Source organism: Musa acuminata, chromosome BXJ3-5 (genome assembly GCF_036884655.1).
Source record: "Musa acuminata AAA Group cultivar baxijiao chromosome BXJ3-5, Cavendish_Baxijiao_AAA, whole genome shotgun sequence".
Classification (NCBI taxonomy): domain Eukaryota; kingdom Viridiplantae; phylum Streptophyta; class Magnoliopsida; order Zingiberales; family Musaceae; genus Musa; species Musa acuminata.
Window position 1 is genome coordinate 9,905,793 of NC_088353.1, and position 144,179 is coordinate 10,049,971.

At 37.8% G+C, this 144,179-nt stretch overlaps 4 protein-coding genes, 2 non-coding genes and 1 pseudogene across 11 annotated transcripts; 4 read left to right on the forward strand and 3 right to left on the reverse strand.

Moving 5' to 3' along the window:
• Positions 1–30,728: 30,728 nt before the first annotated feature.
• LOC135638646 (vacuolar-sorting protein BRO1-like) lies at positions 30,729–41,399 on the forward strand. The gene is made up of 8 exons (XM_065151862.1): positions 30,729–31,540; positions 32,066–33,016; positions 33,803–33,892; positions 34,680–34,748; positions 35,919–36,059; positions 37,289–37,337; positions 39,534–39,637; positions 40,367–41,399. Exons 1-8 carry the CDS (start codon positions 30,878–30,880, stop codon positions 41,144–41,146), a joined length of 2,847 nt encoding a protein of 948 aa, XP_065007934.1. The 5' UTR covers positions 30,729–30,877; the 3' UTR covers positions 41,147–41,399.
• A 451-nt stretch (positions 41,400–41,850) lies between these two features.
• TRNAL-AAG (transfer RNA leucine (anticodon AAG)) lies at positions 41,851–41,931 on the reverse strand. The gene has a single exon. It is a non-coding gene; the product is annotated as a tRNA-Leu (tRNA).
• A 6,271-nt stretch (positions 41,932–48,202) lies between these two features.
• On the forward strand, positions 48,203–75,873 carry LOC135638686 (helicase-like transcription factor CHR28). 6 transcript variants are annotated; one of them, XM_065151963.1, is made up of 12 exons: positions 48,206–48,572; positions 53,840–53,953; positions 54,049–54,830; positions 54,941–55,122; positions 65,509–65,580; positions 65,667–65,741; positions 65,859–66,762; positions 69,972–70,033; positions 71,781–72,002; positions 73,661–74,203; positions 74,336–74,545; positions 75,498–75,873. In XM_065151963.1, the coding sequence occupies exons 3-12, from the start codon at positions 54,134–54,136 to the stop codon at positions 75,609–75,611; spliced, it is 3,081 nt and encodes a 1,026-aa protein (XP_065008035.1). In that variant the 5' UTR covers positions 48,206–48,572; positions 53,840–53,953; positions 54,049–54,133; the 3' UTR covers positions 75,612–75,873. The 6 variants fall into 6 exon arrangements, with proteins under 6 accessions (XP_065008036.1, XP_065008035.1, XP_065008030.1 ...); XM_065151958.1 differs by having other exon boundaries at positions 48,208–48,572; positions 69,972–70,102; XM_065151960.1 differs by having other exon boundaries at positions 48,208–48,572; positions 53,890–53,953; positions 69,972–70,102.
• A 1,888-nt stretch (positions 75,874–77,761) lies between these two features.
• Positions 77,762–78,272, reverse strand: LOC135639201 (uncharacterized). The gene is made up of 2 exons (XM_065153004.1): positions 78,080–78,272; positions 77,762–77,985 (listed from the first exon to the last, which is right to left on the reverse strand). Exons 1-2 carry the CDS (start codon positions 78,270–78,272, stop codon positions 77,762–77,764), a joined length of 417 nt encoding a protein of 138 aa, XP_065009076.1.
• Positions 78,273–78,791: 519 nt separating this feature from the next.
• On the forward strand, positions 78,792–89,505 carry LOC135639203 (helicase-like transcription factor CHR28; annotated as a pseudogene).
• Positions 89,506–92,954: 3,449 nt separating this feature from the next.
• On the forward strand, positions 92,955–93,027 carry TRNAF-GAA (transfer RNA phenylalanine (anticodon GAA)). The gene has a single exon. It is a non-coding gene; the product is annotated as a tRNA-Phe (tRNA).
• A 999-nt stretch (positions 93,028–94,026) lies between these two features.
• On the reverse strand, positions 94,027–99,189 carry LOC103973283 (thioredoxin-like protein YLS8). The gene is made up of 2 exons (XM_009387806.3): positions 98,996–99,189; positions 94,027–94,565 (listed from the first exon to the last, which is right to left on the reverse strand). Exons 1-2 carry the CDS (start codon positions 99,113–99,115, stop codon positions 94,257–94,259), a joined length of 429 nt encoding a protein of 142 aa, XP_009386081.2. The 5' UTR covers positions 99,116–99,189; the 3' UTR covers positions 94,027–94,256.
• Positions 99,190–144,179: the final 44,990 nt, after the last annotated feature.

The window sequence follows — 144,179 nt, forward strand, 5'->3', positions numbered from 1 at the left end:
AGTTTCTTTTACCCATGGTGGTCAATAATAACTGATGAGGTACAAGCACCACTGCATGATTGAGACCACTAATGGCAGAGCCATCCCATTTATAGCCCTTTCCTCTCTCTCGCTTGATTGATTTTCTTACCTCTCCCTGCCGTGCTCTTCCTTCCACCCACAGCATTTGGATCTCCATCATCGGTCCACCAAGTTTTGCACTAGTGGCAGAAGCAGAAGAACTCGGCTTGTTCTTCGGCTTTCATGAACCGAAGCGTATCGCAATATACCAAAGCTTTGGTGTTGCAGTGATCATAGCCAAGGGCCGAGCAGTGAAAGAAGCTGGTCATGATTTTATGGAGTGCCATTGGAGGGAGGGGTAGAATTATGGATCCAATTTCTTCTTTCCGACAACAACTAGTCCTCTTGGCGTCCGGCCTGTATAATTTTAGGAAAAGAGAGATTTCCGACGGAAGAATCAGCAGGGACCATGTACTGTTGGTCACCACGTATGAAACATGCAATAATCACCTCCACCATTAACCTCTCTCGCAGGAACCAGAAGGTAAAAAAGCAATGCCTCCTCCTCCTCCTCCTCCTCCTCTTTTTTCAAAGATGAAGGATGACAATGGAGGGGACCAACAATGGCCATCGACACTTCGATATTGCTCTAGGTAATCTTAATTTCCCATTTGTGTCATCCAATGTCTCCTCACCTCCTCCTCCTTCTCTTCCATGGTTACAGTTTTTACAGGGAAGGAGTAAAACCCGGATCTTTGGTGACACTTAATCAACACCTCAAGAAAACAAGCGGGCATGCTGCTACCCAAGGAATAACTTTTGACTTCGGATCTCTTTCGGTAGGACCCGGCTCAGAATACTGTGCCATGTATGGGAATGAATGGTGCAGTGGCCAGAGCAGATGGTTCTGAGGTTTTTGATGGTCGTCTTCTGCGCGTGCATGCACTAGGGAATGAGCAAATGGGCATATATTTAGTGCAGAGCCAGAGAAGAACCGTGGGTTGCAGAGTTATAAAAGCATGGAGCAGAAACCTTAAGGCTTTGGATGCTATAGATTTGGCTGGGGCATCAACTGGAAAGAGAAGCTTCCTTCTGAACTCCAAGCGAATGGTGGCTTCTGCATGCTGGGTTCCATACTGTCATGTGCAACCACATGACCTGTTCCTACACCCACTTTCAAAAGCTGTGAAGCTATGAATGAATCATTGAAAAAGGTAGCTATAAACTGATACATTTACTTAATCCCTTCTCCATCGTTGGTGAACACACATCTTCCAGGGAGAAAAAGAAGAACTGGTTGATGAAGAAAACCCAAGTGTTTTACGTGTCTCCTTCTACAGTGCACTGGGAATGATCATTCAGTGGTCCTATCATTTGAATCGAAATGTACCATTCCAGCTGTAACCGTGGCCCTAACTCTCGAAGAGCAGGGACCATGAAGATCCTCGAGCTCATCTTTTACCGTCACTGTAAGAACACACCGTCCTCTCGCTGTAAAACGCAGAAACCACGCATCCCTCGTGAACTTTCTTCAAAGAAGCAAGATCAAGATCCTGAGATGATGGAGATGAGAGAGAATCTGCAGCGATGGAAGCTTGCTTTGCATGTATCGCTGTCACCGACCTTGATGCCCTCCCCTCGTTGTAGTTTTCACTGCCACTATTGGCACGCTTGTGTACAGTGTTGGATGGTACGGGGATCGCAAGTTGATGCTGCGAGAGCGAGCAGGCGTGAGCTTCTGGGCTTCATATCATTTGGAGAATGCTCTATCTTTCCTTAGTTTATATGTGTAATTATACCCCATCCCTCTACCTATTATCTCAACTATCATGACATCATACCTGCACGACTGCAGCTAAGGTCTTCTTCAAGTTAAATCAGCATGTATGAACAAATATATACTGATCTGGAAAGTGTGTTGAACCTTTGGGGTTTTACAATGGAATAATGTGTTAATCCTTACACTGAAGTTTTTTAGGCTTTTTGAAGGCATGTTTCTACTAAAATTTAGAATATAATAAGTACAAAGATTATTGAACTTTGACGAAATTTTTATGATTTTGTAGATATAACTTTACTATCTATGTGTCGTAAACACTTCATAACATAAACATGCCACAATTTCTCTTATAACTCTACTGTATCATGGTAGAGAGCACTAAGAGTGTTGATGATAGGCTGTGCAAGGGATGATAGTAGTATGGGATGTAGGAAAGAAAAATAAAAAATCAAAATTAGAGAGAAAGTAAACCTAATGTGATAATAAGCCTTAGCCATCTAAAGCGGTAACAGGTGGGTGCTAATGGAGACGAGAGAAAGGGTTTCCTGCCGAGCCTCAATGGTGGCATCATCGTTGCGATGGCTTCTTGCCTCGTCACCGTGGCAAGAGGTTATCATGATGGTCATGATCGTCATATCACTTGCTAGTTATGTCCTATAAATCAATTATATGAGTGATAGCATGTGTAACATGATACGTAGTCTTTTTGTATATATATATATATTCATGGATTTATACAATCGAAATTGGATCATGATCACGATAATAAGATTGATTTATCTTTCAACACAAACCTTAAAGAATCCTTATCATAAGTTACTCGAGAGGGACATCGAAATAACCGAATAGACTGGTGTACTATATGCCTATCCATATAATGGAAACAGCTAGTCTCATAGCTGCTCGTGTAGGGACACTAGAAATACAATTCAGGTGCTCCTTGGAGAATGAGTTCCCTAATTGATCTGCTTACGGAATGTTGGATGGTTGATAATACCTCATTATCAAACAATGATTCCATCGACCCAATGGTGTATTTAGTCCTTAAACTTGAGACACCAAGGATGTTCTGCATGGATAATCCACTCTTTGATACCGAACTTATGTTTGGAAGTTCCAGATCTAGTATAACCGATTATTAGGAATGACAGCCAACCTTACAAGGGCTATTGAGTATCGATAGAGAATCATCCACTATCGATGTCATAAGAGGAATATCTCATGTGTTCTTACTCAGAAAAATCCTCAGTTAAGGTCATTTGGATTGAGAGAGAAAGAGTTCTATGAGAGAATTCGATTAGAGCGAAACTCGAGTAGAAACCATATAGGTCTGATAGCACCTACTAGTCATAGGTGCCCACCAAGCCAATCATGTGAGTGATGGCATGTGTGACATGGCACACAATCTTTATTATTATTATTATTATTATTATTATTATTATTATTATTATTATTATTATTATTATTATATTCTCTCACTTTATATTGCTTATTGCATACATATATTGTGATGTCCATAGATCTGTATAATGATAATTAAATCGTGATGCAATCACGATAATGAGACTGATTCACCTTTAAACATGGACCTTAAATGATACTGGTCATAGGTTACTCGAGATGGACATCGAGATAACCAGAGAGACTAGTGTACTGTATACCCGTCTATATGATGAAGGAGGCTGGTCTCGTAGCTGCTCATATGGGGACACTAGGGATACAGTGCAAGTGCTCATTGGAGAATATGTTCACTAATTGATCCACTTATAAAATGTTGAATGGTTGAAGAAACCTCATTATCGGACATCAATTCTATCATCCCAATAATGTACCTGGTCCTTAGACTTAAGACACCAAGGATGTCATGTATAAGTACTCCACTCTTTGATACTGAACTTATAGGTTTGAAAGTTTCATATCTAGTGCAGCCGGTCATTTGGAGTGATAGCCAACCTTACGAGAGCTATTGAGTATCGATAGAGGATCTGATAGGACCCGAGCAAGGTTAGGTCCTACTCAACCAAGAAGCAACTAATAAAAGCCCTATGAGATTATAATAAACCTCACCTAGTTGTCTCTATCCTATAAAGAAGAGTGGCTATGGTTTATATTTGAGCCTTTGGGATTCCTAGCCATCACCCCCTTTTATTGGGTCGGTTGGCTAGGGTTGAGAGCAAAAAGGGCAACTCACTTAGGAAGCAGCTCTTAGGGCTAGGGTTTGGAGCCCTATATAAGCATGTAGCCTCCATCTCTTTGGGAATAAGATCTATCTACAGTTGCAGTCATTTAGCCGACTTTTAGGAGGGTGGAACCCCTATAGCATTCCAAGGGTTGATCCTCCTCAAAGATCAATCTACATATAATTCCTCTAGGGTTATATCATCTGGTATCAGAGTAGCGATCTTGTTGCTTTTACTGCCATCCTTATCGCCAACCACCAACTAAGTAATTTCTATAATTGCTCTTGATATCGCCATCTCCACCGTCATCTTCCGTCGTAGATCAAATTAATCTACTACTATCACCTCCAATTGCATCAGAGATCTAGTAGTCTCCTATCACCAATATCTTTTGTTACTGTAATTTTTCATTAAAAATACTAAGAAGAAGTCCTTTTATCTATCTTGTTCTATGAATTCCTTTCGTCGTAAAAGTTATCATCTTTACGAATGAAGGATTGTTGTAGAAAATTTCAGTAGCATATTGTTGCCTTTAACCAATCTATTTACTATCTTTTTTGAACAAAATTTCTTATACACTTTATAGATCGTCTTGGCTTCCATCTAAGATTGATCTATTAAGGAATTTATCTCTAAATATTCTTGTGTTGTAAATTTTCGTCGTAAACTACTGGAATATTTTGACGAGAATTCTGCTATCGCAACTTGCATCAATTTCCTTGCTATTATACTGCCAAAATTCTTATACACTTCATAGATCATATTGGCTTCCATATGAGATTGATCTTTTAAGGAATTCATCTCTAAAATATTCTTGTGTTGCTGTAAATTTTCATCACAAACTGTTGGAATTTTCAACGAGAATTCTGTTATCGCAACTTACACCAATTTCCTTGCTATTATACTGCCAAAAACTTCTTGATCAAATTTATCATCATTGTTGTTATCTAAATTGAAATTTTACTGTCAAATTCCCTCCTCAAATCTCTCAATTTTTACTAAAAATTTTATCATGAAACCGTTCTTTCTTCAACAACAATTCTGCTCTTACATACACCAATCTACCAACCCTTTCGGCCACCACTTATCTCAACTGATACATGTTTTTAACCTGACAACAAAAGAGAGATCTTAGCATTACAAATTTGGAAGCATATATTATGGTATCTGAGGAGGCAATCAATACTAAATTTGAAGCCTTCAAGATGCGAATGGAGGATAAGATTCGGACTTTCTTTACCGAAATAAGTTTGGGCTGACCACCGAGCCCGAAGAAATTACATCAAGAAAAGAACTCTGCCTGAAAAGATGACTACCAGGAGAGGGGAGGCTTTGTGACTGATCCCTTTTATCCAAGCATAAGGGTGAACTTCCCTAGATGGGAAGAAGGAGACTCGATTGGTTGGATCTCACGCGCGGAGCGATATTTTCGATACCACAAAATCGCAAACGCATCTATGGTAGAAATTATGGCTATACATCTTGAAGGGGATGTCATACAATAGTTTGACTAGTTTGAACACACTCATGGAGTCCTCTTATGGTGATAATTCAAAGAAGGATTGCTGATCCGCTTTGGACCAACCGATTACGAGAACATTGATGAACAACTAGCAAAGATCCGACAAACCTCCACCATTCAGGAGTACCAAACTAGGTTTGAAAGGTTATCTAATAAAACTCATGATTGATCTAAAAAACAGCTATTGGGGACCTTTTATTGAGGGCTTGAAGTCGGAGATCTATGGAGAAGTTAAAGCGTGATAACCGTACACGCTTATGGCAGCCATATCTTTTACACGACTTCAAGAGGAGCAATTGAACCATGAAGCCCGGAGAACTAGGGTCACTCCCCAACCAGTAATACCAAAGCCCTGAACCCCCCTACTATCAACCGAGCCCCATCACCAAAAAAGTTGACAAGAGAAGAGCTTCGGAAGCGATCTATGGAGGGGTTATGTTGGCATTGCGACGAGCCATGGAGCCGCAAGCATCATTGTAAAAAAGGGAGACTTCTTGTGATTGAACTAGTAGAAGAAAAGGTCATTGAACATCTAGAAGAGAGCCTTGAACATGAAGAAGAAGATGCGAAAGAAGAGCCACAATTGACTGACTTTATAGTACACGCTGTCATGGACTTAACTGGTTTTGCCTAAGTCGTGCGGCACCCTTGTGTGTCCGTCTGCAAAGGTCAGCCTCCCCGAAGCCTCCCATGGTCCATTAAGACCTACAAAAGAGAAAATGGGTTAGAGAGAATGCCTCACTCGGGATCTACTAGCAAACATTCCAGGAAACACTTTATATACAATACAAGTTACAAACAGACTTTATAAGCTCTGAACAGTTGCACAACAAAGGGTTAAAATAGTCCATTACAGACCGATAATCTCTCATAAGTGTCCACATGACATAACATTTATTTACAAGCCTAAAACTACCACCAAACCCAACTAAATTGGGACTATTAAGCCTTCGACCGTCCCTCTACATACTGTATAAAACATGAATATACCAAAAGACACGGACATACATAAGCATTACATCAAACATCTTGTTTCAAAGTTTGTCCGTGACATTCTCCCCCACTTATTCCTTCGACGTCCTCGTCGAAGCCATTGCCGACACTGCAACTCCTCGCCCTTGCTGAGTCTTTAATCTTCTGCTCTAGCTGCAATGCGCCTCTTGGCTCCCAGCTGCTCTCTACTGCTGTTTTTGAGTAGTTGAACTTTTGATCCATCATGTTGCTTCAACTTGCCAATGACTCTGACTCTAGTGTGGGGTTGGCTGAGTTGTGTTGATCCTTATTGGTTCCTGTGGATCCTCCATATAAAGGAAAAGACTATTCTTACTATACGCCAGTCTCTTAAATACCTCATACTACTTGACCTGGGTGGATGCTTGTTGGAGCTTTAATGAGCATCGCCTCGCAAACTTCTAAAGTTTTGGGTCCTTCCTCCACAAAATTTGCCCATTGACTCTTCTTTCACTTAGTTGTCACTTCCAAGTAGATTTACATCACTTCCGCTTTCGATTGACATTTCATTGGGAAATAAAGCGAACAATCTACTCTCAGTAGCACTGATCACCGTTGGTAAGGATTTGACAACTATTGTCTTCTATTATCTTCGAAGGGTCTTTGAATCTGTGCAGAGCTCCTTTGTTGGATAGATAAGAAAATTGGGGTACTCGGTTTCACCCATTCTCTTAAGAGTTGAGAAGGCAAAGGTTACTTGACTTCGCCCGCCTCCTCGAGGTTGTACTCAATGTATCGAGCTGATTACTGGCCTTCGCCTACTCTTTGCTCACACTTCTGAAGCACTTGAAGTGTTTGCACTCCTTGCGTTGAGTTAATTACTGTGATTCACCTTCTCAATGCTATTGAACTTCTGGAATGCAGGAAGTTTTCACCCCAACTTGGAGTAATTTTCTAATAGATTTGGTTGCCTCTGGGATTGTACCGTCTTCTCCATCAACCCTGTCGTCTACTCCATTGAGTAGCAAAGGTACAGCACCACATACTGCCTGCATCGTTCCTTGGTCATGCACTCTTGCTTGACCCGAAGTCCTTCACTTTCAGCTATCTTGATAAGAAGCTCGTTGACACCGGTCTTACGAAGTTCCTTGGCCTCTGCCCTTCAGCCTTATCTCGGTACTTGGAGTTTGCCTCTGCATACTCCACCTCCTCGGCCCCTTTCATGACCAAGTGCTCTCCCTCCATGAGAGCAAGGGATCAATGACTTTCACCGAAGTCCCGCCTCTGCGGTACCATGGCGCTACCATGCCCATGGCCCTACTATCCGTCGCATCGCATCTGCATCCCTTTTCTTCACGATCAGTAGATATGTCTCTGTGGCACTCCTCTGAGTCCACCTCCATTCTAACTGATGCTTGATTTTGGGTAGCTAAGTCCCTCTGGACTCGTCATCGCTTCCTCGCCCCTTTTGACCCCTTGCTTCAACACCTCTGTGTTCTCCAAGCAGCTCCCTTTGGTCGATGGAAAGACGGACTGTAACTCCCATGCATGGCCTCTGCCATCGCATTATAGGGTTTGCACCGATTCTGTTCTCCTTAGCTTCCTTGGTAGTAACGTTCGCTTACTCGACCTTGTCCTCTAACTTGCCGGGCTCCCTTAAGCGAATATGGGCTCTGGAGCAGTCCAACTCTCCAACTGCTTCGATCATACCTTTGCATGATCAAATCCCTCCCATGGGACTCACTGGCATTTGCATTCAAACTTTTCCCTTGGTGGAACACAGCCCCCATATGCTGATTACCAAGGCTTTCATCCGATGCAAAATTTGATGCATGCACGAAAGACTCGCCTCTGTGGTACTATGGCCTTCACTTCTTGAATCCATAGCCCTTCTTGTCTTCATGTTGTTCACCGAAGTGGAGCTTCTAGTAGCTCCCGATCATACCTCTGTATGATCTAGTCCCTCACGGGATTATGTTATGTGTATCGCATTGCCACGAACTATCCCACCACGATCTGCTGCACCATGTCGCCTCTTGGTGACATCTCCATTGCATTCTGATCCTTGTGGGATGAACTCGAATTGTGATCCCTCCATGTGTGGCCTCTGCCAATACATCGCAAGGTCTCTTCCACCTTCGATTTTGTTTGCTCCTTTGGCAATCGACCTTCATCCACCCACTCTTGGGTCACACCTAGATGAAGCACCGCTCTAGGACAGTCCGCTGCCTAGTAGCTCCTGAAGTCCACTGACTTCGTTGCAATTAGTGTACCATTGTCTGGAACTTGGGCCTTTACCCCTACCAGCACAATCTCCGTTGTGCACCACTTCTTACTTAGCAACTTGAATGGCAACACTATGGCATATTCTTCAAAAGTACATGCCTCCACGTCCTCTTGCCTCGTGCCAAGGCATTCTAAACCCAACTTCGCCTCCGTAAATTGAGTCACCTTAGTTCCTCCATCAATTGCTTTTTCGAGATAAGGTGCATATGCCTAGAAGCTCCCTTCGTCTTTGGCACCATGCAAGATGAGTCTGCTCCATCAGAATAAAGGACATATGGAACAACATGATCCTGCTCTTGCCTTTGCGAGAGTTCATGTCCTTGACCTCTGTCCAAGGAAAGCACTGTGCCTCCGCTCCATGTTCCATCTTCTATGCTGGCTCCCTTCATGTGGCTTGGGTACTTCGCTAAGTTATACCCAAGTTGCTCCGCTCCTCATTTTTGCATTGAGTTGATGGTGGTCCTCACGCCCACCATTCCACGGGTCAGCCCTCCCTTGAGTTCGATCTCCATATCGACTCCAAGTGTACCTTCATTTGTATTACTTTGGGTCGTGACCTCACTTGATCTCACAATGCATCCACCAATGCATTCTCTCGAGTGACATCATACGATGACTCCTCGTTGCTTGCTCAGTCCATTGAGCTTTGTGGAGTTGTTGTTTGTTGAGGTACTCCTCCTCAACATGTGAGGTTCGTCCCACATGATTCTCCCTCTGGAGAGCCGGGACTTATCCCTCTTGGATAATTGTCCCGTTTGAGCAATATATCTCTTCGTTTCGGAGACTACCATCCCCTTGGACTACTCTGATTTGCTGAACAAACTATGCATTGTTCTGCCTCATGCAAATGCACTTGCTAGATTGCGACTCCACGTCAATACAGCTCTCGTTGTACCACTCAAGGCCTAGCAAAATGTTGAACTCGTTGCACACTTCAGCCTCCTACAGACGTGTCCTTCACATGCTGAAGAGAAAGTTTTAATACTTCATGGCACCGAGTTTCGGTCGCCTTGGGATGGCCGCGAACATTCCATCGTCTGCATACAAGCCCATGTATGAGTACCGAATTCTTTGAGTTAGCAATTCCCCTCACCTCTGTGAGCTTTGTACAACTCTTTCGGTCACTAAGCAACTCGTTTCACCTTGCATGGTCTCATCCTTTACCAAGCGCCTCGCTTGCCTTGAGCACCATCAAGTATAGTTGTCAACGTTGAACCGTAGCTCAAACTCAGCCATCCCACTCTTTGTGCGCTTCACATTCTTCCAAGCTTGTCTATTCTCGTGATCCCTCTTGCGCGAAGGGTTGGCCATTCCTCTGAATGCCAATCTCAGATGCCCACTCCTCCGAACGACTCTTTTCCCTACATCTCCATGCTTGTTTTCTCCCAAACAATCACGCGTGTGCTGACTGCCCTCAATGCAGCCCAACTAGGTCCCCCACGTTTGCATGCTAAGTATTTCTATGAGTGTTTGTCCCACTCTGATACCATCTGTCATGGACTTAGCTGGTTTTGCCTAAGTCGTGCGGCACCCTTGCGTGTCCGTCCGCAAAGGTCAGCCTCCCCGAAGCCTCTCATGGTCCATTAGGACCTACAAAAGAGAAAACAGGTTAGAGAGAATGCCTCACTCGGGATCCACAGGCAAACATTCCAGGAAACACTTCATAGACAATACAAATTACAAACAGACTTTATAAGTTCTGAACAGTTGCACAACAAAGGGTTAAAATAGTCCATTACAGACCGATAATCTCTCACAAGTGTCCACATGACACAACCTTTATTTACAAGCCTAAAACTGCCACCAAACCAACTAAATTGGGACTATTAAGCCTTCGGTCGTCCCTCTACCTACTGTGTAAAGCATGAACATACCAAAAGACACGGACATACATAAGCATTATATCAAACATCCTATTTCGAACTTTGTCCGTGACAACGCGCTAGCCAGCTACTCAAACCCGCAAACGATGAAAGTTGGAGGCCTTCTTAAACAACAACCGATCACTGTTCTCATCGACACAGGTAGCACTAATAACTTTCTAAATAGTAAGATTGCTACTCAGATGGCGCTCCACACAGAAGGTTGTAGCAAGTTCGACGTAAAGGTCGCCGACGGCAGAATCCTAAAGTGCAACCAAAGATGCCCGTAGGTGAAACTATTACTACAATACTAAGAAATTATCGCTGACTTTCCTCCAACCAATTGATGATTATGAGGCCATGCTTAGCATAGAATGACTGACGATGCTAAGTGACGTCTCTTGAAACTTTTCCAAATTAATTATGAAATTCTACTCCAAAGGCAAACATATCATCTTATGCAGGAAGCGCGGAAGCAACGTAACCACCTTTTTGACCCTATAAATGGTGAAAGTTTTACATAAGGTAAATGGTGGCTTTTTTATTTATCTCTAGTAGCAACTAGAGGGGAAGAAAATAGAAATTGAAGGTCAAAATCTTGCCCAATTACTAATTGAATTTGCTAATGTTTTTGCTGAACCGCATGGTCTTCCTCCTACTCGGTAACATGACCATCAAATTCCAATTCTTCTAGGCAAACCACTAGTGAAAACTCGATCATACTATTATCCTCATCTCCAGAATGATGAAATTGAAAAGATTGTAAATGAGATGCTTAAAATAGGGATGATTCGGCTAAGTTGCACCTCCTATTCCTCACCGATGCTACTTGTACGCAAGAAGGACGGAACTTGACGGATGTGCATCGACTACCAAGCTTTAAATTGTTAAATCATGGATTTTAATGATAAAATCAATTGATGTATTAGTCATCTAATCTACATTTTGAGTAACGTAAGACTAGCTTCGATCAAGGAGAGGCAAATTGATTAAAGTAGGAGGAATCAGACATTGGGCCGGAGTGAACATGTAAGAAGATTGGACGTCGGGCCGAAGGATCGATCGACGTATTGGCAGAAGGCTCGTACCATGAATTCGGGTATCGGGCTGAAGGATCGGACATTGCACCAAGGAGATTGGAAGTTGTAGGAGTCAACATGCCGATTGGGCAATACGCTGAAGGAGAGGATGATGCGTCAAATGATTGGACGAGTGCCAGATGAACCAATGACATGTCGGACAAAGGATTCATGCTTTGTAATCATTTATCTAAGATCAAAGTAGTTTAGGGGACTAATTGAGTTAGCTTTTGGTGTAATTATGCTAACTCAATTAGGAGCCAATTGGGCCTTATTTGGGACTGATTTGGCTCATTAGGATGTTGAATCTCGTACTTTGATGATAAAACCAATTGATAATTGTGTTCATATTTTAATCTACATTTTGAGTGATACAAGATGCTTCAATCAAGATGAGACAATTAAAGCAGGAAAAATCAAGTTGTGCCGAAGGAGAATATATCATAAGATTGGATGTCGGGCCGATGGATCGGTCGACGTATCGACAAAAGGCTTCGGGCCGTGGATTCGGGCATCGGGCCAAGAAGAGCGGATATTACGGAGTCAACTAGCCGATTGGGCAATAAGCCGTAAGAGAGGACGATGCGCCGAAGAATCGGACAAAGCATCGAGAGACCAATGACATGCCGGACAACTTGATTAATGCTTAGTATTAATTGTCTAGATCGAAGTTTGTTTTACATGTGCAGGATTAACTATGATGGAAGTAAGATATGCAGTAGGAGTTATGCCGGAGTTAAGACCATGATCATGTTGGGGGTTCGAGAGTTCGACGGAAGTTCGGACGATCGTTAGAGGTTCTGCGGGAACAAATATGAGAAGTCCAGGAGCTTGCCAAAGAAGCTCGTCGGAACTCGCCAAGTGGATCGTCGCAAGTCCAGGAGTTTGCTGGAAGTTTGCCGGAACATCGCCGAGGGTTCGTCGGATGTTCGCTAGAAGCTCGCCGGAAGAAGCGATTGACGCACTGGAGCAATTTACAATATTAATGTCTTAAATATCATAGTTAGCATGTAGATTAAGTTAGGAATGGGAGGTGATCCCATTAACTTAATCTGGGGGCAATTGGGCCCTTGACATACCCAAATTGGGCCGAATGGATCAGCCCATTCGGACCCATAATTCTTGGCCGGCGGTGGCACCGCCTTGGAGCTTAGTCTCCCAAGAATGCTAGGCGGTGGTACCACCCCTGTCAGGTAGTGGTACCGCCTGAGCTCGGTCTCCAAGTAATGCCAGGTGGTAGTACTGCCCAGTTATGGCGGTAGCATCGTTAGGACCCCGGAAATCCGAGAGATGACATTTTTGAGCTCCAAATTCAAACTAGTTGGGGCCTATATAAACCTCACCCTTTCCTGCATGAAAGTGCACTGAAAGCTTGCATTTATTCTGAGAATTTGAGAGCTTAAAAGTGTTGTAAAAGGCTAGAAGTTCTTCTCCCTCTTTTCTTCTAAGTTTTGATCATTCAAGAGAGGAGTGAAAATATGTAAGGGTTGTCTCCTAAGCCCGTCAAAAGGAATAAAGCTGTAAAAGGGTGGTTAGCCTTCGCCTATTGAAGGAAGGTCTCTAGTGGACGTCGGTGACCTCACCGGAGGAGGAAGCCAAAAGTGGATATATGTCAAGATTGACCAAACCACTTTAAATCTCAATTTGTGTTTACATTCTGCTCTTTATATTAACTGCAAACTGCCTCCATTACTTTACATCAACTATACTTCCGTTTTGATCTTAAATTAAAGTTCTTTCCAAAACGGTTTTCATCGAAAATAGATTTCTTCGTACGAAAGTCATTTTTGAACCGACGAAAGTTTTTCGCTACACTAATTCACCCTAATGGCCATTAGAAAGGAGGTAACAAATTTAATTGATGCAGATTTTGTTGAATCTCGGATTTTGATGATGAAGTCAATTGTCATTTGTTGTCTAATCTATGTGTTGAGATAAGTGTGCAGGATTAACTACGATGAAAGTTAGACAAGCAGCAGGAGTTGCGCCGGAGTCAAGATCATGATCACGTTGGGAGTTCGAGAGTTCGACGGAAGTTCGGACGGTCGTCGGAGGTTCTGCAAGAACAGATCCGAGAAGTCCGGAAGCTTGCCAAGCGAAGCTCGTCGGAACTTGCCAAGTGATTCGTCGCAAAATCCAGGAGTTTGCCGGAAGTCCGCAGAAGCATCACCGAGGGTTCATCGGATGATCGACGGAAGTTCGCCGGAAACTCACCGGAAGAAGCGATTGACGTACCGAAGCAAAGCTGCAGAAATTGTCTTAGATTTAATCGTAGTTAGCACGTTGATTAAGTTAGGAATGGGAGGTGATCCCATTAGCTTAATCCTGGGGCAATTGGGCCCCTGAAGAACTCAAATTGGGTCGAATGGTTCAACCCATTCGGACCCAAGGTGCTGCGGGCGGTGCAACCGCCCCAGCCAAGCGGTGCAACCGCCCAGGATATGTCTCCCAGCGAGACTGGGCGGTGCAACCGCCCCAGCCAAGAGGTGCAACCGCCCAGGGCTCAGTCTCCAAGCGAGACTGGGCGGTGCAACCTCCTCTGTCAAGAGGTAGCACCGCCAGAGCTCAAGTTTCGAGCTCTGCCAAGAGGTGCAACCACCAAGCTCGGTCTTCGAGCTCTGGCAGAGAGGAGCAACCTCTCTGGACAGGAGAGGCACTGCCTGAGCTCGGTCTCCGAGCTCTGGCAGAGAGGTGCAACCACCTCTGGCAGAGAGGAGCAACCACCTCTGGCAGAGAGGTGCAACCACCTCTGGCAGAGAGGTGCAACCTCTCTGGTCAGGAGATGCACCGCCTGAGCTTGGTCTTCGAGCTCTGGCAGAAAGGTGCAACCACCCCTGACAAAGAGGTGCATCCGCCTGAGCTCAGTCTTCGAGCTCTGCTAGGCGGTGCAACCTCTCCAGTCAAGAGGTGCAATCGCCTGATCCCGGAATTCCGGGATTTGATCGTTTTGAGCTCCAAATTTGAACTGGGTTGGGGCCTATAAATACCCCACCCGTTCAGCACAGAAAGGGTACAGATCCACTCCGAATTCCTGATCTTTTCTGTGATTCTAAGAGCTCAAAATTGTGTAAAGTCCAAAAGTTCTCCTCTTTCTGTTCTTCAAAGTCTTGAGTTGTAAAGAGAGGAGAGAAAGGATCTGTAAAGGTTGTCTCCTGAGCCTGTCAAAAGGAGAGAAACTGTAAAAGGGCAGTTGGCCTTCGCCTATTGAAGGAAGGCCTCTAGTTGACGTCGGCAACCTCATCGGTGGAGGAAGCCAAAAGTGGAGTAGGTCAAGACTGACCGAACCACTCTAAATCTCTGGTTTGCGTTTATTTTTTAGCACTTTATCATTACTGCAAACCTCCTACATAGCTACTGCCCTCTGCGCTTTTACGAACGATTCTCTAAGTTCAGATCTTTCCGAATTTGCATTGAGACGTAAATCGGTGTTTTCGTACGATCTTTACATCGCAGTTTATGCTTACGCTTTGATTCCATTCATAACTGCAAACTGCTTTCTGCACATTCACAAAAAGATTTTCAAAGTTCAGTTTCTATGTTTAGACGTAAAACTGCGTTTAGACGCAAAACTGTGTTTAGACGTAAAACCACGTTTAGACGCAAAACTGCGTTCAGACGCAAAACTGCGTTCAGACGCAAAACTGCGTTCAGACGTAAAACTGCGTTCAAACGTAAAACTGCATTCAGACGCAAAACTGCGTTCAGACGTAAAACTGCGTTTAGACGTAAAACTACGTTTAGACGTAAAACTGAGTTTAGACGTAAAATTGCGTTTAGACGCAAACTGCGTTTAGACGTAAACTGCTCTTAGACGCAATCTACGCTTAGACGCAAACTGCGCTTAAATACAAACTGTGAATCGGATTTTGCATCATAATAGATTTTATTGAACGAACGCACCTTTCGGTTTTAAATTGCTGTAAGATTTCCGCTGCACTAATTCACCCCCCCCCCCCTCTTAGTGCTCTCGATCCTAACAGATTTATCATTTGATGAATTATTAAATGCTTTCCATGACTTATTTGATGAATGCAAAATAATTAGTAGAAAATATAAATTGCTAAAAAGGGAGCAAGAATTTCTAGTATGCATATCATGAAAAGAGGCAAACTTGCTAGCTTGCTAATCTAAAAAAGGAAGCAAGAAGTGCTATCTTGCGAATCTCAAGAGAATCAATGTTTGCCAAATTACACATTTCAAAAAGAGGCAAAATAGTCCATCTTGCACATCTCAAAAGATGTAAAATTTTGCTAACTTTTTTTATGTGTAAAAGTTGATAGCTTGCATGCTATAAATTTGCATACCAAAAGTGTTATTTTGCCTATACCAAAATGCAAAACATTCTAACTTGCACTTTGCAACGAAAGCAAAATTGCTAGCTCAACATTGCAAAGGAAGCAAAAATTTGCTAGTTTGCAACTTGCATATTTCAAGAAGCAAGAGTTGCTTTCTTGATTATCTCTAATTTGCTAGCTAGCATGATGTAGAACTTGCTATCTTGAACATTATAAAGAAACGCTATCTTGTCTATCACAAAGAAAAGCAAATATGCCAACTTGCACATCTTTAAATTTGCTAGCTTATATGAAGTAGAACATGATATCTTGCTACCTTGTATATCTACAACTTGATAGTTTGAATGTTTTAAGCATGATGTAACACTTGCCAAATTTTCTAGCTTACAAATTGCATGATGATAAAACTTCATGTTTTTCATGCAACAATTTTAATTTTATGTTTAAACACATGAGAATTGTACTTCTCCTTTTTGTTGATAACAAAGGGGAGAAGTATGTTAATTGTATGTCATGATTTGATCATGACATGTTGCTTGGATTTTTTAATCTAAGAGTTTCTATCAATAAGGCATATTGATAGGGGAGTTTGGTTAAACTCTAGGAGTTAAGTTTAACTCTGTCATCAATTGGTTATCATCATAAAAAAGGGGGAGATTATTGAATCTCATATTTTGATGATGAAACCAATTGATAATTATGTTGATGTTTTAATCTGTGTTTTGAGTAACGCAAGATATTTCAATCAGGATGAGACAATTAAAGTGGAAAAAATCAAGTTGTGTCGGAGGAGAACATGTCAGAAGATTGGACGTCGGGCTGGTGGATCAATCGACACGGGCCGGTGGATCAGTCGACGTATCGACAGAAGGCTTCGGGCCTTGGATTCGGGCATCGGGCTAAGAAAAGCGGATATTGCGCCAAGGATATCGGAGTTGCGAAGTCAACTGGTCGATAGGGCAATAGGCCACAAGAGAGGACGATGTGCTGAAGAATCAGACGAAGCGTCAAGGGACCAATGATATGCCGGACAACTTGATTAATGCTTAGTATTAATTGTCTAGATCAAAGTTTGTTTTACATGTGCAGGATTAACTACGATGGAAGTAAGATCTGCAGCAGGAGTTGCGTCGAAGTCAAGACCATGATCACGTTGGGGGTTCGAGAGTTCGACGGAAGTTCGAACGGTCATCGGAGGTTCTACAGGAACAAATCCGAGAAGTCCAGGAGCTTGCCAAAGAAGCTTGTCGGAACTCACCAAGTAGATCGTTGCAAGTCCAGGAGTTTAGCGGAAGTCCACCAGAGCATTGCCGAGGGTTTATCGGAGGTTCGCCAGAAGTTCATCGGAAGCTCGCTAGAAGAAGCGATTGACGCACCAGAGCAAGTTGCAGTATTAATGTCTTAAATATCATAGTTAGCATGTAAATTAAGTTAGGAATGAGAGGTGATCCCATTAACTTAATCTGGGACAATTGGACCCTTGATAGACCCAAATTGGGCCGAATGGATCAGCCCATTTGGACCCATAATTCTTGGCCGGCGATGGCACCGCCTAGGAGCTCAGTCTCCCAGGAATGCTGGACGGTGGTACCGCCCCTGTCAGGCGGTGGTACTTCCTGAGCTCGGTCTCCGAGTAATGCCGTGCGATAGTATCGCCCAGTTATGGCGGTAGTACCGCTAGGACCCCAGAAATCAGAGAGATGACATTTTTTAGCTCCAAATTCAAACCAGTTATGGCCTATATAAACCTTACCCTTTCCCGCATGAAAGTGCACCAAAAGCTTACATTTATTCTGAGAATTTAAGAGTTTAAAAGTGTTGTAAAAGGCTAGAAGTTCTTCTCCCTCTTTTCTTCTAAGTTTTGATCATTCAAGAGATGAGTAAAAATCTATAAGGGTTGTCTCCTAAGCCCATCAAGAGTAAAGATGTAAAAGGGTGGTTGGCCTTCGCCTATTGAAGGAAGGCCTCTAGTGGACATCGGTAACCTCATCGGAGAAGGAAGCCAAAAGTGGATGTAGGTCAAGATTGACCGAACCACTCTAAATCTCGATTTGCATTTACATTCTGCTCTTTATATTAATTGTAAACTGCCTCTGTTACTTTACATCAACTATATTTCCGTTTCGATCTTAAGTTAAAGTTCTTTCCGAAACGATTTTCATCGAAAATATATTTCTTCGTATGAAAGTCATTTTTGAACCAATGAAATTTTTTCGTTGCACTAATTCACCAACTCCCCCCACCACCCCAAACCCCCCCCCCCCCTTCTTAGTGCTCTAAGCAGTGGTACCACCCGTACCCCGAAATCTCGAGAAGGTGGTTGGTCTTCATCTATTGAAGGAAGACCATTAGTAGATATCGATAGCCTCGACAAAAAATGAATCGGGGGTGGATGTAGGTCACGATGACCAAACCACTATAAAACTCGATTTGCATTTACTTTAAGCTCTTTACTTTCATTGCAAACTGCCTTACTTGCTTTACCTTCTCATTACACTCTTCCGTATGCTTTCAAGTTAAACTCACATTTTCAATATCGATTTTCATCGAACATATGAAATATTTTCAAAACAGATATTTTTATCCACTATACTAATTCACCATCCCCACTCCCCCACCCCCACCCCCCTCTTAGTGCCAACTCGATCCTAACAATTGGTATCAAAGCCACATTTTTTTCTCATTTGGTTTAATACCCAAGAAAAATTTCTCTTTTCGGCTTTCAAGAAGGTTTTTCTATCATTCGTCCTCCCATGTTCAATGGGACGGACTATACATATTGGAAAACTCGAATAAGAGTTTTTTTGCTTTCTATATATTTAAATTTATAGAATATTATCGAAAACGGTTTTCAAAAGTCTTCTACTCCAATGAACGAATGGAATAATTTAGAGAAGAAAACTTTTTCTTTAAATGCTAGAGCCATGAACACTCTATTTTATGCTTTGAGAAAAAATGAGTTTAATTGTGGTTCTATTTGTGAAATGACTTTCGATATTTGGCATACACTTGAAATCACACACGAAGGCACTAGTTGTAACATCCCCCATTTAAAAAAAAATTAGTAAATGCTTGTTTGTAAATATGAGGATTATTTAATAATTTTTTTATTAAATAATATTATATTAAAGTTTATGGCTAAGGACCTAAGAGTAAATATTAAAAGTTTGAGATGATTTATAGAATATTCAGAATTGAGTAAATAAAAAATAAAATAAAATGGAGGACATGTGTCATTAACAAGGATGAGCCACTTAGCATTTATTCTAAAGTTGACACCTAAACCCCATGCATGCTTGCCACCTCACTATTTTAGCATGAGCTAAACCTAAGTAATTTAAGGCATCATTAAAAAGAAACTTTTCAGCCAACGTTAGTTTGAGGAGAAGAAGAAGAAGAAGAAGAAGAAGAAGAAGAAGGAGAAGAAGAAGAAGAAGAGGAAACTTTGTTTGAGGTTTTGCATCAACTCCCTATATTTGGGAATCAAACTCATCTAAGGCAAGTGTTCTAACCTCTTCCTACAGAATTCCTAATCTCTGTTTTCCTTTTAATTCTTCATAATTCAAAAGATTTCAGCTTAGTACCAAACCGTTCTTTCCTTTTGATACAAAGCCATTAATCTGAAATTTTTTCGGTAATCTGACTTCTATACATTATTTTGGATCTAACTTTTAGCACTAAACTCTGATTTAGGCAAAACCTAATCCATTTGAAAGTAGACTCAAATATCTTTATTTTGACACTAAGATTGAATGATTTAGAGTTTAAATGCCTACTAAGACTTCTGTTTCAATTAACCCTACAGATTCTACAAAATAGAGACTAAAATTTCTGACCTTCTGTTACTAAATTGCTCATAACTCTCTAGAGAAAATTCTGAATTATACAAAGCTTAGTTCTTTGGAAACTAGATTCGTATATCTTTCTTTTGACACCTAGTTGGAAATTTTGAAGTATGTTTGCCTTCTAAAACATCTGTTTAAATTGATTATATCAAGTCTGCAAAATAGGGATAATCAATTCTGACCTTCCTTTACTCTATTTATTGTAACTTCCTGTCAAGAACTCAAAAAATTATAAATCTGAGTTCATCGGAAAATAGATTGATACAGATTTCCAATGACACCTATTTTTAGTAATTTGGAGCATATTTGGTCACTCAAACAATTCAGAAAATATACCATTTAAATTCTGTCATAATTGAAAACTTTGTTGGGTTTTGCCTATTCAATTTTCATCCTATTAGAAATATGATTTCTACTAAATTCTTCTTCAATTGAGCTTTATATTAGTCCTTTGAAGTTCTTGTATTGTTCATCCTAAAATTATTGTATAACTGAAATTTATTATGTAATGCTTTGTTTGCATTTCCTTGTTTGATAAAGGCACATACATATCTTCGTTGTTCCGCATGTGCTTCTGATATGTGTCAATGTTATTGTTTATACTACCCTTTTGTACTCTGGTGTCTTGTGGGATATTGTGAACCTTTGCCAGAAATGGTAAAGGGAGTTATGCTTAGAGCCCGCGATTGCTCTGCCGGCCCCATTGACTTCACTCAGACGTGGGTGGATGGAGCTCCCAGACGTGGGAGACTTATGCTTGGTGGTCATCCAGAAATGGATGAATCACATTATGTATGTGGTCCCACAGTGCCCTCTATGTTTATTGATATGATATCCAAAGCTTTGTTTATGAGTTCATATTATGCTTTGGATAAAAATGGAATGCATGTTACATCAAAAATGGCATACAGCTTGTGTTTATTATTCGGTTCACTTGTTATAGTTTAAAGTGTTTCGTTTGTCATTATTATGCCCCTAAACACTCTTATGCCTTTGTTATGCACCTAAATGCTTCATGTGACATTTGATACATGCCTAAATACTTCTTTTGCCAATGAAATGCTCCAATTTCCTTTCTCCTATTGTTATGTCTAATGCCTGTTTTTGAACGAGGTAAACCTTTGTGATTTTATATCAAATGAGATGACTTCAAATGAACACTTGTATTTCTACTTTTGTAACTTGATACTAAGCCTGCTTGAACTTCTCCTATCGCCATGGATATGTTAGATGCTTGCTGAGCTTTTTATGCTCACCCCGTTGCTATATAAATTTTTCAGGGTAGCTTGTCACGCACTGAAAAGCTAGAATTGGGTTAAAGCAGTGAAAGGCTAGAAGATTTTTGAGCTAATTTTGTTGGATGATGGTTTTTGTTGTATAGTAAACTTTACTTCTGATGTAATGTTAAGGATCTGTTGATACTTATGTGTTGTAAAAGTTTAAAGGACCGCTCATGTGTATGGAATGATAAGTTTAAGTTGTATAAGGATAATAACTCATGGTAAATAATTATCTTTTTGTGATTGTATATACTTCTATGTTTATGGATTTGTGTTGTGGTTGATGTTTAGTTCAGTTGCCTTTGGATTTTGTGAATCTATGAGTGAAGTGGATTATGATTTATGTAACGTACATGTTTATGAATTGTGAATATTGATTTTTGAATGATTCTTAGTATCCTCAAATTGTTAGATTGGATCCTGGATTGAATTGATGATGAATTATAATATTATTGATTTTAGACAGGGTCACACTTCCTGAATGTGATAATTCGGGGGGGCGTGACACTAGTAGAGTAAAGGATTCTAAGGTAAATCTTTTGATGCATGATTTTGAACTATTTTGAATGAAGCCATGCGAAACCATTGTTAATATACATACCCATTTTACGGATGTCATCAATAACTTAAAAGCTCTTAGCAAATATTTTTCGAATCTTAAACTTATTAATAAAGTTTTACGATCTCTTTCTAAAACTTGGGATCCTAAATTAACGGTCATTCAAGAGGCTAAGGATTTGAATACTTTCCCTCTTGAAGAACTTACCGGGTCTTTAATGACCTATGAAATGAGTTATATGGTATAAAATGAATATGAGAACAACTTTCCAAAGAACATGAAGGATTTGACACTTAGAATAAATGAAGACCACTCGAGCGAAAGCTAAGTGATTATGAACTTGAACTTCTCACTATAAAAGTTAAAAAGTTCATTAAACAAGAATTATAGAATAAAAATAAACTTAAAAAGAAGTTACCAAAGAAGAAGAGAGCACTTAAAGTGACTTGGGATGAAACGAGTGCATCCGAAGAGCAAACCGATGAAGACAAAATGACAAACTTCGCTTTGGTGACTCTCGACAATGAGGTAAAAAACTCAAAAGAAACCCCCTTAATTTATTTTGAAATTACTTGATGCATTTCATATGTTTCTTTTAAATTAGTTAGTAATAAATACTAAATAAATGAATAAAAGGGGATCATGCTTTTCTTTTTCTAGTTAATTTTAAAAATGATAATGATGTTGAATCTCGGATTTTGATGATGACGTCAATTGTCGTTTGTTATCTAATCCATATATTGAGATAAGTGTGTAGGATTAGCTACGATGAAAGTAAGACATACAGCAGAAGTTGCGCCGGAGTCAAGACTATGATCACGTTGGGGGTTCGAGAATTCGACGAAAGTTCGGACGGTCGTCGGAGGTTCTGCGGGAACAAATCCGAGAAGTCCAAGAGCTTGCCAAAGAAGCTCATCGGAACTTGCCAAGTAGACCGACCGTCGCAAGTCCAGGAGTTTGCCGAAAGTCCACAGGAGCATCACCGAGGGTTCATCGGATGATCAACGGAAGCTCGTCGGAAGTTTGCCGGAAGAAGCGATTGATGCACCGGAGCAAGTTGCAGTAAATATCTTAAGAAATTCATAGTTAGCTTGATGATTAAGTTAGAAATGGGAGGTGATCCCATTAACTTAATCTTGGGGCAATTGGGCCCTTGACAGACCTAAATTGGGTCAAATGGATCAGCCCATTCGGACCCAGATTACTTGGCCAGAGGTGGCACCTCCTAGGGCTTAGTCTCCGAGCTCTGGTTGGGTGGTGCAACCGCCTCTGACAGAGGTGCAACCGCTTGAGCTCCATCTCCGAGCTCTGGTTGGGCGGTACAACCGCCCTAGTCAAGCGGTGGCACCACATGAGCTCGGTCTCTGAGCTCTAGCAGGAGGTGCAACCGCCCCTGACAAGAGGTGACACCGCCCAAAGGCTCAATCTTCGAGCTTTGTCAGGCGGTGCAACCGCTAGACCCCGAAATTTCGGGAATTGACAGTTTTGAGCTCGGAATTCAAACTGGGTTGGGGCCTATAAATACCCCACCTTTTCAGCAATGAAAGAGCAACCAAAAACCATCGAAATCCTGATCTTACTCTATGATTTTTAGAGCTCAAAAGTGTTGTATGAGTTAAAAGTTATCCTTCCTCTTTTCTTCCAAATTTTGATCTATCAAGAGAAGAAAGAAAATTCTGTAAGAGTTGTCTCCTAAGCCTGTCAAAAGGAGTGAAACTGTAAAAAGGTGGTTGGCCTTCGCCTATTGAAGGAAGGCCTCTAGTGGACGTCGGTGGTGGAAGCCAAAAGTGGATATAGGTCAAGATTGACTGCACCACTCTAAATCTTGGTTTGAATTTACTTTGAGCATATTATCTTTACTACAAACCTCCTCAATAGCTTACTGCATACTGCGCATTTACGATCGTGTTTCAAAGTTCAGTATTTTTCGAATTGGCGTTTAGACGTAAATCAGTTTTATCGTACGAACACCATATTTCAGTTTACGCTTACATTCTAATTTCCATCATAACTGCAAACTGCCTTCATAGACTTGCTTTAACTGCATCTTGCTTGATCACAAGTTAAAATGATTTACGAATCGACTTTTCTACTGAAATCGCTCTTATCGTACGAACGTAGTTTTAATCGTCGAAAGTTTTCTACTGCACTAATTCACCCCCCCCCCTCCTCCTCTTAGTGCTCTTGATCCTAACAAATGACAATTACATATTTTATGAAAATATAATAAAATGTTAGATTTAAATCTAATGATTAATCCTATGTATGTTTTTAAGAAAAAATAATGTGTATCTAAATTGATGATTTTTTATTTTGATTAAAAATATTTTTATGAAATCATGCTTGATGAAATAATGTAATGATGATTTGAAATCATGATTAATGAGTTTATATTTCGAAATTATGCATGATGATTCTTGTAATTTATGGATTATCGATTTTTACCGTAATAAAGGTTCTTTTTCAGTTTTAAACGTTGATGCATGTTTTTATTTAGTATAAATAAAAAAAAGAATGCTTCTATGAAATAAATGAACTAAAAAGAGGAAAGCATTTTTCTTGAAATTTTTTTTCTCTATCTTTTCGATTTTTCAATAAGAGATTGATAAAGTTATTTATGTCATTTTGAATCTCTTGAAAGTGATTTTGATGATTTATTGATTTGAATTTGGATTAGTTTCATCTAACTATGATTTTTATCTTGATTTCTCGATATTTATAACTTGAGATTTATCCTATATGAATCGAGATCTTTTATCCTCGATGTTTCTTTTTGCTATCTACTATCTAGATGAATCATGATTTTTCAGAATTACAATTTTTATGATTCATATTGAATTGAGAGATATTATACATGAATCGAGATCCTTTATGTTTTCTCTCATGACACCTTTTGCTTTAGCAATGTCTTTATCGATATCATGAATTTGAATTCTCGATATTGATACTTGAAATTTTTCTATAAATTAAGATCTTATTTTTGAACTCCCATGTTTCTTTTTGTTATTTACTAAAAGGAAGATTTGTCAAGATAAATCATGTCATTTATTATTCATGACTTAATCCTTCGTAATCTTTGATATTTTATCTTTTATGATATGATTTTTATGTACAATTTCTTGTATTCATGAAGTATTTATCTCATCACCCAATTAATTTTTCTTTATATTCTTCATGTGATGATATGAAATTTTGTATGAAATACTCATGATATCATGTTGATGCATACAAATGAGAAGTTATGATCATGCATAGTAGGATGTGATGTAATTTGATATTTTGATACCATCATGATGTGAAATATTTATGATTTGGAATGATGCATGCAATACTTATGATTTTATTATGATGATATATATGATGTATTGCATATGATGTGAATCATGATTAAAATTGTTTTCACTTGAATTCAAGGTTTATCTCAATTATGACATATTGCAATAAGAATGATACTTTATCTTTGTCATAATTTATAAATTGATATAAAGGGAAATAAATTACACCATTGTATTGTTATTCCCTTCATTTTGCTAATAACAAAGGGAGAGAAAGAATTACTAATATACACATCGCAAAAGAGAAAGATTTATTAGCTTGCACAATTCAAGAAGATTCAAAAACATGCTAGCTTGCTCATCTCAAAAGAAAAGCAAATATTACTAACTTGCATATTTCAAAAAGCAAAAGTTGATTTCTTGAATAACTCAAATTAAGCAAATATTGTTAACTTACATATTTCAAAAAGCAAAAGTTACTTTCTCGGCAATTTAGACCTAAATAATTGCATCTCCATTTGTCCGTTAGCAAGTGATCCATGTACTTCATCACAAATATCATACTATCATTGTTGCAAAACAAGAATATCAATTAGTATAATAATTACACAACTTGAGTGATGTGAATGCCATGAGTAATTTATGATCTACCTTATTGAGGATATTTTACATCTTTGTCTTTCATTTGTTACTAATAATTTTTTTTGCAATGTAAGGATGGAGACTGTCTAAATCAACAAGTGATGTTTTCTTAAATTTTTGTATCTATCTTTCAATAAATAAATATTTAATATGAGATAAATATTATGATAGCATAACAAGACAAATTAGAACACTTACTATTAATCTTAATATGTTCTAATGTCATTTTATAGGGAGAGAGTTGTAATGAAAATGCATATTCAGATTGGAAAAATATATAATTAGTTATACCAATCTGAAAATGCATATTCAGATTGGAACAATATAGAACACTTACTATTAATCTAAATATGTTCTAATGTCATCCCAAATGAACTATATGCTCTTTACAATCAAAAATCAGTAAAAATATTAGTCAATCCATCATAAAGTAAAATATGGGATGGAACAATATATAATTAGTTATACCAATTTACCTCAAGATCACTCCACACTAACAATGATGACTAAAATTTCTATTCAGATTGTAGAACATTATGATAAATAATAGACTAATAGGCATCTATAACCTCTCCATCAATAAATTCTCTCATATCCAATAAAGACCAAAAAGATATGTATTCACACATCAATGTGTTGTCTTTCTAAAAAAGTAGAACAACTAATATTACAAATAAAAAATGATAATTCAATCAATTATAGCAACCTAATTCAACAATCAATTATTTGTAAGACTTACATAAATTATTCAATTTCAAAGCTAAAATAGTAGCCTCTTCTTTATCATTACTCATCTTCTTATAAATTTTACAAGATGAAAAATATTAGTCAAGACAATCAAATTAATTATGCTATAAATATAATCAAATTTTGATCACATTTGTAAATTTCTCTTTTTCCATCTCTCATACAGCTAAAGAATCATTGACCTTGTCCTTACAAGTTTCCAAAATATAGATTTTTTCTTGCTTATCTCTAATGTCCCAAAATCCTTTAGGCAACTTTCTCTTTCTAAAGACATATAGGTTGTGTTTTAAGGCACCATATATCTTAAACCTATATAGCTTATGAAGTTTCGACAAAGTAGCCCGTTATCAATCCTTTTGGATGATAAGTGTGATAAAATATACTATAGAATGATCATTATGATAGTCCTCGAAGCTTAGAGTCAAAAGATAAAGAAGTTTCATCTTTGTTGTTTTTACAATTGACATATTCTTATCCCAAATGTGTCCTACAAATAAATTAATATAGTAAATAAGATAATATATTTAAATAAACAAATGAGAAATACTAAACTATTATACCTCAGTATTATAGTGTTTTATTATTATACGATAATAGACAAGACTCGAAAGGAGTCAGAGTGAGTATTTATATACTTGCATAATAAGCATATATAAATTTATAAAACATATTTATTTCTCCAAATGAATGAATTTTTATAAATAAATACTCACTACATCGTCGGTTATTGATTTCAACTTTAAGTCAACTTTAAGTCAATAATATTCCAATTACTGAGGCTCACTCGACCCCATCTTCAAAGTCGATGATTAAAATAATGAGATGACATAAACATATCGACATGCTAGCATAGCCATACTTGCAAAAAAAAAACAACATTAAGAATTAAAATTAATATTATATATATATATATATATATAATTTATCCTACCATTAATACCGGTATACACCCTCTAAGGTATCTAATCATGTTGGTGCTACTCTCAAGTTTTAACTTTTTTATTCGAGTACCAATAGTTAAAATCTTTACGGAGATATAAGAATGAACAATCATCATCCAATTATAGTTAGTCAATGAATCCAAATCGTCCATGTACGTTAGTAACATTGGGATTGAAGGATAGTTGATTTGATAAAAGAAAAATACAAATAAATATGTATAAAATGTACGACTAACAAAAATTGACAATGTCCGTATCATATCACTAGAAACCAATATACATATCAAATCTTCTATATTTTATCTACTAGAAAGTTGATCTCTAAAGTATTTTTTAAGCATATAATTTGAAGTCATTGTTTCAACATCTATGACTTACCCACGATTGGAAACCCCTAAAATCAAAGCAACATCGCTCGAGCTAAACTTAATTAGGATACAACTAAATGTAAAAGTAGATCCTTCTATCCAATATTTCAAAATACTATACAAATATATCAACATATAGGAACGTTAGGAATATCTACTATATGACAAAAATATTCTCATAAAAACACGAAGATAATATAGCTTAAGACAAATGTATATCATATACTCTCGGTTCTTACCACTCAATTCACAAATAAAACACCTAAAGTAATGGATGTAATAATGACTATTAACTATGTATTATGGAGGGGGTTTATTAGTAGTTGAGGAAGCACAAGATGGTGAATGAGGGGGTGACACCGAAAGGGGTGATGTAGTAGGGTTAAAGGAATAGGTGATTCAAGCATCTTTGATGTTGCACTTGAAAAAAATTTAATTAATTTCATATAACAATATTAATTGATATAAATCTTTAAGTTATGATATATATATATATATATATATATATATATATATATATATATATATATATATATATATATATATATATAGTAACCACTTTATATGCTTTTTTTCCTGAAGTCAAAGGCATCGTTCTGTTTATATATAAAAATAAATATTATAAATAGGAGATATTATATCCAAAGATTAAGAGATAAAAACAAAGAGAAATTCAAACATAGACATGTTATAAAATATATCCGAGAATTCAATACCCTTATATTCTAGTTAAGCAATATGCCTTAAAATTATGTTTGATAAAGATATCCTAAAAGCATATTATCAATGAAATGAATGATTTGAACATGGACCTACATAAAAAATAAGTCTATAATGCATGTAGTCCACATTAATCTATAGTGATGTAACCCAAGTGGAACTCCAATGTAAAAAAGAAAATTATGCCCAAACCTATCCAAACAACTCCAAAACTATTATAACATGTTTACGATCATTTTTTTTAATTTGTAACTATTTTTGGGTCATTAACTAATGAAATAGAAGATTTCTACCTTGAATTTACAAGTATAACCCGAGTGTAACTCAAATGTAAATAAGATAATTATCTCCAAACAGATATAAACTTATTCAAAACTATGATAATATAATCTTAATATGTTTAGTATTATTTTTTTATTTTATAGTTATTAATTATCGAAATAGGAGGTTTCTATATTGAATTTATAATTGAGTATAACATACGTATAAACCGAGTAGTAATTTTACTCCAATCCTATCAAAACTTTCTATAATAATTATTAAAAAATTCTAATATATTTAGTATTATTTTTTCTATTTTATTTTTATTTTTATATGATTTTAGAAGTTATTTTTTAAAAAAAATGTTCTATAGTTCTAAACGGTACTATCACTTGGAATAGGGCAATACTATCATCGTAGGTCAATAGAGCACTAAGTATAAGTGGTACCATTGTCACTAGATAGTGTTACACTAGCTATGGTTTTAAGCTTCTTTGAAACACAGGCCATGAGGGTGGTTGTCTTACATCTAACAGAGGACCATGGAATCATCATGTAACCCTATATGATTTACACTACTATATAAATTCAATTGGAGTGGCCTAAATTTAATTGATCTACGTCTTAAATCACCTAAATATTTAGGTATTACAGTATTACAATAGTTAAGTATTACAAATTCAATTTTAGGGGGTGGGAAGGAGGGGGGGACATTAGGTAAAGGCTTATTAGAGATCGTAGAGGAGATGTCTAAGAGGAAGTCTGGATTAGTGATGTTAGAGAGGTCACAAAACCTATTGTAGGAGGGAAATTAGCACCGACAAAACAAGAGAGGAAGGAGTTAAAGCTAGTGAGGATAGGCTATGCAGCTGGATGAGATACAAGTTTGTAGCCTACAAGTGCAATCACCAAAAGTGTTGAATCTGATATTTTGATAATGAAATCAAACGATAGTGTTTATGATCTGATCTACTTTTTGAGTGACACAGAAAACTTCGATCAAGGAGAAATAATTAAAGCAAGAATAATCATATTGAGCCAGAGTGGAACATGTTAGAAGATTGGACGTCGAGCCGAAGAATTGGTCGACGTATCGACAGAAGGCTTCGGGCCATGGGTTCGGGCATCGAGCCAAGAAGAGCAAAAATTATACCAAGGAAATCAGAGTTGCGGAGGTCAATTGACCGATTTGGCAATAGGTCATAAGAGAGAACGATGCACTAAAGAATCGAACGAGGTATCAATGAACCAATGACATGCCAGACAATATTTAATTTAGCTTTGTAATAATTATCTAGATTGAAGTATGTTTTAGCGTAATTGGGTTGGAATTAGGCTACCTCAATTAGGGACCAAATGGGCCCAAGTTTGGGTTGTGTTGCGCCAAGTGAAAGGTCCAAACAGTGACCCAAACTGGTGGAATCGTCGGTGGTACAGTCCCCAAGACTATGTCATGCGGTGGTATCGCTAGTCTGGGCGATAGAATTGCCCAGAATCGATCTCTGAGATAGTGTCAGGCGGTAGTACCACCTGGACACAATCTCCCAAGCGATAACATTATCAGACTGGGTGATGGTACCACCCAGTGTTAGTGTTGCAAGTGGTGGTACTGTCCAGCACAAGTGATGGTACCATTAGGACTCAAAAAAATATGGGATGAAACTTTTTTTGGCTCTAATTTTGAAGTCATTTGGGGTCTATAAATATCCTAGCTATTCGTACATGGAGTAGTAGGAATTGAGCAAAAAATTGAGTTAAAAAATGAGAAAAAATACTTGAGAAAAATTGGTAAATTCTCTTAGGATTTAGGATAACTTCTTCCTAGTATTTAGAAGTTCATCTAAATAAAGAAGTGAGGTCTAAGAAAAAGAGACTCGTAAAAGGTTATCTTTTAAACCCATGAAAAAGAGAAAGAGTCTAAAAAGTTATTTTACCTTCTCACGCTTTCGTATGTTTTCAAGTTAAACTCACATTTCAATTTTTATCGAACCTTTATTTTAAGTTAAACTCACATATTAATGGGCGAAGTTTTGAAAAAAAACACCCTTATTTTCCCGAGAATTCGCCCAGTATTAATTAACATATTCTTAAATAAAGCGTTGTTCAAGTTTCCAACCACAATACTTGTTAATCATTGACGTATTTGTGAAGGCCTTGTTCCCCTCTCTGCTTCCTCTCCCTATTACTGCTGCCTGAAATCCCTATTCCTCTCCCGCTCCAGATCCCACCCAATACCCACCGGCGGGTGGCGATCCGATAAGGGCCGCGGAGCGGCGCTGGTCCGATGTCGTACGCCGCCGCGGTGAACGTAATGCTGGCGGTGCACGAGAAGAAGACGACCGCTGTCGATCTCTACCGCCCTCTCCGCAACTACATCGCTTACACTTTCTCCGAACACGACGCTCAGGTCGCCGATGACGACCTCCAGACCATCCGACAGCTTCGTCTCAACCTCGAGAAGCCCTCCCCCTCCTCCCTGGACCTCCGCCGGGACCTCCTCATCTCGTACTTCCGCGCCATCGCCGCCGTCGAACCCCGGTTCCCCATCTCCCCCGACCGATCCCACGTCCACTCCCTCACCTTCACCTGGTTCGACGCCTTCCGGTCCAACAAGAAGGCCGCGCTGCCCTCTATCCACCTCGAGAAGGCCGCCGTGCTATTCAACCTCGGCGCTGTCTACAGCCAGATCGCCCTCGCCGCCGATCCCACCTCTGCCGCGGGGCTCAAGCAGGCCTGCAACGGGTTCCAGAGTGCCGCGGGGGCATTCGCGTTCCTGAAGGATCATGCGGCGCCGAAGGCAGTGGCTGCGGGGGCCACGGTCGATTTGTCGGTCGAGTGTGCCGTGATGCTGGAGAAGCTGATGCTGGCGCAGTCTCAGGAGTGCTTCTTTGAGAAGGTTATCGGGGATGCGAAGCCCCCCGGGCTTTGCTCCAAGGTTGCTCGTCAGGTATATCTTGAACTCTCTCGTAGATTTCTTTTATATATTATGTTGATGTTTCGTTGCACATAAAATTCTTGTCATTTCCAGGAAGTTCCTTTTTGTTTTCTGCTAATCTTAACTATGGGCAATTATGATACTATATGGCATATGCAATTTATATATATCTTCCTTGATAGAGCATATTTGATGAGAATCATTGTTTTAATTATGGCATTGAAGGACGTAGTGATAAGGACGTTGTTATTTGAGTCTTCCATCTTGCATTCCAAGATCCTAAACTTCCGTTTGCAGTTTTATTTAGAACTCTGCTGTTACAAATCATTAGTTGATGCTGTCATGTTCATGATCTGTTACTTATTGTACTTTAATGTTTTTTCCTGTTAACTCCAAGATACTGTTGCATATGTTGTTTATTTTCTTATCCTTAGATTCTTGCTTGTCTAACATGTTTAAGAATTCATAGTCGTGATGCAAACTGACAACATCTTGAGCATGCTTCACAAACCTCATGGCATTTGGTGTATGTTGTAGGTTGGAGTCTACTATGAGGAAGCATATGCAGCGCTAAATGCTTCTCCACTCAACCAACATTTTGATCGGACATGGATCTCTCATGTGCAACTGAAGGCAGCCCAATTTTATGCCGAGGCTTGCTATAGATACTCTTTGGAGCTTCATGAGAAAGAAGAAATTGCAGAGGAAATAGCTAGGCTCAGGATTGGGATAAGTGCTCTTGTCGATGCAAAAAAATCTGCCAAGGGTGTAGCTCAACCTCTACTTGATGCTGCTAACAAACTAGAGACCAATATGAATCATAACCTAGAGAGATCTGTGAAGGAGAATGATCGGGTCTATCTCATGCGGATTCCAGCAGCTAGTTCTTTGGCAGCTCTTCCTGCAGCATCTCTAGCAAAGCCCATTCCTCTGGGAGAAGTTTTAAATGCTAGCAAGGAGAAGTTTTTCTCAAACCTTGTCCCTGACAGTAGCACAAAGGCTCTGTCCAAGTACACTGATATGGTCGACAACATTATCCGGACCCAGCTGGACAAGCTACAACAAGGGAGTGAGATAACAAGGGTTAAACTCAAGGAGATGGACCTGCCAGATTCTATCCTGGCGTTGGAAGGTAACTTAAGTTTGCCTTTGGATCTCACAGAGGATGTAGAGGCAGCACAAATCAGTGGTGGACCATCTGGACTGGAAACTGAGATACAGCAGCTCAGGGACTTGAGGAGGGTCAATCAGGAGCTGTTGGTCCAGGCAGAAGAGCTACTGCAGAAGGAAGCAAATGCAGATGCACAATTCCGAAACCAGTTTGGAACAAGGTGGACTAGACCACAGTCAAGCACCTTAACAAAAAACCTACAGGATAGATTAAACAGGTTTGCTGCAAATCTGAAGCAAGCAGCTGATAGTGATTCAAGGATTGATAGGGAAGTAAGAGGCAATGGGGAGCTCATGGCAATCCTTGATTCTAGACCGGTATGCATGCTGTCAACGGGCATATACCTGTCTATTATGTTCAACCAACTAGCTGCAAGTAGAATGGTTACTATATTGTCCCATTCATACTTTCTTGGTATTCCCTTGCATCATTACTGATTCCTATTAATTTTTATAGCGACCGACAGCATATGATAAGAAAGTGTATCCTCTGTTGACTTGTTTCCTCCTTACATAAGCTTGCTAACAAAATATAAGATTAAACAAAATATGTAGTATAATGATTTATTTGATTGCTATATTCCTGAAATTGTACTAATAATTGAATATTCTCTTTATTTCATATTATTCTTGTATATATACATGTACAACAGTCTGGGATTATATGCAAATCTATGTTTGTATGTGGAGAGGTACATACATAAGGTGCCTTTGAAGGAACACATATACAAATTAAAGCAAGTTTTTTAGTTTTGTGGCATACCCTTGCCCTGGTAAAATGCTAACTTGACGCATCATGCATGCTAGTCGGAAAAGTCCATGTGCCAACTCACACATCTTATAGCTCACATGTGTATTTTTCTGATGGTGCTTTGTTAGTGTAGAGACTCATGGCATCCAATATATGCTATCCTTGATATGAAGTTATACAGGAATTAACACAGAAAACTCTGTTCTATCTTTTTTCCTATCTCTTTCATTATAAATTATATTCATGAAATCTAATTATGGTTTCTTCATATAAATTGATAAGGTCTCTCAAGAAATCTGGGATCTAACTAGTTCAACAGTTGTAAACTTCTCATTTCTTACAATATTTTGCAGATTGAATCAGCCCTTCCAAGTCTTGCAAGGCCTATCATGTCTTTAGATGGAAATGAAGATGCTATAGTGGGAGCTCTCAAACAGAGCTTGGTATGTACTGAATTTTGTTGTATTCTGGAAAAAGGAAATATTGCAGTTTTACTCTATTTGTCTCTGAACTGCAAGAAGTCAGTTCTGCTTGACTTTGATATGTGAGATGCACAGCCTCAATTTTGTTTGGCTTCATATGTTTGAATTTCATAATGCATCTGTAGCTTTTCCTTTTAGTTTTTAGTTTAATTTTCTTGAAACTCATGGAGCTCAATGTGTTCTTTGGAGGCTTTTGTTCATTTGACTTGGGAACCTTGGGGCTAGTGCCTAGTAATAAATTTCTGGTAATTGTCGATAAGAGTAGGACTCTCATTTATATAGTTGACACTTAGATCTGTTACCAGTAACAATTGCACATTTCAGTTAACTGGATAATATATTGGATCTGGCTGTGAATTCTGAAGTTGTTTGATCACATCAGATGCATGCTTTACTTGCTAGTCCATGATAATTGGTAACTCACTAACTCCAGTTAATTCCGTTTTGATGTTAAATCATAATTGTCTAATTTAACACCTTCTGAATGTTCCTTTAGTTATACTTTTGTGTTAGCTTATTTTAAGTAACCAGCATTAGATCAATATCTCATTTAGCATCTATCTTGAAACTCTCATGAGATATTATTCTACTTCTTGTTTTTGGGGAAAAAACAAATTTTTTAGGCTACCAGTGTCAGCAGAAGTAAAAAAACGATATTTGAGACTTCTATTTCTTATGGTGTCTTTTGAACTTCCTTTGTTGTTCCATGCCTTAGTATCATTCTCCTGACACCTACTTGTGCAATCAGAGGCAATTGGAGAATTTAGGAGAACAAAGGGCAGGCCTTGAAGATATGCTAAAAGAGATGAAGAGGAAGGTGAGGGCTGTTCTCAGAGACATTACCCTACTTCCTAACATTTGTTTCTTATGTCTCCTTCATTATATTCTTGTGTCATGCTCATCTTAAGATTATATCCAGTATGAGTACTTTTACTTTTTAATCTTTATGCAGTATTTATTTTTATGGTTATTTTCACATAACTAACTTGGGTTATCCAATCGTGATCCTGTGACACATGGACTAATAGGAGTAAGCTTTGACTCAAACACTTGAGATGAAGTTTCTATTAACAAATTTAATATGAACTAAACCAAACAAATTTCAAGTTTGAAGAAATTATTTTGCAAAAAACTTTGAAGAATCAGCTGTTTCAACTAGATAAGATTGACCAAGGAGATCGATGCTGTTTTGAATTTTCTTAGGCAGATTTTGCCCCTTAAATTGGTTAAAGCTGCCAGTTTGTCACTTTCTGTTGGTTGTTCCCCGGGAAATGAATTATCTTACCATGCAGGTTTATTGTTCATTACGCACATGATTCTGGTAAAGGGCCACAGTAGGCATGTAACTCTTTACCACAGATACCAGTGCATATCACCTAGTGCATGTGCATGCATGCATTTGTTTGCATTGCTCATTCTTTCCTGGATGAGCCGTGGCATGGTAAGTCACGATGTGTAGTGTGTAACAAACCACAGGGCCATTCTTTGACTTGGTGACAGGTACGTTAAAATTTAATCGTCGCTAATGAGTGATTGAGTTTTAGATCTAAATTATATCTAAATGACATCTACAAAAAATTTTATACTAAAAGTCACATGTAGTTGATTTTTTTTTCTTTTCCATTAGGAATGGTGCAAGTTATGTCCTATTATGGTTTTAGGAAGGCCAGTGTTATTGGGAACTAGTAAGTGGTTGTGCAACTTCAAGGTCATTCTCACAAAGGTTCTAGATTGCTGCTATTTTTAATACACTGTTGTGATATATCTTTTTGTATGTTTATTCTTTTATGGTTTCTTTGGAGAAGACTTATGCTTTTAAAGATATTAATGAAGTAGTACGTAACTTTAGAGATGGATTATGAAATCAAATGGCTATTTTCTGATGATAAAAGCTTTGAGACATTTGGTCCCAGTAAATGCTTCTTAATTTCTCACATTTTAACAAGTACAGTATTTGTTCATTTAGCCAATGTCACTTCTGTTGCAGGATGATATACTGCCAAAGCTGATGGCAAGCACTGGATCACAAGAGGATCTTTTCAAGAAAGAAATTGCTAAGTATGACCAAATATGTGAAGAAATTGCACAAAATATTGAGGCACAGGAGCAAGTATTGCTTCAACTTCAAGTAAGCTATTGTCTTCTTCCTCTTCAGTAACAAAGATTCAACATTATGTGACAGTTTTTAATTTACTATCTTTCAATTGTTTAAGGTTTCACAATCACTACAATCATTATCATTAGATAGAGTGTGATTTGAGTTGATTAACAATGTTTAAGTTGATGCTTTGCAGTGAATAGGCTAATGATTAAGGCATTAAGCATGTTGGTCATTAAATATTTTAATATGTTGATTAAAGATTTAAAGTCTTTAACAAGTATCACTTGTCTTGATGCAAAGCCCATAACTCATGATCTCTCTATTATTTATTTATTTTGGTAGGGCTCTTTGGATAACTAGGATCCACCACGAGCAATGTGGATTTCTACGGATGTCATAAGCCTACCAAACCATTTCTATGGTTTCATGATACCCTATGCCCCTCACTGGACCAAAAATTCACTGAGATTTCACAAATTGTTGATATTTTGATATTATGTTTGTCAAGAACCAACTCAAAGACTATGGATAATATCCCACAAAAGATTGCCTAAGTACTTTCATTATGAGGGGTTTTTTGGTGTGTGGGGATGTTGACTCTAAGCCTTATTTTGATGTCATAATAAGAACAATGAAATTTAACTGAAGGTCTATGCCTATGATATACCTGTTATCCATTTTACTTTATCTTAATTGTCCTTTTTCTCAGCTCTCTAGGACAAAAGATAATCTAGATTTCACAAATATTACTAGTGGGAGTTTGAATTGATAGTGCAGGCACTTTGTACTTTTCTGGCATCCATATTAAGTCAGAGTCTTTAGTGATATTATTTCTAATATGGCCAGACAACTGACCTGTAAATTAAGGCAAACCCATCAGCTCAAGGACTGCCACACTGCAAATTTCTGCTCCTCTTAGGTCCGGTGATAAATTGCAGCTTTTCCCAAAGGGATAGGGACCATAAGCTGGAATCAAGAAGCTGAGTATATGACTTCTGTATTAATTTATAGTTTTTTTCCTTTATTTCACTCTGAATGATAATTCATTTTATTCTTGTTGCATATTTCTATATTTTGTCTCTTATGTAACATGGCATTGCTTGAATGTAGTATACATTTCTTGTGGTTCACTATGATGATCATGCCTTGATATTGTTTATGATCCATGTTCTTCATTTGTGTTGATTTTAACTCCAGCAATGCACTAACAACGATGTTGCTTAAGATTTTATATTCTTTCTTGTGTTCACCTGCAGTCAAAAAATGATGACTTTGCTGCTATGTTCAATCTGGAAGACTTCAAAGGTTCTGGTCCACCTCCTTTAAGCTGATCTAGATACAGGAATCCATGAATCCTTTCTTTTCTTTAGTTAGTTTTTGAATGAATTTTATCCATCACCTCTTTTTGACTCTCTTTAAGACTTCTTAGTACAGGACTGCTTGAATTCTTGAACTGCAGTAATAGTGTATCTTTGTATCTTTCATGTGGGTATTGTTTTCTCTGGTTCTGCTCACGGTTTAATGCACATTATTGTTCTGTGGTTATTCATTATCTTGTTCATGCTTATCCTTAAGAGTCTAAATTCTTGGGGCATCACAAATATAAACAAAATTATCTGTATTGCTTTTGATGGTGTATGTGCTATATTTTTACAGAATTTTCGGTAACTGTATTCACTTTTTTTATTAATCTTAATAGTTGAACATGGAAAAATGAGCATTGTTACTATGGTTGTAATTTGTAAAGGTTTTTAAACTGTTCTTCTTGCTTCATATTCTGTAACTAGATATATGTTACATGTTTCAAACTAATGTGTTGTTGGAACTTAATGCTGTGTTATGATTGGCAGTACTTTTTGAAAATTTGAATAAATTATGTGCTTATGCAAGATAAGGAATTAAATTGCCAAACTAGCCACAAGTTAGGATAATTGTCGACAACTTCTGATAGTGGGTATCTTTAACCTGCTATCCTTAAGAATTTTTTGTCCGTTAAAGTGGATGTAGATGAGTTGCTAGCACTCTTCTACTGTACATAGGAGTTGCATAATTTGCAGCTCTGGTTAAAGTGCAACAGCTTTGGTATGCATCACCCAAAAATGATATATTAATGATTTAATTCTCGATTGTTGTTATATTGGAGATTTTTGTGCTAAAAGAATTTTGATCTGGCAGAAGAAAATCTAACGAGCAAAATGTATGGACTGATATTGATATGCTGACTTTGAGCAAAATGTATGGAAGTTAATGAGATTTATACTGAGAAGGATGAAGCAATATCACAGGATTGAACATAGGGATTATTGTGTTGTATATTGCAAGGGTATCATAGGGCTGTAATTGGATTGCCGTATGTTCCAAGAAGTTCATTTTGACAATGCACCAAGGTCTTCATTCTCTTTTATGCAAATTAATCAAAGATTAGTTTTATAGGGTGCGAGTTAGAGACCGTATGCCGTTTTTGTTCTTTTTTCTCTATAATTTTGTCGTTTGGACAATGATCCAATTCATGGCTATATGAAGTTCCAACAATGGTGTTGCCTTGGCTTTTTTAATAAAGATAATCAAGGTTTAGAATATGGACCTGATCAATATGTAACATCGGGATGTTTACTGACTCATATTATGTGGTATCACCCAAATAATAATAATAATAATACTGACCAGTATTAAACCATGTTGATGCTCACCGTACTGCCTGATATTTGAAACCAGCAAGTTAATTATACTTATTTTACTTCATTCATAGCTTTGCTTTTTAACTCATTTGATTGACTTATGACATCAATTTTTTTTGCTCATTTAAGTTTTAATAGTAAAAATTTCTAAGTTCTTCCATATGTTCTTTTTTTTTAATTGAGCAGTATTTATGTCAGTCTTGATCTGCTTATGTTATGTGGACTGTAAACATTATTACTAGCAAATGTTTATCAGCTAAATTGTACAAAGATCAAACAATGAAGTTTTTTGTGTTGTGAAGTTGATATTTAGTTAATTATTAATCTGTATTGAATGATTTATCTTTTATTTTATGCTTATGATCATTATCTTGACATAAACTGCATTGTCTTTGTAATGTTAAGGTCATGGTCTAAAATCTTCTTTTGTCCTTACTAAATTGAGTACAACAACAACAACAAAGTCATACGAACAAAAATATGATCAACTGAGACCAAAAGCAAAAAAATTTATCGTCCACCAGCTGAATACATGTGATCCAAGACTTTCAGTCAGATTTTTGACATATTTGAGCTAATCCTGCATTTAAGTGAAATTTGATATTACCATAAGCTTCAGTCATTAAATTGTACCTCAATCACTTGGATAAAAGGATATGGCTTTTTGATTTGATATTTGAACTGTGGGAATAAGAATTTAGTTCTCTGTTTCCAGTCAATATTAAATAACTTTTCTTTTTTTCATTAGTATGCTTCCAGAATTTGTACACCTTTTATTGTATTTGAATTTATTTGCCTTAGTTCCTCAAAATTTTATTGCCAGTTGCCCGTGAGAAGAGTTACAAACAGATAGCTGCTGCTGTGGCAAAATATCGGGAAATTAAGGAGAACATCAACGAGGGTTTGAAGTTTTATGTTACTCTTCAGGTATACAAGACCTGCAATTTGTTTGTATGAATATTTTAAACGTTGTTCTCACCATTCTTTTTTCTAAGCGTCGACCAGTCCAGTTTGATTTCATCATCCAGGTCACAGTCTGTGGTGCAGCCACATCTCAAATCCCTTCATATATGCATACTCTTGATTTCATCTCATGTCCCCTGACTCCATGGCCTTCTCTTATATCATTCACATGCCCCAGTCATTGCCTCCATGAATTTCTCTGCTTGCACTATATGCCTTCTTCAACCATCCAACCATAACTGCTACTGTCATCAAGACTGACCACCAACGTTCATCACCAGCAGACCCATGTTTGAATCCAACAACTCTATCACCGGCAGCCTTCTCTGAGACTGCTGCATATCATGCATCAGGATAGCAGGAAAATCCCTGTTATGGCTCAGTTGGGCATAGCAGAGAAACGGTTGCAAATCAGGTTATATGGTCTACGTATGATGTCTTGGACTACCATTTTGACATATGACCACACTAGTTGTAGTCCAAATGGCTGCTGGGCATGTTTGTCAAATTACTATATTATGAAATTTTTGGGACCAGAAGTGATTGGAGCAATGAATGATTGTTTGATATGTCCTGGTCGATGATCCTCTCGTTTTACTCGATGCTGCTGATAGCTGCTTGACTATGTTTAGCATGTTACTTGCATTTGCAGGAATATAACTGAACTAAATTTCCAATCTGTTTTACAAACAGGATGCACTTACAAATGTAAAGCAGCAATGCAGTGATTTCATCATGACCAGAAGCATTCAGTGCAGAGAGATGGTCGAGGACGTGCAGAGGCAGATAGCTGGACTCAACTTTGCAACTGATGGGAAAACAGGCTACAACTACCCTTCTGGTGGGCAACTCAACCATTCAAGGACGGATGCTCAACAAGCTGAACCCCAGACCACACCGCCTCCTCATCCTCCACCAACTTATCAGCATATACCTGCGGAGCAGCCGGGGCCAGGATATTTGCAGCCATACCCTTCCACTGGGCAACCTGACCATCAGAGGAATACTCAACAACCTGAACCACAGAGCACTCCACCTCCTCCTCATCCTCAGCCATCCTACCACCGTTTACCTGCAGAGCAGCCAAGGCCTGGATATTTGCAGCCATACCCTTCCACCGGGCAACCCGACCATCAGAGGACTACTCAACAACCTGAACCACAGAGCACTCCACCTCCCTCTCATCCTCAACCACCCTACCACCACTTGCCTGCAGAGCAGCCAAGGCCTGGATATGCTCATCCTTACCCTGCCTATGCTGCACCTCAGCAGACTCCTTACTATGCCCCGGTTGATCAATATCAGCATCCTCAACAGGCACCAAACCATGACTACGGGCAACCAGCTTATCCCGGATGGCATGGAGCATACTACAATGCATATCAACAGCAAACCGGCCCATATCCTCCTCCCCCATACACAGTGCCAGCTCCTTATCCCCCACCCCAGCAAGGTAGCTACCATAGTCGATGAAGAAGGCAACCCCCCAGATCTCACATTGTCCTTGTAATTCGTTGTAAAGAGATGGTGTGCTAGATTATGCACTTTAGAACAATTTTATATTCTTTGTGGTACCAAATAATGTAAAAAGTAAGCTGGAAGATAGGTGGGTATGATTTTCTCTTGTATATGGCATCCATGTGTGGTAATGTAATAATAATATTTTGGCAACCACAAGTTAGCAGGCAATCCAATATTGTGGCCTTTTGCCTTCTTTTTACCAAAATCTGGCTGACAGTAGGAATTGGATACAGTAAGTTTGTATTGATTTGCAGATGTTTATAATCTCTTTGTTCAGAATGCCTCAGTCAGCAGCAGCAGAAGGATAAAAAAGGGTCTACAATAGCTTCCCTTTATTGATATATGACCGGTCCCGTTTAGGTATTGGATTCATTTTATGCTTTTGCTGTTGTTGTTGGTCGTAACGTTGGCGATGGTGGTAATGATAGTGGTAAATCGTCTGTGTATTTTTGAATTATCGATCAATCTAATAGAATAATAACAGTTCCAACCCAAACCAAATCGTTGCCATCCCCAAACTTAATTCAAATTGGATATTGAGAAAAATATGACCCCAGTTACAAACATGAACGCATTGCATACATACATTACTCTGAAATGTTCTAAGATACAAAAATGAATTCATAATCTTACTATTAAAAAAACATTCACATTTTTGTTGAGAGTGGGATTTGAACCCACGCCCTTTCGGACCAGAACCTTAATCTGGCGCCTCAGACCAACTCGGCCATCTCAACGTTTAGTACATTCGTAAACTCATAAATATAAATTTAGATAATCTTAGGTGACTGTACACGAACAAGCTAACTTGCGATCATTAAATCAATGGGCCTTGAATCGAAAATCTTATGTTGATTTTGGATATTGATTTGTTCGACCGTAGGGCTTTTCGTTTATCTCTATTTGATTGAACTCATATTTAATATTAACCTCGAGGATAATTATCCTCCAAAAAATTGATTTTGGGCGGTTACTGCTTACGTCCAAAATAATTTTAATTGTTACAATCAGGATTCATATAAAATGAACCATAATGACTGATCTTAAAAATCCGAAAATATCATGGATGATCATATTTTGTTCTTTGATAGACATAAACAGACGATGGAAATCACATAAGAATCTATAGTAATGCGCTATTAAACTTTAATTTGACGAAGGATCACAAAGAGTCATGATCGGTGTCCATATTAGATGGGTAATTGCATTTAATGTCTATTTCAGTTAATTATGTAATCATTAATAAAGCATCGTGTAATTATATGTAACAACGACTTTTAGTAAAGTACTTCCGAATCATGTATTAAATCCATTTCATTATACAATATTTAGATCAATAGCTTTTGTAGCCAGTTTAAGACGAATGTAAATAGAAAAATAAGTCGCTATGTTGAGGTTTTAGTCGAGTAAGTCTAACTGATTCTCTTAAATTGAATTCCGATATCTTTTAGTCGAGTTTACAATAAATTCGAAGAAAAAAGTAAAAAAAAAGCTTATTTAAGGTTTTTAGATACAACTTAATTCAAAAGTATATTTGATAAATATATTTGATAAGTATATTTGATAACTGATTTTGTAGAAGATAATAATGGGGTTTACAGGAATGGCCTCTCCATTTTTTTTTTTTTTGTAGTTGTATGAAGATATCTTTTATAAAATCAAATAATGATGAACCATATCTGTTAATTGATTTTAGAACTGGTTGATAGTTTAAAATAAATTAATTATTTGATTTGCTCAATTTAGGTCTAGATTGACCCTTATATTTCTCTCAAATTATATTGTCTAATCTTATTTACCATTATTAACCTTTTTGCCACTGGTCATAGCCAATGTCAATAATATGAGTGTCATGACTCAATTTCTCACTAGGCCTCAGTAATTGTGCAATAACCTTTGTTGATGGGGAAAAAGATTATTGTCACTGTCTTGGTGAGGGTTATTAGTTATGATCATCATTGTTGGGGCAAGAGGTTGGCCTTGCACTCTTGTTGAGCCTCGATGGTCGCGATCAATGTTGTCGAGGCAAGCATCATCAATACTACCGAGCAATGTTATATTTGATCACTATGTAATACTACATAATAGTAGTGGTACTATCTATATCTAGTAGTTTATTGATCATGAATGATGGTATCGTCCTAAACCAGGCGATAGTATCGCCTAGAAACTATGAAACCCTTTTTGAAAAATTTAATACTTAAAATCAGGTAAGAATTTAAAAATAATACCAAAAATATTAGAATAATATTATGATAGTTATAGAGAAGTTTAGATATATTTAATGAAACTTTCTTAAGTTACATTTATGTTATACTTGATAACATATTCAAAACATAAATCGAGATAAAAATCATCTATAAATAAAAAGAAATTAGGAAAAGTGATATTATACATACTATAATTATATTAAATATTTATAGAGGAATTTTGATAGGTTTAGTAAAATTTTTTTAAGTTATACTCGAGTTATACTCAATTACAAATTCATAACATAAATCCTTTATTTGGATAATTAATTACTCTAAAATCAAAATAAATTAGGAAAAATGGTACTAAATATATTAGAATCATATAAGGATATTTAGAAAGGAGTTTCAATAGGTTTGGTGAAAATTATTAAGTTTACACTCACGTTATACTCGAGCTATACTTATTACAAATTTCACCAAAAATAATATATTTGGACGATTAGTCACTCTAAATTAAAAATAATTAGAAAAAATAACACTAAACCTATATAATCATATTAGGATAGTTATTTGGGTAGTTTGAATTGGTTTAAGAAAAAATACCCGAGTTATACTTGGTTTACACGCATGTTATAGTCAAGTTATACTTTGATCAATAATCAATCCAAAATACAATATTTTCCAAATAAAGTACCTTAAAGTCACGCGCAAGTATGAATTATCACAATCACAATAGAAATGCATGGACAATATCTATTGACTCTTATCTATTTGATTCTAGGTTTTTGGTTTGAACTTGTTTATAAATCACACCAGGTTTAAAATAAACTAATTATTTGTTTTGCTCAATTTAGGCTTAGATTGACCCTTATATTTCTCCCTAATTATATTGTCAAACCTTATTTGTCATTGCTAATTTTTTGGTCACTAATCATAGTCGACATTAGTAACAAGAGTGTGATCACTCAACCTAGCAATTGAAGTAGTCGTAGCCATCGCCTTCTCACTAGGCCTCATTGTGCAATGGCCTGAAAAGAGGTTGTTGTCACCATCTTGATGAGTATTATTGGTCACGGTGGATATTGTTAGGGCAAGAAATTGGCCATGCCCTCTTATTGAGCATCGGTGATTATGGCCAATGCCATCGAGGCATGCATCAACGTCACATTTCCACCAAGCAGTGTTACATTCTATCACTATGTAACGGTGCTTAATAGTAGTGGTACTATCTATATACAATGGTTTATTGATCACGAACTATGGTACCACCCTAGACCAAGCGATAGTTTTGCATAGAACTATGAAACCCTTTTTGAAAAATTTAATTTTTGAAATCATATAAATTTTTTTTAAAAAATAATATAAAAAATATTATAATCGTTTATGATAATTAATTACTCTAAAATCAAAAAATAAATTAAAAAATAATAAACATACTAGAATCAGTATATTTAGAAAGTAGTTTCAATAGATTTGATGAAAATTATTAAGTTTATACTCACGTTATACTTGAGTTATACTTCATCATACATTCCACCAAAAATAACATATTTGGATGATTAATTACTCTAAATTAAAAATAATAATTAAAAAATAACACTAAACCAATATAACCATATTAGGAAAGTTATTTGGGTAGTTTGGATTGGTTTGAGAAAAATTACTTCAGTTATACTCATGTTACATTTCACAAATAAAGAACCCTACGATCGATCAATAATCAACCCAAAGCACCTTATTTCCTAAATAAAGTAACCTAAATTCATGCACAAGTAAGAACTGTCACTATCACATATAATAAATCACTATAAAAACATATGTAATGAATCACAATAAAAACACATGTTCAATAATCACAAACCAAACACATGCCAGCAATATATATATATACATATATATATATATATACATATATATATATATACATGTATGTATACATATATATATACATAAATATATATGTATGTATACATATATATATAAATACATGTATGTATACATATATATATATATATATGTATATACATATATATATATATATACATATATATATATATACATATATGTATATATGTATGTATATATATGTACATATATATATATACATACATGTATATATATATACATATATATATTTATGTATATATATATATATGTATATATATATATATACATATATACATATATATATATATGTATATATATATATACATATATATATATATACATATATATATATATATATGTATATATATATATATATATATATATATATATATATATATATACATATACATATATATATATACATATGTATATATATATATATATACATATATATATACATATGTATATATATTTATATATATATACATATATATATATACATATGTATATATATTTATATATATATACATATATATACATTTGTTATTCAACTTAGTCAAAAAGTTTCAAAGAAGATATTAGCAATAGTATACAAAATTAGGTTTTTTTCAATAATTTACTTTTGTTGTTGATATGATGTCGCTACTAACAAAAAATCGAACTATTCATAATCAAAGAGTAGATGACGTTGCTGAAGAGGTGATGAGGTTGCTGCTACTAGAGAGGAGATAAGATGAGATTGCTGCTAATGAAGTTACTGAGGATGTCATTGTCGTTGGCTGTCGGAGAGGATCAAAGGATGCTGTCACTGATAGGAGCACATGTTATACTTGCCATCGTCGTTGGAGGGGTGAGGATCGCATCATTGTTCATCATCGAAGAAGAGAGGACTGCTCATCACCATTGCCTATAATAAGGTTGCATATGTTCATTATAGCTCTCATTTTTTTTCGTCTCTCTCGATTTAAATCCAACTCGACCCGTAATTTAGTATGATTCTTTTCGAATGATTTGACAAGAATTAATTCATCCTGTATCGAGATCGAAATTAGATCGAATCAACCCTTGAGTTGATCGGGTTTGAATCAGGACAACATGATTAATACAAAGGGCCAAATTGATTAGAAAGATATTTTTTAAAATTTTAAATAAAACAATGGAAACATGACGTTTCATTAGGTAAAACCCTAACATTGGGGTATTTTTTTTATCGCATTAAATACCGGTGTTTTTTGTGTAGGGTGACCTTATATTAAATATCTCTTTTATTTAATTGACTCAAAACCAATATAGCTTACCAACGTTAGTTGATTTTAAATACTGACTTTAATGTAGGTTATAATATTTTTGTTGCGAAGATACAAACAATAATAAAACCCTTTTAATATTGTAATTGGCATAACAATTAGTCGTTTCATCATATGGAATGATTCATATGATTGGCAGAATTTTTTATAAAAAATGTCCTTTCAGGAACATTATGAACACCGTGGAGAAAAAAAGAAAAAAAAAACATCAACCAAAAAAATGTAAAATGAGACGCTTTGCCGAAATATGTTCAATTAGAGTTGGCTACTTTGGACACAGTCACGAAATAGTTCAGGTATGAAAGTGGGTACCCGAATTCTATTCGTGTGGATGTTATATAGGATGAAGTTTACGGCTAATTATTATTATTATTATTATTTTTATTTTTATAAAAGGTAAGTTGCAAAGGTGGATTCGAACTCCTCACTGTCTATTTGAGAATATATTTATATTTTTTAAATATATATTTGACAAAAAATATTTGAATGAATATATTATTATAGGATGATTTAAGTGTCCTATGAATAATAGATGAAAATTATATTTTAAATACATATTGACATAAGTATTGCTCGGTAAAGTTATATTTCAAAAAGTTCATTTAATATTATGTAATAAATTTATCTTTCTAATATTTTAAATATTTATTAAATAAATAAATAAATAAATATATTTATTTAAATTAATAAACTAAATAAACAAATGTGTGTAATTTATAAAAAAATTCATATGAAATAAAAATTATAATCATATAAATAAATGTATAATAATATTTAAAATAAATAAATACAATTGCACATTATAGAGGACATAAATAATGCTAGTTTCTCGTTAAATCATATTGACAATCTTATCATGATAAATAATATTTATGAGATATTTTAAAAACTTTAAAAATTATATTAATATCCCATAAATAATGAAATGCTTATGGTAGCATGAGGTAATGCTGATACACTTGTAATACAATATCCAAGTCAAATATGATTTGAAAAAAAAAATTTATCGAGCATCATTTAATATTTAAAATATGTATTGGACCTCAATTTACATTTCATAAACGTTCTTTTACCATCTAAACCAACGAGCAGCTTAACTAATTGCGTAATTCATTCATCTGTGATGTTAGATGTTAATATTCCCTAGCTCGCATCCTGCTTCCAATCACAAGCCGTGTAGTTTTGTGGGTCGGCAACGAACGAGTGGGAAACAAATACTATTTCTCACGACCGCTGAAACACACATCTCGAAGCATGCGTCCAACGGTCAGCGGAGCTCTAACGTGTCTCTTCTCCAGTAGAAAACCACCTATCGTTTCTGACGGACGGTCTTGATCACTTCGGAGTTCGGACCAAGCCGCCTCTTGGCGCCGTGCGAAAGACGGAATCCAGTAAGCAAAGCATCCACGACGGTGCAAAGCATACGCACAAAAAGAAGTAGTTACACGTGTTGCGCGACCCAAAGGCCAGATTTTGTTCCCGTCACCGTGCACCACATCCCTTTCACCTATTCGGATCCGGATCCCGTCCACGCCTTGAAATCACACGACTCTTGAGCCGTGATCCCCGGCGCCCATCTGACAAACTGCATCCTTACAAGCCGGTTGGAGCGGATCTCGTTCCCCGACATGCCTCCGATCCCCTCACGGGCGCACTCGCCACGTTCTCGATTTCTTGATCCATCCCTAAACCTACACGACCCGCTTACTCTTCACACCTAATCTCTCGCGTCGCCCGTTCGTTCTTGTCTGGATCCTTTTTCTTGTTCGTGGTCTCTTGCTTCCTCTCCCATTCCTTCGAGGTTTTAGGGTTTGGGGGGCGGGCGAATCGGGGTCGCAGGTTGCGACTTCGAGTTCGATCCTAAGGGTTTTTAATCTGGCTGCGGCCGCGTGATTTTACTGGATCCGTGGGCTACGATTCTTACGTCGCTTGTTGCAGCAGGAGGGCTGTTTCTCCGCCCACGAACCACTGATGGTCCCCAGCTTATGGAAGGTTAGCCCTAATCTTGGTTTTATTCCTCTTTTGCGTTTGTAATTGAAATCGTGCTCGTTGAATGGGATGCAATTTCTTCTTTCCTATGAATTTGATCTAAAAAGTGTTTTTCTAGTGCTGTAATTGATTTAATAATCTACTAATTGGTTTATGAAAATGGTACGCGGTGATAATATGTTAGTTGTAGCTATATTCTTCACTAGTCTTTTTCTGGTAATTGACGGTTTCTTGCAGTTTACGAGAATTTATTTTTTTGTGACTAATATTTTCGTGATGTAATGTGAAGTGCTTGAGACATGCATGCTAAATTTGGGCTGTTATGCATTCTTGTGACCTTGTGTTGCATTAAACTCTTAACGTATTGGATTATAATTACTTGTTAGTTCACAGTTTCCGCATACATCACATAAATTACATTTCAAAACAATTTTGTTAAATCTACAGTCCGACCAATTAAAACCCATTCGTCGTACCAGTGACTTTTTAAGGCATGGACAACTCGATCACTGGTTCAATAATGATCTTCAACTCCATTTCCTAATAGGAACCCGAATTAAAGTTGAATCTGTAACTCTTGTGCTGTCTTTTGCTGTTCTTCTCCTCTTTATTATTTGTACTTCCATTGTAACAGTGGTATTTGGATTTGGAGTCTCATAGAAATCAGTTGCAAAAAAAAGTTGACTTTTTTGCTTTGAAATGGTGGACTCCGGCAGCTGCTGATATCTGGCCTTCTCATTTATTCTCAAGTACTGGATCATTATTCTTTTTGCATGTTAGCATGATCCCCTTTCTCTCTGTCTGAAAAGATTGACTTTATTAATTCATACCATACTTAGTTGTAATTAATTGCTTCTGTGCAGGCATAGTTCTTTTAGCTTAATCCTGACAACAAATAGTTTTTGTTTATTTTATTTCATTTGATTATATAATTGGTGATTCAACTTTTTAAGCTTTTGGTAATTGTGAGGAGTTTGCTAATAAGTTCTAGTTCTATGAGCCTGCTAGGGTATTAGCAACAAGTAGGTTTTTTGGAGTTCAATCACTAGTTAGCTACATCATTGTACTTTTTTAGATGGTGCACAAATTTCAAAGGTCATTAGTGGGTCTAGTGATTCATTCAACAAAAGGCATGTATGGTATATGAAAATTGAAAAATTGTACCTTGGACAAGGGATGCCATTTCATTGCTATTTTAGAATTAAATTGGTCACCAAAGGAACAACGATTTGTTACTTTAAATTTTGAACTAAAATTTGAAATAATCATTTGACTATTGTATATGAATTAGAACTATGAATATTCCCGTGTCTTTAATAGGCATTTGAGTGCTCGGGTGAGGCGAGGCTCGAGCGCCTCGCATAATGTTCGGGCGACGCGCTTCACTGAAGCGTTGTCTGGGCGCTCACTTGAGCCCAGGTGTCGAGCGCCTCGGGCAAGCGCTCGATTCAACGCCATCGAATTGAACCAAAGAATTAAACCCTAGTGAAAGTGAAACTTGACCTCGAACCTGACCTAGTGAACGTGAAACCCTAGACTCTGTCGCTTAACCCACCTTCTTCTGTTGCCTTCATGTACAGCTCCCTCCACCACTGACGGACAGGTCTGAAGCTTCCTCCACCATTGTTGCTTTTGGGCGCAGCTCCCTTTCCTATCGAGGGATAGGTCTGAAGCTTTCTTTGTTGTTGATGGACACATTTGAACCTTTCTCCTCCCCGATGCTACCATCCGTAGGAAGCTGCAAACTTGCCATTGATGGGCATGTTGATTTTATCTTATATTATGATTCTATTTTTATAATTAGTTGACCTTGCACCAATAGGTCCCTCTAATATATGATAGAATTTAAATTAGCTTTCATAAGAAGTATTGGATGAGATTTTATTTTATAATCATATATATCAATCGTAATATATATTTTATATATTTTAATATTTTAGTGTGCCTCACTTCGCTCATGCGGGTTCCTAGGTGAGCGCCTAGCACCTCGGGTATTTTGGGATCTTGGTGCCTTTTGAGATACAGCAGAATAAAGGAAGAGAATTGAGAAGCAACTAGCTAATAGTATGTAGCTTTGTTGATTCAATCGAACCAACTAGTTACTGTTCAATCGAGCTAAACTTAATAGTCTGGTTCGATTGCTTTGTTTGTACCGGGTGTTCGCCCAAGGCGCCTAGTGCCTGGGTTCAGACGAGTGCCCAGGTGACGCTTTATTGAAGCACACCACCTGGTGCCTCGCCTCGCCTCACTCGAGCGCCTAGGCGAGCGCTCAAGCACCAATTTAAACCCTTGCTGTAGAACCAAGATGGTGTTGTCTTTATGACATCTTTGCAACTTACATGATCCCTTATATCTCCATACTAGCATATTAATGCTAGAATCCCAAAAAATGGTGCATGTTAGTCTTCTGGCTATTTAGCCATGCATGGGATAGGCAAACTTGTGCATTCTTTTAGATTTATAGTTTTCTTGTCATCATTTACTTTTCTTGATTTGTTCTTATGTCCACCATTCATCTTCTACAACTATTAAGGTCTTCCAACCAGGGTTTTTAATTTCGATTGATACCGCCCATACCGGTCCGCCAGCAGATCGGTACGCGGACCGCCCGCTACCGGGTGGTATCGTCGATTGGGGCTGTTTCCGCCCCGTTACCACCAGAAATCGGTCGGTGACGGTCGATTTCGACCGTCGTTGCCCGTTACCGGGCGGTATTAGCCGAGGGAGAAGAAAGAATGGGGAGAAGAAAAGGGGGAACCTGGAGATCTGGCACCGCTCTCCCTCGACGATCCCAATTCGTTGCTGCCATCCCTCGTCGGACGCCGCAAATGAGATGTCGTCTCCTCCTCGTTTGGGGCGACGAGGCCTTGGCATCGTCAACGACTTCTCTTAATCCGCGCGGGGAGAAGAAGCCTTAGTGTGGCGAGAAGAAACCTTGGCGACATTGCCAAGGCTTCGCAGGGACACATTGGCATCGTCGATGACTTCTCCTAATTTGCGCAGGGAGAAGAAGCCTTGGCGTGGGGAGAAGAAACCTCGGCAACGTCGCCGAGGCTTTGCGGGGAGAAGAAACTTCTCGTGAAGAAACCTCGGCGATGTCGTGGAGGCTTCGAGGTTTTCTTCTCCCCACGTCGGGAGAAGAAACGACGTGACGTCGCACCCTTTTTTATTTTTTTAACTTATATATATATATATATATATATCTGTGTGTGTGTGTGTGTGCGGAGCGGTACATTAGAGCGTACCGCTCGGTATACTCGTACCATACCGTATCGTACCGAATTGAACTCGATACTCTGGTACGGCACGAAATTATGAACCTTGCTTCTAACCATGAAAGTATGCCCCTTTGTGTGCTCTTAAAATCATTTCACTAAAACCTTATTTTGGCTAAAATGACTAAAAGAAATGGAGATAGATTAAAACCTTGTTAATTCTGCTATATACAAAGCCTCACTGAAGGTGAATAGATGACTTTGGGATCAGAATTGAAATAGGAACTCTGAAAGGTAAAGGAGGATTAAATTGATAAGGGTTCTTTTGAACCTTTAGGAAAAGTGGTTCCATGGATGGGAGGGAAATTTGCCAAAAGATTTAGACCATTAAATATTTAACAATGTAAAAGGAATGATCAAATGATCCATATTGTTATAGTTGACGTAAACGATTTTATGCACTATATTTTTGGGGTTTGGTGATTAGTATACAAATACAAACTGTTTGAACCTTTAGGAAAAGTGGTTCCATTGGATGGGAGGGAAAATTGCCAAAAGATTTAGACCATTAAATATTTAACAATGTAAAAGGAATGATCAAATGATCCATATTGTTATAGTTGACGTAAACGATTTTATGCACTATATTTTTGGGGTTTGGTGATTAGTATACAAATACAAACTGTTTGAGGGTCTAGTATGCAAATTTGTAAGGTTTTAGGACTAATGTACAGAGGTCCCAAGCACAGTAAGCCGGAACTCAAGTTAGATATTTAGGCTGGTCCATATTTTGTGTCTAAATTGGGCTCTTGGTTACAGCCAAATAAACTTATGAAACTTGAGGGGGTGTAACTCTTATTCCTGTTGGGAACCCAAAAAAATCTGCAATTATACATGAACTAAATTACTCTATGATCACCTCCCGGTAATGAATTCTGAAACATAAATGCTAAAATATGTTAAACCAGAAGCTGCATGTTATTTGTTTTTAGTTTTTTATGGGCTTTAAACACTAAACTGTTTGATCATGGTACTCACTATTGAGCATCAACAATTCTGCTACTGTATTATCTTATTTTATATTCTTCACAACGAGAGTTTTGGTATAAAAATAGAGACCCTTGTGCATGCTCTATTGAGCCTTTGACCTTTTTGTTTAAGGCTTGGTAATAGGAGAACTATGGAACTTGACGGGTGTGTGGAACAGAATGTGATAGCAATGATTGTTGTAACATCCAAAACAGCACGAAATGGATGGTACACATTGGTTTGGGAGTGGGACCTCACCCATTTTGGACAGTCTGATCCAATTCAATATAAAAAAAAAGACAGCATGAGCCCTCTTATTGCGATGCTGTTGCCACCGCTACCGTTTGATGTCACCGGCATCAGAGAACAGTTTGCCATGTATCTCCTTAGTACACTCCCTCCTCTTCTCTTCCTCTTCTTCCTCCACCTTCATCGCTTCCTCTTCTTCCTCCTCCATCGCTTCCTCTTCTTCCACCTACTCCATTGCTTCCTCTTCTTCTTCCTCCTCCTCGTCCACACTTCCTCTTCTTCATCCTCCATCGTTTCCTCTTCTTTCTCCTCCTCCATCGCTTTCTCTTCTTCCTATTCCTCTACCTCTTCATCCTCTTTCTCTTTTTCTTCATATTCCTTTTTCTTCCTCTCCCATCCTCTTCCTCCACTGTGCCTTCCTCTTCTTTTTCTTCTTCTTCTTCGACTTTGGTACACGGGTATATACTGGTGTTGTGTATCGGTCCTACCAGATCACTGAATAGTGTTTGATACCCGAAATGGCAGTCTAAATGTGATAGGCATATGTTGGCATCTTTGTAGCTTTTAACTTGATTGGTGAAGGATCATAAACTGAATCCCACTTGGTTGGATACTGTTACTTTGTATATTTCAAGATTATCCTTCATATTTTTTAGTTGGTTGTTTTTTTTGTGATTTTTTCATATCCCTCCAAATTGGAGGAAAAAATAATTCTGTTGTTGATATATATTTGTTTGTCTGGAAAGCTAATCCTGTTAAGTCTTGTGATCACTGTAGATGCCCGATCATGTTTATACTTCAACTTAGAGTTTTCTATCTATCTGTAGTAGATGCAGCACTGTGAACAAATGGATCTGTAGGGTAATATCAATTCTACTTCAATACCCATGAGTAAGTCCAAGGTGCTTCATTTTCCTTTTAACTTGCCATAATGCTGTGAAATGTCGCATGTAGGACTGATGGTAATATTTCTATTTTCTTTGCAGTCTTTCACAAGTTAGAGGATCAGGTAGCCTGTCTTCTTCAAGTTTTGTTGCAGAAGTGACTGCAAATCACACACTTTCTTAGTCTATGGATATCATTGAGATTGATTCCACAGATAGTGAAGATGATTTTGAGATTGGATCTGTATCATCAGAGAAATCCTTTACTGATGGCATTATGGATAAATGGGGACATAATTCACAAGGGATCTCTAATCAGAACAGTGATGCGTCTGCGAAGTTCCCGACTCATTCTAGTGATAATAATGATTGTGGAACATCGATGCCACAATCTACTGCAGGTTCCACATCATTTACTAAAACATCTGGTGCTAGTACGGGAAACCATGTCAGAAGCAATGGGATAGGTGAAGTAAGACTTGCAGATCATGAAAGGCTAGTTGATACTGGAAGAAAGTTAGATGTTATGGACGGACACAATCTTCATGAAAATCTGTACAATGTTGTTCCTAAAAGATCTCTTCCAGCATCTTTTCTTTCATCTGTGAACAGAACTGCACCAAAAGGTTCTTCAGACGTGAAAGACAGAAGTCAGATTTATAATAAAGAAAAAATGCATGCTTCTATAAGACCTGATTATGATGGCATGATGAATGTTGCACTTAAGAGAAATGGTGAGACTGACACAAGTAAAAATGGACATAGGCTTTTACCTTCATCTTTTGCTGGAGGAGATGCAGTTGATGCTTTAGCTAAATTTCAACCACCAACATTTGTGGATGAAAAGTTCCATAACATGCCAAAAGCTTCAGTGGAGAGTAGAGGTGATTGATTCTTGCAAGGGCAGTTTTTCTTTATGTTAGATATGGTGATTTTAAATGCAATACAAACTGATGTACTATGTGTATGATAACATACTTATTTTAAAGTGCAGATGCTTTGCATATTCTTGGAAATGTCATCACAAATAGGATGTTGCCTTCAACATTGTTATATGGAAAATCGGTCAACAATTTGCAGCCGCCTGGCACCAGTGATGGACAAAAGCACTTGGGCCTAGTAGACGATAGGCGCATTGAACATGATGAGAGGCATATATATCAGGAAGCATTGCAGGTAGATCTTTTCGTGTGCTGGTGTATCACTATCACTATACTTGTTGTCTTCTTTTTCTTCGATCGAGAGAGATTTTGTTGGATTTATGATGGAGTTTGACAAGTTTGAAGTATCAAACTGTTCATGTGGAGGGTTTTTTTCCTTGCACACCTGTATTCAAGTATAATCAAACCAATTCTATGGAACACCATGTGACTTAATCCAATATTAGAAAATTCCATGAACAATATCTGCAGTCAATTAAGTGCTTACTTTTGTATTTCTCTTCAATTGATGACATAATTTATATTTGGGTCTAATACTTTATGGACAGTATGTGGATTTATACATTCGAAGATTTGATGAGGATCTTCTTAGAGGGGAAGCCATTGAACTCCCACAGATCCACCTTTTCATGCTTGTTAGCATGTTGAGTTAGTGAAAAATCACTTGTGCGTGGATCCTTAATTAGGCTGTACAGTCTTTTATATTACCTGAGCGATTGTTTTCTTAAGTAAATTTGAAATATTTTTTAGGCAATTGGGAATTATGAGCTCTCAATGGTTTAAATTAAGTGAAACAGACTGATGTTCAAGAAAATGTTTATATATATTGTTATTTTAATAGATCTTTTGCAAATAAGCATTAAATATGTGAGATCACCATCAATATGCAAAATGAAAAAAAAGCAACAGAACAGAAGCAACATTAAATATGTGAGACCAACTTTATATCTTGAGCAAAAGTTGAATCCTATGTTTCTTTTAACCCTATTTATGACTCTCATTGACAATTCTGGTTTGTAAACAATTTGTAGGGGCATGAAGAACAAAATATTTAGTCCTAACTTTAAATAAGTATGTTTAGACTAAATTGAAGGTCCCCAAGTTAAATTTGAAGTTGATTTTCCTTTAGTTTCTGCATGAGAATATCCTAACCATGCACATTGTCATGTATGACCAATCACTTTCATGTGTCCATCACTGATTTTTGGTTATCTCTGAAGGCATTTAATCATCATCTGGTCCCAAATCGTAAAACCATTCCTCATTCTTTTCTTCAAATCTGCATTGGTTTTTTTACAAATGACTTGTTCTTTCTACCATCACATAAGATTGGTTTGATGCATGCCATTTTCTCATGAGCAACCCCAACTTATTCGTGTGCCACATGCCTGATCCCCATGCAATAAAACCATATGATTTCTCATGTTGACATAGATGCAGATGACACTGTCAGGAACGGGGTCGGCACTAAGAGAAGGGGGGGGGGGGGGGCGGGGTGGGTGGGATGAATTAGTGCAGCTGTAAAATTACGTCAGTTAAAAAAACCTTCGTTCGATAAAAATCGATTTCGACGAAAACCGTTTCGGAGAGAGGTTAACTTGAAAGCGTTTTCGTAAAGATAGCTTGAAAGCGTACGGAAGATGCGTAGTGGATGTAAAGCAAGTTAAGAGGTTTGTAGTAAAGTAAATTGCTCAAATATAGAAATGCAAACCAGAGAAGAACACACCGATTTTATAGTGGTTCGGTCATCGTGACCTACATCCACTCCACCGATTCCTCTTCCGTCGAGGCCATCGGCATCCACTATCGATCTTCCTTTAACAGGTGAAGATCAACCTCCTTCTTACACCCCTCTTCTCCTTTTCATAGGTTTAGGAGTCAACCTTTATAAGCACTCACTCCTCTCTTACATAATTCTAACACTTAGACTAGAAAAGGATTCTCATAAGAGATTTCTACAGCGTTTTTCTACTTTTAAACTCTCTGTGCTTGTGTCTTTTAATCAGGGATGAGAGGGGTATTTATAGGCTTCAAGTTGATTCAAACTTGGAGCCTAAAAACATCTCATCCCGGGTTTCCTGGGCATGAGCGGTACCACCGCCAGTGTCAGTCTGACACTGGGCGGTACCATCACCTGGGAGGCTGTGCTGGGTGGTACCATCGCCTAGACTGTCGGTACCACCGCCTGCAGCCACTCGGAGGCTGTGTCTGGGCGGTACCACCGCCCAGACCGACGGTACCATCGCCTGACACAGTCTCGGAGACTGTGCCACGACGGTGTCACCTCTTGGGGCACTGTCTGGGCCTTTTCATTGGGCCTAACACAGTTTTTACATGGGCCCAATTGGCCCCTAATTGGGTTTGCCCAAATCCAATCCCAATTAGTGCAGCGGTAAAATTACGTCAGTTAAAAAAACCTTCGTTCGATAAAAATTGATTTCGACGAAAATCGTTTCGGAGAGAGGTTAACTTGAAAGCGTTTTCGTAAAGATAGCTTGAAAGCGTACGGAAGATGCATAGTGGATGTAAAGCAAGTTAAGAGGTTTGCAGTAAAGTAAATTACTCAAATATAGAAATGCAAACCAGAGAAGAACACACCGATTTTATAGTGGTTCGGTCATCGTGACCTACATCCACTCCACCCATTCCTCTTCCGTCGAGGCCACCGGCATCCACTATCGATCTTCCTTTAACAGGCGAAGATCAACCTCCTTCTTACACCCCTCTTCTCCTTTCCATAGATTTAGGAGTCAACCTTTATAAGCACTCACTCCTCTCTTACATAATTCTAAAACTTAGACTAGAGGAGGATTCTCACAAGAGATTTCTACAGCGTTTTTCTACTTTTAAACTCTCTGTTCTTGTGTCTTTTAACCAGGGATGAGGGGGGTATTTATAGGCTTCAAGTTGATTCAAACTTGGAGCCTAAAAACATCTCATCCCGGGTTTCCCGGGCATGGGCGGTACCACCGCCAGTGTCAGTCTGATACTGGGCGGTACCAACGCCTGGGAGGCTGTGCTGGGCGGTACCATCGCCCAGGCTGCCGATACCACCGCCTGTAGCCTCTCGGAGGCTGTGTCTGGGCGATGCCACCGCCCAGACCGGCGGTACCACCGCCTGACACAGTCTCGGAGACTGTGCCACGACGATGTCACCTCTTGGGGCACTGTTTGGGCCTTTTCATTGGGCCCAACACAGTTTTTACATGGGCCAAATTGGCCCCTAATTGGGTTTGCCCAAATCCAATCCCAATTTCGTGCTTACTATGATTCCTAAGACATTTTCTAAGCTAAACAAGTCCGTAAGTTTAGTTTTTTCCGACGAGCTTCTAACGATCTTCTGGCGAACTTCCGATGATCTCTCGGCAATGTTCCGGCGGAGTCCCGGCAAGCTCTTGGACTTCACGACGATCTTCTTGGCGAGTTCCGACGAGCTTCTTTGGCAAGCTCCGAGACTTCTCGGCTGGTTCCGATATAACTTCCGACGAATATCCGGACTTCCGATGAACTCTCGAACTCCCAACGAAATCGCGTCCTTGACTCCATGACTTCATTTTGCCTAATGTCTTGCTATCGTAGATAATCTTGCACATGTAAAACATACTTCGATCTAGACAATTAATACTAAGCATTAATCATGTTGTCCGGCCTGTCATTGGTCTCTCGACGTTTAATCCGATTCTTCGGCGCATTGTCCTCTCTTGCAGCCTATTGCCCAATCGGCCAGTTGACCACGCAACTCCGATATCCTTGGCGCAATATCCGCTCTTCTCGGCTCGATGCCCGAATCCATGGCTCGAAGCCTTCTGTCGATACGTCGATTGATCCACCGGCTCGACGTTCAATCTTCTGACATGTTTTCCCTCGGCCCAACTTGATTTTTCCTGCTTTAATTGTCTCATCTTGATCGAAGCATCCTGCGTCACTCAAAAATATAGATTAAAACATAAACACTTATCAATTGGTTTCATCATCAAAATCCGAGATTTAATAATCTCCCCATTTTTTATGGTGACAACTAATCGACGACGGAGTTAACCTTAACTCCCGGAGTTTAAACAAACTCCCCCTATCAATATGCCATATTGAAAGAACCTTGAGCTTAAGCCGAATTCAAGTCATTGCAAATTTCATCATGAATATTTGCAACACGTCATCATGCATAACATGATCATACTTCTCTCCCTTTGTCATCAACAAAAAGGAGAAATGACAAGATTGTAAATTATGCAAGTTTGCATTTTTGTTTCTCAAGATAGACAATCTATCAATTTTTTTTTGTGATGTTCAAGATAACAAGCTCTTTTTTTTTTTTGAAAAGTGTCATTTTTGCTTCCTTTGCAAAGTGCAAGTTAGCATGTTTTGCATCTTGAGCTAGTAATATTTCTCCCCCTTTGTCATTGTTAAAAAGAAGGGAAGAATACAATTTTATATCTCTTTTTTCTTTTACGTCAATTTCTAAATCATGACAAAGGTATGTAATCATTCTTATTTCAAAATGCCATAATTAACATAATCTTGAATTCAAATCAAAGAAATTTTAATCATGATTCACATCATATGCAATATATTACATACATCATCATAATTAAAAAGCATAAGCATTGTATGCATAATACCAAATCATCATGTATATTTTCAAAATATAAAATCATCATTACATGCATGATTCCAAATTATCATTCATAATTACATCAATATTAGCAACAAATCATAGTATTTCAAATCATGATGGTATTAATTTGTCAAATTACATTGCATCCTATCATGCATGATAATAATTTCTCATTTGTATTTCATGCATAAATTCATATCATCACATGAAGAATATCAAGAAAAATTAATTGGGTGATGAGATAAATATTTCATGAATACAAGGAATTGTACATAAAAATCATATCATGAGTGATAAAATATCAAAGATCGTGAAGATAAATCATGAGTATCAATAGATATATTATGATTCTTTTTGAATAACTCAAATAACGAAAAGAAAGAATCATAGTAGACCATCTTGGTTAATAAAAAGAATTTTCAAGTTAAAATTCCGAGAATTCAAGAGAAGGCATGATTCATTTTAACAAATCTCCTCTTAAATAAATAATGAAAAGAATTCTTAGAAGTTCATGATATAGATAGAATTCATTCAATCTTGTAGGAGAACAAGATATTAATTCATGCATATAAAATCTCTCAATTCATTATGAATCATAAAAATTATAATTAAAAAAAAACATGATTCATTTAGGAAATTTTTTTCTTTAGTAAACGACAAGAAGAAACATGGGAGATCAAATAAGAGATCTTGATTCATAAAAGATTTCATGTTATAAATCTCGAAAAATCAAGATAAAGCTTATTCAAATTCAAATCGTCACATCAAAATCATTTTCAAGAGATTTAAAAAATATAGATAGATTCGTTAATCTCTCATTTTTGAAAATCGATAGAGTAGATAAAAAATTTTTTTTCAAGGAGAAAGCTTTCCTCTTTTTAGTGTTTGAAATTCATATGATTGATTTCATATATGCCAAATAAAAACATGTATCATGTTTAAAACCGAAAGTGCAAAATTTATTACGACAAAGTTCAATAAGGTATAAATCACCCAGAAATCATTATTCATAATTTCAAAATATAAAACCTTTAAACATGATTTCAAATTAATATGCTCAAGTTTTTGTATGAAAACCTTCCATCTTATTTAAAACCGAAAAAGTAATATTTCATCATGATAAAAAATCGATAATCCATAAATCGCAAGAGTTATCATGCATAATTTTTAAAATCTCATGCATAGAATAAAATCATCAATCATGGTATCAAAACATCATTATGCATCATTAAATCATCAAGCATGATTTTATATTTTCAATCAAAATCATTTTGTTTGTTTATCATAAAATATATATTTTTCATGATTATTTTCAAAATTACTAGCATGATCCCCATTTTTTTAGCATTTTCATTATATAAAACATGTAATTTTCAAAAATAATTATTCTAAACTAAATAAAAAATAACTCATGAAAAGCATCATGTAATTTCGAAATAAACTAAAGGTATTTTGATCAGTGATTGCAAAAGGCGCTCGGGCGCTCGCCTAGGCGCTCGGGCGAGGCGAGGCGAGGCCCGAGCGCCTCGCTAATGTCCCAGGCGGCGCGCTTCAATCAGGCGCCGCTTGGGCGCTCGCCCGAGCCCAGGCGCTGGGCGCTTCGGGCGAGCGCCTGGGTAAACCGAACCAGAATTTTAGGTCTGGTTCGGTTGTTAGTTGGTTCAATCGAACCAACTAAACCGATATAACCCCAACCCTAACCTGCTGCCGCTGTCGATCCCGATCGCGATCTCGTCGCTCGCTGTCGCTGCTCCCGCTGCCGCTGCTCGCCGCTGTCGCTGCTCACGCCTCCCGCGAGCCTTCCCGCTGCTCGTGCCTCCCGCGAGCCCTCTCGCTGCTCGCGCCTCCTGCGAGCCCTCCTGCTGCTCGCGCCTCCCGCGAGCCCTCTCGCTGCTCGCGTCTCCTGCGAGCCTTCCCGCTGCTCGCGCCTCCCTCGAGCCCTCCCGCTGCTCACGCCTCCCGCGAGCCCTCTCGCTGCTCGCGCCTCCCGCGAGCCCTCTCGCCTTCTGCGAGCCCTCCCGCGAGCCTTCCCGCTGCTCGCGCCTCCCTCAAGGCCTCCCGCTGCTCGCGCCTTCCGCTCCCTTTCCCTTTCCCGCTGCCGCTGCTGCTGCCGCCTCTCGCCGCTGCTGCTGCTGCCGCTGCCGCTGCCGTCGCTGCTGCTGCCGCCGCTCGCCGCCGCCGCTACCGCCGCTCGCCGCTGCTTCCTCGTTTCTCCGTCAGCAGATTTATACTGTTAATGTGATTATATTTATTAATTATATTATATATTTTTATATTTTTATTTAAAATTTTAAATAATCATATTTATTAATTATATTTTATATTTTTATATTTTAGCGCCTCGCTTCGCTCGGGCGAGCGCCTGGGCGAGCGCCTAGCGCCTCGGGCGTTTTTGGACCTTGGCGCCTTTTGGCGCCTAGCGCTTTTTAAATCACTGATTTTGATTACCTCATCGTCGAAAGCCGTTAAGGCGTAGTTTGCCACATCGCCTTTGTTGATTTTTTCCTCGTCTTCGGAGGAGCTCGATTCATCCCAATTTGTGTTCTTCTTGCGTTTAAAGCAAGTAGTTGCGTTCTTTTTGTTCTTTAATTTTTGTTTCATGAACTTTTTAAATTTATTAGTGAGTAGTTCAAGTTCACCATCACTTGAGCTTATGCTCAAGTGGTCTTTGATTATTCTTAGTCCGAAATCCTTCATGTCCTTTGGAAGGTAGTTCTCATGTTCGTCAAGTGCCACATTAGTCATTTCATAGGTCATCAAAGACCCAATTAGTTCTTCAAGTGGTAGGTTGTTTAGGTTTTTAGCCTCTTGTATTGCGGTTACTTACCACCCAGACTAGCAGTACCACCGCCTGCAGCCTCTCGGAGGCTGTGTCTGGGCGGTGCCACTGCCCAGACCGGCGGTACCACCGCCTGACAGTCTCGGAGACTGTGCCACGACGGTGTCATCTCTTGGGGCACTGTTTGGGCCTTTTCATTGGGCCCAACACAGTTCTTACATGGGCCCAACTGACTCATAATTGGGTTGGCCCAAATCCAATCCCAATTACGTGCTAACTACGATTCCTAAGACATTTTCTAAGCTAAACAAGTCTGTAAGTCTAGTTTCTTCCGGCGAGCTTCCGACAATCTTCCGACAAACTTCCGACGATCTCTCGGCAATGTTCCGGCGGAGTCCCGGTAAGCTCTTGGACTTCACGACGATCTTCTTGGCGAGTTCCGACGAGCTTCTCTGGCAAGCTCTGAGACTTCTCGGTTGGTTCTGACAGAACTTCTGACGAATGTCTGGACTTCCGACGAACGTTCGGACTTCCGACGAACTCTCGAACTCCCAATGAAATCGTGTCCTTGACTCCATAACTTCATTTTGCTTCATGCTTTGCTATCGTAGTTAATCCTGCACATGTAAAACACACTTCGATCTAGACAATTAATACTAAGCATTAATCATGTTGTCCGGCATGTCATTGGTCCCTCGACGCTTCGTCCGATTCTTCGGCGCATCGTTCTCTCTTGCGGCCTATTGCCCAATCGGCCAGTTGACTCCGCAACTCCGATATCCTTAGCGCAATATCTGCTCTTCTTGGCCGGATACCCGAATCCATGGCTCGAAGCCTTTTGTTGATACATCGACCGATCCACCGGCTCGACGTCCAATCTTTTGACATGTTTTCCCCCAGCCTAACGTGATTTTTCCTGCTTTAATTGTCTCATCCTGATCGAAACATTCTGCGTCACTCAAAAACGCAGATTAAAACATAAACACTTATCAATTGGTTTCATCATCAAAATCTGAGATTCAATAGACACTAGTGGGTGCAATAGAGATTTAGGAATGAACTAGTGCTTACTGCTAATCTTAAAAAAATTCAAAACCATTTAAGCCATTGTGTATTAGTAGTCCGGTGAAAAAGAATGGCAGTCCAGTGAAAGAATAAGATATCAGTTTGTAGTGGTTTGACACAATAGCCTACATCTGTTGGCAGAGATCAAACTAAGAACACTCTTGTTCTTGGGGTTCAAGTGCAACTCCACAACTTTGTTTTTATTCTAGAGTCAAGAACAGAACTCTTTTAGTTCTCCCCACAAGCTGAAGAACCAAATCAAGTCGGTGCATTTTCACAATCTCTGAAATTAAACTATTCACTCTTCCTAGTATACTTTTGTAGTCTAATTTTGTCTCCAAACCATCATGAGATCAATCCTTTACAATCCAATAACAGTGCCTAACATTTTTATTTTGAGTTTCATCCATTATTTCTCGTCTTTTATACAACAACCAGTCAGGTCCTTGTATCAAACATTTCATTTCATTATGAGCTAATGAAACTTCTCTCTCTATGTCAATTGGATTATCCATCATATCCAGTAGGAAGAAATCTATGCTGCATAGAAATGTTCACTGCTTCCCAGTAGAAATTTTTCTGTCTAATTCTTTGTTGTGTTTTTTTGTCTTTGCTTCCTTATTTATGAACCACCTTTTAGTTTGATTTCATGAATCAGCTTTAGCTATCAAACAAACAAGGATTGAAAGCCAGCTACCAGTATAGGAAATATGGAAGTAATTTCTTCCAACTTTTCCAGTTTCACAGATGTGAAAAAACTTCTGCTTCCCACACTACAGTTCTTTATTCTCTGACATAGTAATTGATCCTTATGGCTCCTAACCTTTTGATGTGAGGTTCCCAGGGCTTACTGCAAGGCATCGAGACTAGACTTAGGTTTCCATCTTGCTTATGGATGCTTATACCTTTCATTCAAGCACATAAGAAGATGATATAATTTGTCATTTGCATAGTTAGCTTTATTGTTTTATCTTCTTGCTGATTGATCTGAGACTTAAGCACTATAGTTTCAGCAAGGCTTGAACCTTTGATTTTGATCCAAATTTACTCACCTTCAGCATGGAATATATATATATATATATATATATATATATATACACACACACACACACACACATAGAATTTTTATATGTTAAAGGAAAAGACAAACAACTAGAGGAAATCATGATGGTTAGATTTTAGCAGGGTAGTCAAAGGTGCTAAGGTTCCAAAATGCTCAAGCCACTGTCCACTCACCCGAGATACTTGCTAATATTAAAATTATTAAAAATATAATTAAGGATAAATATGATCACTAAAGTAAAAAAAAGAGAATACATGAGTTCTATATCATTTCATACTTTAAATATTACCATTAAAACATCAAATTACAAATATTTAAAGCACCAAAACGCTAGCAATTACAAATTTAATCCTGTAAACAATTCATAAACTATATTAGCAAAAAAATAACTATTTTTAACAATGATATGCATTAAAGGAGAAAGAAATAGAGGTGGGAGAGAAGCCTGGGAAGAACTAGGGGTTGAATGGGAAAGAAGAGGGCTGTCAACTGGGACTTGGATGGGAGCTATCGGGGAGGAGGAGGATGAGGAGGACTAGGAGAGAGGGGGAGGGAAAAGGAGCTGACCAGGAGGTTTGGTGGGGGGGCGATGATAGTGGAGAGGAGGAGGAGAAAGAGGGAGGGGAAAACATGAAGGAAGGAGAGGGGGAGAATCAGAGAAAGGAGAAGGTGGCTGTCGGCTGAGAGGCGATGCCCGAGTGAAGCTTTCCGGGAGTAGTAAGAGGGAGCGGGTGTCAGGGTCCGTGGAGGCTATCGAGAGAGGGAGGTGGGGCTGTTGAGGATACTAATTTGATTTTGAGTTGTATTTGTTTACCAGTAAAGAGATATTGCATAGCACAATGCAGCATAGTGCATCTGCTTTTTAAAATCTTAGGTATATCTTAGTAAAACTTAGACAATAAGTTCAAGGTTGAACTTTGGGTTAAGGTAGCTACAATTTTTATTTTGTTCTTGAGTTTCAAGATTGTTTTAAGTTTTAACTTCCTATTTTGTGCTTTAGTGATTGTATTATGTTCAGGGGGCCTTGACTGCATTTTGGGTCATTTTAATATGAAAAACTTATGATATAGCGTTGGTTCTGTTTTATTTTTCCCTGCAGAATCTTGGTCAACCAAGATTAGAAGATGACCTGCCTGAGGGGCTTCTGGCTGTTCCTCTCTTAAAGCACCAGGTAGTCTATATACTGGAAGTGTCAATCATATTTGGATTATTTCCCTATAATTTTGAACTTTGGTTCCTAACTATCATGTTTGATAGAAAATAGCCTTAGCTTGGATGGTTCAGAAGGAAAAAAGTACTCATTGTGCCGGTGGAATTCTTGCAGATGATCAGGTTTTTTTTCCTTAGGGATTTAACTGTTCTTCAACAATTTGCTAGTACATGATATTATTACTTTGTTGTTTACACATGCACAGTTTTATAAAGAATGGTGTGCTTTTCTCATCACAGGGACTTGGTAAGACTATATCAATGATTGCTTTAATACAGAAGCAAATGTCTCAGCAGTCCAAATTCATATCTGATGATTCCAACTGTGTAAAATCTGAAGCCTTAAATCTAGATGAAGATGATGATGGGGGTAGTGAAGTGGATAAGACAAAGCTGTTATCTGGTGACAATGATTATAAATGTGAGCAAGCGGCTAATTCAATTACGCACACTTCCCATAATGCCAGGCCAGCTGCAGGTACATTGGTTGTATGCCCTGCCAGTGTTCTTCGGCAATGGGCTCGAGAGCTGGAAGAAAAAGTTCCAAAGAGTGCAGAGTTATCTGTTCTTGTATATCATGGAGGTTCACGGACAAAATGTCCTGGTGACCTCACAAGATACAATGTTGTTCTTACCACATACTCAATTGTGACTAATGAAGTGCCAAAACAGCGTATAGCTGATGATGATGAGGGAGAACAGAAAAACCTTGACAAGTATGGGTTATCTTCAGAGTTCTCATCCAACAAAAAAAGGAAGCAGCCTTCCAGTGGACAGAACAAGGTGAAGAAACGAGGGAAAAGATCGAAAGATTCACATCTCGATGTTGACAGCGGCCCTCTTGCTAGAGTCAGGTGGTTTAGAGTGATATTAGATGAAGCTCAAACCATAAAGAATCACAGAACTCAAGTGGCTAGAGCCTGCTGTGGTCTTCGAGCCAAAAGAAGATGGTGCTTATCAGGAACACCCATGCAGAATGCAATTGATGATCTTTACAGTTATTTCCGCTTCCTGAAGTATGACCCTTATTCTGTCTATAGTTCCTTCTGTGCTTCTATAAAATATCCGATATCTAAAAATACAAGCAGTGGATATAGAAAACTTCAGGCTGTCCTCAAAGCTGTACTTCTTCGACGCACAAAAGGTATTTTAAACATTTAAAATTTGTTTTCCCTGGCTAGCAACAAATTTGTTTGCCCTGTTTAATATTAACTGGAACTGATAGATCAGTAAAGCATGTTAGAAACTTTTTTGAATGCCTTACTATTGATTGCTCTGATTTGTTGGAAACATATTTGAGATATTTTGGGACAATTGAAGGTTTATTGTTTAGCTATTAGAAAATATGGCCATGTCCCATTCCAAATGGAAAAGACTTAGAGATATTAATGTTTTTTGCATTTTCCTGAATATCTGCATGAACAAGTGCCCAGTTGCTGTGCTTAACTGTTTCAGGGTTAGTTTCTTTTATCCTTTCATATCATTTAGCTCTTAGGATGAACAGAGATAATTTGGTTCAATTAAACTTATTCTAAAATATTTGAATTCATCAGACTAATACGATTTAGTTGAAGGATTTAAGTTCCAGTGGCATGGCTGGTGTCAGTCATTGCCTTGCACCAAGAAATCTTCGTAAAAGACCAAAAGAAAAAATGTCTAGTGTTCAGTACTTCCCATGTGTCTTCTTCCGCTAGACAACCCTTGGGCGAAATCAAAGAAAAGGTGGTTGCACTGATGCCCCTCTTTCTGGGTATTGATAGCCAGTTGGTTCATTATGTTTAATTCAGTAGTAATGAAATTTACTGAAATTTCAATTCTTGGTTCAGGTGTTACAAAAGGTTAAGCAAGTGACCTGGGAATATGTGGTAGAAACTTTTAGTGCTGAGTGTGGTCTTGATGAATATGCTGAATTTTACGATGACCCTTAGCATCAATGTTTTTCATGGAATACAATTTGACATGTTCTCCAAGGTTGTGCTACATATCAATTTTGGTGCATTCTAGTCGTAAAATACCTGCATGTATTACATTTGTTTATAAGCAGCCAAATGTGTTTGAAGTTCTTGAGTAGGTAATACTCATCTTTATCTAAGTAGCATTCTGTACTCAGACATTTGAAAATTGCTTTTATATTGTTTTTATCTACTTTCTGGATAGTATGCCATATATATTATATTGCATCAGTGATTTAAAAAGGCGCTCGGGCGCTCGCCTATGCGCTCGGGCGAGGCGAGGTCCGAACGCCTCACTTCACTTCCAGGCGGCGCGCTTCAAAGATGCGCCGCCTGAGCGCTCGCCCGAGCCTAGTTGCTGGGCGCTTCGGGCGAGCGCATGGGTTAAACCAAGCGATCGAACCAGGATTTTAGGTCTGGTTCGGTCTCCGGTGCTTTAGTTGGTTCAATCGAACCAATTAAAACCGATATCAGCTGTCGCTGCCCAACCCTAACCTTGCTTGTTGTCGCTCCCGCTCCCGCTGCTACTGCTTGTCGCTGCCGTTGTCGCAGCTCCCGCTCCCGCTGCTGTCGCTGTCGCCACTCTTGTTGCCACTGTCGCTGCCGCTCCCGCTGCCTCCTTACACTCCTGCTGCCGCTGCCACTTCCTTTTTTCTCAGTCAACACCCCCTTACACTCCTTTTCCTTCTTCTCCTTCTGTATATTGTTAACAGTATACTAATAATAGTATTTGTATTTATTAGATTAATAATATATTATTTTGATTTTAATACTGTTAATTTTTATTTATTTGAAATTATTGTTAGGTTTCAAGATAAATGGTAAGTGTATAGAGCAACTCAATATAGTCTCCAATGACATCAAAAAAAGATCCTGCATGGAAGTATAATTATCTGAAGGATCCGAAAGATCCTAATGTAGTGACTTGCATATTCTGCGATAAGACTACTAGAGGTGGTATTTTTGGTGCAAAACAACATCTAGTGGGGAATTGAGTGCAAAAACATCAAGCTTGACTCCTGCTATTGTTGAAGACATAGAGAATGAAACATATTTTGATGAAGGAGTCGAAGGACAAGAGGAAGAGGACGAATTCAATGAAGATGATTTGTGCAAAAATGACAATATTGATTATGATGAATGACTTTGATGTAAAATTTTATTGTTTTGAATTTTGAAACTTTTTGTTAATGTGATATTATGATTTTGTATCTTAGATTTTCTTAATTTAATAGCATATTTTTATTTAAAATTTTAAATAATTATATTTATTAATTATATTATATATTTTTATATTTTAGCGCCTCGTTTCGCTCGGGTGTTTTTGGACCTTAGCGCCTTTTGGCGCCTAGCACTTTTTAAATCAGTGTATTGTATATTATAACTTTTTTTACACTAGTATGAGTTGAAATTTGTGGTTTACTCCCAAGAAGTGGGTTGCTGATGTTATTGTTTTTTGGTTTGATCCTCATGTATGTTATCTGTGACAATATTTAAATCACGTGACATTATACCTATAGTGAAATGTCAAGTTTGGTTGCCTTCGGTATCCATGGAACCCATGGTTTTGCTCATAACCAAGATGACTTGTATATACATCCAGATGTAGTATATGTGTAGAAGTTGGACACTAGGTCCGATTTTAGACATTAAATCCTGATCTAAGGTTTTTGTACGAGTGAAAAATGTAGGAACAACTTCAAGTGCCAGCTCTTATTTTGCTTTTCTGTTATCAGATGCTGTATAGTTTTTGATGGTAATGTAATAATTAGATGCATAGTGTAATGATGGAACAGTGACCAATGATGCTAACTTTATGCTCAACACAAGATTCAACCAAGATGATACATTGATGCAAAAATATATTGTCAAAAGACACCTTTTCCTTTATAGGAGCAAATTTGGCTTATTGGGATACTTCGCAGAAGTAGTTAACCATAGAGGGTTAAAAAGTATATAGGCTTTTTGTGCCATCAAGATTTGTTTACAGAATTCTGTTGTACACGAAATCAAGTTTCGTCCAATTTTTGGGAATGATATTACAATCATTTTGTGCTAAGTGTTCTTTAAGTTGAACATGTGTGCACAATCAAGCAATCATTCTGTTTTCTGTTATTTTGTGAATCATCTCTTTTATTCTTAGTGTTTATTATATGGTAATTGCCCCACTGGTTGTGTTTTATAGCTTTTCCATTAAATGTAAATCATGTTTTTCTTTGGTCGCCTTTGTTCTGTTTTGCTTATCTTTTTTGTTATAATCCTTTCAATGCAAAATGAGTGTGGATTATATTTTTTGCTATTCTTTGCCCAGAAGAATAAAAATAGTTGATTTAAGTATATTATTTTGTTTTGTACCACTGTGGCTTTTTGATATTGACCTACTGCCTAATGTTTCTGGTAGGAACACTTATTGACGGGGAGCCGATTCTCAAGTTACCTCCAAAATCAATTTGCCTGAAAAAGGTAGATTTTTCTCATGAGGAACGAGAATTTTATTTAAAGCTGGAGGCAGATTCACGCCAACAGTTCAAGGTGCTTACCATATAGAAAGTTGGGTTGTTTACTCAGTAGAAAAAGAGAATATGATTTGCTTTTGATGGTTGGATTATAATGCGAACTTCTAATTTGTAGACAAAAACAATGCTAGCTTTCTGCTGTGTTTGATGTGTTTTGGGAGCGTCTTTTATGCAAGTTAAGATCATATTGTTGAGTTAATTAATAATAAAGAGTGATGGCGTGTTGGTCCCCTTTTCGCGTGGCTGAAAATAAAATCTTTCTGTTCTGTTAAGTTGAGTCTTGAACCTGATAGTGAGAACAGTTAATAGTGAATATATCCCAAAAAACTCAGTTCACACACATAATTGACTTATATCAGTAATGTACTATGAAAATAAACTTGTCCTAATTTAAATCACAAGGACATCGTTAACTTCTATTTGTAAACATTTACAAATGATTGGTAAATTGTACATGCACCTGTTGTGCATGCTTCCATTTTTTTAACAAAGAGTAAAATCCAGATATTCATTCCTGTTTCATTGTAATTTGATTTTGGTTCTTGCCTTCTTGGCTTATTGAATATTATTGCTTAAGCACCTGTATTTTTTCTATATAATTGTATTTTTTCTATATAACTTTTAATGTTGTTTAGACTTTAGAGTGGGATACCAATCCCAAATCATACTAAACTGGTTTTAAATTTAACTGCTACAGATTTTGATTCTTCAACAACCATTAAAGGGGAATCTCCTTCTTGTTTACTTTGTTATGCGGTAAATGCCCTTTGGAATCCAAATTCAAGTAATTTTAAATATAGAATTTTTACATGGTTAAAAAAGTTTTGACCGGTCTTGGTAGTTAATTTGAATACATACAAACTAATGAAACTGGAAGCAAATGATTGTTTGACTGCTTTGGGCCTGTAGATTTTTGAACTTTAAAGAAATTGACTTAGAGTCATTATAAAAATCACAATATAAGAAAGTTGTTTTATAGGTCATATTTTATTTTATTAATTAGAAATGTTTTTTTGGTTAAAATCAAATAATTGGACTTATAATTACTTCTTAAAAAAGATATCTTATGACTCGATCTGATGAGGTAACTATCGTATTAACTTCATTGAGCCTGAACCACTAATCTAAAACAGTAGTACAGCCGTCAAATCTTTGTCTCCCTTACTTAAGGGCTTGTTGTCCTTATCAAAACCCAACATAATTTAGATTCAGACCCTAGCATGGTGTATGTGAGACAGCTTACTAGCAGCTACACATCCCAACGTGCCCTTTAATCCCAAACCCATAGATGGTACTTTCCTACTCAAACCTCTTGCCATTCCCAAATATTGGATCGGTTCTGATACCAATTTTTATGATCCGATCTGGTGGAATAACTAGCCTATCAGCCTATTAGTTTCATTAGGTTTCACTGACTAAAACTGCTTAAATTGAAGTTAATAGTAGTACCATCATAACCTTACAATATATGTCAAGAAGTACCTAGCTTAGTCTTTTGTTTATCCTAACAACCACCACAAAGTTCATATCTTCCTCCTGTTTGATCTAGATATACAAGTTATAAAACATCATTTTGTACATAGTTTTAACGAAAAACTGTATTCTTCTTGGTGAAAAACTTTTTGTTGCTTTTTAGTATTAATTATTCCTTACATTACAAGGAGTGCAACTTATTAAGTTGAGACTGTTGACAGGCATATGCTGCTGCTGGAACCTTGAAACAAAACTATGCGAGCATTTTGTTGTTGCTTTTGCGACTTCGGCAGGCTTGTGATCATCCCTTTCTTGTCAAAGGATTTAACTCGGACACTATTGGAAAATATTCGTTTGATATGGCAAGGCAACTTCCTAGGGAGATGCTGATCAATCTACTTAATCAGTTGGAAGGTTCTTTAGCCATTTGTGCTGTGTGCAGTGTAAGTGATATCATGTTACAGGCTTCTTTTGCACTTTTTTTCTCTAGTGTGGTGCCAAATAGAACAAGATAATTCTGCCTAAGCTTATGATTTTTGGTGAAAAGACCTGATGCATAAATATTGGTGACTTTAGTTTTTAAGGTTCTTTAGGAGGACAATATCTTCTTTTAAACATATGCATTCCGTAATCATCATATTGTTTGTCCTATGTATCAAACATATGGTAAACATTCTTTTAAAGCAACTTAACACAAATGTTAGGACACCTGCTAATTTTTTGGTTGAATCTTGAATTACCATCCCTTTTTTAATGTATTTAACTTTTTCTTTACAATATTTACCTTCCCTTCTAATAATTAGAATTGATAGCTGAATGGCAAAGTTACATAAAGTTATTGTTATGTGGACTTGGAACTTGATATTCTGCCAAGTCATCTTTCTTACTATTTATCATTTAATAGGATAAATCTGGAATTGGCTTCTTGAATCTCAATAACCTTCTTTTGTGCTGATGATCATGAGCATTAGAGAGTGTGTCAAATTCTTGTAGTTTGAATTATTGGTTTTAGGGATTCAAGTTGCAGTGGCATGGTAGTTCGAGCTTTGTCAAGTGACCGGCATAGCGTATCAGTGTACTGCCAGAACAGGAAGGAACCAAGAAACCAGCATGAAAACGAAAGTATTACTTTTCAATGATCTTCAGGCTACTTATATAATTCTTTGGCCTTTCCCTCTGGTGGTACTGCAAGTTGTCATGATCGAATTTTGTCTTTTCACTCATCTGAAACCATGATGTCAGGATGTAATATATAAAGTGGGGCTGAACTGGTTAGTTATGTTTAACTTTTACATATTTGCCCATTCCAAAGGTATAAACTAGTTGTCTTTGATACAACCAGAGACTAGGAATTCCTTGGACTAGGCAAGTGTCAGAATTTGGTGTTTCGCCTAATATAGGTGAAAGGGCATGAGGACTTCTTTGATGACTTTCTGTGAGCAACTTAGGACATTTCTTCTTGTGGGATTGCTAAATTGATTTATATTATGAAGTCTGCTGTGTGTTCATGACACCTGAGATTGCAGAACTTACAATGAAGAAAGATATATGACATTTGAGTTAGAGTATATCATGCATGGAATCATGGAGCACATGTGGACATAAATATGCTTTATTGCCTTCCGATCAGTAGCTCCTTCCTACTAGAGCTGCATAAAGGTTTTTTATTGTCAGTTTGAATCGGTTGCTGAAGTGTTTATATTATAATCTACAATTTATATGCTTGATTTGTTGCATTGTCTTTTCTGACTTTCTGACAGATTTAGTTTTAGTACACTGCCTGTCTTTAGTGCATGAAATATCTTGATATTAGTACCCAGTCAAATTTTTTATGACAATGAATTATGCTTCACAATCAATTTAACAAACACATCTATGCTGCTGGTAATTTGTGTCATAATGTGTTTTCACGATTTCATATTCTGGTGGTAAGTATAAGCATTTAATAATTAAGGACGGCCTGGTGCACAAGGCTACCATTAGGTCAACATATGCAACCTTAACAAAAAAAAGAAAAAGAAAAAAACTGCATCCTCTTTTACATGTTTAATTGATCTTTTTTGTAGTTGTCCTGAAACTTAATCACATTGTACTTATGTAGGACCCACCAGAGGATGCTGTTGTGGCAATGTGTGGGCATGTTTTCTGCTATCAGTGTATATCTGAGCGTTTAACTGGTGATGAGAACTTGTGTCCTGCACCTGGTTGTCGAGATGTACTTGGTACTGAGTCCATTTTCTCCCGAAGTACATTAAAAAGTTGTATATCTGACAATTTTGATGATGAAGCTTCGACTAGTTGTTCATTTGATGATGGATCAATTGTCCATAGTGGTTACATCTCTTCCAAAATCAGAGCAGCTCTAGATATACTAAAGTCAATCTCTTGTCCAAGTTCTGAAGTACATAATCTCATGATATGTGGTTCCAAGTCCGATGCCAATTCTTCTGATCATATTTCCACTCTGTTAAACTCAAATGCTGACATGCCAGCCAAGGCTATTGTTTTCTCCCAGTGGACCAGCATGCTCGACTTACTTGAGCTTTCATTGAATGAGTGTCTTATACAGTATCGAAGGCTAGATGGGACAATGTCTCTCATGTTACGAGACAAGGCTGTGAAAGACTTCAACACTGATCCAGAGGTTCGATAATCAAATAATTTATATAATTTTTCTGTACTTGTGGTTGATTTTAGTTTGTGCTTTAATTTTTTCAAGTTGTTGGTTTCTCTTCTTTTTCATTTTTGGAGAATAAACATCGGTATTGTTCTTCAGGTAACTGTTATGCTCATGTCACTTAAAGCAGGAAGCCTTGGCCTGAATATGGTGGCTGCTTGTCATGTAATTCTTCTTGATCTTTGGTGGAATCCAACTACTGAAGATCAAGCAGTTGACCGAGCGCATAGAATTGGGCAGACTCGTCCTGTGACTGTTTCCCGAATAACTATTAAAGATACAGTCGAAGATCGGATACTAGCTCTTCAGGTAACTTTTTTGTGACTTCGTTTTTTTTGCAGCATTTTATGGTTGGATCATTATGGTATTCTCTTGTGTCATCGTTAATCACAGACTCTTAAATTAAATTATGGAGGATGTGACCTGAAGAATCAAAACTTTGAACTCTGGAAAACACTTATAGAATTCGTAAGTCGTGTCTTTATCTGATTGTTATTACCTGCTTTAGTTGGTTCACATAGCTAATAAGTTGATTTGCTTACTGAGTGGATGCAATGTTAATGTGGAACAATAAGATGCCAAATTTAGTTAATCCCAGAAAAATAGGGGAAATTCATTCTTAGTTGACTTAATGCTAATTCAGTCTTCACACTCTGACCCATTGTTCTGTTTGTGTTAATGCTAATAATGCACAGACCTGTTCAATCTAAAATTTCATATTGCTGAAAATGATTGTAAGAGTACTATTTGCTAATATCATAAATTCTGATATTCTGAAAATTTTTTCCATGTATGTAGGGTCTTGGATGAATGTAAATAGACCTTCCCCATAGGGTTCTTGCTTTTCCAATTGGCAATTTATGTTCCTTTACAAGGTTTAAAGGTCCAGTTGCCTGTATGACTAGGCGTAATCATGATGAAGCAACCGCTGACCTTGTAGACATGCTATTTTTAAACAATGGTCAAACCAACATCAAACATGGTATCTTTTGGTAGTACTTTGTATCTAAAGAAGATAATCCAAGCAATGGTTGATAATCATGTGGTAATGTACCATATATCCCATATTTGACTAGGAAGTATTTTTCAGTATATATCCCATATTTGACTAGGAAGTATTTTTCAGTATATTTGAAATCTTAATCATGTTTTGTTCTTTCAACTTCATCTCTATAGTCATATTATTGCTATAGTCATTCAAAGTCATGCATCGTTTATAACGTTAATTGCACCATCTGCATTGGAAATATGTTTTATCCAGGAGGAGAAGAGGAAGATGGTTTCTACTGCTTTCGGAGAAGATCAAACTAGTTCTCATGCAACTCGTCTCACGGTGGAAGATCTTAGGCGGTTATTTAACTGCTTTGACGACTGAGTTTTGGCATGAATCATAGTAGTAGTTGATTCATATCTTTTTGGATGTGAATGAATAGGATTGTTGGCTAATTTTTTGAGATGTGCTCCATTCCATCAGGACCGACCCTTTTCTTTTTTTCTTTTTCTCGCTTCCTTTTGTTTTAAATTATAGGTTGATGCTAACTTGTGTAGTTGTAACAGTAGAGTCCAAGAAATGATGGAGCATAAGGGACTGTAAATATATATATATATATAAATATTAATATACTTTGCTGCCTTCATGAATGGGACGTTGAGCATATCATCACTTTATCCGCAGAGCACGTGTTCTAAAAAGCTTCTCAGTGGTAATCTCTGCTACCAAGCGGGCCTAATCCACCGCATCCCTGTCGGCAACTGTTCCCCGTGGAAACGAGAAGGCTGTGAATCAAATCAAATAGACTCCCACTTAAAAAGGAGAAGGAAAAAAGTAACAAGATCATTGTTAGAGTCAGCACTGAACTCAGAATCTGCTCTTTTACTTCACCAACATCAATTACTTAGAAATGAATTGTAATGGATCAACCACCTGCGTTTACTTGATTGAACCTTTCGTGTCTCCGTTGATCGTGATTTGCTGTAATGACATGCTGAGTCAGTGCTGCATGTGATGAGAGTACGCCGCTTCGTGAAAAAAGATGAGCATCCACTTGCAGAGAGTCGAACCCTGAAATTAATTTGATGTGATGACTCTCTTGATGAGTGAACACAATATGCAAGGATCCTGTCCAACAATTACATGAAACATGGTGCTTTTAAGAGCAGGCAAGAAGAAGAGTACGAGAGGCATCATACCAAAATGGAGAGCCTGCACGATGACCATGTCATTTGAAATTCCAATGAGCTCTGTCACTTATGCTGCAGAGGAATCGCCAGGAAAACCTGCTTCTGCTTCTGTTTCTGAGCCTGTTGACCACTTTGATGCAACCCAGTTAATGCAGTTCTTCCCACAGCAGAGCAAAGACCAGGTCTTTTTCAGTTTTTCGAAGTCTCAGTTTAGTTCATCGTTGCACAAAATGATAGGTGTTACGTTCGAATTCATTTAATATAATATATATATATATTTTAAAAAGAAAAATATAATCTCTATAGCTGTCAGATCTACATATCATGGTGCATCTGATTGCAGAAGAAGACTCGATTTTTGACCGGTCGAACAGGCAGAGGGCATCAAGAACACAGTAATCACCGACCTTCACCTTCATGAACAAAACACTCCTTCCTTGATGAAAATGAGATTAGACCTATGTAATGAATCTGCTGTGATGACTGATCCTTAATACTTGGAATTCGGTGACATTGGGCCCAAAAATCTCTGAAACTATGGAATGGAAAATCGAGCATGGGAACAAGGACACTCCTCAAGCAGGAGGGGTTGAGAGGGTCTTCAAACGATCTTTCTCTGCTGAAGGCCTTCCGATGCTATCTGTCAACCACAACAAGCCCTATCTATCTCAGGGTTACTCTTTCTTTCTTTCCCATGAGAAGATTGCATTCCACAGTGACAGATCCCTCGAATTAGCCTTTCTCCTAAAGGAGGCTTGGTTAGGGTGTCTTACGAGGTAATCTCAAGGTTCCAAGTGTCCGAGGATTTTGCGTTACTATATTCTGTATAGATTCTTGCAATGTCATAAACCACAAAACGATTTTTTCCCTAGGGGTTTTGATACAATAGCAGCAATCCATCTTGGAATACTATGTTGAAGTGAGACAGATTCAATTTATGTCCATAAACAAATTGTTCTCAATTGAACCTCTATAACGAGATAGATAAAAAGTGATTCTCTAAATTGTCATCAAAATAAATATATTTTTAAAATTATAATAATTATTCGTGGGGGTAGCTCAGTTGAGAGAGCGTCAGACTGAAGATCCGAAGGTCGTGTGTTCGATCCACGCTCACCATATTTTTTAATTTTAGACTTTAAAAATTTATAACGATATTTTAAAATACAATTAGCTCAAGTAAATTTGAAAAATAAAACCTTTTTTAGCTAACTAGAAATAAGCTTTTAAACGTGTCAATATCCCTCACTCACTAACTTTTACCTTAAACAGTTTCTTGGTCATATATAATCAATCGTCGGGTAGCTGCTGCTGTGTGTGGTACCTTAACAAGATTTGCTTGAGCTAACAAAACAAGCTGTGCTTCAGCTGTTGAATCCTCCTGAGGCACGCCTCGGCGCGTCTCATGGCCATTTCCCCGCTGCTCTCACTCTTCATACAGCCCCCGCCACCGCCCCTTCGTCCTGATGCCGACAATGGCTTCTGCGCCTGCTTCTTCTGACGCTGCTCCGCCTGCTCATCCTCATCATTGTCACTCCGCCCAGTCTTCCTCTTCCGATTAGACGACACTGCAAAACAAAAATTAACAGACAAACCAATATATATATATATATATATATATATATATATATCTCTCTCTCTCTGAGAGAAAGGGCAAGAAACCTTGCGTGGGAGCAGGAGAAGTGGTAGGCGGAGGCCTTGAGCTATCCTCGTCAACAGCAACAACGTAGGAGTGGGGTTGGGAGATGAGGGACTTGAGCTCGAGCTTGAGATACTTGAATCGGGTGGGATGCAGGGATTCCAGTTTTTGAAGCTCCTCCCTCGCCCTCTCCACCAACCATGACTCCGACGCCATGAGAGAAGACCAAAAGGCGGATCAAAGTGACGACGACCTTTCCGCGGGGCTTTGCTTCTGCTTTATGTATATGTATATATATATAGCGAGAGAGCAAGTTAAATGTGGAGAGACAGAACCAATCGGTCTGGGTTCTTCCGGTTTCTCGACTAGTTTGATTTATTGATTGGGTTGGAGAAGAGAGTGAAAGCAAATGGAGGCTTCACCTGCTTGGAATGCGAGCTCCAGCTTCGACTTCTGCGCTGTGGCAGACACCAGGATTTCCCGGGAATATCCTCCTTTTCCCGCCAATTTTCTTTTTCTCACTTTTAACGGGAGAAATTGTAGAATAGAGAAGCTTAGATCCTTGGCAAACTTGTGTTCGTTCTTATTATGGTAACGGTGACGTTTAAAGTTTTTGGACGTAAAACAAGTTCACATTACACAGCCAAAGTCCTGTACAGATTACACATCACGAGGGATCTCATAACCGTGGCAGATAAGGATCAGCTAACACGATTCGAGCAAAGAGCAGACGACATGACGACGATTGGTATGAGCAGAAGAGGGCCATCAGCAGAGAGAAGAGACAGCTCCAGGAATACTTTTTTGAGTCAGATCCATAAGATAAGAGAACAATTTTTTGCGGATCCATCGTTCATTTACCGAATGAATCAACGAGAAACATCCAACACCTCATTCATCTGAAGCTAAAAAATATCAGCTGAAAATAAGTTCCACAGAAAGATGGCAGAAAAGCACTAGTTTCATCTATCTGTATCCACGCCAAGTTTCGAAATATCCCATAACAACATAGGTGTTGTATATATCCCCCCCCCAAAAGTAGTCTACACAAAACTCAGAATATTTCAATATACGTAGGAAATTATCAAGTGATATCCGTATGTGTAAATACTAAGGGACCTAAGTTGAACATTTGGTGACCGACATTGTTTTGTAATTTAGAATATAATTAAATTATTATTATTATTTTTACTATTTACATTATCATTTAAATTTTTTTAATAATCTAAAATTACCATTATGTAAAATAAACATAAATATTTGTTTTTTTTTTCTTTCACTATTTACAATCTGATGCCACTTCATCGCATCGATTGGTAATTGAGGATTTATCTTTAATAAAATTATATTTTGTTATTATTTAAGGTGATTACCAATAATAAAAAGGATCGCCAATAATAAGCCTGTTAAGATGTTAGATTAGTTGTCAAACGTGTTTATTAGGACACTGGTTAGCGAGGAGGAGAAACATGGAGCGGACAAGGGGAAGAAAGAAGAGGGGTGGGTGGGAAGAATCAGAGAGAGAATGAGAAGATTGCTGTCGGTCGAGAGGCGAGGCCGGAAGTGCCAAAACAGCATATGGCTGATGATGATGAGGGAGAGCAGAAAAGCCTCGACAAGTATGGGTTATCTTCAGAGTTCTCGTCGAACAAGAAAAGGAGGCGGACAACCAGTGACAGAACAAGGTGAAGAAAGGAGGGAAAAGATCAAAAGACTCACATCTCGATGTTGACAGTGGCCTTCTTGCTAGAGTCAGGTGGTTTAGAGTTATATATTAGATGAATTTCAAACCATAAAGAATCACAGAACTCAAGTGGCCAGAGCCTTCTGTGGTCTTCGAGCCAAATGAAGATGGTGTTTATTGGGAACGCCCATGCAGAATGCAATTGATGATCTTTACAGTTATTTCTGCTTCCTGAAGTATGACCCTTAATCTGTCTATAGTTCCTTCTGTGCTTCTATAAAATATCCAATATCTAGAAATACAAGCAGTGGATATAGGAAACTTCAGGTTGTCCTGAAAGCGCTTTACTTCTTCATCGCACAAAAGGTATTTTAATCATTTAAAATTTGTTTTCCCTGGCTAGCAACAATTTGTTTTCCCTTAACTGGAATTGATAGATCAGTATAGATCAGCAAAAAAGTGCCCAGTTGTTGTGCTTAATAACTGTTTCAGGGTTAGTTTCTTTTATCCGTTTGTACCATTTAGCTCTTAGGATGAACAGAGATAATTTGATTCAATTAAACTTGGTCTAAATTGCTTGACTTCATCAGACTGATAGGATTTAGTTGAAGTATTCAAGTTTCAGTGGCATGGCTGGTGTCAGTCATTGCCTTGCTCCAAGCGATCTATGTCAAAGACCAAAAGAAAACATGTCTAGTGTTCCATTCCTCTTCCCATGTGTTTTCTTCCGCTATACAATCCTTTGGCGAAATCAAAGAAAAGGTGGTTGCACTGATGCCCCTCTTTTTGGGTATTGCTAGCCAGTTGGCTCATTAAGTTTAATTCAGCAGTAATGGAATTTACTGAAATTTCAACTCTTGGTTCAGGTGTTACAAAAGGTTGAGCAAGTGACCTGGGAATATGTGGTATGAACTTTAACTTCTGAGTATAGTCATGATGAATGCTGAATTTTATGATGATCCTTGGAATCAATGTTTTTCATGGAATACAATTTGACATGTACTCCAAAGTTGTACTATATGTCAATTTTGGTGCATTCCAGTAGTAAAATACCTTCATGTGTTACATTTGTTTATAAGCAATCAAACTTGTTTGTAATTCTAGAATAGGTAGTTACTCATCTGTATCTAAGTAGCATTCTGTAATCAGACATTTGAAAATTGTTTTCATCTACTTTCTGGATATTAGTTGAAAATAATGTGGTTTACTCCTAAGAAGAGGGTTGCTGATGTTATTGATTTTTAGTTTGATCTTCATGTATGTTATTTGTGACAATATTTAAATCTTGTGACATTCCCACCTATAGTGAAATGTCAAGTTTGGTTGCCTTCCCTATTCATGGAACCCATGGTTTTGCTCATAACCAAGAAGGCCTATATAGACATCTAGATGTAGCATATGTGTAGAAGTTGGACATTGGGTCCAATTTTGGACACTAAATCCTGATGTAAGGTTTTTGTATGAGTGAAAAATGGAGGAACAACTTCAAGTGCCGGCGCTCCTTTGCTTTTCTGTTATCGGACACTGTATAGTTTTGATGGGAATGTAATAATTAGATTCATAGTGTAAAGATGGAATGGTGACCAATGATGCCAACTTTATGCTCAACACAAGTTTTAACCAAGATGATGCATTGACGCAAAAATATATTGTCAAAAAAACCTTTTCCTTTCCAGGAGCAAATTTGGCTTATTGGGATACTTCACAGAAGCAGTTAACCATAGAGCGTAAAAAAGTATATAGGCTTTTGTACCATCAAGATTTGTTTACATAATTCTGTTGTACTCTAAATCAAGTTTCGTTTAATTTTTGGGAACGATATTACAATATTTTTGTGCTAATTGTTCTTTAAGTTGAACATGTGTGCACAATCAAGTCATCATTCTGTTTTCTGTTATTCTGTGAAGCATCTCTTTTGCCATTTTACAGTGGTAATTGCCTTAATAGTTGTGTTTTGTAGTTTTTCCTTTAATGTAAACCATGTTTTTCTTTCGTAGCCTTCTTTTTCCCTTCTCTTTTTTTTATAAGCCTTTCAATTTTTCAATAAAATGAGTGTGGATGATATTTTTCCTTTTCGTTGCCCTGAAAGAATAAAAATAGGTTATCTAAGTATATTATTTTGTGTTGGACCACTGTGTCTTTTCGATATTGACCTGCTGCCAACTGTTTCTGGCAGGCACACTTATTGACGGGGAGCAGATTCTTAAGTTACCTCCAAAATCAATTTGCCTGAAAAAGGTAGATTTTTCTCAGGAGGAATGAGAATTTTATTTAAATCCGGAGGTGGATTCATGCCAACAGTTCAAGGTGTTTACCATATAGAAAGTTCGGCTATTGTCATGTTTACTCAATAGGAAAAAGTTATTTTCCGGACTATATACTGTTGAGGTTTCAGTAAAAGAGAATATGATTTGCTTTTGATGGTTGGGCTATAATGCCAGCTTTAAATTTGTAGACAAACAAGATAGCTTTCTGCTGCGTTTTATATATTTTGAGTGCATTTGCATTAAGTAATGAAAAAAAAATGATGGTGTGTTGGTCCTCTTTTCACGTGTGAGCTGAAAATAAAATGTTTCTGTTCTGCTAAGTTTAGTTTTGAACCTGACAATGAGAAAAGTTAATAGTGAATATATCCCAAAAAACATCAGGTCACACACATAATTGACTTGTATCAGTAATGTACTATGAAAATAAATTTGTCCTAATTTAAATCACAAGGACATCGTTAAGTTCTATTAGTAAACATTTACAAATGCTAGGTAAACTGTACATGCACAAGTTGTGCATGCTTCCATTTTTTAACAAAATGTAAAATCCAGTTATTTGTTCCTGTTTCATTGTAATTTGATTTTGGTTCTTGGCTTATTGAATATTATTTCTCAAGCACCTGTATTTTTCCTATATAATTGTAACATGCTAAATAGCAGAAACTGTCTAGTATCCTATAATTTTTAATGTTGTTTAGACTTTTGAGTGGGATAACAATCCTAAATCATACTAGACTGGTTTAAAATTTAATTATAACATATTTTGATTCTTCAACAACCATGAAAGGGGAATCTCCTTCTTGTTTCCTTGGTCATGCAGCAAATGCCCTTTGGAATCCAAATCCAAGTAATTTTAAGTGTAGAATTTTTACATGGTTAAAAAAGTTTTGACAGGTCTTTGTAGTTAATTTGAATACATACAAACTGATGAAACTGGAAGCAAATGATTGTTTGACTGCTTTGGGCCTGTAGATTGTTGAACTTTTAAGAAATTGACTTAGTTAGAGTCATTATAAAACCACAATTGAAGGATGTTGTTTTATAGGCCATATTTTATTTTCTTAAAATTGGAAAGTTTTTTGGTTGAAATCAAATAATTGGGCTTATAGTTTCTTCTTAAAAAATATATGTCGAGAAGTACTTAGCCTGGTCATATCTTCCTCCTTTTTGATCATATTTTCTCACCTTTCTAATAGATAAAACATCGTTTGAAGCAAACAATTATGTTTTGCTTGGTGAAAAACTTTTTGTTGCTTTTGTTCATCCTAACAACCACCATGAAGTTCATATCTTCCTCCTTTTTGATCTAAAATATACCAATTCACCTTTCTAATAGATAAAACATCATTTCATACATAGATTGTAGCAAAAAACTATATTCCGCTTGGTGAAAATTTTTTTGTTGCCCTTTGGTATTAATTGTTCCTTACATTATAAGTATGTGCAACTTATTAAGTTGAGACTGTTGACAGGCATATGCTGCTGCTGGGACCTTGAAACAAAACTATGCGAGCATTTTGTTATTGCTTTTGCGACTTCAGCAGGCTTGTGATCATCCCCTTCTTGTCAAAGGATTTAACTCGGACCCGCAAAATATTCGTTTGATATGGCAAGGCAACTTCCTAGGGAGATGATGATCAATCTACTTAATCAGTTGGAAGGTTCTTTAGCCATTTGTGCTGTGTGCAGTGTAAGTGATCTCATGTTACAGTCTTCTTTTGCACTTTTCTTCTTAGTAATGAAAAATCATTTATCTTTACAAAGGATTTCAGAAAAAATTATTCTAGACAAAGAAATCAACAAAACGTCATCAATTAGTTAGCTCAGAAATTCTAAGAGTTGTATAAAAAATTGAAAAGTCTTTTGACCTTAGGGACTCTTTTTGTATTAAGTGCACTCATTTATTATTTAGGTATCATAGAAGTCATATTTTGGATTTCTAAATTATATACTAATTTCCTAAAAGATTACCTTTGGGAATCATTGTCTTCATTAATTGTACCATGGTTCCTAAACTTATTAATGGATCAAATACTTTAGATTTGAATGAAAAGAATCGTATCTTCTCTCTTCTAGTCTCTCTCTCCTCTCTAATCTCTAATCCGACTCTTTTCTTTCTCTCCTCTATAATCTCTAATCTTATTCCTCTCTTTCTCTCCTCTTTAAACTCTTATCTTACACTTCTATTTCTTTCTCTTCCCCTCTCTTTCTCTCTACTTCCTTACTTTGTTTTATATCAATTTGGTATTACAGCCCATCAAGAAACTTGCCCTGGAACCCATTGGGTTCCAACTAGTAGCAAAAGCTTCAACCAACACTAAAAGATCCTTGCACTTCCAATGTCAGCCCTTTGCATATGGAGTTAGACTTTGAAGTGATTGTCCCTATGCAATTGGTGGACCATATAGTTGTCAATGTCAAAAAGAAAAATCATATATTTCATTAGATCATGGTTTTCATTGCTTCTCCCCCCATTTTCTCCTTTTTTTTTTAATTTATCATCCTCTCTCTCCCCTTTAGCTATAACTTCAGTATCACTAAAATTTGAACCCTAAAAAATTATCCAAAAAAATAATAAAAACAAAAAGTGATGAAAAAAAGTAAGAACCATATGAAACATTACATTTCCGCCTTATGCATTCATTACCAAAAGGTAATTTGTCGATAGCATCATGGTATGCAATTTCGAATGGTACCGCCTGGTACGGGCGGTACGTACTGATTCGACGGCATACCGGTATGCGGACCACCCGCTACCGGACAAACCATGCTACAGTGCTACAGTAAGAGGAAATCGCTCGGTAAGCCCTGGTGTACCGTTCGGTACGTCGGTACTGTACCGAGCCAACTTCGAAACACCAGTACGGTACGGTATTGCATACCTTGATGAATTTCTAAACCAATAGAGTGGGGTAGACACCCTTAGGACCCAGCTAGCAGATCATAACACAATGTTGGACCAGTTATGTGACCAAATTACTCAAGTCCTAAGAGCTCTCTAACATCTTGAAAAACAACCGATGAATGAGAAAGTTGATGAGTTGGTTAGGCAACATGTTCATTCTCCACAATCCATATCTTAAAATCAAGGAATTTTACCTACTCCCCAAGTCCTAGTTTGAACAATTCCTAGATCCACCTATAGGGCACCTGTTCACAATCATGCTCCAACAATTCCTAATAACTAAGCTTTTGACCTTAACAATGAATTCCTAGATCCTACTAGAATTCCACAAACCCAATGAGTTCGGTTTGTTGACAATCTAGCAAAAATGGCTAGAAGAGTCAAAATGGATGTGTCAGACAACATGGAAGACTACTTTGAGTGGTATGGAATGATTGATATTGAACATGTGATTTGCAAAAATGAAACTAGTAGGATCCGCTTAGAATTATTGGCAACATGTCCAATGTAGTCTCGACTCTCAAACACCATTGAGAGCTGCCCGTCACTCAATGGGAAGTCATGAAACAAAAACTTAAGAAAAATATTTACCAACCTACTTTCGAAGCCAACTAGTTGAATAATTGTTAAACCTTAAATAGTTTGAATTCTAGTGTGGCAGAGTATTTAGCCCAATTTGAGGAACTTTTATTTAGGTATAAAATAGAAGAGGACCAAATCATCACTGTTCAAAGATTTGTTGATGGGTTGATGTTTGACATCCAAGGGGAAGTCTCCCTTAGTTCTCCCGGCACTATGGAGGAAGCTTCCTGACAAGCCCTTGAGATTGAGAAGTACATCAAACTTTATCTAATTTGTCGAGCATCTTATTAGTCTCTCGACAATAGAACTATTTCCTAATCTGCTCCAGGTAATGGCTCTGTCAAGTCAAAAATCCCCACTATTAGCAACAATCCTAGCCCAACCATGAATCTTCCAATTCATTCAACTACTGATTCTCAAAATAGTTCGTCTTTAATCCAATGTCATTATTGTTATAATAGAAGTCACATTTCCTTTTGTTGTCCTCAATATACGCTTACCTTAAAATAAGAATCAGATAATCAAATTGAGAAAGCAGACCAAGTAGTTGAACTCGAAGCCTATTCAAGTGATGAAAACGAACTAGAAATTGAAGATGCCCATAATAATGTTGTCCGCATTATTCTCTCTACTGCTAGTAATTCTAATGATTAGAAGAGGATAAGTATACTCTATACTTTCATCTGAAGTAGGGAAAGAACTTGTAAATTGATTATAGATGGGGGTAGCACTATGAACATAGTTTCAAAATCTACTATCAAGAGACTAAACCTTAAGGTAGAGTCATATCCGACCCAATTAAAAGTAGCTTGGGTTGACTGAACCACTTTACCCATGATTGAAAGATGCCTAGTACCAATCAAAATGGGCGATTACCAGGATGAGATTTACCGTGACATCTTACCAATGGATGTTGCCCACATTCTTTTAGGTCAACCTTGGTTGTATAACGTTGATGTTACCAATCATGGAAGAGAAAACACTTGTCTTTCAATACAAAGGCAATTATCCCGTGACCAGCAAAACCATCAGAGAAGGATAAATTAGAAACTCCCAAGTCTCTTTCACAAGCCCCAACCACCAAGGGACTTCACTTACAAAGGGTGGCAGCTCACAGTCATGGAAGAGAAACACCTATGTCTTTCAATACAAAGGCAAAAACATCATCCTTCGATCGGCAAAACCATTAGAAAAGGATAAATGAGGAACTCTCAAGTCTCCTAAATCTTTTGAAATAGAAAGCCTAGACAACAAATCTTATGTGATCATCATTGCTAGAGAAATTCCTAGCCCTTGCACTATTCTTGACCTAACTCTTGAGGTTAAATCCTTAGTAGATAAATTTTCTAATATCATACTGTCAGAATTACCTAGCGAGCTGCCACCCTTACAAAAAATCTAACATGTCATTGATCTTGCACCCCCTCCATTTGACTATTATGCCTCAGAACCAGTCCACTCCTTTGCTCAACATATTCATGATTTGCATGCTGAGATTCAATGTAAATTTGCCCTAAGTAATGAAAGTTATAAACTTGCTGCTAATGCATATCGTAGAAGTGAAGAGTTTCAAGTAGGCTATTATGTCTTAGTTTGCGTTCACCCTATGATATTCCCTAAAATCACATTCAAAAAGTTACATGCCTGAGCCATTGGTCCTTTCCCCATTATCCAAAAACTGGGATCTAATGTATATATGCTCGATTTGCCTTCCGACTTAAATATTAATCCAGTTTTCAATGTGGAGGATTTAACTCTATATTATGGTACTTTTGAGACTCCACTGTCTACTTGTATTCCTACAGGTGACAATCCTCCAAAAGCATTGATTCTCTCACAACACAGGGATGATGTAGAGGTTATTCTTTATGATTACCTTGTCACGTCTGCTACTAGCATTGCTCAACACTTTCTTATCAAGTGGTGTGATCATCGAGCTTTTTATGCCATTTGGATTACTTAGGAGGAATTTCGTGACTTTGTACCGGACTTATTGGACCAGAACCTTGCATATCACTCTCCAGGGTTGAATTCTTTTCCACCGGGAGAGAATGATGGAGAATCATCTAGCTTTACAAAGGATTTCAGAAAAAAAATATTCTAGATAAAGAAATCAAGTTACAATGGCATGATAGTTCGAGCTTTGTCAAGTGACTGGCATAGCGTACCAATGTACTGCCAGAATAGGAAGGAACCAAGAAACCAGCATGAAAACAAAAGAAATACCTTTCAATCATCTTCGGTCTGGTTTTATTCTTTGGCCTTTCCTTCTCTAGTGGTACTGCAGGTTGTCATGTTTGATTTTTTTATTCACTCTGAAACCATGTCAGGAGGTAATATATAAAGTGGGGCTAAACTAGTCAGTTATGTTTAACTTTTACATATTTGCTCATTCCAAAGGTATAAATTAGTTTGCTTTGAAACAACCAGAGACTAGGAATTCGTTGGACTAGGCAGGTGTCAGAATTTGGTGTTTTGCATAATATAGGTGAAAGGGCATGAGGACTTCTTTGATGGCTTTCTGTGAGTAACTTAGGACATTTCTTGTTGTGGGATTGTTAAATTGATTTATATTGCGAAGTCTTTTGTGTGTTCATGATGCCTGAGATTGCAGAATTTACAATGAACAAAGATATATGACATTTGAGTTGCAGAATATATCATGCATGGAATTGTGGAGCACTTGCGGATATATATATGCTTTATTGCCTTTCGTATCATTAGCTCCTTCCAACTAGACTTGCATAAAGGTTTTTTATTGTGAGTTTGAATTGGTTGCTGAAGAGTGTTTATGGTATCATTAGCTTTGTCTTTTCTGACTTTATGATAGATTCAGTTTATGTATGCTGCCTGTCTTTAGTGCATCAAATATCATGATATTAGTACCAAGTCAAATTTTTAATGACAATGAATTATGTTTCATAATCAATTTAACAAACACATCTATGCTGCTGGTAATTTGTGTCGTATTGTGTTTTCATGATTTCATATCCTGGTGGCAAGTATAAGCATCTAATAAATAAGGATGGCCTAGTGCACAAGGCTCCCATTAGGTCAACATATGCAGCCTTACCAAAAAAGGAAAAGAAAAAAACTGCAGCCTTTTTTACATGTTTAATTGATTTTTTTTCTAGTTGTCCTGAAATCTAATCACATGATGCTTATGTAGGACCCACCAGAGGATGCTGTTGTGGCAATGTGTGGGCATGTTTTCTGCTATCAGTGTATATCTGAGCGTTTAACTGGTGATGAGAACTTGTGTCCTGCACCTGGATGTCGAGATGTACTTGGTACTGATTCCATTTTCTCCCGAAGTACATTAAAAAGTTGTATTTCTGACAATTTTGATGATGAAGCTTCGACTAGTTGTTCGTTTGATGATGGATCGATTGTCCATAGTTGTTACATCTCTTCCAAAATTAGATCGGCTCTAGTTCTGAAGCACATAATCTTATGATATGTGGTTCCAAGTCCGATGCCAATGCTCTGAATCATACTTCCACTCTGTTAAACTCAAATTCTAACATGCCAGCCGAGGCGATTGTTTTCTCCCAGTGGACCAGCATGCCAGACTTACTTGAGCTTTCATTGAATGAATGTCTTATACAGTATAGAAGGCTAGATGGGACAATGCCTCTCATGTTATGAGACAAGGCTGTGAAAGACTTCAACACTGACCTGGAGGTTCGATAATCAAATAATTTGTAAAATTTTTCTGTACATGTGGTTGCTTTTAGTTTGTGCTTTAATTTTTTTCAAGTTATTAATTGTCTTCTCTTTTTTCTTTTTGAGAATAAACATTGGTATTGTTCTTCAGGTAACTGTTATGCTCATGTCACTTAAAGCAGGAATCTTGGCGTGAATATGGTGGCTGCTTGTCATGTGATTCTTCTTGATCTTTGGTGGAATCCAACTACTGAAGATCAAGCAGTTGACCGAGCACATAGAATTGGGCAGAGTCGTTCTGTGACTGTTTTCTGAATAACTATTAAAGATACAGTCGAATATTAGCTCTTCAGGTAACTTTTTCTGTGACATTGCTCTTTTTGTAACATCTTATGGTTGGATCACTATGGTATTCTTGTGGCATCCTTAATCATAGTTTTTGAATTCTGGAAAACAGTTACAGACTTCATTAGTGTTGTCATTATCTGGTTGTTGTTACCTGCTTTAGTCATAGACTTAATTATGGCCAGACCTATTCAGTCTAAAATTTCATATAGTTGAAAATGGTTAAAATAGTACTATTGGCTAATATCATAAATTATGATATTCTGAAATTTTTTCCATATATGTAAATAGCCCTTCCCTGTAGGGTTCTTGCCTTTCCAATTGGCAATTCATGTTCCTTTACAAAGTTAAAGGTCCAGTTGCCTCTGACTAGGTGTAATCATGATGAAGCAATCGCTGACCTTGTATTTAGAAGTGATATATGACGACAATCAAATGAAGAAAACATAGTTTTTAGGTTTTGTCCACTCTTTATTTGTGGAGAATACCAATATCCTTTCACCATTCCATTTCACCAAGGCAAGCATAGGCTAACTTGGAGACATGCCAACTGACATCAAACATGGTATCCTTCGATAGTAGTTTGTATCTAAAGAAGATAATCAAGCAATGGATAATAATCATGTGGTAATGTACCATACCCCATATTTGGCTAGGAAGTATTTTTCAGTATTTTCGAAATCTTAATCATGTGTTTTGTTCTTTCAACATCATCACTATAGCCATATTATTGCTAGTCATATTAGCCATTCATGCATCACTTGTAATGTTAATTGCACCATCTGCATTGGAAATATTTTATCACAGGAGAAGAGGAAGATGGTTTCAACTGCTTTTGGAGAAGATCAAACTAGTTCTCATGCAACTCTTCTTACAGTGGAAGATCTTAGCTGCTTTGATGACTTTAGTTTTGGCATGAACCACAATAGTAGATTCATATCATTTTGGATATGGATGAAACAGGACTACTGTTGGCTATTTTTTTGAGATGTGCTTCAGCCCATCAGGATCCTTTTCTTTCCTTTTTATTCGTTTCCTTATTTATTATTATGATGATGATGATTATTATTATTATTATTATTATTATTATTATTATTATTATTATTAGTATTATTTTGAATCATAGGATTTTGCTAAATTGTATAGTTGTAACAGTAGAATTGGAGCTTAAGGGACTGTATGTATTTATGTATGTATGTATGTATGTATTGCTACCTACCTTCGTGAATGGGACATTGAGCATATTGTTACTTTAGTGTGTTGCATCTTTTTACATTGTTACTAATCTTGTTGGGTCTGATATGGTAAATTGGAATCTGGGTTGACTAACAAATAAATCTGAGAGAAGAAATTGTCAGTTATCAATGTGAGATCATAATCCATATCGAAGCATAAATCTACTCATTTACGATCGTTCGTATATATTGTCATCGACTCATCACCTTATCCGCGAGCACGAGTGTTCTAATAGCTTCTCAGTGGTAACGTCTGCTGCCAAGCGAGCCTAATCCAATCGCGGCAACTTTTGCATGGACACGAGAAGGCTGTGAATCAAATCAACTTTTCCTTGTCGGCGGGTGTTGTACGTCAAATACTTGCATCCAAAAATGAGATGGAAAAAGTAACGAGGGATCACTGTTGAGAGTCAGCACTCAACTCAGAATCAAACACCGATTACTTGTAAATACGTTGTGATGGATCAACCACCTGTTCTTACTTGATCGAAGCTTTCATGTCTCTGTCCATCGCGATTCACCGTAAGCGTACGATGAGATGCTGATTCCATGCCCGTATGCCACTGCTTGCAAGGATCAGCATCCATGGAGTCGGATGTGATGAGTTGATCCTGAGTACGATCAGCATCCATGGAGTCGGATGTGATGAGTTGATCCTGAGTACGTTAGAATATGTGATCCTTTTATAATTAAATAAGATATATAATAGAATAATTAATTAGGTTTCGTTCAGATTTTTTAGCCAATATAGACTAAGTCCACTATGGAACGATTCCTCGGAGATATCCTTGATGGGAGGAAATCTTTTAAGATCTCATCTCATCGTAGACCCTCTACTCCTCGACTCTCTCCCCAAAACTCTCTCCCCAAATCCATCAATCTGTGTGATCATGTGAAGATGAGAAAAGATCTACTCTTCGCACTCCCTACAGATTCCGTAGCGCGATCGGTAATCCGGAGCCTGCAGCAATCTTGGATCACGGTGCTGAGCAGATCAAACAAGATCTCTGAACGGATGACATCAAAAGGTACGCATCCTATAATTAGATCTATGTATTGATTTCAATCCTGGCATATAGGTTAATTCCGCATTATTGACTTAACATAATTACAGATTTTTATGCTTATAGAGTAATCCAACATCCAGATGAAACATGAAGCCTCTAATAGCAGGAAAGACGGAAGAGCACCGATGGTGGGTCTCAAGTAAATTTCATATAGGGATTGACGTTGGACGTGGATTCAAGCACAAGAGCGACCTTATAAAATGGACAGGGAAGAAATCAGAGAAACTCTCATCAAGAAGGTTGAAGCCCAAACAGGCAGGAATAGTAAGAGAAGCATCATACCAAAATGGAGAGCCTGCGAACCAGAGCGACTATGGAAAGAGGAAAAGTGTAATGAATCAGTTGCTTTAAGCCCCCTTCAAGGAGAGCATGGGATTCTGCCATACCAGGAGAGCATGGGATTCTACGACAGACACCTCTCAACCATAAGGCCACTTTTCCAGCAACCTTGATGAGAAAACATAAATAAACCTGAACCTGCAGGGGCACAAGGGGAAATAAATGGGATCAAATTCAAGACTAGTTAGTAGTAGTGTTGCTTATCTAGCCAACTTTTGTAGCTTCAACCAAGCCCTCAGATGTTGGGTTGCATTTGGAACATCTCTCCTGATATTTGGCATATTGTGATTGTTTCATAAGAAACTAAAAGGAGATGGTAATTGTGCTAATAGTAAAGTACTAGAGGAGTTATCGAGGAATCTGCCTTCCTTAGTCCAATCGCCTGAAGTTGAAATCGAAATTTAAGCATATGTTGAAGTGAACTTAAAAAAGATTGGACAAAATAATAATAATAATAATAATAATAATAATAATAATAATAATAATAATAATAATAATCGAAAGCGAGTCTTAAAAAAGGATGACAAACATTTTATTAACAATGGATAATGTTTGAAACGTACAAAGTAATTCCAAGTATTTTATATCACTGTATGCTAAATAGATTCATGCAACGTACGTAATAAACTACTACTAATGCTTTTGTGAGAATTCTAGCAAACCGAAGCAGAAGTATATACAGATAGTTGTGAGAGATCCTTTAAGCACTTGCGGTAACAGGCAATCTCAGCATCAAAGCAAAAAGATTAGAAGTAAGACGACGTATTATTATTCTTTATATATACTAATATAATAATATTAAATAACAGCGGGGATAGCTCAGTTGGGAGAGCGTCAGACTGAAGATCTGAAGGTCGCGTGTTCGATCCACGCTCACCGCAAGATTTTAAAATGAAATGTTGTTTATTTTTAATTTTATTTTTATTTTTATCGATCGGAAATATAATTATTATTAAAAATAATAATTTTAATTTTTATTAAATAACAGTGAAGATAGCTCAGTTGGGAGAGTGTTAAAATAAAGATATAGAGATTGGTTGTTCGATCTACGCTCATTGTAATATTATTTTTATTTTTAACTTTTTTTAAAATCACAAAATATCTCAACTATTTTTTAAAACGAAATTTACTTCCGTTTCCATTTGCATGTGTGCACGTAAACGTCCAGTAGCTGCTGCTGTGGCACCTTAATAAGCTGTGCTTCAGCTAACATAACAAGCTGTATTGAATCCTCCTGAGACACGCCTCGGCGGCACGTCTCGTGGCCATCTCAACGCTGCTCTCTCTCTCTCTCTCTCTCCTTACCGCCATCAACGCCCCTTCGTCCTGATGACGACCAAGTAATACGAGGACCGAAGTCATCCTCATCGGGTTGGGAGATGAGGGACTCGACCTGGAGCTTGAGATACTTGAATCGGGTGGGATGTATGGATTCCAGTTTTCCGGTTCCTCCCTCACCGTCTCCACCAACCATGATTCCGACACCTTCTCCACCGACCATGATTCCGACACCTCCACCAACCATGATCAAAAGACGGTATGGATTACCCTTTTTTTGTTTGTCTCACTTTAATGGGAGATATTGTCGAATAGAGAAGCTTAGAACCTTGGGAAGCTTCTTTTCTTATGGTAATGGTGATGTTTAAAGATTTTGGACGAGAAATAAGTTCACATTACACGACCAAAAGTCCTGTACAGGCTACAAATCACAAGGGATTCATAGATACTCGTCTGTATACCTGAAGACATCTTCCTATCAAGTGCTATCCAATCATAATCACAGCAGAGAAGGATCAGCTAATAAGAGTTAATAAGCAAAGAGCACACGAGATGATAACTGGGGTGAGCAGAAGAGGGCATCAGCAGGAAGAAGAGACGGCTTCAAGAATATGAAGTCAGATCCACAAGGGAACTAATTTTCGTGGATCCATCATTCATTTACCGATTGAATCAACAAGAGACATCCAAGTTCTTTTAGAAGCAGGATCAAGCCAAGTTGTTGGTGCTAGACACCCGTATCGATCACACAAGCATTACCCCATGCCATCTTTAGGTACATGTAACGGTTCAAGCTGCTATTGAGATGAGTCAATGACACAAGCTCATTTCACTAGTAGCGATACTTGGTAGAGTAGTCCTTTGGAGCAATCACCAGACCACGACCTTTCCTTGCCCCCCTATAGATGGTTTCCACGATATCGATAAACTCCTGCTTATCCTTGAGGGCCCAATTGATCTTATTATTGTTTCCCGTCCCAAGATCAATCATGATGTGCTTGTTCCTGAAGAAAAACATCACGGTTGATGGATCATACAGCTCATACATGGTATTGAAGTCTGGCACCTCAGTGATGTCAACCAGGTATATCACAGCAAAATTCTTGATGGTCTCCGCAACAGATGCCAACACCTCATCCATCTGCAGCCGACATATCAGCCAAAATAAATTCCACAGAAACATGGCAAAAAAGCAGCAGTTTCATACCTGTATCTACCACAAAGTTTGAAAAATAGTGTATCCCATAACAACATAGGTGTTGTATATACCTCCAAAAGCATTATGAATTATGAAACATGAATCTTGATACTTTGTGTAAGCCTTTTAGGTCCAAATCAAATTAAAAATCTGACACAAACCTCTTACTAAACTCAGTGAGCTTTGAAACAAAAAAAAAGGAAAAAGGAATTGTTTTAAGAATTAACAAAAACACATTGACGTTCTGGATCTTTAAACGAGCATGCAAAGTTCTATAAGTGTCATGCCCTGGAACTAGGGACCAGACTGATCCGACCGAATGTCCATGGATTAGGCTAACATGAGGGTGATAAGGTCAGACTCAAGGTAGCCCCCCCAATGGCAAGGATGAGCAGCCACCGTGTCTAAACTTGGGATTTCCTTATCTCAATGAGGATGAGCCACCGCCACCGACGATGATAGCTCCACATGGTCAAGGTGAAAAAAGTGGGGTCCGTTGCAAGAATCCTCTCAAGTAGAGAAACCCTTTTCCAATATTGCGCCTAATAAATCTTACATTATCTATGACTTAGGGTAATATTGACTTTTTCAATTTCATCATTTATTAAACCTTTTGTCATACTAAATATTAAAAATTATTGATCTAACTCTAAAATTTCTAACCAAGTATCAGATTTAAATGAAAGACATTAAAACATGAATGATTCTAGCCTTTCACATGAAGGTTTTGGCGGTCAAAATCCAAAGATTAAGAGCTTTAGTGGAAAAAGATTATAAAAAGTTACAAAAAGATTATAAATCATAACAATTCAAACAGCTAGAAAATAAAGTACAAAAAATTTTAAACAGATCGAAAAAAAATGAAAAAAGCTAAAGGAAAAAGTTATATGACACTTGCAAGATGTGTCATTTTCGAAAAGTATCATGCAGCACTCATTGATTTTAGATAAGAAATGTACAAAACATAAAAATGAGCAAGCATATTAAAAGTTGAATAAATTTAACATATGTTGTTATCAATATCATAACTCATGGATATATCTAATGAAAACCCATGTACGACATTTAGTTTCTATTTCCCTATGTATACTAGAATTACATGCAAACAGAGGCTATTTAACATTGTACATGCATGGAAACTCTAAAATCTGGTAAAAATACAAAGCATTTTGTTTCTTTCCTCAAAATTGGGATCTCATCACTTAAAAATAAAACTAACTAGATTAATCCAACTCAATTTGCTTATGAAGTTAAAACCATTATATTTTGATCAATTTTGTGAAACCTTTAATTCTCACCTACATGTGGATTTTGTTCCTAGATTATAAGTTGGTCATGTACTTGGTAAGCTTGGGGATTCCACTTTCTTGATTTCTGTTAGTTATATCGACTTATATACATTAAAGTAACCAACAGAAAGTCAAGTTAATCCAGTTAATCCTTAATTTTGGTTGGCAACTCATCTAATCACATGAAGCCATTCAGCTTAATAAAACAGGTGACCGAGGATTGATCCAATAGGCAGATTCTTTCAACATGAGTTATTCATTAAATCACTTTGATTAAGTAAAAGAAAACAACCTAACCATATGGTCTTTAGAGATTCAATCCCTGATTGATTTCGTATACCATATTAATCTTAAACTCCGTCCAGCCCTGAGTTTCAAGTAGTACGGCAGGACTGATTGATCCCTGCAACCTTTACAAATACTATGACCAAATTGTGGCTGACCTACTTGTGGGTTGCTTCATATATAGGTCAGCTGGAGGTTAACTTCCCAGGAGTTTATATGATGAGAAAATTAAATTGCAACACTTTTAGATTGCATAAAAACTAACTATTTTCAAAATCTAGCTTAGAGGGTGGTGTTGGTTCTATTTTAACACTGATGGATGGATCTGGGCACCAAGGGCAAGAGGCTGGTGTTGGTTGTATTTTAAGAACTTATATGGGGGACTGCTGTTTTTGCAGGTTGCTAGGACAGATCCAACCTACACATTGAAGCTATGGCTATACAAGATGGATTATTTGAGGCTTGGAATACGAGCACATAAAAGATTCACACTGAGAGTGATGTTGCTGCTTTGATACATCTAATGAAGAAACCCCACCTTGGGCCATCGCTAGCATTATTTCAGATGTATTTTATTTGTTGGAGTTGTTTGTGGACCAGAGGGTATTGCACATTTATCAGGAACAAAATTCGGCTATGAACTGGTTAGCTAATTTCAGGTGAATCAATTGTTGTAGGAATTTGTGGTGTAATATCTTTACTCATAAATTGGAGGCTTCGGTCTCCTCTGATAGAAGAGGATATGACTATATGAGGTTTCTTGAGTAATAAAATCTAGCTTTTCCTTTTGAAAAGAAAAAAAATTTAACTTGGCATTAACTAGCTCCATCAGATTATACGTCATATTCCAATCTTAACTCTGGCCATGGATAAGTAAAATGACAAGTTGGACTAATAGGATCCATGAACCATCAATTGTCACCACGGCTCTAATGCAGACAACTGTTATCATGATGCCGTCATTTAATTAGTAGGAAGAAATTGCCTAGAGCAACAGGTCTAACTGGCTTAATGGTTGCGCTAAGTGCCTAGAATAGTTGCATCTACCAACCCACTTTTGTTGCGTAATCAACACATAATGTCCTACTGAAACTGTAGAAAATCCAATATCAGAAGAACAAAATAAATAAGGATTAAAGTCATAATTCAATTACTAAAATGAACCCCTTGATTGAGAAATTTACCATTGAAGGTTCACAATTATGATAATAGATTCTTTTCTGGATAAGATTGTATATATTTCTGTAATTCTTCAAGTATTTCATATCAGATCTACAGAAACCTAAATGTCTTTTCCATTTTATCTCTCATCAAAATTCACAGATTGTATTAGTGAATTGGTGCATCTCATCCTCAGGCCTAGATGGCTAATAAAGAAGCATATAGATTGAAATTTGGGTCATGTTATGATTTGAGTAGGGTTAAAAAGAGAATTAATCAGTTAGTATTTCAAATATGACTGATACTAAAGTTGGAAACAAAAACAATCAGACTATTTCTAAAATGACTTCAGCGGTCCTATTTGTTTTCCAGGTCAATGAATCTTAGGACTCAAGTTAAGAAACTCAGTTCAGCAGTTCACCTGTCACTTTTTGATAAGAGAATGATAATGATACTTATTATACCAAGTTAAGATCAAGTAAATCCATAACATAATAGTTGTTAGGTTTTCAAAGTCTTACTGTCTAAGAGTTCTAACTGGAGCTATCTGACTGCAGGTGGAAGAGATCTGTAAGGGACTTTGACAATGGCAAAAGGTTTTGGTACTCGATTGTTCTGTTTAATCTCTTTCCTACTCTCTGTCATATCTCTTGATCTGTTTTCTATGGATATTATTTGAACTTAGGATATATATTTGCAGCTATTATCCCTATAATTCCAATTCAGACTAAAAATTAATGGATTTGATCTGGACCTTTGCTGTCTGTTTCACTAAGACACCAATACACACCAACAAGCTAACAGAGATCAAAGAGATGGCTGACTTATTAATCTGAGTGCACCAAGTCAAATAACATCCTTCCCATTTGCAGTTCATGAAATTCCTACTTTTGAATAAGAGGAATTGTGGGCATGAATTTGCTCTTTGGAATTGACGGAATCAATAATATCTTACATGTCTTTCAGCTGGATTAGCAAGAACTCCTTGTAATATATAAATCTGAAGAGAATTTGACAGTGCAAGTCCAATAGCTTACTCGCGTTGATGCCAGAAGGCAGCACGAGGATATATTCTCAAATATCGTGAAATCCAAGAGGGTAATCATAAAAAAAATCCTATATGGGAACATCATATCACTTCTTCTGTCTGTCCACGTACTTTCCTTCACAGGTTCAATTTCTACTTGTTTTGACTTATGGACAAGTAATCAGAGATCATAATACATAAGTGGTTGTAAACTGATCTTATCTAGCAAAAGCATACTAACGAACTTTCTGCGAGATATAATCTCACACATAAACATAAAACTCCAGCTCATGTGAGTAATTCCAACACAAAATTTGGATTCTAATCGGTTGGAGTTTGATAAATTGAAGAGAGCGTGCGCATATCGACTTCTAATCAATTTGAATTTAATACTCAGATAATCAAAATCAATGACGGCCAAGTTAATGCTAATTAGGGTAAGTCTTAGTCCATCAAAAAGATATCACCTTTATGTGGATTCAGCAAAAATACTAGACAAAACAAAGAATCTAGCCTGCAAAACCGTAAATCGATAGCGAAATCCAATCAAGAACAAAGTAAGATATGAAAATAAGTCAGATCGGGAGAATAAAAAAGCAGAGGCGAGTCACCTGCATGCACGTCTCGTCCCAGTCGTGGCCGAAGCGGATGACGACGAGGCGCTCTTCCTCAGCCAGGATCGCCTGATCCACGGCCCACCCAGAATGGAGGTGCGGCAGGAGGTACGACATACTTGCGTCTCCCGCGACCACCACCGCCCGCGCCTCTTCCTTTCCCTCTTCTTTCTCTCTCTCTCTCTCTCTCTCTCTTCGGTGTACCAGTGCGAGAATATATTCCGCGAGATGACTGATTCAAGTCCCCTACCTCACGCGTTCCCCTCGTCACCTACCTATGCTGTCACTGGAGGAAAAAGATGATCCCACATGGGGGACCCAGCGGGAACCACCAAAATCCTCGAATCACGGCCAGCCCAAAGACGCTGCTTTCTCGAGTGGACAATGGACCCCAAAAGTGTACGATATTTAAAAGACCAATATGAAGCTTGAGCTGAGAAATAAAACAATCGAAAGCAGGATTTTAATTCAATCAAAAACTCTTCATTTCCATTTCCTGCTGCAGCAGAACAAAGCAACCAAAGAATCCTCATACATAATCGCACAACTTGCACTTTTTGTTCACTTGGAATTTCATCAAACACCTGGTTCTGAAATGTGAAACAAAAGCTAACACCATCGACTGCCAGAATGGAGAAGGCAAATGCTGGTTATACAAGACGTGATGGATGAGCCGCTGCGCTTATCTGGGAGCGAAAAGGGGAACTTGGTGGCTGGCGCCGCCGACGGTGACAAAGGTCAGTCCGTCGTAGATGATCGTCCACCCACCAACCCGCATGATTCACATGAAAGCTCAACCATAGCTAGAAAGTGGACATGACGAGAGTACATTTGGGATTCAGTGAAGCAATTCTTACCTGTTTATGAACGTACCATGGATTCCACTCTTGAATGGTTTTCGATCTGAGTCTGTTCAATGCGTACCTTGTGGAGCTGACTATAGCTCTTCCATCAGTCTCTCCACTGAGACCACAAAGGAGAGCTGTAAGAACAATGAATACCTTGTGGAGACTATTTTACTGAGAGATCCAAGCTCAGTGCTTCACCTAAAGATCCATAGTCCGATGCCGCCACTGATGATCTTGCGGATGATGGAAAGCACATAATCCGGAGCATCGTTCCATGTGGGGATCTCATCATTCAACGATATTGGTGAGAAACTAGCAGTGTCCATGGAATAGGAAAGCTAAAAGATCGTTAGCTGCAGTGAGTCCAGTCGTATCTTATCTTGGTGACATAGGTATGAAGAGAACATCTTCTCGGTTGAATTCAGTACCGTTTTAAACCGACTTTTTAAGCTTATAAATCAAGTGTTCACCAACACTAGAGGAGAAACCTCCAAATTATTTTATATAAACTTTTTCCTCTAGATCTCCATTAAGAAATACTATTTTCACATCTATTTGTTGTAACTCAAGGTCAAAATGAGCGACCAATGTTAAAATGATACGAAGAAAATTTTTCTTAGATATAGGAGAAAACGTCTCCGTATAATCGATTATGTCTTTTTGAGTAAATCCCTTTGTAACAAGTCTTGCTTTGTATCTTTCAATGTTGACTAATGAATCTTTCTTGGTTTTAAAGATCAATTTATAGCCAATAGCCTTTACTTCATTAGGCAACTCTACAAATCCCAGACTCCATTACTTATCATGGAATTCATTTCTTCTTTCATGGCATCATGCCACAAATTTGATTCTTTACAACTCATGGCATGTGAAAAGGTTTCAGGATCATTTTTAGCTCCAATATTATAGTCAAATTCTTGTAGATATACAACTTAATCACTAGGAATTACTGATATTTTATTTCTAGTAGATCTTCTAGTAGATCATCTAGTTGTTCAAGAGCTTGTTGTAATTCCTGAACTACTTGATCTATTAGAATACCGTCAGCAACTTGTGGAATTTCAATGATTGATTATTCAACACTAGTTTGTACTTAATGAGTGCTATAAATTATAATCAATCTATCATTTGATGTGGAAGGTTGAGATTCTATATCATCCTGTATAGAAACTATATTCCTGAAATGATCGCTCTCATTAATTATATCATCCTCAAGAAATTTAGCATTTCTTGATTCCACAATCCTAGTTGTGTGAGATGAACAATAGAACTTGTAACCTTTGGACTTTTCGGCATATGCAATGAAATACCCACTGATAGTCCTCGGGTCCAGTTTCTTATCTTGTGGATTATATATCATGACCTTAGATGAATATCCCCAAACGTGCATATGTCATAAACTCGGTTTCTAACCTTTCCATAATTTAAATGATATCTTTTGGACAACCTTGGTTGGAACTTGGTTTAATATATACACAGTCGTCTTCAGTGTTTCAGTCCATAGGAACTTAGGAAGATTGGAGTTATTAAGCATACTCCACACCATGTCTAATAATTTTCGGTTTCTTCTTTCTGTAATACCATTCTGGTTTGGAGAACCAATCATAGTGTATTTGCAACAATCCCATGTTCTTGAAAAAACTTAGCAAAAGGACCAGGTGCTTGTCCATTTTTAGTACATCTACCATAATATTCTCCACCTCTATCTGATCTTACAATTTTAATTTGTTTACCACATTGGTTCTTAACTTTAACCTTAAAGATTTTGAAGGTATCTAATGCTTCATTTTTGTTATGAAGAAAATAGATATACATATATCATGAGTAATCATCTATAAAGGAGATGAAGTATTTCTGACCATGTGTGTCCATATCTGGACAACATATATCAGTATGAATGATATCTAATATGTCTGAACTCCTATTAGCACCTTTTTTAGACTTGTTGGTCTGCTTTCCCTTAATACAGTTCGCACAAGTCTTAAAATTAGTAAAATCAAGAGTACTAAATACCCCATCATTAACTAATATCTTAATTCTCTTTATGGAGATATGTCAAATCTTCGATGCTATAATATAGAAGAGTTCTCATTAATATTACACATTTTAGTGCCAGCGTGAACATGCATTAAACTTTGAATGTCATCATTTTGTAAGAAAATACGATAAATATCATGAAACAAAATATCTTTCATAATACAATCAGATTTATATAATAAACGAAATGATGTGTCTTAAAAATTAAAAGAATATCCAACTAGTACGAGTCTGAAAATAGAAATTAAGTTTCATAAGAAACTTAGTACATAAAAGGTCCTTTCTAATTTTAAAACAAAACCACTACTTAAAGTTAAAATGCATATTCCAATTGCCTCCATATGTGAGCCCATCTTATTCCCTGATAAGATGCATTGCTCACTTCCCATTGGCTTACTTAGGTTTTGTATACCCTGTAAAGAGTTTGTAATATAGAATGTTAATCCAAAGTCAATTCACTATGTGTTAATATTAACATTAACCATATTAGATTCATAACACACAAACGAGGTTGGTTTACCTATCTTTTCAAGCAATTGTTGGAATTTTATACATTCCTTCTTCATGTGTCCCTTCATTTTACAAACGAAACACTTTGTTTCTTTTTTATATCAGCTTGGGGTGGTATTTTACCTTTTTCCTACTGATGAGCTTTCTGATTGGCTTGATTTTTATTGATTTTATTCTTCTCGTGAGTGGTTACTACTAATGCACTCTATCTAGTTCCATCACTAGCTTCTCTTCTTCTTGAACACACTTGGTCATTAATTCATTGATTGATCATTTTTCCTTATGTGTGTTGTATGAAATCTTAAAAGACCCGTATTGAGGTGGAAGAGTGTTCAAAATATAGTGCACTAAGAAGGATTTTGACATATTAACCTGAGTTTCTTAAGTTGAGCTGTAATTTCTCATATTTACATTATATGCTCATGCACACCCTTTATATCGGTGAGTCTAAGGGATGAGAATTTCATTATTAGGGTACTTGCTAGTGCCTTTTCTGAAGTGACAAATTGCTCATTGATAGCTTGTAGCAAGTCTCGGACCTTCTAATGTTGGTCAACATAATCACGTATGTCAGTAGTTATCTTAGTTTCGATAAACATCATGTTGAGCCGATTGGATCGCTGCATATTTTACCAATGTGAAACATGCTAAAAATATGAATCTCATGACATAAAAATTACCTGTGGGCTAAATTTTAAATTTAAATAGATTCAAATGGTCTTTATGATATAACTATCAAATTATATTCTAATTCATAATCCCTATGGGTAAATTATGAAAATAATCTGATATTTTATCCTAATTAATTATATGTATATAATAAAATATCACGTGGGATAATAATTATTATATTGAATATAATCAGTCACAATATGATATCTAATTACTTATGTGATCTTTATTATAACTTTATATATAATTTTAATTAATTAAGGATATTGTGGCTAATTCCTAATTAATTAAAATTGTATAGATCATTAGACATTTTGGGCATATAAAATTGATTCATAAGCATAAATTAATATAACCAAATATGCATATATAATATGATCATTTTATCAACTCCAAATATTAAAATATTATATCCTCGTGATTTTCAACATGAAATATATTAAGAAGTTTCAAAAAGAAATCAAAATCAAATCATATTCATGATATAAAAATGAAAATCCTTTCATATCAAGGCAGAGGTTAATTGGCTTTGATACTAACTATTAGATAATTTTGATACCAAAATATGTTTCTAAACTATTATAATAGAAATACAAGAAAAACTAATTCGGAAACAAAATTACATACCTCCGGTCATTATTGTCAAGAATTTCAGCATTGATTTCTTCTTGAATTTTGACACTTCTTATCTCAGAACTCTCGCTTTAGATTGTGTAGGAAATCCTTTAGACTTGAAAAAGATGTTGAACCCAAAGACCAAAACTCTCGTTCATATAGATGTTCTCCTATCAAGAATATTTATTATTATCAACTCATAACGTTTAAGAATTAATTCAAATTTATAACGTTTGAATCATAATAAATTTTTTTAATGATATTTAAAAATATTTAATAATAATGATTCATTTAGAATGTAAAACAGAAATATTTAAATCACAATAAATAAGAAATTAATTATAATGAATGATGAACTTAATGAGAACGATTATATTATTATTAAATAAAATATTTAATAATAACAGTTACATCTATTTCTTGAAAAATCTATGTCGATAGAATTCTGAAAAAAAATTTATGTCTGAATGTTATCCTACTGCCACATCTCTATTTGTTGGTGAGAAATTGAAGAAAGAAATGGAGGAGCGCCACTATTTATAAAAGTTTGATCGATAATCTGTTATACCTCATAGCTATTATACCAAGTATTATATTTGTTACAAGTATGCTTTCTAGATTTATGAATAATCCTGGTCATATTTATCTTGATTCCAAAAACTTTCAGATTTTTGGAATCAAGTTTAATAAGCAAAAAAATTAAGGTTCACTAGATTATGTGATAGTGACCGGGGTAGTTGCATAAATGACATGAAGAGTACTTTTGGTTATCTTTTTTCTTTTGATATAGGTGTATTTTTTTTGAAGCTCAAAAGAGGCAACAATCAATAGCACAATCTTCTATAAAGGTTAAGTATGTTTTTAGTATCTATAACAATCAGTTCAAGAATTCTTGAAGATATTAAAGAAAAGAAAAATGAAGGAATAGAGATTTTTTGTGATAACAAATTAGTAATAGCAATAGCTAACCTTGTCTACCATAGCTGCACCAAATACATTGCGCTCAAGCATCACTTCATCAAAAAATAATTGAAGAATATAGAATTCAAGTGAAGTATTGTAACTCAAACGATTTAGTAATAGACATATTCATCAAGGCACTACTAAAAGTTGGGTTTGCGTATTTTAGAGAAGTTATGAGTGTTAATGTGTTATTAAAGGGATATTAATGTGTTGCATGTGAGTGCCTAGGAATTTATGAAATATTAGGGGTTGTGGAGAAAACTAATGTGAAGGCTGCTGAAATTTTGTGATTGTATGAGAAGAATTTAATGAAAATAACACCTTTCCTCCTCTCATCATTGAGATCAAATCGAATATTAGCCCACAAATTACATAATCTCAATCACCAAAACTTTATCTTGGCATCATATTAAGAGCTATTTGGATGGTGAGTAGCAAAAGAAAGCTTATATATTTAAAAACAAACTTAGAGATGTTTTCATGGTACACGATTTGGGATGACTACATGATTCCATGCGTAGTTGATCATCCCAGTTTGATCAATGACAACATTCATCCAAGCATTCCCATTTTTATGAATTTAACAAAATTATTTGTCTCAAGCTCTTCGGATTAAAGTGTATGAGAACAAAAGTAAAGGTAGGAGAAGATCCTTACTATAAAACCTTTTAAGTTAATGTAATCCTCTTTTGAAGCTTTTTTATTTTCCATTAAATATTTTCTCTCAAAGCGCTTTGGTGAAAATATTTTGATACAAATAAAATTAATATGACTCCTCACAATTTGGGAGCCCAAAGTGCTCTAGTGGAAAGTCCCTCTTCCCCACTTCTTCTCCCTCATCATCTTTCTGAAATCAATCATCTCTTTATCTTCACGGCTCTTTGGAGATTTCTGATGCTTCTCAATCTTTTTAGGTTAGTTAGTTTCCCCTCTTCATTGTGTTCTTCCCGTAATCCCCAAGCGACTCCGATGACAATTATTGCCCCTCGATCAGTTGTTTTATTGAACCCCCTTCATCTTCGTTTGGCCTAGAGAATACTTGTCTTAGGTAAACCCTCCATTATGTCATTTATATATAAAACTAACATGCCAATCTAATTTGGAAGCAAACCCCTTCACTTAAGGTCATCGCCCATTTGTGTCTTAAGACATCGTGCTTGTTGGGCATGGCCAAGATACGTAATATGGATCATTCCACAATACTTTTATCTTTTATCACATAAAGCTATCATTAGGCGATCACGCTATATTCAATGAAAAAAAAAAATCCGTGAATGGAGAAATGTGTGGGTGTCCAATTTTGTAGGTATGTTTTTACATTGTCCTCCCCCCTTCGGTGCTTCTAAATTATTTTTTTAAGATATAGTCTAATAATCATAGATGCCCTGTAAGTCAATTATGTAAGTGAAGAGATATGATATGCATTCTTTTTTATTTATTATTTATTTGATTTTTTTTCACTTTATATTGTCCGTTGCATATATTGTGATATCTATAGATCTATGAAATGAGAATCAGATCATGAAGAGATCATGATAATGAGACTGATTCGCCTTTAGACATTGACTCTAAATAATCACGATCGTAGGTTACTCGAGAGAGACATTAAAATAATCAGATAGACTGGTATGTTTTATACTTATCTATATGATGGAGGCGGCTGATCTCATAGTTTCTTATGTGGAGACATTAGGGATATAGTGCAGATGCTCATTGGAGAATAAGCTCACTAATCAATTCGCTCAAGGAATGCTGGATGGTTGATGATACCTCATTGTCAAACATCGGTTTCATCATTCTAATGGTGTATTTAGTCTTTAGACTTGAGATACTAATAATATCCTGTATGAGTACTCAACTCTTTAATACCGAACTTATAGATCTAGAAGTTTCAAATCTAGCACAACCAATCATCGAAAGTGGTAGCCAACCTTACAAGGGCTATTGAGTATCAATAGAGGATCATCCGCTCTTGGTGTCATGAGATAAATATCCTATGTATTCTTGCCCAAGCAAATCCCTAGCTAGTTTCATTTAGATTGAGTGATAAAGAGTTCTTCAAGAGAATCTGATTATAGTGAGACTTGAGAAAAAATCATATGGGCTTAACAACATTATGCCTGGAATACGGTCTTTAAGATATTAGATATATGAGGGACTATAGATATATAGTAACTGAGGATAGACATATTCAAATGATTGGATTCCCCTATAGCATATAGGGACGGCTATGTAGTGGCCTAGTACGTCCGCAATCGATGAATTGAATGAATTATTATAGAGATAATAATTCACTAAGCTAGAAGGAGTTTTGATAGGTATAACTCATAGCTAGCTTGATATTAGGCCTAGAGGGTCACACACATATGGTATGTATTATTACGAGTAGAGGTTCGAATATGAGATATCCGTTAAAGCCCCTATCTTATTGGATATTCAATAAGCTTCTGAATTATTGGATTTTATAGATGAGATCCAATAAGAGTTAATAAGAGATTATTGGGTAGAGATCCACTAATCTAAGAGGTTTGAGTAGTTGGATGAAGATCCTATACCCAATAGTGTAAGATCTATTTGGGTTAAGTTGATAGGGGATCTCTATAAATAGGAGGGAACCAAAAGGCCATAAGCTATACCCCTTTTGGCTGTGACATCCTATTCTCCTCTCCCCCTCTCCTCCTTAGCCAGTAGCCCTTGTTTGGGGCATGTGGATAGTAAGAAGGGTCGACCCCTTCTTGATCATATGGTGTGCGTGGAAAGGAGGATTGCATAGAGATTTAAGGAGCGTCTTCATAATCCTTGCCATGTGGATCACCGCTAGAGAGGAGGACATTTGATCTTCTTCATCATATCCCATAGATCTATAAATTTTTAAGGATATACGATTTTCCTAGATAACACATCTTTCTTATACACGTAATTTTCGGTTTTACGGACTTTTGCGCACCAATCTTAGCACAATGTTAAAATCCTCTTTTTTTATAAGAAATTCTAGGATTTTATTTTTTGTTCTTTTGTTGCACATGTGATGCTATCTAGATTTTCTAACAGTGGAATTAGAGCTAGGTTGCTCGTGCAAAAGATTGGTTTATAAGCTATGTGTGTTATGTTCAGACTCTCTTGCGGCCTATTGCTCAATCGGTTAGTTGACCTCGTAACTTCGATTTCCTTAGCATAATTTTCGCTCTTCTTGGCCTAATGCCTGAACCCATGGCTCGAGGTCTTTTGTCGATACATCGATCGATCCTCCGGCTCGACGTCCAATCTTCTAACATGTTCCACTCTGGCCCAACATGATTCTTCCTACTTTTAAATGCCTCTTCCTGATCTAAGCTTCTTGCATCACTTAAAATGTAGATAAGATAAACACTATCAATTGGTTTCATTATCAAAATCTGAGATTCAACATGGGTCCTACTCAACCAAGAAGCAACTAATAAAAACCCTATAAGATTGTAATAAACCCCACCTAGCCACCTTTATCCTATAAAGAAGAGTGGTTAGGGTGTATCTTTGGGCCTTTGGGCTTCTTAGTTGCCGCCCTCCTTTTATTGGGTCAATCGACTAGGGTTGATGGCAAAAGGGGTAACTCACTTAGGAAGCAGCCCCTAGGGCTAGGGTTTAGAGCCCTATATAAGCATGTAGTCTCCATCTCTTTGAGAATAAGTTCTATCTATAATTGTAACCATTTGGACGACTTCTAGGAAGGTGGAACCCCTATAGCATTCCAAGGGTTGATCCCCGTCAAAGATCAATTTACATAGAATTCCTTTGGGGTTCTATTAGTATTTCTATATCATTCCCAATGATTAAGATGTTATTCATATACAACACCAAAAAGGTGATAGTGCTTCTACTTACCTTCCTGTACACATAAGGCTCATCTTCATTCTTAACAAAGTCATAAGATTTGATTGGCTCATCAAATCTTATGTTCCAACTTTGTAAAGCTTGCTTTAGTTTATAGATAGACTTAAGTAACCTAGACACTTTATTTGGACTTTCTTTGGATACGAATGCCTTGGGCTGTATCATATACACATCCTCATCGAGGTTGGCATTGAGGAATATGATTTTTACATTTATTTGCTAGATCTTATAATCATTATATACTATAATAGCCAATATAATTCGGATAGATTTTAGCATAACTATGGGTGAGAAGGTTTCATTATAGTAAATACCTTACCTTTGACGAGACACCTTAGCCACTAGCCTTGCTTTATAGGTTTCCACCTTTCTATCTACTTTGATCTTCTTCTTGAAGATCCACTTATAACCAATGGGTACAATTATCCTTAGGTGCATCAACTAGGTTCCAAACATTGTTGGAGTACATGAAATCTATCTCAGAGTTCATGACTTCTTACCACTTCTCGGAATCTATACTCATTATAGCCTCCTCATAGATCAGAGGATAAATATCTTCAATATCTTCTTTTCTAATATATCCCACATATCTTTTAGGAGGATGGGGTACTTTGTCAGACCTACATAAAGTCGAAACTTGTGTGCTAGATTCCTGAATAGACTCTACTTGCAAAATGATGCTTGAGCTAGATTCTCTAATTGTTAGGATCAAGAGCACTAAGAGGGGGGAGGGGGGGGTGGGGAGTGAATTAGTGTAGCGAAAAACTTTCGACGATTTAAAACGATGTTCGTACAATAAAGACGATTTCGGTAAGAAAGACGATTCGAAAATCACTTTATCTTGTGATCAAGCGAGATGCAGTTAAAGTAAAGATATAGAGATAGTTTGCAGTTAAGGTAGAGAATAGAATGTAATTGCAAATCGAAATACGACGTTCGTACGATAAAAGTGATTTCGGTATAAAAGTCAATTCAGAAGTTGCTTTAACTTAGATTAGGCTATAGTTAAAGTAAAGCTATGGAGGCAGTTTGCAGTTAAGATAGAGAACGAAAAGTAAATGGAAACCAAGATTTAGAGTGGTTCGGTCAATCTTGGCCTATATCTACTTTTGGCTTCCTCCTTCGATGATGTCACTGACGTCCACTAGAGGCATTCCTTCAATAGATGAAGGCTAACCACCCTTTTACAGTTTTACTCCTTTTGACGGGCTTAGGAGACAACCCTTACAGAATTTCTCTTCTCTCTTGAAAGCTCAAAACTTGGAAGAAAAGAGGGAGGAGAACTTCTAGCCTTTACAACACTTTTGAACTCTAAAACTCACGGAGTAAGATTAGATTTCGGTGCTTTTGGTTGCCCTTTCATGCAGGAAAGGGTGGGGTTTATATAGGCCCAAAACTGGTTTGAATTTGGAGCTCAAAAGTGTCTTTCCTCGGATTTCCGGGGTCATGGCGATACTACCTCATGACTAGGGCGGTACAACCACTTGGCAGCTCGGAGACTGAGCTTCTAGGGAGTGCCACCGCTTGACAGGGGCAGTTGCACCGCCCAGTCTCGCTCAGAGACTAAGCCCAAGCGGGTTCACCACCTGACTAGGGCGATTGCACCGCCGAGTCTCGCTCGGAGACTGAGCCCAAGCGGTGCCATCGCTTGACTGGGGCGGTTGCACTGCTCAGCTTTCCTGTGAGACTATCTCCTGGGCAGTGCCATCGTTGACCCTGGCGGTGCCACCGCCTGGCAGGAGTTCTGGTTTAAATGGGTTAATCCATTCGACCCAATTTGGGTCTATCAAGGGCCCAATTGCCCCCAGATTAAGATAATGGGATCACCTCCCATTCCTAACTTAATCTACATGCTAACTACGATATTTCTTAAGACATTTACTACAACTTGCTCCGGTACGTCAATCGCTTCTTCCGGCAAGCTTCCGGCGAACATCTGATGAACCTTCGGTGATGCTCCGGCGGACTTCCGGCAAACTCCTGGACTTACGATGATCCACTTGGCGAGTTCTGATGAGCTTCTTTGGCAAGCTCCTGGACTTCTCGGATTTGTTCTCATAGAACCTCCGATGACCGTCCGGACTTCCGTCGAACACTCGAACTCCCAACGTGATCATAGTCTTGACTCCGGTGTAACTCCTACTGCATGTCTTACTTCCATCGTAGTTAATCCTGCACATGTAAAACAAAACTTCGATCGAGACAATTAATTCTAAGCAATTAACCAAGTTGTCCGGCATATCATTGGTCCCTTAACGCTTTGTCCGATTATTTGACATATCGTCCTCTCTTACGGCCTATTGCCCAATCGGCCAGTTGACTCCGTAACTCCGATATCCTTGGCACAATACCCGCTCTTCTTGGCCCGATGCTTGAGTCCACGGCCCGAAGCCTTCTGTCGATACGTCGACCGATCCACTGGGCCGACATCCAATCTTCTGACATGTTCCTTCAACACAACATGATTTTTCCTACTTTAATTGTCTCATCCTGATCGAAGCATCCTGTGTCACTCAAAACACAGATTAAAATGTTAACATAATTATCAATTGGTTTCATCATCAAAATACGAGATTCAACAATCTCCTCCTTTTTGATGATGACAACTAATTGATGACGGAGTTAAACTTAATTCACGGAGTTTAAACAAACTCCCCCTATCAATATGTCATATGTTGAATCTCGTATTTTGATGATGAAACTACTTGATATATGTTTATGATTTAATCTGCGTTTTGAGTGACGCAGGATGCTTCGATCAGGATGAGACAATTAAAGCAGGAAAATCATGTTGTGCCGAAGGAACATGTCAGAAGATTGGACGTCGGGCCGGTGGATCGGTCGACGTATCGACAGAAGGCTTCGGGCCGTGGACTCGGGCATCGGGCCAAGAAGAGCGGGTATTGTGCCAAGGATATCGGAGTTGCGGAGTCAACTGGCCGATTGGGCAATAGGCTGCAGGAGAGGACGATGCACCGAAGAATCGGACGAAGCGTCGAGGGACCAATGATATGTCGGACAACTTGGTTAATTGCTTAGGATTAATTGTCTCGATCGAAGTTTTGTTTTGTTGTGCAGGATTAACTATGATAACGATGAAGACATAAAGCGAAACAAAGTGTCGGAGTCGAGCGCGAAGGATTTGTTGCGAGTTCGAGAGTTCGACGGAAGTCCGAAGGTTCGTCGGGAATGCTACCGGAGCTCGCCGAGAAAGATCGGAGCTTGCCGAAGAAGCTCATTGGAACTCGCTAAGATCAAATCGTGAAGTCTAGGAGCTTGCCGAGAGTCCGCAGAATGGTTTCCGAGAGTTCATCGGAAGACCGCCGGAAGTTTGCCGGAAGCTCGCCAGAAGAAGTCTTGACTTGCGGACTTTGTAATAGCTTAGAAAATGTCTTTAAATTCATAGTTAGCACATTAATTAGGGTTAGGATTAGGTATTAATCCTATAACCCAAGTAGGGGCCAATTAGGCCCAAGTTTGGACTGGTTTGGACCAAGTTTGGAGCCAAACCAAGTGAGCTGGAATAGTGAAAGAGGTGGCACCGCCAGGGTTGGAGGTAGCACCGCCCAGGCTATGTCTTCCAGCGAGACTGGGCGGTGCAACCGCCCCAGCCAAGAGGTGCAACCGCCCAGAGCTCAGTCTTCGAGCTAAACTGGGCGGTGCAACCTCCCTGACAGAGAGGTAGCACCGCCTGAGCTCGATCTTCGAGCTCTGGCAGAGTGGTGCAACCGCCTCTGACAGAGGTGGCACCGCCCAGAGGCTCAGTCTTCGAGCTTTGCCATGCGGTGCAACCTCTCCAGTCAAGAGGTGCAACCGCCTGATCCCGAAATTCCGGGATTTTATCGTTTTGAGCTCCAAATTTGAATTGGGTTGGGGCCTATAAATACCCCACCCATTCAGCACTGAAGGGACACTGAACCACACCGAATTCTTGATCTTTTCAGTGATTCTAAGAGCTCAAATTTGTGTAAAGTCCAAAAGTTCTCCTCTTTTCTGTTATTCAAGTCTTGAGTTGTAAAGAGAGGAGAGAAAGGATCTGTAAGGGTTGTCTCCTGAGCCCGTCAAAAGGAGAGAAACTGTAAAAGGGTAGTTGGCCTTCACTCATTGAAGGAAGGTAGCTAGTTGACGTCGGTGACCTCGTCGGAGGAGGAAGCCAAAAGTGGAGTAGGTCAAGACTGACCGAACCACTCTAAATCTCTGGTTTGCTTTTATTTCGAGTACTTTATCATTACTGCAAACCTCCTACATAACTACTGCTCTCTGCGCCTTTACGAACAAGTTCTAAGTGCTGATCTTTCTGAATCTGGATTCAGACATCAATAGGTGTTTTCGTACGATCTTTACATTGCAGCTTACATTTACGTCTTGAATCTGTTTATAACTGCGAACTGTCTTCTGCGCTTTTACGAACGAGTTTCCTTGCAGTTTACATTTACATTTTGATTCTATTTATAACTGCAAACTGTCTTCTGCAATTTTACGAACGAGTTTCAACATTTAGACGTAAAACTGCATTTAGACGTAAATCGGCTTTCCTCGCACAATCATCAGATTTCAGTTTACGTTTACGTCTTGATTTCAACTGCATACTGCCTTCTGCAGCACATTATCTTTATACTTCTGCTTAAACTGCGCTTAGACGCAAACTGTGTTTAGACGCAAACTGCGCTTAGACGCAATCTGCGCTTAGACGTAAACTGCGCTTAGACGCAATCTACGCTTAGACGCAAACTGCGCTTAGACGCAATTAGAGTTTAGACGCAATATGCATTTAGATGCAAACTGCGTTTAGACGCTAACTGTGTTTAAAAGTTAACTGCACTTAATCATAAGTAATCTTAGAATCGGTTGTTGCATCAAAATAGTTTTTATTAAACAAACGCAGCTTTCGTTTTTAATCGCTGAAAGATTTCCGCTGCACTAATTCACCCCCCCCTCTTAGTGCTCTCGATCCTAACAGTTGGTATCAGAGCAGGGTATTTCTCATTTCGGATTTACACCCGAGAGAAATGGCTCTTCAAGAGGGCTTTTCGGTCTTTCGTCCACCGTTCTTTAACGGATTGGACTACACTTATTGGAAAACTCGAATGAGAGTTTTCTTGATTTCTCTAAATCTGGATTTATGGAATATCGTTGAAAACGGTTTTCAACTTCCCTCTAAATCGATGAACGAATGGTCGGACTTGGAGAAGAAGTATTTTTCTTTAAACGCAAAGGCTATGAATGCCTTATTTTGCACTTTGGACAAAAATGAGTTCAATCGGGTTTCTTTATGCGAAACGACTTTCGATATTTGGCGCACTCTTGAAATCACGCACGAGGGAACTAGTAGAGTCAAAGACTCGAAAGTTAATATTTTACTGCATGATTTCGAGCTTTTTGATATGAAACCAAGCGAAACCGTTGTTGACATGTACACCCGTTTTACGGATGTCGTCAATGGTTTAAAATCACTTGGGAAAAGCTTTTCGGATTTTGAACTCGTTAACAAAGTTTTGCGCTCACTTTCTAAAACTTGGGATTCAAAAGTAACTGCTATTCAAGAATCGAAAAACCTAAACAACTTACCACTTGAAGAACTAATTGGTTCATTGATGACATATGAAATGGTGCACAATGCACATGATGAACATGTTGAACACAATCACCTTCCAAAGAACAAGAAGGATTTGGAACTCTGGACAAATGAATGCCACTTGAGCGATGACTCAAGTGATGAGGACAATGATGAACAAACCAACCTTCCAAAGAACAGGAAGGATTTGGGACATAGAACATTTGAAGACCACTCGAGCATAAGCTCAAGTGATGGTGAACTTAAACTACAAATGAAACGAAAATTAAAAAGCAAAAATAATGGAACTACTTGCTTTAAACGCAAGAAGAAGAACAAAAATTGGGATGAATCGAGCTCATCTGAAGACGAGAAAGTCAACAAAAGTGAGGCGGCAAACTACGCCTTACTAGCCTACGACATTGAGGTAATTAAAATGCCTTTGGTTTATTTTAAAATTACTTGATGCTTTCATGATATATTTTCTTTTTTTTAGTTTAGAATTAATTTTCTTGAAAATTACATGTTTAAAAATAAAAATACAAAAATTATGATCATGTTGATAATTTCAAAAATGATGATATTGCATATTTTATGATAAACAAACAAAATGATTTTGATCATGGTTAGGAAGTAATAATGTGTATCATGTTTGATTAACATTGTTGAATGAAATCACATTTGATTTAAAGTAATGCATAATGAGGTAATATTAAATGGTTATTAACAATTTTATGCATGAGACTTTAAGTTATCCATGATCGTGAGCTTGTTTGATCTTCTTGATTTAATTTCAAGATCTATAACAAAAATCATGTCTGAATATATGAAAGTGTTAATTTCATTTTCGGATTCACTTAACAATTGGTATCCTAACAATCGGATTTTCTCATACACTTATGAAAAATATTTTTCTAAAATGAATTTGATGAAATGATTCCTGCTTATAAATTCCATCTTGAAATATGAATGATAGTGTTTTTGCTTGCAAAGATTTGTTTCACATTCATATCTCCTATGATTCATGTGTAGAAAAAGAATTTATAAATCATAATACAATGAGATTTCTTATGCAAAAATAAAGTGCTTTTGTGATTCTTTGCTAAAGAGAATAATTATTAAAATCATGATCTTGGTAATTATAACATGAAGCTCTTTATAAATCAAGATCGTTCATTATGCTCCCTACATTTATGAAAAAGGAGTTCTTCAAATGAAATGCAATTCAATGAAGTGTTATATTAATATCTTGAAACTTGGAATATTTTAAAATGTGATCTTGATAAGAATGTTTCAAGTTGCTCTTTGTCCTATATCTTTTCGAATGAATCATGAGCCTTGATATCATATATTTCATAATACAAGATTTATTTGCCTTATGTCTTGAACTTTCATGCTTATCTTAATTTGGCATATAAAGACTAAGGCATGCTGATGAAAAAGAATCTCTTAAAAAATTCTTTTCCCATCTGATCGAGATTAATGATTTCATGATATTTTGTGAATCTCGAAATTAATTTTAATGACTTGATTATGAATTTCAAGTTAATGATTTGATTTGAATAAGTTTTATCTAAATCATAATCTTGATCTTGCAAAATTGAAGTCACAAATAATATCTTGTGGTATTCATGGATTGAAACATTGTATGCTTAAATTAATCATTCTCCTATGTTTCAAAAATTCTTTAAAAGCCTTATGTGATGATTGAAAACTAACTTGCTTTATGATGAATCACGAATCATGACTTGATCTATGATGTAAATGCCTTGAAATGATTGAAATATTTAACACTTTTATGCTCTTCCCCCTACTTTCTTCTTGTTTTCAATGATAAAATGGGGAGAAGTTTTGATCATGGATGGTAGGATATAATTTGACAAAATTGAGACCATCATGATATGAAACATTTATGATGTGCAATTATGCATGCAATACTTGTGCTTTCTAATTATGATGTGATGTATTGCATATAATGTAAATCATGATTTAAAATGCTATGAGTGCCAAGTTACACATTTTGAGAAGAAATTGTTATATTGAAACATTAATGTAATTATGAAGGGTGATATGATATCATACATGTAATTCTTCAACTTATGATGATGCATGCAATGATAAAATATTCATGATAAAAAATTATCTTGACATTCATAACTTGATTATTCATCCTTTGTCAAGATTTTGAAATCGTTGTAAAAAAAAAAAAAAAAGAACTACAAAGCTGTATTCTCTCTTTCCTTTTTACAATGACAAAGGGGGAGATAGCTAGCTTGTACAAGTCAAGAAGATGCAAAAACTTGATTGCTAGCTTGCCTATCTTAAGTAGCAAAGATTGCTAACTTGCTTATTTCAAGAAGAAAAATTGTCTTCTTGAACATCACTATCTTGAATATCTCAAGAAGCAAAACTTGCAATTTGCACATTGCAATAGGAAGCAAGAATCATGAGCTTACACAAGAAAGCTATCTTGCATTTGCTTTCGAAATTTTTGCTAGCTTATATATTGTGAAACTTGTATATCGTAAAAATTGCTAGCTTGTTGGTCTAAAGAGAAGCAAAAAGTTGCTATCTCAAAAGAAGCAAATGTGCTATCTTGAACACTACCAAAAGTGCTATCTTATATGCTATAAAACTTGCATATCTAAAACTTGATAGCATGAATGTTCTAAGCAGGAAGTAACACTTGCTAAATCTTCTAGCTCCAAGATTGCATGATGATAAAACTTGATACTATGTTTTTCATGCAATGAGTTGAATCTATATCACAAACGATTGATTGTGATACTTCTCCTTTTTGTTGATGACAAAGGGGGAGAAGTATGTTGATGAAAGTACGTTGATGACATGACATGTGATGCATAAAGTTTATGCATATGTTCATGTTGACGTGTTGCAAGTATTCATGATGAATATTGCAATGACTTGAATTCAGTTTGAATTCAAGGTTCTATCAATATGGCATATTGATAGGGGGAGTTTGTTCAAACTCCGGGAGTTAAGTTTAACTCCGTCATCAAGTGGTTGTCATCATCAAAAAGGGGGAGATTGTTGAATCTCGTATTTTGATGATGAAACTACTTGATATATGTTTATGATTTAATCTGCGTTTTGAGTGACGCAGGATGCTTCGATCAGGATGAGACAATTAAAGTAGGAAAATCATGTTGTGCCGAAGGAACATGTCAGAAGATTGGACGTCGGGCCGGTGGATTGGTCGACGTATCGACAGAAGGCTTCGGGCCGTGGACTCGGGCATCGGGCCAAGAAGAGCGGGTATTGTGCCAAGGATATCGGAGTTGCGGAGTCAACTGGCCGATTGGGCAATAGGCTGCAGGAGAGGACGATGCGCCGAAGAATCGGACGAAGCGTCGAGGGACCAATGACATATCGGACAACTTGGTTAATTGCTTAGGATTAATTATCTCGATCGAAGTTTTGTTTTGTTGTGCAGGATTAACTATGATAACGATGAAGACATAAAGCGAAACAAAGTGTCGGAGTCAAGCGCGAAGGATTTGTTGCGAGTTCGAGAGTTCGACGGAAGTCCGAAGGTTCGTCGGGATTGCTACCGGAGCTCGCCGAGAAAGATCGGAGCTTTCCGAAGAAGCTCATTGGAACTCGCTAAGATCAAATCGTGAAGTCTAGAAGCTTGCCGAGAGTCCACAGAATGGTTTCCGAGAGTTCATCGGAAGACCGCCGGAAGTTTGCCGGATGCTCGCCAGAAGAAGTCTTGACTTGCGGACTTTGTAATAACTTAGAAAATGTCTTTAAATTCATAGTTAGCACGTTAATTAGGGTTAGGATTAGGTGTTAATCCTATAACCCAAGTAGGGGCCAATTAGGCCCAAGTTCGGACTGGTTTGGACCAAGTTTGGAGCCAAACCAAGTGAGCTGGAATAGTGAAAGAGGTGGCATCGCCAGGGTTGGAGGTAGCACCGCCCAGACTATGTCTTCCAGCGAGACTGGGCGGTGCAACCGCCCCAGCCAAGAGGTGCAACCGCCCAGAGCTCAGTCTTCGAGCTAAACTGGGCTGTGCAACCTCCCTGACAGAGAGGTAGCACCGCCTGAGCTCGGTTTTCGAGCTCTGGCAGAGAGGTGCAACCGCCTCTGACAGAGGTGGCACCGCCTAGAGGCTCAGTCTTCGAGCTTTGCCATGCGGTGCAACCTCTCCAGTCAAGAGGTGCAACCGCCTAATCCCGAAATTCCGGGATTTGATCGTTTTGAGCTCCAAATTTGAATTGGGTTGGGGCCTATAAATACCCCACCCATTCAGCACTGAAGGGACACTGAACCACACCGAATTCTTGATCTTTTCAGTGATTCTAAGAGCTCAAATTTGTGTAAAGTCCAAAAGTTCTCCTCTTTTCTGTTATTCAAGTCTTGAGTTGTAAAGAGAGGAGAGAAAGGATCTGTAAGGGTTGTCTCCTGAGCCCGTCAAAAGGAGAGAAACTGTAAAAGGGCAGTTGGCCTTCGCCCATTGAAGGAAGGCAGCTAGTTGACGTCGGTGACCTCGTCGGAGGAGGAAGCCAAAAGTGGAGTAGGTCAAGACTGACCGAACCACTCTAAATCTCTGGTTTGCTTTTATTTCGAGTACCTTATCATTACTGCAAACCTCCTACATAACTACTGCTCTCTGCGCCTTTACGAACAAGTTCTAAGTGCTGATCTTTCCGAATCTGGATTCAGACGTCAATAGGTGTTTTCGTACGATCTTTACATTGCCGCTTACATTTACGTCTTGAATCTGTTTATAACTGCGAACTGTCTTCTGCGCTTTTACGAATGAGTTTCCTTGCAGTTTACATTTACATTTTGATTCTATTTATAACTGCAAACTGTCTTTCTCTAATTTTACGAACGAGTTTCAACATTTAGACGTAAATGGGCTTGCCTCGCACAATCATCAGATTTCAGTTTACGTGTACGTCTTGATTTCAACTGCATACTACCTTCTGCGAGTATACAAACGAGTTTCAAAGTTAAGACGTAAATATGCGTTTAGACGTAGATATGCGTTTAGACGTAAATCTGCGTTTAGACGTAAATCTGCGTTTAGACGTAAATCTGCTTTTTGCAGATTACTTTTTGAGCTGTACAATAGCAGCACATTTGCTTTATACTTCTGCTTAAACTGCGCTTAGATGCAAACTGTGTTTAGACGCAAACTGCGCTTAGACGCAATTTGCGCTTAGACGCAAACTGCGCTTAGACGCAATCTGAGTTTAGACGCAATCTGCATTTAGACGCAAACTGCGTTTAGACGCTAACTATGTTTAAACGTAAACTGCACTTAATCATAAGTAATCTTAGAATCGGCTTTTGCATCAAAATAGTTTTTATTGAACAAACGCAGCTTTCGTTTTTAATCGCTGAAAGATTTCCGCTACACTAATTCACCCCCCCTCTCTTAGTGCTCTCGATCCTAACATCATATTGATAGAACCTTGAATTCAAACTGAATTCAATTTATTGCAATATTCATCATGAATACTTGTAACACGTCATCATGAACATATGTATAAACTTATGCATAGCATCATACTTCTCCCCCTTTGTTATCAACAAAAAGGAGAAGTCCAACTATTATTATGTTTGGAATATAGGTTCAACTCATTGCATGAAAAACATAGTATCAAATTTTATCATAATGCAATCTAGCAATTAAAGATATGCAAGTTAGCAATTGTTTGCTTCTCTTTAGACCACAAGCTAGCAATTTTTACGATAAGTAAGTTTTACTAAATACAAGCTAGCAAAGATTTCGAAAGCTAATGCAAGATAGCTTTCTTGTGTAGGCTCATGATTCTTGCTTCTTTTGCAATGTTTGAGCTCGCAATTTTTCTTTCATTGCAAAGTGCAAGTTTAGCATGTTTAGCATCTTGAGATAGACAAGATAGAACATTTTTGCATTTTCTTGAGATTTCAAGCTAGCAATTATCGGTGATATTCAAGATAGCAATTTCTTCTCTTTTGAGAAGTGAAATTTTTGCTTTCGTCTTGAATTGTGCAAGCTAGCTAGTTTGCCTCTTTTCATGATGTCTACGCTAGAAATTCTTGCTCCTCCTTTGTCATTGTCAAAAAGAAGGGAAGACCCTTATATCAATTTTCAGATTATGACAAAGGTAAGCATCAATCTTATTTGTGCATCATTATATATTCAAATTAAAACATACACAATTTCAAAAACCTTATTTTTCATGCATAATACCAAAAAATAAATCAATCGTCATTAATGAGCATATTATACATGATACTCAAATATTAAAATTTTTAAGCATTTATCAACATATTGATCATGATACCAAACATTCATCATTTAAAGCATTTATGATACACATCATATGCAATACATCATTGTCATAAGTATTGCATGCATCATTTCAAATTTATGAATATTTCATCATTACATGCATCATACCAAAATATAATATCATCATTAATGCATGATTCCAAATCATCATTTATTTCACATCATGATGGTACCAATTTTGTCAAATTACATCCTACCATGCATATGATCGAATCTTCTTATTTGTATACATAAAAATAAATTAATGAATATTTTATGTATTCATATCATCACATAAGGAATATCAAGAAGAATTATTAGGTGATAAGATGTATTTCATTCATTCAAAGAATTTACATAACAAAATTCAAGTTATAAGCCTTAAAAGATGTCATGAGAAAACATATAAACAATCTTGATTTATAAAATGAATACTCAAGTTATAATTTTGAAAAATCAAGAGAAACCATGATTCATTTTAACAAATCTCCTCTTAAATAAATAACATAAAGAATTCTTAGGAGATCATGAAAAAGATAGAATTCATTCAATCTTGTAAGAGAACAAGATATTAATTTATGCATATAAAATCTTGATTTAAGCATAAGAAATCTCATTTTATAAATTTCGAAAAATCAAGATAAAGCTCATTTAAATCATCAATTCAAGATCAATAGATTTTCAAAACTGAATTGTTAGGATAAAAAAAATCCGAAAATGAAATTTAACACTTTGATGCATTCGGACTTGGTTTTGCTATAGATTTTCAAATACAATCATGAAGATAAAACATGCTCATGATCATAAAATTTTTTGTATCCAAAACACATAATTTCCAACATGTTATTAAGGAATGTAATAGTGTAAAATTCTCATTATATCAATTATATCCTATCATGCATGATCAAAATTTCTCCTCATTTTATCATTGTAAACAAGAAAGAAGAGGAGAAGAACAAAATAGTGTAAAATATTTTAATCATTTCAAGGCATACAAGTCATAAATACAATCACATCATGTTATGAAAGATAAAATCTCAAGGATCGTGTAAATACCAAAAGACATGATTATTTAAATAATTTCTTTAATAAAATGTAAGAAATCATGGTGAACGATCTTGATTTATATAAAGTTTTAAAACATAATTATCAAGATCATGGTTAGTTTTATAGATCTCCTCTTTAGGAAATGGTAAAAGGAAACATAGGAGATATAAGATTTTGATTCATAAAGAAGATCTCTAGTAATTCCAATAAACCAAGATAATGATTTGGATAAAAATTCATTCAAATTCAAATCGTCAATTCAAAATAATTTTTAAGAAATTCATAAAAAGATGATTAAATAGATTCATCAAAGTTAATAAGATAGAGAAAAAAAACTTTCAAGAAACATGCTTTTCTCTTTTTAGCCATTTCAATTTATGTGATTTATTTCATAGAAGCATGCCTTTTTCATTTATGAAAACATACATCAACATTTAGGATCGAAAAATGAATTTCATCATAAAAACCATCAAGATCAATAAACCATAAAAATCATCATGTATAACTTTAAAATCTCATGCACAAAATCGTCAAATCATGGTATCAAAATTTCAATATTTTCATTACAACTTTATGCATTACTTCGAATCAAACATGATTTCATTAAAAATCAAGAATTAACAATGGAAATCAACATGATAAACATTATTACTTCTTAACCATGATATCATATTTTCAATCAAAATTATTTTGTTTGTTTATCATAAAATATGCAATATTATCATTTTCGAAATTACTAGCATGATCATAATTTTTATATTTTTATTTTTAAACATGTAATTTTTAAGAAAATTAATTCTAAACTAAAAAAGAAAATGCATCATGAAAGCATCAAGTAATTTCAAAATAAATTTGGGGGATTTTGATTACCTCATTATTGAAAGTGGTTAAGGCGTAATTTGCCACCTCGTCTTTGTTGATTTTCTCCTCGTTTTCTGAAGAACTTGATTCATTCTACTTTGTGTTCTTCTTCTTGCGTTTAAAGCAAGTAGTTCCGTTCTTTTTGTTCTTAATTTTTTTTCTTTAATTTTTAAAATTTCTTAGTGAGTAGTTCTTGTTCACCATCACTTGAGCTTATGCTCGAGTGGTCTTCAAATGTTCTATGTCCCAAATACTTCCTGTTCTTTGGAAGGTTGTTTTGTTCATAATGTGCATTGTGCACTATTTCATATGTCATCAACGAACCAATTAGTTCTTCAAGTGAAAAAATATTTAAATCTTTTGTTTCTTGTATTGCTGTTACTTTTGATTCCCAAGCTTTAGAAAGTGATCGTAAAACTTTACTAACAATTTCAAAATTCAAGAAACATTTACCAAGAGCTTTTAAACTATTGACAACATCCGTAAAATGGGTGTACATGTCAACAATGGTTTCGCTCGGCTTCATTCCAAAAAGCTCGAAATCATGCATAAAAAAAATTTACTTTAGATTCTTTTACACTACTTGTACCTTTGTGTGTGATTTCAAGAGTGCGCCAAATATCGAAAGTCGTTTCGCAGAAAGAAATCCGATTAAACTCCGTTTTATCTAAGGCACAAAATAGAGCATTCATAGCTCTAGCATTTAAAGAAAAAGTCCTCTTCTTCAAATCATTCCAATCTTTGGAAGAGAAGACCTTTTAAAACCGGATTCGACAATGTGTCATAAATTCAAATCTAACGAAAGCAAGAAAACTCTCATTCGAGTTTTCCAATAAGTATAGTCCATCCCATTGAAAAAGGGAGGACGAATGAGAGAGTGACCCTCTTGGTTGTCGAAAAGAGTAATTTCTCTTGGGTGTTAATCCAAGTGAGAAATAACGAGGCTCTAATACCAATTGTTAGGATCAAGAGCACTAAGAGGGGGGTGAATTAGTACAGTGAAAAACTTTCGATGATTTAAAACGATGTTCGTACAATAAAGATGATTTTGGTAAGAAAGCCGATTCGGAAGTCACTTTATCTTGTGATCAAGTGAGATGCAGTTAAAGTAAAGATATAGAGATAGTTTGTACTTAAGATAGAGAACAGAATGTAATTGCAAACCGAAATACGATGTTCGTACGATAAAAGCGATTTTGATATGAAAGCCGATTCAGAAGTTGCTTTAACTTAGATTAGGCGAAGTGCAGTTATAGTAAAGCTATGGAGGCAGTTTGCAGTTAAGATAGAGAACAAAAAGTAAATGCAAACCGAGATTTAGAGTGGTTCGGTTAATCTTGACCTACATCCACTTTTGGCTTCCTCCTCCGATAAGGTCACCGACGTCCACTAGAGGCCTTCCTTCAATAGGCGAAGGCCAACCACCCTTTTACAGTTTCACTCCATTTGACGGGCTTAGGAGACAACCCTTACATAATTTCTCTCCTCTCTTGAAGGCTCAAAACTTGGAAGAAAAGAGGGAGGAAAACTTCTAGCTTTTATAACACTTTTAAATTCTAAAAATCATAGAGTAAGATTGGATTTTCGATGCTTTTGGTTACCCTTTCATGCAGGAAAGGGTGGGGTTTATATAGGCCCCAAACTGGTTTGAATTTGGAGCTCAAAAGTGTATTTTCCCAGATTTTCGGGGTCTTGGCGGTACTACCTCCTGACTGGGGCGGTACAACCGCCTGACAGCTCGGAGATTGAGCCTCTGAGCGGTGCTACCGCCTAACAGGGGCGGTTGCACCGCCCAGTCTAGCTCAGAGACTGAGCCTAGGCGGTGGCACCGCTTGATTGGGGCGGTTGCACCGCCTAGTTTCGCTCGAAGATTGAGCGCAGGAGGTGCCACCGCCTGACTAGGGCGGTTGCACCACCCAGCTTTCCTAGGAGACTATCTCCTGGGCGGTGCCACCGCCGACCCTGGCGGTGCCACCACTTGGCAGGAATTCTAGTCCGAATGAGTTGATCTATTTGGCCCAATTTGGGTCTATTAAGGGCCCAATTGCCCCCAAATTAAGTTAATGGGATCAACTCCCATTCCTAACTTAATCTATATGCTAACTATGATATTTCTTAAGACATTTACTGCAACTTGCTCTGGTGCGTCAATCGCTTCTTCCGGCGGGCTTCTGGCGAACATCCGACGAACCTTTAGTGATGCTCCGGTGGACTTCCGGCAAACTCCTGGACTTGCGATGATCCACTTGGCGAGTTCCGACGAGCTTCTTTGGCAAGCTCCTGGACTTCTCGGATTTGTTCCCGTAGAACCTCCGATGACTGTCCGGACTTCCGTCGAACTCTCGAACTCCCAACGTGATCATAGTCTTGACTCTGGTGCAACTCTTGCTGTATGTCTTACTTCCATCATAGTTAATCCTGCATATGTAAAACAAAACTTCGATCGAGACAATTAATCCTAAGCAATTAACCAAGTTGTCCGGCATGTCATTGGTCCCTCGACGCTTTGTCCGATTATTCGGCGCATTATTCTCTCCTGCGGCCTTTTGCCCAATCGGCCAGTTGACTCCGCAACTCCGATATCCTTGGCACAATACCCGCTCTTCTTGGCCCGATGCCAGAGTCCATGACCCGAAGCCTTCTGTCGATACGTCGACCGATCCACCGGCCCGACGTCCAATCTTCTAACATGTTCCTCTAGCACAACATAATTTTTCCTACTTTAATTGTCTCATCCTAATTGAAGCATCTTGCATCACTCAAAACGTAGATTAAAACATAAACATAATTATCAATTGGTTTCATCATCAAAATACGAGATTCAACACTAATCTCGCTCAACTCTATCATACTCTCACTATCTTCACCAATAATATATTCCTTTTCAAGTAACACTGCTCTCTTAGCTACAAAGATTTTTTGGTCCTCGGGGTGATAGAAATAATACTCACAAGTTTCCTTAGGGTATTCTATGAACTTGCACCACTTCATCTTGGATTCCAATTTGTCGGGGTTGTGTCTCCTAACGTAAGTAGGGTAGTCCCAAATCTTAACAACCTTAAGATCGGGCTTCTTCACTTTTTTTATATCATATGGTATAGGCGCTACCAACTTAGTTGGAATTTTATTCAGAAGGTAAGCTGTAAACTCTAGGGCGTATCCCTAGAATAAGACGGGTAGGCCGACGAAACTCATCATAGACCGCACCATGTCTAATAGTGTGCGATTCTTCCTTTTGGATACACTATTGAGCTGAGATGTATTAGGAGACTATTGAGCTGAGATGTATTAGGAGGTGTCCATTCAGATAGAATCCCATGGTTCTTGAGGAACTAGGTGAACTTTATATTCAAGTACTTACCTCTTCGATCTGATCAAAGAGTGTTAATACTCTTTCTAGTTTGACTCTCTACTTCATTCTTATAGTCCCTAAATTTTTTGAATGCTTCGGACTTATACTTCATCACATACATGTGTCCATACCTAGAGAAATCGTTAGTGAATGCAATAAAGTAGGAGTAACCACCTATGGCTTGAGTTGACATGAGACCACATATATCACTATGTATGAGTTCCAATAACATAGTGGCTCTCTCTCCAGTTCTACTAAATAGAGAGTTAGTCAGTTTTTCACAAAGATAAGATTCACAAGTTGTATGACTCATAGTTGAATGGATCTAAGTAGCTATCCTTCAACAACTTTTGAATAATTCCCTAATAGATATGACCTAGCATACAATGCCACTGGTATGCATTGTTCACTTTATCTCATTTCTCTAAGACACTTATATTTATGATATGTGTAGTGTCTAGCATAAACAAACTATTATGCAATGTTTCTCTCGTGATGATCTTATCATCTAATAATATTGAATAACCATTATTCTCAAAAACTAATTTATATCCACTAACTATCAAATATGAAATGAAAATAATATTTTTAATAATAGAAGGAACAAAATAACATGTATAAAATGCAATAGTAGCTCCATTAGGTAGATGTAGGGTGACCTCGCCAATAGCCACAACAACAACTTTTGCTCCATTATCTATCTTGAGGTCTATCTCGCCTCTTGCCAATCTCCTAGGTCTTTCCATAACCTACAACATATTATAGTTATGATATGTACTGTCGATATCCAATACCCATGTGTTATCATAAGAATATGACAAATGGAGGCTGATCATGAATGTAATTAAAGCTTCTCCAAGTTTCTATTTTGCCTTCTCTACAATGTATTCTTTATAGTTACTCTTCCAGTACTTATCTTTGTCATAGTAAAAGCACTGGCCTTTGACCTTTGCTGGGTTCTTCTTAGCAACCTTCGCTTTACCCAATTTGCCCTTGCTCTTGCCTTTCTTAATGGACTTCTCTACCTTCCTTTTCTTTCTAGTCTCACTAGCATAGAGAACTAACTTCTCTTTCTTAATGGTGCTCTCTACCTCCCTCAATATATTGAGGAGCTTAGGGAGAGTCATCTCAAGGTTGTTTATATTAAAATTCATGATGAACTAAGAAAAGGAATCTAGTGAGGACTGAAGCACAAGATCCACACACAAGTTATCCTCTAGGATCATTCTTAAACCTATAAGTTTCTCTATCTATAGGATCAAGAGCACTAAGAGGGGGGGGGGGGGGTGAATTAGTGCAGCGGAAAACTTTCAACGATTAAAACCGTGTTCAAACGTTGAAATCCGATTCCGATGTAAAAGTCATTTCGTGCAGATAATAACTTTGAAAGCTTACGGAAAAATATTTTAAGTAAAGTAAGGAAGGTAGTTTGCAGTTAAGCTAGAAATCAGAATGTAAGCGTAAACAGAAATATGATGTTCGTACGATAAAATTGATTTCTGTCTTAACGCCGATTCAGAAAATACTCAATACTATGATCACGTTGGGAGTTCGAGAGTTCGACGGAAGTCCGGACGGTCATCGGAGGTTCTACGGGAACAAATCCAAGAAGTCCAGGAGCTTGCCAAAAGAAGCTCGTCGGAACTCACTAAGTGGATTATCGCAAGTCCAGGAGTTTGCCAAAAGTTCGTCGAAGCATCGCTAGAGGTTCGTCGGATGTTCGCCGGAAGAAGTGATTGACACACCGGAGCAAGCTGTAGTAAATGTATGAAGAATTGTCGTAGTTAGCATGTAGATTAAGTTAGGAATGGGAGGTGATCCCATTAACTTAATCTAGGGACAATTGGGCCCTTGACGAACCCAAATTGGGCCGAATGGATCAACCCATTCGGACCAGAATTCCTACTAGGCGGTGGCACCGCTAGCCTACTACATGTCTTACATCCATCATAGTTAATCCTGCACATGTAAAACAAAACTTCGATCGAGACAATTATTCCTAAGCAATTAACCAAGTTGTCCGGCATGTCATTGGTCCCTCGACGCTTCGTCCGATTCTTTGGCGCATCGTCCTCTCTTGCGGCCTATTGCCCAATTGGCCAATTGACTCTACAACTTCGATATCCTTGGCACAATTCCCGCTCTTCTTGGCCCGATGCCCGAGTCCACGACCCGAACCCTTCTGTCGATACGTCGACCGATCCACCGGCCCGACGTCCAATCTTCTAACATGTTCCTCTAGCACAACATGATTTTTTCTACTTTAATTGTCTCATCTTGATCGAAGTATCCTACGTGACTCAAAATGCATATTAAAACATAAACACAATTATCAATTGGTTTTATCATCAAAATATGAGATTCAACACTATCCACCATCTTAATGACATGGTTTTGAATTGATGTCCCCTCAGTCATCTTAGTGTAGAAGAGACTCTTGGATATCTCATATCCTCTCCTAGGCTCATGAAATATAAACCTCTTTCTGCTCCGAGCCATCCTTTGCTGGCAAAAAAATTGATAAAAGAAGTGCTACGTAACCGATCAACAAATGGTCTTTGTTGGCATTGCGACGAGCCATGGAACCCCGATCATTGCTGCAAAAGGGGCCGCCTCCTACTGATTGAACCTCTTGAAGACATAGAGGAGGAGGTCCAGGAGCATGAGGAAGAGGTCGCAGATGAAGAATAGCAGCTGGTCGATATCATGATGCATGCACTTGTTGGTTATGCGAACTCGCAAACGATGAAAGTGTTAGGAAAGTGGTTGACACTAAGAGGGGGGGGATGTGGTGGTGAATTAGTGTAGCGGTAAAATCACATCGGATTTAAATCATTTCGTTTCGATTAAAATTGATTCCATCAAAAATCGTTTTGTAAAGATCTTAACTTGAAATATGTTCGGAAAGGTATTGAAGGTAGTAAGTGCTAGTCATAGGTGCCCAGCAAGCCAATTACGTGAGTGATGGCACGTGTGACTTAATATAGAATCTTTTTGCTTATTATATTTTGGCATATATCACTTTATAACTATTGCATAAATGCGTACATATATTGTGATGTCCTTGGATTTGTGCAATGGGAATCGGATTGTGATGAGATCACGATAGTAAGATCGATTCACCTTTAAAAACATATCCTAAATAATCCCGGTCATAGGTTACTCGAGAGGGATATAGTGATAACCGGACAGACTGGTGTGCTGTATACCCGTCCATATGATGGATGCAGCTGGTCTCATAGCTGCTTGTGTAGGGACACTAGGGATATAGTACAGGTGCTCATTGGAGAATGAGTTCACTGATTGATCCGCTTACGGAATGCTGGATGGTTGATGATGCCTTATTGTCAGACAGCGATTCCGTGGTCCTAGTGGTGTATCTGGTTCTTAGACTTGAGACACCAAGGATGTCCTGTATGAGTGCTCCACTCTTTGATACCAGACTTATAAGTTTGGCTGTCCCGGATCTAGTACAGCTGGTCATTGGGAGTGGTAGTCGACCTTACGAGGGCTATTGAGTGTCGATAGAGGATCATCTACTCTCGGCGTCATGAGAGGAATATCCCATGTGTTCTTGCTCAGACAAATCCCTAGCTAGGGTCATTCGGGTTGAGAGAGAAAGAGTTCTTCGGGAGAATCCGATTAGAGCAAGACTCGAGTAGAAACCTTGTGGGTCTGACAACACCATGCTCGATATACGGTCTCTGGTATATTAGATGGATGAGGGACTATAGGTACACGGTAACTAAGGACAGACAGGTCCAATGGATTGGATTCCCCTGTATCGTCTGGGGACTACGGTGTAGTGGCATAGTACGTTCGTAGTCGATGAGTCGAGTGAATTATTACAGAGACAATAATTCACTGAGTTAGAAGGAGTTCTGACAGGTAAGACTCACGGCCAGCTCGATATTGGGCCTAGAGGGTCACACACATATGGTAGGCATTGCGATGAATAGAGGTTCAAATATGAGATATCCAACAGAGCCCTTGTCTTATTGGATGCAGATCCAATACCCACTAGGGGAGGACCCATTAGGGTTTGACAGGGGACCTCTATAAATAGGAGGGATTCAGAACCCCATGGGCTAGGGAGCTTTTGTTTGCTTTTTCCTATTCTCCTCTCCATCTTGAGGAGCGTCGTCGCAACCCTGCTGTGTGGATCACCGCTAGAGAGGAGGACGCTTGACCTCCTTCACCCTCTCCTAAGGATCTGCAAAGAAACAGGGATATACGATCTCCCTAGGTAACACAATATACTCTATACGCAGTTTCATGTTTCGCAGATTTTTGCATACCAATCTTCGCATGACGACGAACATCTCTTTGGGAATCGGGGATTTTGTTTTTCTTGTTCTTCCGCTGCGCATATGATGTCGCCCCCAAGGATTTCCCAACAGTGGTATCAGAGCCAAGTTGTTCGTGCGAATGATTGGTTTTGAACTGCGTGTGTTGTGTTTAGGAAGAATTTTGACGTCAAAATTGTTGACGCAAAAACAAGGAAGGTCAGCAACAGTTGTTGCCCTCAATCTGCGTGCGTGCAGCGCAGCCGAAGGCGGGCAGCACAGGGGCTGCGTCTGCTGCAGCTGGCCGGGGGCCTGCTTGCAGCAGGCTTGCTGCCGGCGGGGCTGGCAGCCCACGGGCATAGGCGTCGCAGGGCAACGGCGCCCGCCGTCGCTACTCCCGCGGGCGAAACCCCTCATATGGGCCGTCGCCCAGTGGGACAGCACTGCCTGCGGAGGCAGCGACGCCCGAAAGGGGCGCCCACCCGTAGCGGCAGCGCTGCTAGCGGGCGTGCCGCCTGCAGGCGAGGGCAGTGCCCTCGCCCCGCCGCACAGGCCGCCGACAGCAGGGTGGCGGTGGCGGCAGCAACGAAAAGGGGAAAGGGCATTCGGGTTTTCTAGGCAAAAGATAGTTTTGCCCCTCGGAATTTGAGAAATTTCAGTTTCTGTCTTTTGTCCAAATTACAAAAATACCCCTATGAATTCAGAAATTCCCTATAATGTCCTTGATTTCAGAAAATATTAATTAATTAAAAGGTTTATTTGATTATTATTATTTTTTTATTATTATCTAGTAGTCCTACATGATGATGATTATTTATACATGTGATGTATGATGTGTGGACGGATGATCATGGACCGTATGATGTGTGTACCTATGATTATTATTATTGAGGTCTGCGAACCTCCATTATATTTCTCGTTTATTATCGAGCCTGCGTGCCTATGATTAAGTTGTAATCACATAAGGAGGCACAGCGGGAGCGTGGATGCGATAGCGGGACCCACGAGACGGACGATCGTGATGCATGAAGATGCATCAAGATGTCGACGGAACCGACATGGACGAAATGGACGATCACAGGGCATGGAGATGCACCGTTGCACACATAGATCTTGATGTGAGTGATTAGGCCTACTAGCTCGGGCCTAATCATATTAGGTTGTGGTCCATGATCATCTGGTATAATTGCTTATACATATACTAGATATGTATATATATTTGCATGCGATGTAGATATATATTAAATATGTATATGTGTGACATGTCATATTAGGAGACCAAATTATAGAAACATCTCTCGATAATATTAAGTCGGTAAACGTGAGGCAATTAGATTGACTCACGTGGCCTTCCATCGTTATATGTAGGAACCGATTCCCGGTGTAGGTTGAGTTGGTCGAGTCCCTCGAGACTCACCTATATCGCGATTCGCTATCTTGCTTACGACATAGAGATGTCACCGGTGACCGGAGGGCATGGTATACTTGGTCTAGTCCCTCGAGGGTATATCATCAAATCAGACTCATCTTGTAACGAAGGTGTTGACTTAACCGAGCATCATGGTTGGTCGAGTCCCTCGAGGCCATGGTGATTCGGAGGCCGAACAGGATGAGAATCACAAGGAGTTGTGATCGACAAGAGTTGCCTACCTTTTAGGCTTAGTGTGATTGGTCGAGTCCCTCGAGGTTGCACTAAGATGCTGATTGGATCCTGATCCCCACTATAAGTCTGCCGGAGACTTCCGTTTCACGTGCTGAGGGTGTCGCGTGACTCGTTAGTAAAATAGTGGGAGCATATTAAGATAGAAGTCCATATCTTGATAGTTTATTTCTTGTAAAATCTGCATGTTATTCATTTCTACTGCATCTTTATTTTCAGAAAATGTCGCTTTCAAATCCCTTACGTGGCATACTTGATGTCAACCGCCTTACTGGTCCAAATTATACAGATTGGCTTCGTAACTTGAGAATTGTTCTCACAGCGGAGAAAATCGTGTACGTCCTTGATACAGTGATGCCTACGTCCGAAGAAGGGGCAAGTGAGGATGAGATCGCTCGCTACGTGAAGTACATTGATGACTCCACTCTTGCTCAGTGCTATATGTTGGGCTCTATGACTCCTGAGTTACAGAGACAACATGAAAAGATGGATACCAGATCCATTCTCATACATGTCCGCAAATTGTTTTAGGAACAGGGAAGGACTCAGCGATATGAGATATCCAAGAGCCTCTTCCGCGCTAGGATGACTGATGGGACACCGGTTCAGAACCATATCCTAAAGATGATTGAGTGGATAAAGAAACTCACAGGTCTAGGAATGGTCCTAGAGGATAACTTGTGTGTGGACATTGTGCTTCAGTCCCTACCAGATTCCTTTTCATAGTTCATAATGAATTTTAATATGAACAAGCTTGAGGTGACTCTCCCAGAGCTTCTCAATATGTTGAGGGAGGCAGAGAGTACTATCAAGAAAGAGAAGCCAGTTCTCTACATTGGTGAGACCAAAGGGAAAAGGAAAGCAGAAAGGTCCCTTAAGAAGGGAAAGGGCAAGGTCAAACCAGGTAAAGCAAAGGTTGCTAAGAAAGACCCAGCAAAGGACAAAGGCCAGTGCTTCCACTGTGGTAAAGATGGGCACTAGAAGAGAAACTGCAAAGAGTACCTTGCAGAATGGGCGAAACAAAAGCTTGATGAAGCTTCAGGTACATTCATGATCAGTCTCCATTTGTCAGACTCTTATGATAATATATGGGTATTGGATACCGGTAGTGCTTATCATATATGCAATTCGTTGCAGGTTCTGGCAAGGCCCAGGAGACTAGAGAGAGGCGAGATGGACCTCAAGATGGGTAATGAAGCAAAAGTTGCTGTAGTAGCTGTTGGCGAGGTCGCCCTACATCTGCCTAGTGGAGCTTTTATTACATTAGATGCATGTTATTTTGTTCCTTCTATTATAAAAAATATTATCTCCATTTCATGTTTAACAGTTAGTGGATATAAATTTGTTTTTAAGAACAATGGTTGTTCGATATTATTAGATGATAAGATCATCATGAAAGGAACATTGCATAATGGTTTATTTATATTAGACACCACTCCACATATCATGAATGTAAATGTGTCCAAAAGGAAACGAGATGAGTTGAACAGTGCATACCTGTGGCATTATAGGCTAGGTCACATCCATGAAAGAAGGATTCAAAAGTTGCTAAATGATGGATATCTAGATCCATTCGACTATGTGTCATATGCAACTTGTGAGCCTTACATTCGTGGAAAACTAACCAACTCTCCATTTACTGGAACTAGAGAGAGAGCCACTGTGTTGTTGGAACTCATACATAGTGATGTATGTGGACCCATGTCAACTCATGCCATTGGAGGTTACTCCTACTTCATTACATTTACTGATGATTTCTCAAGGTATGGATATGTGTACTTAATGAAGTACAAGTCCGAGACCTTTGGGAAATTTAGAGAGTATAAGAGTGAGGTGGAAAACCAGACTGGAAAGAGTATCAAAACTCTTCGATCAGATCGAGGAGGTGAGTACTTAAGTACAGAGTTCACTCAGTTCCTCAAGGACCATGGGATATTATCCCAATGGACACCTCCTTATACACCTCAGCTCAATGGTGTCTCTGAAAGGAGAAATCGTACATTATTAGATATGGTACGGTCAATGATAAGTTTCGCTGACCTACCCATCTCATTCTGGGGATATGCCCTAGAAACCGCAGCTTACCTTCTGAACAGAGTTCCAACTAAGTCGGTAGTGTCTACACCATATGAGATATGGAAAGGGAAGAAGCCTGATCTTAAGGTTGTTAAGATTTGAGGCTGCCCTGCACATGTTAAAAGACATAACCCCGATAAGTTAGAATCAAGGACAAAGCGATGCAAATTTGTGGGATACCCCAAGGAAACTTGTGGGTATTATTTCTATCATCTCGAGGACCAAAAGGTCTTTGTAGCTAAGAGAGCAGTGTTCCTTGAGAAGGAACACATTCTTGGCGGAGATAGTAGGAGAATGATAGAATTGAGCGAGGTTGGAGAACCAAGCTCAAGCACCACTCTACAGCCCAAGTCTGTTCAGGTACCTAATACACAAGTTTCAACTTTACGCAGGTCTGATAGAGTATCCAATCCTCCTGAGAGATATGTGGGACATATTAGAGGAGAGGATGCAGAGGATATTGATTCTCAGACCTACGAGGAGGCTATTATGAGTATAGACTCTGGGAAGTGGCAAGAAGCCATGAATTCTGAGATGGATTCTATGTACTCTAATAAGGTTTGAAACCTAGTTGATGCGCCCGAAGGTATTGTACCCATCGGTTGCAAGTGGATCTTTAAGAAAAAGATCGGAGTAGATGGAAAGGTAGAGACCTATAAAGCAAGGCTAGTGGCTAAGGGGTATCGTCAAAGGCAATGTGTTGACTATGACGAAACCTTCTCACCCGTAGCAATGCTAAAATCCATTAGAATTCTATTGGCTATTGCAGCACACTATGATTATGAGATCTGGCAGATGGATGTGAAAACGATATTCCTTAATGGGAACCTCGAGGAGGAGGTGTATATGATGCAACCTGAGGGATACGTGTCCAAGAACTATCCAGATAAGGTGTGTAGGTTGCTTAGATCCATTTATGGATTAAAACAAGCTTCCCGAAGTTGGAACATAAGATTTGATGAGGCAATCAGATCTTATGACTTTGTTAAGAACGAAGATGAGCCTTGTGTATACAGAAAGGTAAGTGGGAGCGCTATCACCTTTTTGGTGTTATATGTGGATGACATCCTGATAATTGGGAATGACGTAGGAATGCTATCCACAATAAAGGCTTGGTTATCTAGACACTTCTCCATGAAGGACTTAGGGGAAGCATCCTATATTTTGGGGATTAGAATATATAGAGATAGATCCAAGAGGATGCTTGGCTTGTCCTAGTCCAGGTACATAGAAACCATTGTCAAAAGGTTTGGCATGGAAAATTTCAAGAGAGGTCTCATACCGATGAGACATGGGATATCACTTTCTATGAGTATGTCCCCAAAGACTCCAGAAGAAAGGGCGAACATGGATATGATACCTTATGCCTCAGCAATAGGGTCTATCATGTATGCCATGCTATGTACTAGGCCTGATATAGCGCATGCTCTGAGTGTCACGAGCAGGTATCAGGCAGATCCAGGCTTGGAGCACGGGAAAGCAATAAAGTGTATCCTTAAGTACTTGAGAAGGACTAAGGATCTTTTACTAGTATATGGAGGTAATAGCCTTAAGGTTGAAGGCTACACTGACTCAAGTTTTCAATCTGATGTCGATGATAGCAAGTCGAATTCAGGGTATGTGTACACCTTGAATGGAGGAGTAGTGTGCTGAAAGAGTTCCAAGCAAAATACCACTACTGACTCAACCACAGAGGCGGAGTACATTGCTGCATCAGATGCAGCAAAGGAGGGAGTTTGGGTGAAGAAGTTTATCACAGATTTGGGAGTCGTGCCAGGTCGCGAAGAGCCGATCTCCCTATATTGCGACAACAACGGGGCGATTGCTTAAGCAAAGGAACCTAGGTCTCATCAGAAATCTAAGCATGTTTTGAGGAGGTTCCACCTTATTAGAGAGATCGTGACCCGAGGAGATGTAGTAGTGGAAAGAGTTCCATCCGAAGATAACATTGCAGATCCACTAACAAAGCCGTTGTCTCAGATTTGTTTTGAGCGTCATAGGCGTCTGATGGGGATCAGACACATAGGTGATTGGCTTTAGGTCAAGTGAGAGATTGCTAGTCATAGGTGCCCAGCAAGCCAATCACGTGAGTGATGGCACGTGTGACTTAATATAGAATCTTTTTACTTATTATATTTTGGCATATATCACTTTATAACTATTGCATAAATGCATACATATATTGTGATGTCCTTGGATTTGTGCAATGGGAATCGGATCGTGATGAGATCACGATAGTGAGATCGATTCACCTTTAAACACATATCCTAAATAATCCCGGTCATAGGTTACTCGAGAGGGATATCGTGATAACCGGACAGACTGGTGTGCTGTATACTCGTCCATATAATGGATGCAGCTGGTCTCATAGCTGCTTGTGTAGGGACACTAGGGATACAGTACAGGTGCTCATTGGAGAATGAGTTCATTGATTGATTCGCTTACGGAATGCTGGATGGTTGATGATGCCTTATAGTCAGATAGCGATTCCGTAGTCCTAGTGGTGTATCTGGTCCTTTGACTTGAGACACCAAGGATGTCCTGTATGAGTGCTCCACTCTTTGATACCATACTTATAGGTTTGGCTGTCCCAGATCTAGTACAACTGGTCATTGGGAGTGGTAGCCGACCTTACGAGGGCTATTGAGTATCGATAGAGGATCATCCACTCTCGGCGTCATGAGAGGAATATCATATGTGTTCTTGCTCAAACAAATCCCTGGCCAGGGTCATTCGGGTTGAGAGAGAAAGAGTTCTCCGGGAGAATCCGATTAGAGCGAGACTCGAGTAGAAACCGTGTGGGTCTGACAACACCATGCTCTATATACGGTCTCTGGTATATTAGATGGATGAGGGACTATAGGTACACGATAACTGAGGACAGACAGGTCCAATGGATTGGATTCCCTTGTATCGTCTGGGGACTACGGCGTAGTGGCATAGTATGTCCGTAGTCGATGAGTCGAGTGAATTATTACATAGATAATAATTCATTGAGTTAGAAGGAGTTCTGATAGGTATGACTCACAGCCAGCTCGATATTGGGCCTAAAGGGTCACACACATATGGTAGGCATTGCAATGAATAGAGGTTCGGATATGAGATATCCAACAGAGCCCTTATCTTATTGGATGCAGATCCAATACCCACTAGGGGAGGACCCATTAGGGTTTGACAGGGGACCTCTATAAATAGGAGGGATTCAGAGCCCCAAGGGCTAGAGAGCTTTTGTTTGCCTTTTCCTATTCTCCTCTCCATCTTGAGGAGCGTCGTCGCAACCCTACTATGTGGATCACCGCTAGAGAGGAGGACGCTTGACCTCCTTCACCCTCTCCTAAGGAACTGCAAAGAAACAGGGATATACGATCTCCCTAGGTAACACAATCTACTCTATACGCAGTTTCATGTTTCGCGGATTTTTGCGTACCAATCTTCGCACGATGACGAACATCTCTTTGGGAATCGGGGATTTTATTTTTCTTATTCTTCCAATGCGCATATGATGTCGCCCCCAAGGATTTCCCAACAGTAAGCAAGTAGGCAAATCTGTTTGCAATATGAGAATTTAAAGCAGAACAAGAATGCAAACTGATTTATAGTGGTTCGATTGTCGTGACCTACATCCACTCCTCCGATTCCTCTTCTATCGAGGCCATTGACATTCACTATCAATCTTCCTTTAAATGGCAAAGATCTGTTGAATCTCGGATTTTGATGATGAAACTAATTGATTATGTTTAGATGTTTAACTGCATTTTCAGTGATGCAGGTCTACTCGATTAGGATTAGACGGTTGATGCAGGAGGAATTGACATTGCGCCGGAGGAAATCACGTCAGGATATTGGACGACAGAAGGCTTTGGACGTTGGGCATCGGGCCAAGGAAAGCAAAATTGCACCAAGGATATCGGGGTTGCGGAGGTCAACCACCGATTGGGCAACAAGTGGCAAGAGAGGATGATGCGCTGAAGAAACGGACGAAGCGCCAACCAATGACGTGTCGGGCAACAGAATGTCAATTCGCGTTGTAATTACTATCCGGATCGGAGTAGAGTTTTGGCTTGCATGTGCAGGATTAACTACGATAACGATGAAGACATAAAGTGAAACAAAGTGCAGAGTCAAGCACGAAGGATTTGTTGCGAGTTCGAGAGTTCGACGGAAGTCCGAAGGTTCGTCGGGAATGCTACCGGAACTAGCCAAGAATGAGTAGGGAGCTTGCCGAAGGGTTTTTTGGAATCTCACCGAAAGGTTCGTGGGAAGTTCACGGAGCTCACCGAGAGAGATCGGAGCTTACCGAAGAAGCTCGTTGGAACTCGCCAAGATCAAATCGTGAAGTTAAGAGCTTGCCGGGAGTCCGCAGAATGGTTTCCGAGAGTTTATCGGAAGACCGTCGAAAGTTCGTCGGAAGCTCACCGGAAGAAGTCTTGAATTTTGGACTTTGTAATAGCTTATAAAATATCTTTAAATTCGTAGTTAGTATGTTAATTAGGGTTAGGATTAGGTATTAATCCTATAACCCAAGTAGGGGCCAATTGGGCTCGAGTTCGGACTAGTTTGGGCCAAGATTGAAGCCCAACTAGTGGGCTGAAAACACTGTAAGCGGTGGCACCGCCTAGGCTGGGTGGTGGCACCGCCTAGCACTGTCAGGGTCAGAAACTGACAAGCGGTGGCACTGCAACTAACAGGCAGTGGCACCGCCAGCATCGGGAACTTCAAGAGAATTCAAATTTTGGAGCCCAAATTTGAATCCTCTTGAGGCCTATAAATACCCCTCATTTCTCAGTAGAGAAAACAACTTTTTGAGCAGCAAGTGTTTGAGAGAAAGGCCTTAGAAAAGTCCTTGCTAGTCTTGTTTTCAATTTGCTTGTGTTCACCTCTTTCTTTCTTGTTGAAAATCTATAAGAGAGTGAACCGCTTATAAAAGAGTTGTAAGAGGGGTATTCACCCATCCATTTCAAGAGATTAGCTAGTGGAAGGTGGGAGCCTCATCGAAGAGGGGCCTCGCAAGTGGATGTAGGTCACTTGACCGAACCACTTCAAAAATGGCGTAATATCTGGTTTGCATTTCATTATTGTCCTTTATATTACTACAAACCATTTGCACTTTAATGCTATACTGCTTTGTCTCCGTCTTACTTATCTCTTCAAGTTAAAACGCAATCAAAACGGTTTTAAACGAAAACGTTGTTTTTATCGTACGAAAGATTTGTTGAAACCAACATTTTAATCCGCTGCACTAATTCACCCCCCCGTCTTAGTGCCGCTCCGATCCTAACAATTGGTATCAGAGCCCAGTATTTCTCATTTCCGATTTACACCCGAGAGAAATGGCTCTTCATGGCTTTCAAGAGGGCTTTTCGGTTGGTTGTCCACCGTTGTTTAACGGATTGGACTACACTTATTGGAAAACTCGAATGAGAGTTTTCTTTATTTTTATGAATTTGGATATATGGAATATTGTTGAAAATGGTTTTCAACTTCCCTCTAAACCGATGAATGAATGGTCGGATTTGGAGAAGAAATATTTTTCTTTAAACGCAAAGGCTATGAATGCCTTATTTTGCGCTTTGGACAAAAATGAGTTCAATCGGATTTCTACGTGCGAAATGGCTTTCGATATTTGGCGAACACTTGAAATCACACACGAGGGAACTAGTAGAGTCAAAGACTCGAAAGTTAACATTTTATTGCATGATTTTGAGCTTTTTCAAATGCAACCAAGCAAGACTATATGCGACATGTACACCCGTTTCACGGATGTCGTCAATAATCTAAGAGTTCTTGGTAAATCTTTTTCGAATTTTGATCTCGTAAGCAAGATCTTAAGATTCCTTCCAAAAAGATGGGATTCTAAAATAACCGCAATACAAGAAACAAAAGATTTAAATAATTTTTCACTTGAAGAACTAATTTGTTTGTTGATGACATATGAAATGGTGCACAATGCACATGATGAACAAAATCACCTTCCAAAGAACAGGAAGGATTTGGAACCCCGAACAAATGAATACCACTTGAGCAATGACTCAAGTGATGAGGACAATGATGAACTTGAACTTCGAACACTAAATCTTAATAAGTTTATTAAACAAAAATCTAAAATAAACAATGAACTTGAACGGAGGGAGAGGCCAAAGAAGAGGAAGGCAACCAAGGATGAATCAAGAACTTCCAAAGGTGAAACGGAGAATTGGGCTTTGACGGGCTTCGACTACAAGGTAAGTAACTCAACTCTTTTGAATTATTTTGAAATTACTTGATTTTTTCCATGATGTATTTTCTCTTTTCTTTTGAATAATTATTTTTCTTGAAAATTGTATGTTTTATGTTAATAGAATAAAATGTTAGATTTAAATAATCATATATATGTGCTTGAGAAGCAAGAATGTGTATTTTGTTGATTTCCATATTAACTTTCAATGATGATGCATGGTTTTTATATGGAAGGCTTGATGATATATTTTTTTAAACCTTGTCTTTGGTTTTCAAACATGATGTATGTTTTTGACATAAGAACAAAACTTGAGCATGCTAATATAAAGTCAATCACATAAATTAAAACTAAAGAAGTTTTAGTTATCTATAAGAATCATTCAAAATTATGTTCAATGAAACCATTGCATAATGATGTAATGAAAATATTAAACATTTTGAAACCATGTTAATGTCATGCATAATGATCATGCTTAATAAATTTCAAAATTATGCATATGAATCTTGTGATTTATGGATTATTGATTTTTACCATAATGAAAGTGCCTTATTAATCTTTGTTGTAATAAATCTTACACTTTCGGTTTTAAACATTATACATGTTTTTATTTGGTATAAGTGAAATAAAATCATATGAATTGAAACAACTAAAAAGTGGAAAATATTTTTTCCTTGCAAAATTATTTTTCTCTATCCTATTGATCTTGATGTTTATTATGATAAATGTATGTATACCATTTTGAATCTCTTGAAAGTAATGTTGATATTTTGATGATTTAAATATGAAACGAGTTTGATCAAAATCATGATATTGATTTCTTGGAATAACATGAGATTACCTTTGATGATTATTTTGATTCATGGAATTTTGGATTCATGACTTGGTCTTACATTTGTTTATGAGATGGTTGAAATCTTTGTACGTTTGAATTCTTCCCTTCTCCTTTCAATATATGCATGGTATATGTTAAAGATTTAAAACCATGTTTTGGTATCATGCATATCTAAGAAATATTGATGTGACAAATTTAATAAGTTGAAAATGAATGATGATTTTTCTCTTGAATATAACTTGTGATATTTTTTATATAAATCATCATTTTGATTTCTCGACATGATATAAAACATGATATAATTTGACAAAATTGATACCATCATGATATAAAACATTTATGATTTGCAATGATGCATGCAATACTTTTGCTTTCTAATTATGATGTGATGTATTACATATGATGTAAATCATGATTTAAAATGCTATGAGTTGTTGCTAAAATGATAAATGTTGATGTTTTGTATCATGAATGCTCTAAATGATGATTGTTTGGTATCATGATCAAAATGTTGATAAATAGTTAAAAATTTTAGTATCATGTATGATATCCTCATAATGTTGATTGATTTATTCAATATCATGCATGAATGAATATAAGGTTTTTGAAAATGTGCATATTCTAATTTGAAAATATGATGATGCACAAATAAGATTAATACTTACCTTTGTCATAATTGATGTAAAAGGTCTTCGCTTCTTTTTGACAATGACAAAGGGGGAGATAGCTAGTTTGCACAAGTCAAGAAGATGCAAAAACTTGATTGCTAGCTTGCCTATCTTACGTAGCAAAGATTGGTAACTTGCTTATTTCAAGAAGCAAAAGTTGTCTTCTTGAACATCACTATCTTGTCTATCTCAAGAAGCAAGACTTGCAACCTACACGTTACAAAAGGAAGCAAGAATCGATAGCTTACACACTTCTACAAGAAAGCTATCTTGTATTTACTTTTGAAATTTTTGCTAGCTTGTATAATACAAAACATGCTAACTTGTTACGGAAGCAAAATTGCTAGCTGAAACATTGCAAAGGAAGCAAAAATGTGCAACTTGCATATCATGAAAATTGCTAGCTTGTAGTCTAAAGAGAAGCAATTTGCTAGCTTGCAACTTGCATATCATGAAAATTGCTAGCTTGTAGTCTAAAGAGAAGAAATTAGTTGTTATCTCAAGAAAAGCAAACATGCTAAACTTACACATCTTTAATTGCTAGATTGCATGATGATAAAATTTGATACTATGATTTTCATGCAATGTATGGAACTTTTTATTTCTAAACACATAAGAGTAGTTACTTCTCCTTTTTGTTGATGACATAGGGGGAGAAGTATATTGATGACTTCATGCATTGAATTGAATATTTTATATATATTTGCCTGATGGTTTAAATGTTTTTCATAACATGTGATGAATGTTACTTGGATTTGGGATAATCCAAGTGTTCTATCAATGGCATATTGATAGGGGGAGTTTGGTTAAACTACGGGGAGTTAAGGTTAACTCTGTTAGTCATCAATTAGTTGTCATCATCAAAAAGGGGGAGATTGTTGAATCTCGGATTTTGATGATGAAACTAATTGATTGTGTTTAGATGTTTAACTGCATTTTGAGTGATGCAGGTCTACTCGATTAGGATTAGACGGTTGATGCAGGAGGAATTGACATTACGCCGGAGGAAATCACGTCAGGATATTGGACGACAGAAGGCTTCGGACGTTGGGCATCGGGCCAAGGAAAGTAGAATTGCACCAAGGATATCGGGGTTGCGGAGGTCAACCACCGATTGGGCAACAAGTCGCAAGAGAGGATGATGCGCTGAAGAAACGGACGAAGCGCCAACCAATGACGTGTCGGGCAACAGAATGTCAATTCGCGTTGTAATTACTATCCGAATCGGAGTAGAGTTTTGGCTTGCATGTGCAGGATTAACTACGATAACGATGAAGACATAAAGTGAAACAAAGTGCGGAGTCAAGCACGAAGGATTTGTTGCGAGTTCGAGAGTTCGACGGAAGTCCGAAGGTTCGTCGGGAATGCTACCGGAACTAGCCAAGAATGAGTAGGGAGCTTGCCGAAGGGTTTTTTGGAAGCTCACCGAAAGGTTCGTGGGAAGTTCGCGGAGCTCGCCGAGAGAGATCGGAGCTTACCGAAGAAGCTCGTTGGAACTCGCCAAGATCAAATCGTGAAGTTAAGAGCTTGCCGGGAGTCCGCAGAATGGTTTCCGAGAGTTTATCGGAAGACCGTCGAAAGTTCGTCGGAAGCTCACCGGAAGAAGTCTTGACTTTTGGACTTTGTAATAGCTTATAAAATATCTTTAAATTCGTAGTTAGTATGTTAATTAGGGTTAGGATTAGGTATTAATCCTATAACCCAAGTAGGGGCCAATTGGGCTCGAGTTCGGACTAGTTTGGGCCAAGATTGAAGCCCAACTAGTGGGTTGAAAACACTGTAGGCGGGCTGAAAACACTGTAGGCGGTGGCACCGCCCAGCACTGTCAGGGTCAGAAACTGATAGGCGGTGGCACCGCCACTAACAGGCAGTGGCACCGCCAGCATCGGGAACTCCAAGAGAATTCAAATTTTGAAGCCCAAATTTGAATCCTCTTGAGGCCTATAAATACCCCTCATTTCTCAGTAGAGAAAACAACTTTTTGAGCAGCAAGTGTTTGAGAGAAAGGCCTTAGAAAAGTCCTTGCTAGTCTTGTTTTCAATTTGCTAGTGTTCACCTCTTTCTTTCTTAGTGAAAATCTATAAGAGAGTGAACCGCTTATAAAAGAGTTGTAAGAGGGGTATTCACCCTTCCATTTCAAGAGATTAGCTAGTGGAAGGTGGGAGCCTCATCGAAGAGGGGCCTCGCAAGTGGATGTAGGTCACTTGACCGAACCACTTCAAAAATGGCGTAATATCTGGTTTGCATTTCATTATTGTCATTTATATTACTGCAAACCATTTGCACTTTAATGCTATACTGCTTTGTCTCCGTCTTACTTATCTTTTCAAGTTAAAACGCAATCAAAACGGTTTTAAACGAAAACGTTATTTTTATCGTACGAAAGATTTGTTGAAACCAACATTTTAATCCGCTGCACTAATTCCCCGCCCCCTCTTAGTGCCGCTCCGATCCTAACAATTGGTATCAGAGCCCGGTATTTCTCATTTCGGGTTTACACTCGAGAGAAATGGCTCTTCATGGCTTTCAAGAGGTCTTTTCGTTTGTTTGTCCACCGTTGTTTAACGGATTGGACTACACGTATTGGAAAACTCGAATGAGAGTTTTCTTGATTTTTATGAATTTGGATATATGGAATATTGTTGAAAATGGTTTTCAACTTCCCTCTAAACCGATGAATGAATGGTCGGATTTGGAGAAGAAATATTTTTCTTTAAACGCAAAGTCTATGAATGCCTTATTTTGCGCTTTGGACAAAAATGAGTTCAATCGGATTTCTACGTGCGAAATGGCTTTCGATATTTGGCGAACACTTGAAATT

What these genes read in the sequence shown, in the direction of transcription:
- LOC135639201 (XM_065153004.1), bottom strand. Translation starts at nt 78,272, where the DNA reads ATGGCGTCGGAGTCATGGTTGGTGGAGAGGGCGAGGGAGGAGCTTCAA. An exon ending in TTCTCCTGCTCCCACGCAAG is followed by an intron (nt 77,986 to 78,079) that starts GTTTCTTGCCCT and finishes TTTGTTTTGCAG; the next exon opens with TGTCGTCTAATCGGAAGAGG.
- LOC103973283 (XM_009387806.3), bottom strand. Translation starts at nt 99,115, where the DNA reads ATGTCGTACCTCCTGCCGCACCTCCATTCTGGGTGGGCCGTGGATCAG. An exon ending in GGGACGAGACGTGCATGCAG is followed by an intron (nt 94,566 to 98,995) that starts GTGACTCGCCTC and finishes TGTCGGCTGCAG; the next exon opens with ATGGATGAGGTGTTGGCATC.
- LOC135638686 (XM_065151958.1), top strand. Translation starts at nt 54,134, where the DNA reads ATGGATATCATTGAGATTGATTCCACAGATAGTGAAGATGATTTTGAG. An exon ending in CCATTTGTGCTGTGTGCAGT is followed by an intron (nt 72,003 to 73,660) that starts GTAAGTGATATC and finishes GTACTTATGTAG; the next exon opens with GACCCACCAGAGGATGCTGT. An exon ending in ACTTCAACACTGATCCAGAG is followed by an intron (nt 74,204 to 74,335) that starts GTTCGATAATCA and finishes ATTGTTCTTCAG; the next exon opens with GTAACTGTTATGCTCATGTC.
- LOC135638646 (XM_065151862.1), top strand. Translation starts at nt 30,878, where the DNA reads ATGTCGTACGCCGCCGCGGTGAACGTAATGCTGGCGGTGCACGAGAAG. An exon ending in AAGTATTGCTTCAACTTCAA is followed by an intron (nt 36,060 to 37,288) that starts GTAAGCTATTGT and finishes GTTCACCTGCAG; the next exon opens with TCAAAAAATGATGACTTTGC. An exon ending in AGTTTTATGTTACTCTTCAG is followed by an intron (nt 39,638 to 40,366) that starts GTATACAAGACC and finishes TTTTACAAACAG; the next exon opens with GATGCACTTACAAATGTAAA.